This window comes from Calonectris borealis, chromosome 22 (assembly GCF_964195595.1).
Source record: "Calonectris borealis chromosome 22, bCalBor7.hap1.2, whole genome shotgun sequence".
In the NCBI taxonomy this organism is placed as follows: Eukaryota; Metazoa; Chordata; class Aves; order Procellariiformes; family Procellariidae; genus Calonectris; species Calonectris borealis.
Window position 1 is genome coordinate 5,040,416 of NC_134333.1, and position 108,049 is coordinate 5,148,464.

A 108,049-nucleotide genomic window follows, 5' to 3' on the forward strand; every position below is an offset into this window, starting at 1 on the left:
ATTGCAGCTAAATTAGGCCAGCTAATGCTGCACAGTTCACTGGACAATATCAGTATGCTCATTCATATGCACAAATGCAGATTTTCATGTTTTCATAAGTGGGACCCTTCTCAAGGTCTGACTTCCAAAGTTTATAGATTTTTCTTTTTTTAATGCAATTGTTCTTGTCACTGAAGAGCAACTCACATGCACAAAGGCACTGTTAGTTTCTGACCGACTCTTATTACACTAAACAAGGTCAAATATATAAAAATTCCAAGTTGTGGCTCTAAGACAAATCATTAAAATATCCCTCTCCCTCACTCACATATTTGGAGCATATTCTATTGCTGGAAAAAAGAAGCCATCTCACTCAGACTGGAGTAATCCACTGGATTTAATAGATTTTTGTTTTTTTTCCCCAAACCGCATCCAAAACCAGAAAATGACAAGACAAACCCAAGTTACGTTCAGAATTTTTTGTGCAAAAGTCTCTTCTGAATGTTTATTTCGGAATGGCCTACATTAAGCCAAAGCAAAAGAGCATTTTAAAGTAATGCACGTATCATTTCTTCAAACGGAAAAATCAAGCCCGATACTTTGAAACTGAATACAGTCACAGACATGAACATTTAGAGCTTTAACAGATATCCTCTACTAATAACAAACACTCAGTTTCAAAGAAAATGTGCACTTTATACACAATTAAAATGGAAACAAAGAAACAGTAATAGAAACAGCTCCATTACTTTTTCAGAATTAATTCAGTGCTGGGATTGGAATATTCTATACACTAACAGGAGTATTTACTGGCGTGGACAAAAGCTCACTGGACTGACCTGAGACAGTAGCTTTAAGCAGGTAACGGTTTAGATCGCTAATTGGGAAAGGGCTAATACAAACAACAGGTGAAGCAGCTCCATCAACCAATTTGATTTTAAGCCATTAATAAGAAATCGCTGCAGTTTGTGTAGAGAGCAGCAAGGGGAAAGGATTTTCACTTCTTGCCACCTGGCTGGTGAAAGGCTGTTCCGAAACCTCCGCAAAGGGTTAAGAGCAACGTAACCCCTTTGGGACGCTGAAAAGAACAACCCAGCCAGCGTCGGGGATAATGAGTGGATTGTAGCCACGCATCCCTGTTTATCTCCAGGCTCCAAATGTCTTTCCCTAGTACTTTCAGACAACATATTTTCCACCCAGCTTCTCCATCGCACTTCCAGCTTTCTGCTGGCAAAGCCTCTCTGCCCATCTTCAGGCAGCGTGCTTCTCTTCAGACTCCTGATTAATTAGAGGAGCACGATTAATAAACTCCCTCTCGCTGCACACAGCTAGTCCCATCTCACTGACTAGCTGTCCCTGCCCGCAAGTCCACTTAAGCTTTTAAAAACTGCTATATACTTACTGTGTTACTTACTTAACCTTACTTAAAGACATCACCCTGAAACTTTTCTGCATAAAATTCAGAGGTTGCTCCTTTCCCGGAGCAGCAGCCAGGAGTTACTGCTAAACAAAAAGCCAGAAAGCAAGTTTGCTTCCAAACGTCTCTGCTGGAGGTGAACTGGAGCAGCTCTCGCTGACCTCGTGCAGAGGGTTGCGCTGGCTCCGGGCACGCTTACGCCTCTCTAAGGCAGAGCTGAGAGATAGCTGGGATCTATGCCTGGACTGCCTGGCGTCCCAGAGTGAAAACAGACTGAAAACAATTCAGCAAAATACCTATTTTCAGCAAGTGCTTGGATAGAGGATAACTGCAAGCATGCACTCGTATCCCTTTAGTTTAAATTTAACGTAAAGCCTACGCTTAGGTGTTCTGCGGGACCAGAATGGAGTACGGGTTTACCTGTGTCCTCCACGGAGCCTTACTTCTCAGTTCTGTTCCTGACCAGGCTGTAACGAGGGCACTAAGGACTGAGGTAGCCTCGAAACAGAACAGTCCCGCTTCAAACAGGCCCTCAAAATATATTAAAATGCCCCAAAACCTAACAAAAAACAGAGAGCGGAGCAAGGTCCTGAATACATTATAAATAGTAGCAAAAAGCATACACATTTATCAGCATCTCTCAAACATTAATGCGCATCCTTGCCAAAAAGACACTGCCAAAGGCAGTAAACACCGCATTCTCCTTTTTCTAATTATAAATTCAAGTTTAATGCCAAAACCACAGAACGCCAAATCTGACTGGTCTCTCAGGCAGAAATCTACATTATACATATTGCTCTGTCTGAACTAAATTCCTCAGACATAATGGAAGGACGAGGGGTCTGGAATAAGGCAATACCACCAGTATTCGGAAAGGGCTTTGTAAAAACTCCTACAGACAGCTCGTGTGTCCTGGCTGGGGGGAGGAAGGTTCTTCCTCGAGCGTAATGCACGGAGAAACAAAATTACCATGACTCCATCTAACCAGATTACTTTGGAAAAGACAGAAATCTTATCCAAAAGGTATCGTAACAACTTCAGGCCCTTGGGGAGCACGGCGTTATGCAACAACAGACCTCAAAAACATCCATTTTCATAGATATCACATAAATATGTGGAATTACTGAATCCAGTAATTTCTATTTACTTTTTTTTGGATGTTTTACAGGAGTTTGAAGTCTCTTTCCTCCTGTTGCATAAAGCTTGCAGGGAGGTCTGAGCCTTCTCTGCATTACGGCTGGCACTCTTACTCTGAACCCAAGTACTCTCACACACGTACGTTTTTCCTGTAATTTTCCATAGGGCGAAAAAAACTGTAGCACATAACAGCTATAGTATGACACTTCCATTTTATAAGTAGCACATCATTTTTTTCTAAAAGACAGAGACAAGAGCACCATTAACAGATGTTTTCCAAATCTTTCACTGCTCTGCTGCTCAGTGACTGGCACCCGTGGGCTGCCTGGATAACCGGAGGCTCCTCCGTGCTGTGTGCATGTTCAAGGCACTTGTGAAACGCAGCATAGAAAGTTTTACGTTTAAAACAAGGAAGAACAACGATGAAACTGCGGGCCACAGTAATAAAACTAGCAAAATGCTAACAGCTACCCATTGCTTTCTCCTCATTAATATAAAAAAGAGTAATGTCAGAGATCCAGTGTACAAATACAAAAAATTGTGCATAATAAATGTACTATAATACTGTACATACAGCATAAACCGTTCAATGAGAATGATTTAAATATCCCTATTTGTCTCCTGACTTGGAAGACAGAAGAATAAAGTTCTATAATCCTAGAATATGCGTATAAACCCTTTCTGAGAGGTTGAATCACTAGCCAACGGTATCCCTGAAAATAAGCAGAGTCAAATATTTACTTAATGGAAGCCATTATTCAAGGGGTTGCTGGTTATGATAAACTAGGAGAAAAAACACAATATATAAACTCGACCAACATTAAATCCAGACAGAGTTCTTCCCATCTCCTGACTTGCTACTGGCACTGCTTTTGTTTGAGCCTGCTTTGGATTTCTTCTCTCTGGAACTGCCGGGATTGTTTTGGTTGTTGTAAGCCAGGATCGCGAGGTCCAGGCGCTCCTGAGCCACTTTAATTTCCCTCTGCAGATTTTCCAGGTCGGCAGGAATGTTTTCTTCGTTGCTTCCATACTGCTGTTCCTGAGCTATATTGGCTTTGTTCTGTTTGTAGGCCATTTTGGCGTTGGACAGTTCAGTATATTGCATTTGCTCTGGCTTGACCGCGATGTTATAGCCAGGAGGAGCAGATGGCGTATTCCAAGTAAAAGGGTAGTTATAGGTACCAGAGTCTTCCAGCTCTTTTCTCTTGTTGTTCAACGTGTCCCGGATTGTGCCAAGTCCCAAATGGAGCATCTCCCAGACGTTCAAAAGTAAACACATGCAGCTCACCCCGTACATTATTAGCAGGAAAATGGTCTTTTCGGTTGGCCTTGAAATGAAACAATCTATCTTGTGCGGGCACGGCTTCCTGCTGCACACAAATATGGAGCTGACCTCAAAGCCGTACAAAAAATACTGACCCACGAGAAAGCAGATTTCAAACATAGTCCTCGCCAGAAGCTGCAGGACGTAAATTTTCATGAGTCCATCTTCTCGGATTCGCCGCCTGCCATCATGCTTAGCTTTGGCAGGGGCCTGCTGCTCTTTATTCTCCCGTTCGCTTTCCAGCTCTATTTCTGGGTACATCATCGGGTCTTCCTCGTGGTCCTCCTCAGTTTCCTCTAAGCCACGGTGTTGTTTCCAGCGCATGGAAAAGCTTTTGCTTCTGATTCTTCTGTCGGCTTCGCTGTGTTCCACCATCCGGGCAATTTTATGAATTGCATAGCCTAAATACATCACAGATGGAGTGGCAACAAGAATGATCTGAAAGACCCAAAACCTCACATGCGAAAGTGGAGCGAAAGCATCGTAACAAACATTCTCGCAGCCAGGTTGCTCTGTGTTGCACACAAACTTGCTTTGTTCGTCGTAATAAATGGATTCTCCTCCCACAGCAGTCAGGACAATCCGAAATACAATCAACACTGTCAGCCAGATTTTGCCAACAAAGGTTGAGTGATTGTGGATCTCCTCTAACAGACGGGTCAGAAAACTCCAACTCATGGTGGTCAAATAATTTTATCTAAAAAACAAACAAAACCCCCAAATATTTATGAGTTTTTTAGCTTGAGCCTAAACAGTGCACACATTCAACCAAGAGAGTCAGAAAACTCTAGAATTTTACAACAAAGACACCACGCTGGTAGCATCACCTGTTATTGGGAAACTCCAGCTGCCAGAATTTGCTTGAAGATCTTACGTCTCCTCCACAGGCTTTTGAGAAGTCTGCTACAAAAAAAAGTAGCAGTTAACTGCCATTTCAACAAAATGTGCTCCCAAAGCTACTCCCGAACAGAAGAGGAAGACACGGCTGCTCTGTATTTCAAATGTTAATAAAAACATTTACACTTGAGGCTGAAGCCTCCCAAACACAGCGTATCGAAAGCTAAGCTCCCGTGAAATTTTATGGGCACTGTTGGCTACATCCCACCGCTAACAGTAAGATTTATTTTAACTGCAGGGAGGTGGCCAAGCCTTGTTAAAACCTGAGCTAGAGATCTCGGCCTCGACCACGGCCCACGGAGAGAAATGGTTCTCTCCACTGCGCAATGCCAGTTGTCTTCAGACAGAACTGAATCACCCAGACCAAACCGGAGAAACAGGCAACTGCTGTTATCTTTGATTTAAAGACAGGACCAACCTGCGTGACCTGAGCAGTGCCACCCTGCAGGTCTAGGCTAGAGACAGGGTTTGACCCAAGGAACATCCGACTTCTAACCTGATGCTCAAACTATTCTATGGATTTGGGTTCAGTCCCTTAGGGAGGCTAAATATCTCCCTTCCGGGGCCAGAGAAGACTTTAGTACGTATTTTGTAGTGGTTTTTTGGGAGAATAGAAGGAAAATCTAGTTTAAAAAGTTATCTGTCAAAAATTTTAGAAGATATATTAGATAGAAATCAATATAAATTTCCAATCATAACAGTAAAAAAAAAACATCAGTGGAAACTCACAGCTGGCAATACTGTGAAGTATTACAATGAACAAAACCTAGCGACGTTACAAGCCCACCTGGAGCTCTAAGTAGCAAAACTGGCAAAATACTGAGCACAGGAAGAACTGTTTGACATTGTTATAGCACAGGGGATAAGACAGCTTTCAGTCCACCAATGATGCCAAACATTAGTTTGTCAAACATTAACTAATAGAAATTTTTACATCAGAACAACATTTGGTAAAAGGTCCTAAAACCAGAATTGGACAAATCTCTGGCACGCTGATCTTAAAAGTGATTTATTCTTAACCTGGAGAAATTCCAGGAGACTGGAAGAAAACTAGTATTTGCAACTATTCAACTTCTTCCACATAACTACAGAGCTGTTCAGAGGCAAATAATGAAATTTGAGGGGATGCAATCAATACAGAATTAAAGGATATAAATGTAATCCCCCTCCTGGTGAAATTCAATGTTTCATTGAAAAGGCAACAGCATAGACATAATGCGGATGGGCTGTGTAGGACATTTGATTTATTACTTCATGACAGTGTGAGAAAAAAATAGCGCAAGAGAGTATTAAAAAAGCCCGTATTAAGTGGATTAAAAGTAACAAAGATCTTGACAAATGATTCCCACATTAGAACCAAGATCAATTGCATGTAATTACAGCAAGTTCTGCAAAGACCAGAAACAGGCCAGGCAGCTAGGCTGTATCTTCCCCAGACTCAACCAGAAAATGGCTGCTGACAAAATCGGCAAATGGCACAGAAGTTTGCAGGCTGACAAATAAAGATGAGAGTTATCAGTGATGCAGAAAAACACAGATTGCTCCAGAGGCTGAGTCCACTGAAACAAAACCACCGCTTTAACCAAGCTTAATGCAAAGACATGCAGCTAAGAAAAAGAAAAGCAGTCTTTTTTTTAAAGGAGAGAGCGGTTACTCTGGAGATCACTTAATAGGGAAGGGAGTGAGGGTCCTAATGGATGAGCATCACAACGAGAGCTGGTGATGAGCAATGATGATCAATGGTGAGAGCAGAGATGATCAATGCAATCCTTGGCCGTGTCACGTGCAAACAGGAGCAAGGAGGGTGATCTTACCTCCTTGTTAGCAAGACAGCACTCAATGCCTGTGTCTGCATCCTTCAAAAGTTGCTTACACATCAGAAAGTGAATATATTAGTCTCGAAACCAGCTGAAGAACAGGGAAGATGCCTAAAAGTGAGAGATTTAGAGAGTTCAATTTGTTTAGCTGGAAAACATGGGAAGAAAACGAAGGATTAACAGTCAATCACTTAATCTAGCGGCTGTCAATTGAGCATGCAATCAATTCAAGGCTTACAATCAATGCCTTTCTTTCTATGCAACCATGCTACCATTATGCAGCAGAAATAATTGGCTGAAAAAACACAGTTCTAACCGGAAAAAAGACCAGAGGGTTCCAGTTCCCGTGCAGCACCTTACTGCAGCAGGTGGCTTCACGCTCTGAACCCCCATTTCAGAAAGGCACCCGAGTACAGCTCTGCAACCCCGAGTTCTGCATTACAGTGAGCAGACAGGCAGCGCTTCAGACACCCGCACGTTCGGCACTTCCCAGCAGCTCAATCCAATTAGGAGTCAAAATGGGTGGTAGAGTGAGTCTGGGGGTACTCTGTGCACCTGAAGAGTCTCCAATATGCTGAACAGAAAAGGTGAGTGAACCCCACATCTGGAACTGGGGATTACAGCGGTAAGAGCCACAACACCCACATTCACACCAAGTTGCATTGTCAATATAGTCACCAAACACAGACGGGGCACACCTGTCGTGATTTGCCAATTAAAAATGAGACAAAAGCCAAATGAGTTTAAGAAGGAATTAATTTTCACTCACTGAAAAGATTAGGGCTAAACTCTTTTCTAAAAGTAAACTACAGAGTAAATTTGAAATTAATTAAATACTGTTGCCAGTGTAAATTTGGAATAAAAACAGGAACTAGCCTTTAAATTTTCAGATATTGTCAATGTTTATTCATCAGCAGTTAACAACAGAGAAGTCTGAAATTGGTGATGGTTTCAATAAGACAGGGGACACTGAATCTTTACTTTTAAATGAGCTGCTACCTCGACATCTAATAAATTCTTTGGAGGTATTTATCAGCTTTTCATGGTGTGTTTTCTATCTGCAGTCCACGCACCTGTGGTTGGCTCGTGTCGTACCTCGCCAGCTATAAAGAGGAAGATGCGAGGAGGCGGGTGGATCACACCTCAGCTCCTCGGCCGTGGTGCGGAGCCCAGCCGCTGCTCAGAGCGGGAGACCACTGGAGGGCACAGCACGTCCGGCCCCTTTAGAACTTGCTTCAGGAGAAAGACGGGGATTCACGTCCTGGATTCCACCAGTTATATAAACAAAGAATGTGACAAACCTATGTATGGACACTGACCGCACAGACTCGTACGTTTAGGTTAACCACAGCCTTCAGATGCGGAAGATGGCATTATCAGCCGCGTGTTTAATAACCAAGACTTCTGTCGATTAGAGAGTTATGGCTGCGGAGATTTGAAGTTGCTGAAGAGCTCTGATTCTCTTCAACACGAAAGCGTCACTTATTCTAGATATAGTTTTAGTCCAGAGCAGAGCCACTGACACCAATATGGGAGAATCCACCAGCAGGCAAAGAACTTCTTTGTCTTTAAGGAAACATTTTGTTTCCAGTGAAATGACCTGTCATTAAACCTTTCTTTCACTGGAAATGTTCAGCCCATCCAAATTAAACATTTTACGAAAGCAAAAAGTTCCAGGCAGAATTACGGCATTTGGAATGGTGGTATCCTTCAGTTTCATGAGATCGGCCACGGTTGGAGACGGCACATCTCTGCCTTTACAACACAAGTACCGCAGGACCCAGATATATTGCAGTAACCTTCACCTAACATACACTTAGCATCTCCCGGATTTGTTGTTCTGGCAACATTTAACTCAGTAATTTTCCATTGTTTGAAATAAAAGTCTATGGACACTGACACACATCTGAAAAAGGCAAAATGTCAGCAATTTCAGCTAATTTAAGTCATGCCAGAAAGTGCATTTGAGAGAGACTTTCATTCCTTGTATTTGTCATAAGTTCATTCCAGCACTTCCAGCGGAGGAGGCTCCTGGGAGCAGGCAGGATATACGATGCAAATAACGCGACGCTTATCTCTGACAAGCTGGCTCCTGCAAATTAAAGTTTTGCAGACACTGACATCCAGAAAGAATAAAGAAAAATTTGGAGCAGGTACATGGGAAAAAAAAATCAGCTTTAGGTTAAGAGATTCACTGCAGGAAATCTCTGGAATTATTTTAAGTACAGACACAGACAGTGAATGGCCCCTCATGTGTGAAGCTTCCCCTCTCCAGCCCTTGTGTGGGTTTGAACATGAATTTAAACATGGGATTAATTTCATCTCGTTTCAGCTTTCTCATCTAACTGTGATGGCCTCCCGCCAGTCGGGGGGGAAGAACTGCACCGCGGAGGAGCAGTTTACTGTAGCAACCTTAAAAAAAGTCCTGCCTTCGGGCGAGATAGTTGAAGTGTGGCAGGGATGGACAGTGGGACAGGAAGAGCGGAGGCAGCTGGAACCACAGTTACTCTGGTAAAACGCTCCCTGCAACGCCTCCATATCCCTGAGATGTACGGCACCTATAAGATAGTGCAGCATGCAACAGCCAAGTTTTAAGCACAGCCTTACTGCAGGCTATCGAATCCCAAACGCCTTCGTAACGTATGACATCAGGACTCACTTCACATCATTCCATCAATGACATAGACAGTGGGATCGAGTGCACCCTCAGCAGGTTGGCAGATGACACCAAGCTGAGTGGTGCGGTCAACACGCCTGAGGGACGCGGTGCCATCCAGAGGGACCTGGACGGGCTCGAGAAGTGGGTCCGTGTGAACCTCATGAGGTTCAACCAGGCCAAGTGCAAGGTCCTGCACCTGGGTGGGGGCAACCCCCGGTATCAGTACAGGCTGGGGGTGAAGGGATGGAGAGCAGCCCTGCCGAGACAGACTTGGGGGTACCAGTGGATGAAAAGCTGGATGTGAGCCGGCAATGTGCACTCACAGCCCAGAAGGCAACCGTGTCCTGGGCTGCATCACCAGCAGTGTGGCCAGCAGGGCGAGGGAGGGGATTCTGCCCCTCTGCTCCACTCTGGTGAAACCCCACCTGCAGTGCTGCGTCCAGCTCTGGGGTCCTCAGCACAAGAAGGACATGGAGTGGGTCCAGAGGAGGCCACAAAAATTATCAGAGGGATGGAACGCCTCTCCTATGAAGAAAGGCTGAGAGAGTTGGGGTTGTTCAGCCTGGAGAAGAGAAGGGTCCAGGGAGACCTTATTGCAGCCTTGCAGTACTTAAAGGGGGCTTATAAGAACGATGAGGACAAACGTTTTAGCAGGGCCTGTTGTGACAGGACAAGGGGGAATGGTTTTAAACTAAAAGAGGGTAGATTTAGACTAGATAGAAGGAAGAAATTTTTTATGATGAGTGGTGAGACACTGGCACAGGTTGCCCAGGGAGGTCGTAGATGCCCCATCCCTGGCAACATTCCAGGTCAGGTTGGACGGGGCTCTGAGCAACTGATCTAGTTGAAGATGTCCCTGCCCACGGCAGGGCGTTGGACAGATGACCTTTAAAGGTCCCTTCCAACCCAAACCATTCCATTATTCTTCCCCTGTACTCTGCTCTGGTGAGACCCCCCCGGAGCACTGCATCCAGCTCTGGGGTCCCCAGCACAAGACAGACATGGACCTGTTGGAGCAGGTCCAGAGGAGGCCACGGAAACGGTCCAAGGGCTGGAACAGCTCTGCTATGGAGAGAGGCTGAGAGAGTTGGGGTTGTTCAGCCTGGAGAGGAAAGGGCTCTGGGGAGACCTTACTGTGGCCTTTCAATATATAAAGGGGGGTTATAAGAAAGATAGAGAGAGTTTTTATCAAGGCCTGTAGTGACAGGACAAGGGGCAACAGTTTTAAACTGACAGAGGGCAGGTTTAGATTGGACATAAGGAAGAAATTTTTACCGTGACAGTGGTGAGACACTGGAACAGGTTGTCCAGAGAAGTTGTGGATGCCCCATCTCTGGAAGTGTTCAAGGCCAGGTTGGACGGGGCTCTGAGCAACCTGATCTAGTGAGAGATGTCCCTGCCCATGGCACAGGGGTTAGACTGGATGATCTTTCAAGATCCCTTCTAACCCGAACCATCCCGTGATTCTCTGACTCTGGCTGGAAGGACTCTACAACTGACCTCTCCACCACGGCTGACCGACACGGCTGACCGACAGCGCTGCGAAGGCAGACAGGCCGAACCCCCGTTCCTAGCCCAGCTCACCATCCCACCACAGCTTGAGACACCCTCCCCTGGCCAAGTCCACACCCGGGCACGGGCTTCACAACCGAGTTTTCCGGGGAACAGAGGCGAAGCGCAGCGCAGGAACACACCTTCCAGCCACGAGACCCAACTCCCAGAGCGGAACTGGGAGCTGAAGCTCTCGCGTCTCTCTGAATTTCAATAGTTCACCAGCACCTCCTCGGACAAGGTTTGTCTTAAACAGCATACGAAAGGTTTTGTAGCCAAAAGGCAGCCATTAAGGGGAGTATATTTACAGGAAGACTTTTTTTTCCCTTAAAATATGTCATGCTAATGAAATTTGATTAATTTATTAATGATATATTTGTTTTGCTTTGTTTTTAAGCAGTTGAAAAAGACGTGTGCTGAGCAGGAAAAAAGTTCAAGAATAAATGCATGGCAATTCTGTTGATAATCAAAAGAGGTTTCATGCTGCATGAAAGTGAAATTGGGCCCACAGGCTAATTAAAATAGGATTTGAAATAGGATGAATGAATAATTAGCATTATTCATTCAAATCTCATTTACATTGAAATGTAAGAAATTGCATGATTTACAATTATTTTTGAGGAAGCACGGAGCTTCCTTTTTTTTTTTTTTTAAAAAAAAACCTGAAAAATGGGTAAGACTTTACTGTTCAAGAAAGGAGAAAGCCGACGCCAGACCTAGCACCAGTACACTGCTGCGTACTGCACTGATGCCACCTGCCTTCCTGACCTGAGCAGCAATTCCAGCGTCCCTCCTCCTAACCGACGCGAGGACAAGGACACGGGGATCTTCCTGGGATAAGAGAATTAATTGCTACCACCCTTCCATCATTCATGAAGGAAATCACCACCAACTTTAATCCTATGTTTTTAAGAAGTTTTTACAGCACTGTGCAGCTGAAAAAGAATAAGAAAACAACTGTACTGAATTTTATTTTTAATCTATATTACAGAATATTTGGGAGTGAAAAGGCTGGGACTTTTTGGACAACACACGGCGCTTTTTCAAGTAAATACTGTGTCATCTGGCAAGTCTCACGTGGCAAAAAAAAAGCTGAGAATGGTTTTGAAAAAGCCACAGCGTCAATGTCAATTTGGAGATAATTTCTGAACGGTGCCTCCAAATCCCAGGCACATTAACAAGGTTCTGCTGATCCCCAGACCGATCCCCTCCAGTCTAAAAAATCCCTCGTTGAATTATGAGACCGCAGATCCTATGCAGGACATAAATAGAACACTAAAATATGGGAAAGAGGTACAGATCTAATAAGATTCTTGTGCTGTCAAAAAAATAAAGATGTCAAATACGTATCTTTTTGAAAATCAACGTACACATACCCACCCGAGCATTTAGCTTAAAGACAAACTGGAATTTGCAGTTAGGACATGAACGTCCAGTAGCCTCAGCGTGCCCTCTAGGTAACGCTAACATGGAAAGCCAAGTGACAATTTTAGCAACACTCCCCCGCAGTGACACAATTCAAATGAAATCGTGACGCGTTTCGTGATGGCCCAAACTACTTCACCTACAGCAACCGCGCTCCTCCAGGAAGCAGCGTTTCCAGGGCAGGCACCCCAGAGCACGCGAGATCCCAACTTCGGAAAAGCGGCGTCCGTCGGGGCAGCCTGTGCACCCTGTGCTGCAGCGCGAGGACATGACAAGCTGCAAGCCTGACCTGAGTTCATTTGAGAGCGGAAGCCTGCAGTGACAACAGGCTTCATCGAAAATGGAGGCTGGGCTGTAGAGTCTCTCTTACTTCACAAAATTTTTGGAGACCTGTTTTGGGGTCCGTGTCAGCCTGAGTCCCTTCATACACGCTCAGCATTCAGTGTCCCCTCCGAGGTGTACCAGCTCGGAGACTGGTATAGGGAGCTCCCGAATTTGGCATGTCTGTAGCGACTCAGGACAGAGTTGTCAGATGCTTAGCAAACCTGAGCAAGCTGCTCATCAGATCTGTCCTACAGACTTACGGTATCAAGAAGCAGAAGCAAGCCCCAGGTGATGCTTGCACTCTGGCGATGTGAAATGTAATAACGGAGAAAGCAAACGGGTCAGCAGATTACACGGCGAGACGCGATGCACTGTTTGACAGTCTGTGCAATTAAACGCTTGATCCTCAGGGTACAAGCTACAGTCAAACTGACACGGTGTCACGCCAAACCTTGGTCATACCAGCACAGTACTGGGACTGAAGCTTGCAGTGCCAGCAACCCCTCTCCCTTCACACAGTTTGTGGATTAGGAATAACCCAACCAGCAAAGGGCTGTTACACTGGAGCTCAAAAACCTGGGAGTTAACTCTGCCCTAGCTCTCCATAACATTCCCTCTCCCATCTCACCCACCTCTCTTTCCTAGTCTCACACACTTGAAAGCATTTCTCTACAATAAAGTTTTACACTACTAAGCCCAGATGGTTTTGAATAGCTCCTATATGAACTGGCCTCATACAGCGTTGGCAGGTCCAGCACGACTTACCGACCCGGGCCCTGCCCTGCTCTTGGCCTCAGCATTGCTACGCTTGTTCCTCACTACGTAGGAGCCGGTGACATACAGCAAAACTCTTTCCCTACGTAAATTAGGTGGGCGACGAAAACAAGGAATTACAGGATAGGTAAAAGACAATTTCATTCTGCAAAGAGTTCGAATCTGAAGCTCAAGCCATACTAGAGAAAATACCCAATACTGCTGTTTTGAGATCAAGGCCGAGTGTTTAACCAAAATCTGAGCTCTCGGATTGCCAGCCCAGGCTGTCTGCAGACAACGTGGCCAGGGACTGCTGTTCATACCCTTAAAATCCAAAGATCAGGAGGGTATTCTCAAGAAAGACTGTTCCTACCAACAGAAATGAACATCAGACTGGGTGAGCGTGGTCTCAGTATGGATTCAGGTCCACAAAACACCCCCGACTGTGAGCTGTCAGTTCCCTTTATTCCACACCAAATGGATCCTGCAGGCTTTTCCACAAGATGATCATATATATACAGCACTCATCTCCCAAATACCAAGTTCTCTCTAGGAGCTGCTCCCAAACTAGATATCCATTTGACAAGATACCACGTGCTCCTTAGCTCAGGGCTACTAAACCCTGGTTCAGACACACAAAGCATTACTGCTTGCCAAAATACTTCAGAGATCAAACGCACCACATGCCCAGCAAGTCCGATGCTGCAACACCTACTTTGTAAGCAAGAGAACCACCCATTTACTTCAGTCATTTATTTATATTTTGAAGATGCTTAACCTCGAGGTTCCCTTGTACCCACATGCATCACCCTAAGAAATGTGTAATATTCCGCCAACCGGTAGTTTAAACTACCAATTCTATCTCCCAAAGCAGGGTCAACTAGAGCAGGGTTGGCAGGTCCACGTCCAACCGGGTTTTAAATACCTCCGAGGATGGAGACTCCACAAGCCCTCTGGGCAACCCATTCCTATGTCTGACCACACTCACAGTAGAAAAAGCTTTTCTTACGTTTAAGTGGAATTTCCTGTGTTTCAATCTGTGCCCATCACCCTTCCCTAGCTACCCCTGAGAAGAGTCTGGGACAACAGCAGCAAAGCAATTTTTCCTGTAAGAATAAAGGTAATAGACAGGGGACAAGTTACAGGGACTTGAAATACACTGGCAAGTGATACTGCGACCTAAGATCCTTCCCGTTCACAGTGCGGGACGACTGCCCAAAAAAGCATGGGCTGCTGCTGTGTAATCACCCCCAACATGCCCTGTGCAGTTCCACTAGCGTTGGCATGATATAAACACAATACATCATGAAAATATTAAAAATATCGTACTGTTGACTATCACACTTGTGTTCTCAGCAGTTGTTTTAACAAATACAGGCAATGGAAGGGTAAAGGTGGAAAAAATACAGTGGGGATGACGACAAAAGGCAGGTACTAAGTGATGAACACCACTCCAAAGTGACAGAGCACGACAGTCGGCAGGGCTGAGTTACTGCACACACCTACCAACGAATCCCACAGATTCAGCTCATTTCAGGACACGCTCGCTGGTTTGTGAACAGCGGAGGGAAAGAAACAGCAGGACAGCGTCCCGCTTCAAACTCCGCACCAGCACCTGCGCGGGCAGGCCCGGCCCTGTCACGCAGGGCTGCACCCAGAGACACGCAGCGGAAGAGCAGAGCCCAGGCGAAGCAAAACAATCCTTGTGCACTCAGAGGAAACGGGAGCACGACGCCCTACCTGACACTTCAGACCTGCACTTCCACACCGAGGCCCAGAGCACTGCAGCAAGAAAAGAAGGAAAAATCGTGTTTTCCCAGACAGACCCAAAAGGTCTCTGGTCCAAATCGAAGGACACACAAGTACCGTTGTGTGTCACATCCACCGCAAAGCCACTGAGGGACACATGCTGCTGGAGAGCAGCAGCCTTTGAATGGGCTGGAGCGTTCGTGCACCTACCTGGGTCCCTCCATCTCTCTCGCAGCGAGGTCTGGGTAAGGCCATCTTCACTCACATACCGTTTCAGTCAGGCTTCAGAGAGATTTCTCTGTCTTGACGTGATTAGTGATTCGAATAACCACAACACCCCTTTAACTACTCCTGATTCCACTGCAGCCAACAGCACCACAGCATTTCCCCATCGGGCTCCTCCTATATGCTCAGAGGGATGAGTGTCAAAAGAAAATGACACTCGGGAGGCAGCTGACCCAAATATCACTCTCACGGCCATTTCGGGAAAGGAGAGAGAAGCCAAAAGAGAGCAATTCTGTCAGCTCCTGTGCGTCAAAAGGCTCTCACTCGGCTGAGCTGCATACAATCGAATGGGGATGAACACCTAATTCATGCACCACCATATTATGACAGTCAAAAGAAACTATGATAGTGTTTGTTTCATAGATAAGCCTCAAAAACTAGTATGAATGGCTTGTAAATAAAATACGTACCACATACCATGACACAGTCTGCAACAATGTCCCCAGTCACCCATTCTGCAACATTTAAGGACGGCAGTTGTTTCACTGTGACTCAAATTAAAATAAAAAAGATTTTTCTTTCCCAGCTCTGTCATCTGGTCTAGCACGAGACACGGCCTCACCCTGCAATTGTACCAAATTCATAGAATCATTGAATCATAGAATACTTTGGGTTGGAAGGGACCTTTAAAGGTCATCTAGTCCAACCCCCCTGCCGTGGGCAGGGACATCTTCAACTAGATCAGGTTGCTCAGAGCCCCGTCCAACCTGACCTGGAATGTTCCCAGGGATGGGGCATCTACTGTCTCTCTGAGCAACCTGTGCCAGTGTCTCACCACCCTCATCGTAAAAAAATTCTTCCTTATATCTAGTCTGAATCTCCCCTGTTTTAGTTTAAAACCATTCCCCCTTGTCCTGTCGCAACAGGCCCTGCTAAAACGTTTGCCGCCATCTTTCTTTTAAGCCCCCTTTAAGTACTGATAGGCTCCCTGAAGCCTTCTCTTCTCCAGGCTGAACAACCCCAACTCTCTCAGCCTTTCTTCATAGCAGAGATGTTCCATCCCCCTGATCATTTTCGTGGCCTCCTCTGGACCCACTCCAACAGGTCCATGTCTGTCCTGAGGCTGAGAGCTCCAGAGCTGGACGCAGCACTGGAGGTGGGATCTCCGCAGAGCAGAGCAGAGGGGCAGAATCACTTCCCTCGACCTCCTGGCCACGCTGCTGGTGATGCAGCCCAGGACACGGTTGCCTTCTGGGCTGTGAGTGCACATTGCCGGCTCACGTCCAGCTTTTCATCCACCAGTACCCCCAAGTCCGTCTCGGCAGGGCTGCTCTCCATCCCTTCACCCCCAGCCTGCATTGATACTGGGGGTTGCCCCCACCCAGGTGCAGGACCTTGCACTTGGCCTGGTTGAACCTCATGAGGTTCACACGGACCCACTTCTCGAGCCTGTCCAGATCCCTCTGGATGGCACCGCGTCCCTCAGGCGTGTTGACCGCAACACTCAGCTTGGTGTCATCTGCCAACCTGCTGAGGGTGCACTCGATCCCACTGTCTATGTCATTGATGAAGATATTAAACAGTACTGGTCCCAATACGGACCCTGCAAGACACCACTCATCACCGATCTCCATCTGGACGTTGAGCCATTGACCGCTACCCTCTGGATGCGACCGTCCAACCAATTCCTCACCCATGGGACAATCACCCATCAAATCCATACCTCTCCAGTTTAGAGAGAAGGATGTTGTGGGGGACCGTATCAAAGGCCTTACAGAGGTCCAGACAGACGACATCTGTAGCCCTTCCCATGTCCACTGATGTAGTCACTCCACCTCAGAAGGCCACTAGGTTGGTCAGGCAGGACTTGCCCTTGGTGAAGCCATGCTGGCTGTCTCGAATCACCTCCCTATCCTCCATATGCCTTAGCACGGCTTCCAGGAGGATCTGTTCCATGATCTTCTCAGGCACAGAATTGAGACTGACTGGCCTGTAATTCTCCAGGTCTTCCTTTTTTCCCTTTTTAAAAATGGGGGTTATGGGGGTCCTCTAATGTTTTCTTCAACAGCATCTTTGCGACTAAGCTTTATAGAGAAGGAAGGATGTTCAGAAGGCAGACGAGGACGTTGCAGTGAAGATTGCAAACCCTCACCACCAACTGCTTTACGAGACATCCTGCACTTGGAATAGCTCTGCTAAACCTGATCAGGACTTTCCAACTTGCTGAGATACAGAGGACCAGAACGCTTCGCAGACCTCTGTGACTTTACACAACTGTACATCTCCTTAGGTGGAGAGCACTAAGCTTAGGAGGATGGTAGCCAGCCGCACCAGATAGCCATCTTCTCATCTGTACACCACAACAATCTATGAGGATGGTATTGGGAACACCTACAGCCAAGGACGGAATGACAGTGCCTCGCCATCAAAACCACTCTCTACAGCGACACGGTGCCCAGCACACACACGGCCACACGCTGCACAGGCTGCGGGCGCAGGGGGCAGATGCTCCTTCCAGAGCGCTGTGCGGAGAGCAAGGGGCCCACTACAACAAGATAGCAGCAAACACACGAGCTTCCAGGCAAGCTCGCTCGCTCTCCTGCCAAATGCCAGCCTGCTGCTTCAACTTCTCTCAAGTGCTACTAAAGTGTAGAAATAATTGAAGAGTTTCGTTTCAGTAAATCAGTTCGAAGTACAATTTGTTTTGAGAAAAGGAGCGTAGTAAATCAGAGCAGACTGCTATACTAGCATTAAGATTTTACTCCGTCTTGAGTTCAACAGGAGTCTTAACAGCTTTATTTTGCCAAAGATAAAATTTAGAACATAAATACGCACATAAATTAAGTGAATTATTTCTTGGAAAAAAAAAATTATTTCCTACAGTGAAATAAGAAATCCAAAAGTGTCATTTTCTGAAAGACCTGAATACTCTTCTAGACCCCCTTGGGAAGAGACCTGAAGCACTCGCTGATTGAACTCCCTACGCTCCATCACACCAGCTGGGAGAACGCGCATACCAACTGGGTTTTTTCCTTCCGAGAATAGCCGCAAATAACTTCTATTTTATGAGAGGAAGCCAGAAGCCCTTTTCCCACTCTGCCTCATGCACAGAGAAAGGCACACTTCACCAAGCACAAAGTAGCAGGTGGGTCATTTTTTGCCACCTGACTGCTTTACATGGCCATGTATTTTATCAGAGTTATTATCAACACAGATTATGATAATTAGCAGCAAATTTAAGGCAGATTAGCCTCCCAAATGCATGGAAACTGCCTAAGCCAGGCATGTGACTTGACATGAGAGTGCCAATGGGACAAGGCTATGGTATTTACTGCTTTCTGGTCCTGCTGGAGATGGAAAAAAGCACACAGAGATACCACAGGCACAACTGTGGGCAACGTGACAGTACCAAGCTTCCCCCAGTTTCTTATTTCCAAGCTTTCAAGATTTTCAGGAGAGTGGTCACATCTTGATACAACCTTGGCAGTCACTGAATGAACTTCGTGCTTGTTCCGTGCATGTCCTCTTCAAGCTCCAACCAGGAGACAGCAGGTCACCACCGTTTAGCAAGGCCACAAAGAAATCACGACTCGCTGTCTCAACACAAAGAGGGCATCAGTGTAAACAGGATTATAAAGCACTGGCCAGGTCAGCGGTCTGGCCTTAAAAGATCTCAGAAAAATATCTAAAACACTAAAGATTGGAAAAAACCTTACTTTTCTTATAACTAGAAGAAAGTAAGACTAGCATGTAACAGAACCTCTACCAACAGGAGAATCTCCTGGTGGCCTCTGCAATCTTTGGACAACCTGGTTCACTCCCAAGTCTGGCTAAGGCCATGCTTCAAGTTTGGATACAAATAATTTCCCATCTGCATTACCAGAATAAAACTTTCACAGGAAAATACGAAGTAGAGACAAAAAACGTTAACACACTAGATTGCTTTAGTGATGAATGCAGACACAGCCTTACTATTCCACCTACCACATATTCAAAGATCTATCAGCAACTACACGAGCTGCTGCTTTACCAGTTCTCCAAAGGGTTAAATCACTGATATGCGCAAGGGGCCCAACCATTTTCTAATGCAGAGATGAGCAGGTCCACTTGCAAAAATATTCTTAATACAAAGGATATTTGAGCATCTGCTGTATCACATCTCCTCGTTCACTCAAAGAAAAAGGGGATTAGCTGCAAGCAAGGTAATTCCTAATAAGAAACCACTGATTATTTGGTGGATTCTTTCACTGAGGCAACTCATACCTACTCTGCCAAGTTCACAGAATCACAAAATGGTTTGGGTTGGAAGGGACCTTGAAAGATCATCCATCATGGGCAGGGACATCTCTCACTGGATCAGGTTGCTCAGAGCCCCGTCCAACCTGGCCTTGAACATTTCTAATGACGGGGCATCCACAACTTCCCTGGGCAACCTGTTCCAGTGTCTCACCACCCTCGCCGTAAAACATTTCCTTCTTATGTCCCACCTAAATGTACCCTCTGTCAGTTTAAAGCCATTGCCCCTTGTCTTGTCACTACAGGCACTGGTAAAAAAATCTCTCTCTTACTTGTAAGCCCCCTTTATATATTGAAAGGCCATAGTAAGGTCTCCTTGGAGCACTCTCCTCTCCAGGCTGAACAACCCCAACTCTCTCAGCCTCTCTCTGTAGCAGAGCTGTTCCAGCCCTTGGACCGTTTCCGTGGCCTCCTCTGGACCTGCTCCAACAGGTCCATGTCTGTCTTGTGCTGGGGACCCCAGAGCTGGACTCCGGGGGGTCTCACCGGAGCAGAGCAGAGGGGGAGCATCCCCTCCCTCGACCTGCTGCCCATGTTGCTGCCATCTATCCTATGATTAAAATGGTTTCTCCCCCATCACTTTGTTACCGCTTCAGATACCCATCCGCATCTTGAGGGAGCCTCCCTGCAGAAAGCCACCACCAGGAACAGGTTCATTTCTTAACGCTACTAAAAGATATGACACTGGCACACAGGAAAAGTTACATGACTTCTTTACACACCTACTCTCAGTACTAGAAACAGAGCCAGACTCTTCGCCAGCCCCATTCCTACAGGGACTCTGTGGGAAACTGGCTCACACTGAAGTGATGGGAGAGGAGGTTACAGAATAAAGAGCCAAAAGGAGGAGTAAGGGGTGGGGAGGACCGGGTGGCATTCACCAAAGAGGTTAACAGAGCTCAGAGCTGGAACAGCTGACCTGGTTACAGCCTTTTTTAAAATCACCTTGGTACGTGGAGGCGAGAGTGATGCCAACTCTGTAAGACGAGGGTTGCAAAGAAAATCCTGGTAAACTGCCAGCCTCCAAACCCGACACTCATACAGGACTAATTAGACAATATTATACAGACTAGAATTAGTGGACACTTGATATATCTGTATAAATACAATATACTATGGAAAAAGTCAGTGTGGCTTCTGTAAAGGGACTTCCAGCCTCACAAAAGGTTCCAGATACCTGGATTTTTAAGATCAGCAAGTCTCTCTCTTCAAAGGCTTCTTGTAGGGACACTGAAAGGCCACACCGGAAAAGGGACTGTCCCTGCATGGATAAACAACTGGGTGAAAGATAACAAAGAGTAGGAGTAAACGGTCATTTCCTGCAAGGGAGGGACTTCAGAGCAGAGTTTCACAGAGGCTGAGACCTGTGCTGGACCAGGACACCGTTTGAGTAAAACACAACAGGGAGGTGGGTGGGATGTGGCCAAGGATCCTGATGATAATATTCAAGGCAAGGAAGATAAGCAACCATGAGGAACGGCAGAAGGACCTTACGACTCTAAGTAACCTGGTAATAAAATGGCAGATGAAATTCCACATAGATAAAGTGATGCATACATTGAATAAAAAAAAAAAAAAAAAAAAAATCTCAATTTCACACTAAAAACGATGTGCTCTGAGATGGCCTCAGCAAGCAGGAGATCTTGGGGCTGACAGGCTGCTCCATGAAAGCTCTGGCATCGCTCAGCACGGTTGGAAAAGCCAACAGCCTTTTACCAGTGTTAAAGAAGGACAAGCGCACGAACAGCGGACGCTGCTGTGTCACTGTGAGCACCCACGGTTCACCCGCATCCCCGCCGGGGCGTACGGCTGTGGTCACCCTCGCCATCCTCCATCACGGAAATAGAGAAGAACAGAAACAACTCCGGAGAAGAGGTACGGGCTGGCTGGTGTAGGAAGAACACTGGAAAAACAAGAAAGCTGAGGGGGGAAAGAGAGAAAAGAGCTGTAAAATCTGGAGTAACCTGGAGAAGGAAAGCCCCTTAAAAACTGAAAAAAGAGACAGTGCTTCACACAACGGGTAAGTCGCTAGGTGGAAAGCAGTCAAAATGCTGAGAGGGGTTTCAAACATGCTTCTCCTGTAGCCTCCGCTTGAGCCAGTGTCAGAAACAGGACTCGGGACCAGGCAGACGTTCAGTCTGCTCCAGTGCGGCTGTTCTAAAGGAGCCAGGAGCGAGCGTCTTCCCGGAGGGCTGTAGGGACAGCGCATTAACAAATGAGCTAAGAGAGAGGTACTAGCGCAAGCCAGAAAGAAAAAAAATTGGTACCTCAAGTTATTAATCATTGATAAGTTACAGCCAATTGGTATTTAGTATTTACTTGTCCGACAAATCTCACGCAATCGGCACACTTGAAGGGCAGCAATGATTTATTTCTGTCGATAACTCTCCAGCACAATCCTCCAGGGAATTGGATTTTGCAGACACCCAGATCGATAAGGTTTTGCCACAGATTGCAAAGAGAGCAAGAGCAGGCTGAGGAATACAAATCAAGCTGGGTATTACCACAGAGGTGGACATTTCAAGTAAACAGCCCTGAAGAGTGAAGACTTTACATGAACCAAGGAATAAAGAAGATCATTTCCGTATGGCTACATGGAAGATCACTGTGTACTTCCTCCCAAACACTTCCATTCTATTTTATTTTTTTAATATACCAGGAATCACAGTAACCACTATGAAAATTCTTCTCCTTTTAAAAATAGTTTAACTACATATTTGTATGTCAGCTAAGTAACTCCTGTGAATGAAGGTCTGCTGTAATTAAAATTTAGTCATTTCTCAACTACTTAAAAACATTTACCGTAAAAATCAGGAGATTTTTAGATTTTTAAGAGGAGATGTTGCATGCGAGACAGCACACCTGCAAGACACACATTAAGAACCTTAATTATTTTATTTCTACGCCATTTAAAAACGTATTAACATCAGGGCCAGCCCCATGTGCACAATCCACCACCCAGTCCCTTGCCTGCCTACAGATGTTTCTCTAACCTCACGCCCCCAGGTTACGCAGCATTATTCGTCGGCTGCGTCCCTGAATCTGTAACAGAGCAAGACTTCCAGGAGCTAACAAGGAGTCAGAAACTCACCCTCAAGGTAGCATGGAAACCATCTACACACAAGAAATACATCACCCTTCCAGCCTCTCTATTTTAAGCATGAGAGAGATACAGAACTTTACAGGTGATGACTTGTTGTATGCGAGCCTGGCACGGCGGCACCACTCACATGTGTCCGACACTGGGAAGTCACCGTGAGCAGGAGCCACCACACCCTGAGCCACAAGCTCCATCGGTCATCCCACCAGCCGCGTGTTCCCAAGGCGCACCACAGCTCTCCTTAGGTTTAGACCCAGATGTCATTTTTCCACATTCCTCCATCACTTTAGTTCGATCAGAAAAGCAAAGTGGAAACAACCGGCTCCAACGTGCTGCGTGTTTTGGGAGGGCTTTGGGGATTTTTAGAAGAGAGGAAGCGCTGCGCGCAGCTACCTACCAGGCAAATAAAACAACCTGGGAAAGCGGATTAATGGCTGAGCAGAACACCGCAACGGGTGCTCAAAGGAAAATAATAAAATGCAATTGTTGGCCACCTCTCCAGCACCACCGAATACACTATTTGTACTAAAAAGAACAGTAGGCACAATCTGCTGGTCATCCATATGTATGTCTTCTCTTAGTACTTCAACACTACTTAAACGAGGTCAGGCACACACACTCAGACTTGTTTTCTGACAAATTTGTAACTAAAAAGGTGGAACTAATATCTGAAGAGCTGAAAGCTGGTATCGTGTCCTTATTTAGGCAAAAAAGCTGGCTGACTCCAATGATTTTCATCTAAGCGAGGTAATAAGGAGAAATCCTTCACTCCTGTGTAAAAACGTAAATCCCAGGTCAGCGAGTCATTTAAGCATGTGCCTAATGTAAAACTTGAAAGAAATCCTGCTAATAACCAGGCTGCTTGCATATTTACAGTTAGGCATGGGCTTAAGTACCTGGATGATCTAGAAATACCCAATAGCCCCTGGAAAAAGAGACTAAAACAGGCTGGTTCGTGAATTAATCACAGTGGTATGAACAGAACTGCTAATATTAAACTGCAGGGGGGGGACGTACGTGTGTGTGTGTGTGTGTTGTTGAAGCATCTGTTCAAGTTCAGGCATATAAAACATTTTTCAGCCCAATGACTCCATAGGGAAATGCCTCATACATCAGCTCATCTGACTCAATTTTTCCATCACATTTCCCTTAATACAGTTTTGTCCATAAATACACTATTTGTTTTTTCCAAATATAGCTTTTTATTTATAGAGTCAGAAAACCTTGTAATTTGTGTTATTACTTAAAGCCCTGGGTTCTTCTGTGAAACGTAATCATTAAGGAATTATTAGCCAATATTGAGGTACGAAACTAAGTTATCTACATTTGCAGAAGGAAAAGGGATTTCTTTTTGCTACAATATTTACCGTTCTCAGTATCTCCTTCACCAGAAAATACCTAGTAACATCGTAACTGCCCAGCCATACATTGCTGTACATCAATTTAGCCCACAGCGCATCCGGGAACTTTTACCTTAAATCTTCGATTTACACAAAAGAAAGCCAAGTTTTTAAAAATCCCAACCAGATCTTCCAGACAGTCCACAATTTGGGGAGAACTGCGCGTCACTACCCAAGCAGTGATAACAATTCATATTTATGGTACAAAGAGGTCAGAAAAGGAAATCTAACATTGCCTTCTTCCCCTCCAAGAAGTATTTTGAAGATAAATTCTTTTTTGTGGCTTTTAACAGAAAGCGAACAGCCTACCAAAGTCATGACGAAGAAGGGCCAGTGAATAGATAATTTAGACATTTAAAAAGTATGGGGTTTTTTCAGAGGCAGAATTTAGACATCAAGCAATACTGAACACAGCAAGTGAAATGTGATTTAATAGAATTTGACCATTATTAACCACAACTTGAGTCAAAAAAAAGCACATAGCACATTATTACATGGCACAAGTACAGGACAGTGGAATTCCACTCCCACTGCTTGCAGGAAATGCAAAGACCAGCTGGAAAGACTGATAATGAGGTGGGGTTCTGCAATAAAATATACATTCACAAAGCACGGCAAAGGGGATCGCTTCCCCAGCAGTGCAGCCACCCTCGAGGGGTTGACCGGGCTGTGGTCCAGGCACCAGTTTTCAGAGGTGCATCGGTGTGTTCCTATGCGCTGGGCAGGGATGCTAGCAAGGATCGTGGTTCTCCATACAGGTCAGCAGTGTTAAAGTAGAGCAAGCATAAAAAGTAGGGAATATTAATGGAACTTTTTTCACGGGAATAATTTACTTCCTATTAACCAGATTGAAAATAAATAAAACTGGAGCACAAACTTCATAAAGCACTTTGTTGAGTGGCAGCACAAAAAAACAAAAGCTGGAAGCAGGGTGGGAAGAAAAGATTACCTTCCCTCCTAATGAGACAGCAGCGCCCATCCTCTCGGACCGCAGAGCGGCCAGTCAACAAAGGGGTCCATTATCTGCCGAGGTTTTTACTCCAACTGTTTAACAATCGTCACCATTGTCCGAGTTTGTGCCACTATCCAGGGAATCCTGTCTGAGCAATGAGGCGAAGGCGTACACGAGGTACCTGCTGCAATTCACTTTGCATTGCCGATGTTTAAAAAAAGAGACGGTGAAAATCTGAAGCAGCTTTAGGAAAGAGCCACAAAATTGCCTCCCTCTGCCCAGCTCGATGCTAATAGTGAGGCTACAGACTGATTTCATGACTTTTCTCAGCCATGCGGCCCCTCGCGGGTTCTAATGATTGTGAGGGGAACGCTGGCAAATCACCAAAATTCAACCTGATGAGCACAGTCTGCCTGGCTTCCCCCGTTCCCGGCTCACACGTATCCCGTTGTGCTTTAGCAGCTCAGCTGAAAGCTCACCACGATATAACAAGTCATTCCTCACCAACATCACGGCTTGGCCAAAAAAGAAGTGTCAGCGGCACCGCGAGCGCCTGCTGGCTCCAGCTCCCCCAGCAGAAGCACTCGAGGCACGGGAGTCTCAGCAACCCCGTCCATAACGTACCCAATGTAGGCGCTTTCAGGATTAAACGACTCCTGACAGCGTGCTTCTAGGTTGGTTTGTTGGTCCGAAGTGGCTGAATTACACCTACATACAATTGCAGGCACTACAAGAAGGGCACTGGACCTCACCCCTTGCTTGGCAAAAAGTGATGTTTTAGGAGAGTTTGGAGGGTTTTTTTGGACTCACAGAAGTTGCTTGCAGTCCATAAATTACTAAGTCAACAAATCTGTGTGTTAATATTAATTGCAAACTCTCCATCAGCAATTAGATTTCACAGCTTATAAGAATTTTGCTCTTGAATCTTGCCCTTGTCAGCTATAAAACCACCCAAAGCCAGAAAAGACCCTTTAAGATAAAGTTTCACCTAAGCAACACAACTCCCAAACCAATTACCTTTTGAACCACAGAAAATTCTTTAGAAAAACTGTGTCTACAATTAAAACACTTCAGTATGTACTAAAATCTTTGCTAAATTCTTAAAATTGGTCTAAACTTACCTAGCATCTGATCACTGCTACACCTTTGTCCTCACAAACGCACTCATAAACTGTTAATGAGCTTTCTTTTAACCTTCCCTCTGTTAAGGGACAGACGGGACCACTGGAATCCTCACTGTCAGCACGTTTTCCGACCCGTTCGGGGCTCTTCTCTAACTCGTTCAAAGCGAGCCACCATGCTCTCAGTCTGTGACCCCAGTTTTTCAGTTATTTACTGATATTTGCATCACTTGCAAGTTACCTGTGATGACTTGGATGTTTGCTTTGAAGTAACAGGCAAAAATAATCATTAATGAAGGGCTAAGAACAGGCACCAATGGAATCCATCTAGAATACAGATATTTCATGACAATTCCTCTCTTACAATCATGCATTCAGACCTGTGAGTTGCTTTAAAAAACCCAAAAAACTTAATGTTGTTGCATCAATTACGAAAACAGTTTTTCAAATGAAAATGTTGTCTATTAGCAATAATTCAATAGCCCACTGCATCAGTAATAATACAAACTCACAATTCTAGCATTAAAAGTAGTAAGTAAAAGTACAAGTTGATAAGGTACAGCCAGTCATTAAGATTTCTTGAATAACTTTTCACAATTTCAACTGATCTGAAACTTCACAAAGCCAGTTTTAAAAGCCACTGCAAAGATGAGAGAAGCTGGGTGATGAACCCAAGTAGCCACACAAACAGCAGCTGAACGCGTTTTCAATACAGTTAAAAAAAAGATGGTCTTCTAAAACAAGTTTCAGGTGATCTGAAACCCAAACCTTCAAACATATGTGTCAAAGCGCACTAACATATGTTCCTTGTTCCGTTTTGCCCCATCCTTTGCCATTTCAATTCAGAAATGTCAGTCAAATTACCGTTTTTCGAGAAATACACTGCAAAGGGATCGTTTCCTTACAAAGAGCCACAGAAATACTCCCAGGGCAGGCACCCAGCTCAGTACAACCGACCCGGAGCATGCAGCCACCCGCTCGCAGCGCACCATCAACCCCAGCTCACCTGAGCTTTTGCTCCGAGCCCCCTCACCCCCTTACCTGGCCTCCTCCTCGGCCGCAGACATGGTCAGAAGCCCCTGGCCATAAGGATCCCTGGCTGCCCTGTCGCACGGGAAATCCCTGCGGTCAAACTACTCTACCTCGGCTTTAATCACCAGGGCCGTCTACTCATTAGGAGCTTTTGCCGCTGACCAGAGAGAGGACGGACGCCGAGCAGCCTGCGCATTCGTCAGAGGCAGAAAATATGTTAACGGCTCACCCCACCCACCGCCAAGCCCTCCAGATCCGCTTCAGCCACCAGCACGACGCGAGGGGGAAAACAAACATCGTCCCCTCCTGCCTTTTTAGAACTGCAGAAACGCTGGAGTTAATTTTAGGATTGCTGGAAATGCGTGGCTTTCAGCTGTTTGCAGTCATATGGGAGAATAAGGAACAGCACAATAAGGCTCAAATTACCTGTGTGTTTGTATATTCATTTTCTTTTAAAAATTCTTACATACCTCGCTTCATAGAACGGAGCTTACTTGTTCCCCCAGGAAAGCACAAGCATAACCTTAGAATGTACTTGGAAAGAATCAAAAATACAGAGAAGGGCACCTTTCATTTTCCTAATCGCAAGTCTTGACAGAAAACAGTAGCTTTCCCCTTTTAAATGACCTGAAGAAAGGTGGGATTTGGTAACTGGACTGACGGCTGGTTTGCTGAACATCACCGTGAAACAGATTTCTAACAGAATGGGACAGATTTTTTTTCTACCAATTATCCTTGACTTAGAGTGGGCAGAAGACATGGAAATAATAACAACAATAATCAATTGTCGGTCAAATGCAAAGTTTTTGTTCTTCCTCTTATTTCTAAATACTAAGTAAATAGCCAGTGAAAAAGCTGAACCCGGCATTACCAACTGTTGCTCGAGAATCCATACTGTACATCCATGCCCTAATTAAAACCTCTGTGCACTATCTCCTATTTGTAATCATTTTGACGGTGGAACAAAATCAGCACTTCCCCAGAAAGCAAGGTCGCAACGACCAGAAAGAGTCAGAACTAATTCCTACCAGTAGAAAAGAGAATTGGCTAAAAAAAGCCAGCAAAAATAACTGTACAAATGTCATTCTTGTGAAATTTTACAACAACGGGTGAAAGTTAGGCCCAACAGAGGCCAAAACTTTCATTATCCCATAGAGGGGACGGATTTTTCTCCTCGTGCTCTGCATTCAGATCGAGCGCAGAGAAACATCAAACCGCGCGGCTGTAGCCCCAGTTAGCTTGAGACAGGGTTAACTCAGGCTATCAACAGCATTATAAACGTTTATCTGGCCAAGGAGAGCAAGGAGCTGCTGATTTCTCAGCTTGTGTTGGTGCTACAACAGCATCTGCTGCCGTGGACTGAATGCTCGGGGATTTGCCAGGCTGAGGAGCTGGGATGGCAGAGCCAGCTTTGCAAGGAGAGTGCACTAGCGAGGTGACAGACGGTGTCTCTTAAAGTAAAATACCTGTTACTTGCAACTAAGATCAGCATCACAGGAAAAAGCAAAATTTACCACTGAAGGTGGTAAAAACACCTGGAAGGCTGTGTACTATCAGCACGCAGCACCCTCCTTCTCACGCCAGAAAGCCGTGACGAGGGTTTGCATTTCTTCACCTGGGAAAAACACATTAGAAATGCCCGTCCCGGAAAGCCACCTCCCCGCAGCAGGACCCAAGGCGCGCCCCTGTCCCCCGGAGCCCGCCGGAGAAAGCTCAGCGGGACAAAGGCGACGGCGTCAGCCGCGGGCGAGCAGCGGAGACGCCGGGCTCCGGAGGCGCGACCGGCACCTCGCAACGTTGGCCGGCGGCGGGGGGCGCGGCGGCTCCTCTCGGCCGCTCGTTCCCCATAGAGCGCCCGGCTCGGTCCCCTCAGGCTCTCGCCTCCTCTCAGCCCCCTCAGAGCCCGCGGCTCCACTCAGGGTCCCGCCTCCCCTCACAGCGCCCCGCTCCCCTCAGAGCCCGCGGCTCGGTCCCCTCAGGCTCCCGCCTCCCCTCAACCCCCTACGGCTCGGTCCCCTCAGAGCCCGCGGCTCCACTCAGGCTCCCGCCTCCCCTCACAGCGCCCCGCTCCCCTCAGAGCCCGCGGCTCGGTCCCCTCAGGCTTCCACCTCCCCTCACAGCGCCCGCCTTCCCTCGGCCCCCCGCGGCTCGGTCCCCTCAGAGCCCGCGGCTCCCCCGACAGCGCCCGCCTCCCCTCGGCCCCGCGGGCGCTCAGTCTCTCCCGCCTCCCCTCAGCCCCGCGGGCGCTCGCAGGCCCCCGCCTCCCCTCAGCCCGCAGCCCCCCCAGAGCCGCCCCCCGCTTCCCCTCAGCCGCCCCCCGCCTCCCCTCAGCCCGCAGCCCCCCCAGAGCCGCCCCCCGCCTCCCCTCACCCGCCCCCCGCCTCCCCTCAGCCCGCAGCACCCCCACAGCCGCCCCCCGCCTCCCCGCAGCCCGCCCAGAGCCGCCCCCCACCCCACTCACGCCGCCGGCGCCCGGCGCGGCTCCAGCCCATGGTCGCGGCGGGGCCCCTCGGCCGCCCACACGCGCCGCCGCGGCGGGCCCGCCGAGCCCGGGCGGGGGGCGCGGGGCGCATGCGCAAAGCCCCCCTCCCCCCCCCCGCGAGCCCACCCACCCACCCGGCCCCGCCGCCACGTGCCGCCCGGCGCGCGCCCCCGCCGCCACGGCGTGGGGGGGGGGGGGTGGTGCGCGGGAGGCCCCACGCGTGGGAGGCCTGGAAATGGGGGAGGGGGAGGGAAGCAGCTCTGCGTGGGGCTGGGAAGTGGCCCAGGAAGCTCCTGTGCGGGGGGGGCTGGTGCGGGACTGGGGCTGCGGGCGGCAGGTACCTGGGGTGGGGACAGAGGGACACGGCTGTGACACCAAGCGATGGCCTCGGAGCTGGGTCCCCTCCGGGACTGGATGGGGACAGAGACACAGAGCAGGAGGGGACAGGGACATTGGGAGCAGGACAGGGACAGGGTGGGGACAGGGACACCAAGAGCAGGGTGGGGATGGGGACACTGGGAGCAGGACAGGGACAAGGACACTGCAAGCAGGATGGGGACAGGGACACGGGGAGCAGGACAGGGACACCAGGAGCAGGATGGGAGCGGAGTGGGGATGGGGACACGGGGAGCAGGACAAGCATGGGAGCACTGAGAGCAGAATGGGGACAGGGACATTGAGAGCAGGATGGGGACATTGGGAGCAGGACAGGGATGCGGACACCAGGAGCAGGGCTGCAGCCAGGGTCACCTGGAGCAGGATGGGGACAAGGACACTGGGAGCAGGGCTGGGGCTCACCCCACTGGGAGCTCGTTGCTCAAGGCGGTGCGTCCCCTCGAGGACCTGTGAAGTCAGTGGGGATGGGGGACAAACGGGGACAACGGAGGGACTGGCACAGCGTCACTCAGTGCTGATGGCCCCGCTGTGGATGGGGGTGTTTGTCCCCTTGGCGGGTCCTGGTGCTGAGCCCCGATGAACTCGTGCCAAGGATGGAGCCCCCCAGCACCCGCTGCCCTAGCGAGCAGTTCCCTGTGTCAGCGTGCCTCAGTTTACCTTCACCACCACCCCGGGTGGGCACATCCCCTGGAGCACCCTGCACCCGGCAAAGCTCTTTTGCTGGCGAGGGGGAAATTCCAGCCGCTCGGAAGGGGCCGGGGGTCAGGGTCCGGCCGCACACAGCCCCCGTTCCCAGGGAAGAGCCATTTCCGTGGAAAATTCCCAGCCCGCACACGCGGGGCCGGGTTTTCGGCTGCGAGAGCTCGTGCGGCCGCTCGGGCCCCGCCACGGGTCAGCGTTTTCCAGCTGCTGGGATCAGCCTGCGTGAGAACCGGCTCCTTCCCACGCCTGCCGGGCCGTATCCTGCCACCCCTCCTGGGGTAAAAGCCGGGGTGGTGCTCAGATCCGTAGGGACCCGTCGGGCATCGCAGCCCCCTGGTTCCGCTCTCCGGAGGGCAGGGGTGACCGGCGCCGATGCCCGTGGGTGTACGGGTGCCCCCACGGGCCCTGGAGAGCCCAGGGTTGGGATCAGAGCCACCCTGGGACAATGACGGACGTCCCCTTCCGGGGACAAAACCCCCCACCGCGATGGGACGGCGCGGCCGAGCGCTTGGCTCCGGAGCCGGGGTCGCATCCCGCGAGCCCGGGGACGTGCTGTGCAGCACCCCACGGGCGCTGATCCTGCTGCAGCCCCGGCGTGAGCAATTCCAGGCTCGCGCAGCTCCAGCAGACGCCTGGCCTGGTCCCCAGTTTGCTGCTGGGCTGTACTGGGAGGTGAAAAGCACCCTTGGCCGGGGTGTAAGGCTGGTCTTGCCTGCACCAGGCAGTGCTTGAACCCCGCTTCGCCCCAGGGCAGAGCGGGAACGCGCCACGCCGCGGTGCCGGGGCGGATGCGGGAGGCGATGGGGAAGCTCCCGGCACTGCCCGGCAGGAAAGGCTGAGCCCAGAGATGTGGCTGGAGCCCCCGGCACCCTGCGCCCTCCCGCCGGGCGGATGGGACGGGGCAGCACGCGCGGGCGATGCCGTTGTCCGCTGTCAGGGGCAGGAAATCCTTCCCCCACCCCGGTTTCCAAGCCCCGCTGGCCAGTGGTGGCCCTGAATTATCCCCCGCGATATCCAGTTTCCGCAGAGAGCCGGCACGCCATGGGATGGCTGGACACTCTTTCCGGGGCTGTTTCCTATCCCTCCGTGCCGACGTCAGCCCAGTGCCTCCCGGTTTCCACCAGCAACTAGAAGGTTTGGGGGGAGGGTGTCCTTGGCTTTACTTTCTGCTCCTGGGGTGCTGTGTGCCCCCCCAAGGCATCTCGAGCCCCTCCAAAGGCGGGGATGCTCTGGGGCAGGTCCAGGCTGCGGTGGCCGAAATCAGCACGGCTGCATCGGGGCGATCCCAGGCAAGGCTCAGTCTGGGGGGGCAGCCGCGCCCGCAGAGCAGGGCCAGGGGAAAAAGAGGGTGCAAATGGCTGCACGAGGTGTAAACCAGCCCTACTCTCACAGCACGCGCTCGGGAGAGGACCCGGGGCTGAGGGCGGATGCAGAGCGAGGAGCTGGGGCAGGGGAGAGGAGAGTTAGCTACTGCAGGCAGGACCAGGATGGCGGGGGGACACGGAGCCCTTGGGGGTGGGACAGCGCTGAGGACAGGGGGGATTGGGGCTGCGCGTGCTCTAAGCACCGGCGAAGGCCGAGCCTCTCACAGCGCCGCCTTCTCTCGGCGCAATCAGACTGAGCCCTGCGTGGAAGTTTGTATTAAACGTTTACAAGGGTTCAAAAAAGGTGTACAAAAAAGGTAAAGCCACACTTGCCTCTTCTCCTGGGGAGGCTGGTAAAAGCAAACCCCCCATCAGCATCCCCACCTTCCTCAGCTGCTCAATGAGGTGCTTTGCCCAAGGCAAAACACCCCCCCGGCAGCCAGGGGAGGGTTAGCAGAAAGCTCAAATGCTTGATGCTCGTTTACGCTCAGTCCTTAGTAATCTTGACATTATATTTACGCTGCTCTGCTGCAGCCAGGGATGACCCATGTGCCTGGAGAGAGCCTACCCAAAGGGAAAAATCTCCTCGCTGGAGGCCGTAACGGCTGAGGTCTAATAATACAAAAAGCATCAGCGCTCGGGGCTGCTCCCTATACGGGGCAGGCCCTGCACGCACAGTCCACGAATGCCCAGAGAGACTTCTACAGCCATGAAAGAGTGACCTGAGGAGCGGTTCCCTGCGTGCCCCGAGCGTGCAGGAGCCAGGGCTGGGCAAGGGGGGATGGGGAAGGACAGACAGACGCCGGCCAGGACTCAGGTCAGCCCTCACGCCGCAGCAGCATGTTCACATGGGGTAGTTGAGAACGACGTCTTGCTTGGCCAGCTCCAGCAACATGGGGTCATCGAAGAACTTGCTGATGCTCACGTCCTCGCTCAAGCCCTGCAGGGTAACCACAAAACCAGAGGTTATTCCTCTGGCAGCCAGCACTCGTACAGCCATCGCAGCAGAGATCCCACAAAAACGCCCTGGTGTCCCACAGCAAGATAAATTTTCAGGCTCCAGAGGAGGCAGAAGAATTTGCAAGGGATCAGGCATTGCTCAGCAGCTTGAAGACATCTAACAGTCTCTCAGGAAGCTGCAAATATGTGGTTGCTGCTGCTGAGCGTATCTACCAGCTCACTGCTCTCCCAAAGGGCAGCCTGATTCCCTCCGTTCCCTGTGCGGTCCCAGGTGCCCCTCCAACCCCTCAGTCCAGCTCACTAAGCCAGCACAGAAACCAGTTGTTGCTTTTTCTGCAGGACAAACGGACTAAATCAGGCCACCAAGAGGTCAGATGGGCGCTGGGGAGGGAGCGGGGCTCAGGGGATGCTGCAGGACCCCGCTTTTGGCTGGAGTCGCTGCCAGGTCACTCGTTCACAAGACTATCACAGGCCCTGGGACCATCCCAGGCACCAGCAGGCAGCATGAGGGATCAAGAGTGAGGGAAGTCCCCAGGCACAAAGAACATCGGTCCACTCTGGGACCACAGAAGGGACGTGGCATGCCCAAGGGACAACACCGCAACAGCTCAGCTGCTGGTGCAGATGGACACAGGGACGCTACAGGGACTACTCCCAGACCTACCTTCCTACGCCTGGTCTTGATCATGAACTCTCTGGCCAGATGCGGGGCTGGCTGGGGCTCCAGGGGTCGGATGACAATGCTTTTGTCCAAGGGGTCACCAGGCACAATCTGAAAGACAGGGCGAGGACGCGAGAGCGATGCTGAGGGCTGGTTCAACCTCCTGGAGACCCTGAACTGCAACGGGAAACACCCCGGGCCCCGCGGACACCCCCAGCCTTGCTGTGACAGCCCGAACACCCCATCTGTTCTCCTGGCACAGAAAAACTGTCACGTCACTACTGGTGATCATTCCTGCAAGAAGTCACTAACAGAGTGTTGCTAACCCAAGCCAAGAACACGTCCCACCTTCCCACTTGCCGGTGTACTCTAAGACTTCTAAAAACCTGCTAACCAGAGCAACCCACGTGCGTCCCAATCAGCACAACCCTCTCTAGAAATCAGTCACACTTATTCTTTTCAGAGCCAAGCCTCGGGCTTTTACATCTTGACCTTTAAGCCAGCTCCTGGGGCTCAGTCGCTGCTCCCACCTGGCTGTACCACAAGTAGCTGTGCACCTCACAGGCTCACAGTGGTAGCTCCCACAAGACTTGATTTGCCCCAGACAGGGAAGTGGCCAGAGGACAGTATTTTGTCCCAAACTCCATTTTCCATAGGTTTAAAAAGCCGTCTCCAAGAGGCAAAGCCGAAGCGTGGCAACCCAGCAGACCGAGTCAGAGCCCTGCTCCAAGCCCTCTGCTCCAAGCTGCAGAGCACCGAGTGCACCCAAACAGCTTCCCTTCTCCCGGACGAGGACGTCCTCTCTCCAAGCACTAAAGGACCCTTACGCTCAGCAAGCAGCAGCATTCAGCGCTCCCTCGCTAGGGCAAAGGGTGATGTGACTTGGAACAAAGCCGTTGGCTTCTGGCAGACGCTTAACAGCTAGCGTACAAAGCCTCCCCAACTCGAGATCCTTTGAGGATGTTCTCCAGAGAAGCTGGCCTGCCCTGTGTGAGCCGTGGCACTGAGCTCTACTGAAAGCATCTACCTGGTGCCTGATCCTTCCATGTCCCTCTTCCCCATCTCACCAGGGCATGGACTCACCTGCCAGTGGTGGAAGACAGAGAGCGAGAAGGCTTGTCCCTGCGTGTGGGTCCTCAAGTCTGTCTCAAACCCAAATGAATCAATGGCTGGGATGAAGGCTTTGATGGTGTAGAGAGGGGAGCCCGGGATCGGAGCATCTTGCGTCACGTGGCCTCTGCCAACACATCAAAAGATTAGTCATAGGATCACAGAACGGTTTGGGTCGGAAGAGACCTTAAAGATCACCAAGTTCCAACCCCCTGCCATGGGCAGGGACACCTTCCACCAGACCAGGTTGCTCAAAGCCCCGTCTAACCTGGCCTTGAACACTTCCAGGGAGGGGACGTCCACAACTTCTCTGAGCAACCCATTCCAGTGTCTCACCACCCCCATCGTAAAATATTTCTTCCTCATGTCCAATCTAAACCTGCCCTCTGTCAGTTTAAAACCATTACCCCTCGTCCTATCACTACACTTCCTGATAAAGATTCCCTCCCCATCTTTCCTGTAGGCCCCCTTTAAGTACTGGAGGGCCGCTATAAGGTCTCCCCAGAGCCTTCTCTTCTCTAGGCTAAAAACCCCAACTCTCTCAGCCTGTCCTTATAGAGGAGGTGCTCCAGCCCCCTGATCATCTTCATGGCCTCCTCTGGACCCGCTCAAGCAGGTCCACGTCTTTCTCATGCTGGTGGCCCCAGAGCTGAACACATTACACCAGGTGGGGTCTCATGTCCCTTCATATATTGTCCTCTCCGACACTCAGGAAGAACCAGGCACAAACCAAAGGCTGCGTGTGATCCTGGACATCCCCTCCCCACACAGCACAGGGGCTGGGATGAGTCAAAGACGCTTTCAGCTGTCACTTCACACAGATGTCACCCTCTCCCCTTGCTTTACAAGCAGTGAATGTCCCCAGCGAGATGCCAAGCGAGCAGTTGCTGCTTTCCAATACTAAGGTGATGGCAGCTGGTCAGAGCAGCTCACCTCCGCCTGGCCAGGACCGTGTACACCGCAGACACGCAGTCGGCAGGAGCCTGCACCTCCACGAAGTAGTAGGGCTCCATCAGGCGAGGGGTGGCCTGTGGGGAGAAAGGGACACAAGCCACTGAGCCAACAAAATTTGGTTCAAGAGTCAGGGACTGGCATACTCTGGTCAAACGCAGCGCCTGACCGGGGATGAAAGGGTTCCTGCTGCCCCATGGCTGCCCAACCCAACGTCAAACAAACACTGAAAGGAGCTTTTCTCCTTCTCGCCATGAGTCATATGCTCCCCTCTCCCCCACGCCCACCCTTCCCAGCAAGCGAAACAGTAGCAAAAAGAGGAGACAGAGCAAATGCACAAAAGTCTCCAGCCAGACTGGAACGTGATTGCTTGTAAAACCCGTCTGCCAGCCCACAAGGGCACTGGAAACATTAATGGATGAATGCGTCAGTTTAAACCAACATCCTTGGGGCAGATACTGCAGCACACGCGCAACCCACGCTCCTTGGAGCCCACAGGAGCCGGCACAGCGCGAGGTTCAGTCTTTGTCATGCACAGTGTAGTCCTCACCATCAGGAAAGCGGAATACACCACCCTCCGAGCCGTCGGGATGATCTGTCCTCCACCCCGGTGCAAGGGCTCCTGAGCAATCACTGCATCCAGGATCTTAAACTTCACGTTGCGAATCACTGAGGAAGGGCAGAAATGACAGCAAGTGACTCGAGGGGGATGTTCTCTGCCATACCAGCCCCAGCCGTGCATCCCCAGAGACCCTGAGCACACAGCAAACACCCAGACAAAGACCTAGAGCCACCAGAAGTTGTTCTCCTAGATTTAATTCCAGCAGGGAAGGTATGACCATGTCCTAACCCTGCATATCCAAGACGGACAGTTCAGCTGCTTATCTTGCAGGGTGCTCAGTGGTCTGCACCTGAACTATATGAGGAGCAGAGCCAAGCTCTGGGGGAGCCAGCTGCCAGCTAACGAGCCCTAGTTTGTAGGCAGGCGGCAACTGCCGGTGTCTGGGCGCATCTGCAGCCAGGACAAGGGGGAGGTTCTGTTATCTCCCTTGTCACCCATCCCCAGAGCTGTCCCCAGCTGTGGCGTGCAAAAGGAACTGGCCACTGAGGGACTGCACCAGCAAAACCACTTGAGTGCTTAAAGATGGAAGAATTTAATTGACCTTATTAGCTCCACTTCTCTGCAGGTCCTACTTACATTCATCACAGAGAGGCCCTTCCCTGGTCCCCCACTGAAATCCCTGCACAATGCTGTCCTTCACAGAGCCCAGCAGCGACTTGTCCACCTACAGACAGACAGACAGACTGCTTCAGAGACCAAATCTGCATCATGAGGCAGTAACAGACAGAACCCAGTGTTTAAAAGCCAGTTCCTAGAAGAGCAGCAATGTCCCCCAATATCCTCAATGTCCATCCCTCCCTCTCACAGCTCAGGATCATCATCTTCAGAGTTTGGCATCTAGCGCCATAAATTAAGAGAGTCCATATTTTGATAATCCTGAAAGGCAGGTCAATTAGTTGCCAATTTTGAGGATGTTGGCCCAAATAGCAACGCCTGAAAAATAACGGGTGATTTGCTAGCCAGTGTAGGAGTGTTGTGGAGAAAGTACAGCAGATCTGAGATCTGTCAAATCAACAAGCACTCCAACAGCATTAGGACCTTGCTGCAGGTTCTGGAAGGAGCGGTTACCTCTTGGCACCACAGGACAAACGTCTCACTGAAACATAACCCCCCTGTGCTTCTCACCTCTGAGGGCAGCGTATCGTCTACTAGGATGTTTGGGCCAGTGGCATCTGGCCCAAAGGCCCAGATGGAACGGGCAGCCAGCAAATCCCAGTCATATTTGGTCTGGAAGAATTCACCCAGCTTCTTTCTGATAGAAGAAGGGAAGAAATTTTAGGAAATAAGTATCCAACCTGCACTCACAACATATTTATGACCGTTCCCTTCAGGCATAAAAGGGTCTCAGCTTTTTACCTGGAGCAACTCAGTTGCTGGGGCAGGGATGCTCACGGACTAGTTGGTAGCAATATAGACCAGGACCCCTGCCTAGAGGCTGTTGGTTGATACTGTGCACCTTGCAGATCCCAGCATTCCTTTTTTTCCCCCAATTATTTGATTCTAGATGGATTCTACTCTCCCCAGATAGGTCGTACCTGTTCCACGTTATCTGGACCACTTCATTTTCAATGTCCTCTGCAAGTCCCTTCTCCAGAGGCTCAGCAATCATCGTGATCTTGTTCCTGAGAAGAAAGTCAGTTGCAATTAGTCCGCAGAGTGATGGAAATGGGAGTAATTGGCAGGACCTTAGGGACTGCGCACTGACTCGAACATAGGTAGGGAGATGAAGCCATCCATGTCCTTTGCTGTTACTGTCTTGCTTGTAAAGACAGCCCAGGCGCTTAACAACTGCTCTCCGAAGTCTGCTCATCTCCAGAAGCAGATTGCTAAGGGACAGCATGGCTCCATCCCTCCTGCCAGATGTCCAGCGCTCGTCCGGGCTGCAGAAGGAAGCCCATGGGCCAGGCGATATGCCTCTATCAGAGCCGGCACTCGCTGTGTCCGACACACGGGATGTTGCCTTGGAGAACCCCACCAGTGCAAGTAACCAGCCCTCAGAGCAGGTCACTCCACACGCCCAACGGTTCAAAGACCAACCTAAGACTGGAACCTTTCTGTTCCCAAAAATAAGGTTGCCAACCATGGAGAGAGTATATCAGAATAAAAGAGAGTAAGAAGAACCAGAAACCACAGGTGAATACAGGACAGTCATTTTCAACATATGACAGATCATGACTTCCCTGAAAATTCAGGCATTAAAACGTCCTGTGCTCCTAGATTTCACCCTGGTTATTCAGCCTATGTTCCCTCCCAGGCCTCTGTCTTTCAAACGTGTATCTCACAATGCATTGCTGGAGGAGGAAGACAAGACCAGGCTGTAAGACTCCAGTGCATCAGCAGGAAGGAAAAAATTCGTTTCAAGATTAATAACAAATAAGAGAAGACAAAGCTTTTGCTCATGAAATATTTGGGGAGTTATTGGGCTCTTTGGCACCTGCTCCAGGATCCCAACACATCTCCTTGTCTTGGAAACACCACAAAACTGCTGAGAAGGTGTGAAATTTAGCTAAAAGAAAAAAGGAGGATGTGGATCTGTCTTTATTCCCTCCATTCTGAGAGTTCCTACAAAGCCCAGAAACATCCCTGGGACTCAAGTGTCTTACTGAGGAGTTCAGCGGAGCTGCTGCCACGGCACGTGGCACGCACCACTTGTCTGGACAACAGCCACTGAGAACAGACCCCTAGGAGGGGAAGAAGTCTAGTCTGCAGGGAACCCCTCCATCCGCCTGTCTCCAATGCCCAGCTCGCCCAGGGGCTCTTACTTCTTGTTGGGTGTCTCAGCAAAGCACTTTAGGGAGGACGTTTCCACCACCGTCTCGCAGAATGTCACAACTGGATCGGCGACCTGGAATAACGACAACAGGTTTGTAAGGTTTTCAAGTCCTTTTTTGCTTTTAAAGAGACTGTTTGAAACCTTCAAAAAGAAAAAAACTGGTTCATCCGCCAGTGTTTTAACCAGCCTTGTGGACGAACCACTGAGGCTTGCACAGGCAGCTTTACTAATTCCTTCATTCAAACAAGACAGGAATATTTAAACCTAATTCCAGGTATGAATTTATTTGTTTGACGCTAGCGAGGCAATGGCTGAAGTACAGGAAAAGGCTGGAACATGGTCACACCCCCCTCTCCAAGCCAATTTTCAGGCTCTCAATCACAATGGTGTGACCCAGTCAGGCTGTAAGAGTTACTTTTGCATCCTAACAGCTCTTTTTTTCCTTTTAAAAGGACATAACAAAATCCATGCTGTACGTTTGACTAGGTTTATTTTCCCATTCTTCCGAGATAGGGGGACAAACCCACCTCCCCAGCTGGGAAAATCCCTCTCATTTCCTCACCTTGATATCAATCTCGGAATACATCTTCCGTAGATCGTGCATCACACAATCCAGGTAGAGCTCCCCCGTCCCCAGGATCACATGCTCCCCAGACTCTTCCACCTGAAAAATAAGAGAGGGGTTCAACTGACAGCGTTACTGCTCACAGGCCCTTGTCTTCCAGGCTCCTACACAAGCCTGAGGAAGTACTAGCTTTAAATAAATTGGTTAGGATCAGAGCACCCCAAGGAAAACTCCCACAGCCTTTTCTAGCAGAAAGCGCTGATGTGCTCTGCAGAAAGCTGCTTCCCTGGCACAGCAAGGTGTGTGTTTTTCTGTGGATTTACAGTTTTCTGCTATTTCCACATGATTTATGAGATCAACTGCAACAGCATGAAAAAAACCCACAACAAACAAAACAACCTACAGGAAAAAATTATTTATTTTAAAGACCAGCCTACAAGGTAGCCCACATCATGAGCTGAAAACAGCCATACACCAGAAATACCTTAGTAGTAAGCGAGGGGTAACTCTTGTTGACTTTGCGGAGGCCATCTAACATTTTGGGGAGCTCCGAGGGGTTGACCGGTTCTACAGCTATTTTGATGACAGATGTGGTGTTGAACTTCAAAGGACGGAAGATCTGAGCCTGAAACCAGATAAGGACAAAGAGCTGAATCTCTGCATCATTAGATGGCCACTGGAGTTAGAAGGTGTTTGAAGCTGTTTCCCTTAGCGGCTCTTGTGCCCTGGCCAAGGTTTCTTTAACCTCACCATCGGAGCTTTTGGGATGCGCTCCATCACCTTGACTCTCTGTAAAGCTGAGCGATACCAGCTATGCACAGTACCTCCTCATTGCCCCGAGGCTCCGTGACGGTTGCAGTCTTCACTATGGGCTGGTCCACCCCTTCTATCAGCACCCAGTTGCCAGCAGGAACCCGGTTTACTTCAATGTGATACCTAAAAGGCAGGGGAGCATCACTGCAGCGCTCGCTGCTGCCAGTCTCAGGCCCCTTGCAACGCTGTCCTCCTCCCCGTCCCTGGCAGCGATGACTCCAGCTGACTCCTCTCCCAAATGAACGCATTGCCAGAACTTTCTGTACCTCGCAACAGAGATCCAGAGGCGTCCAACAGTGCAGATCTGGGAATCCTCCTCATCTTCCAGGGTGTAGTTTTCTCCAAGGACCTTCACAGGCTGCCCAGCATGGATGGTACCACTAAGCACTCTGCCAAAGGCGTGGAACTGAACGCCGTCGTCTGTGCTGTACATTTTCGTTGTGTGACACATCAGCGGACCCTTTCCAGGAGAGGGAGGGGGAGAGACAGAGAGAGAGAGAGAGAGAGAGAAATAAGCCTCTTTCAAAATACAGTCAAGAAACAGACACAGACTTGGTAGAACTCATGGATACAAAGGGATTAATGGGCTGGAACTTAGAAACACTTCTTTTGACTTGCCAAGTCCTTCATTTCATAGAATCATAGAATCATTAAGGTTGGAAAAGACCTCTAAGATGATCGAGTCCAACCGTCAACCCAACACTCCCATGCCCACTACACCATGTCCCTAAGCGCCTCATCTACACGGCTTTTAAATACCTCCAGGGATGGGGACTCCACCACTTCCCTGGGCAGCCTGGTCCAAGGCCTGACCACTCTTTCAGTAAAGAAATTTCTCCTAATGTCCAATTTCTCCTAATTTCCTTCCACTTGAAGCCTTACATCTCCTTGCCCTGTATGGAGACACCCGGAATGACTTTGGTGGACTTTTCTGGAGCAATCCTCTCTCCTCTTGTGGAGCAGTAAATAGGGGTTGGGACAAGGCCATGAGAAGAAATGTCATCTGCTGGACTGCAAACCAGCTCGGGGCTCCACAGATCACAGCTCTCAGTCCCATAAGGTCACTCCACAACTGGTGACCTGGTGACAGTCACCACTGTATAATTTTATGCGGGTAATCACAACTCATTAAAACAAGCGATTCATTTTCTCTCCAGACATTAGAGCAAAAGTCACGGGCAAATTCCTCACTAGCTGCTGGCTGGCATTGGTGGCTCTAGACAACTCTGAATGACAGCTCAGTACAAGCTGTTTGAGGAGGAAGGTTTTTGCAAGGCTTTGATAGGAAAGGTGCTGACTAACTAATGTAGGGCTATTTTTATCAGTATAGTTCAGATCAGTTTTCTCAGAGTTTGGAGAGAGAATCAAACTTCAAGGAAAAGGGACAAAAAGGCAGCGAAAGGACACAAAATCACCCTGCAGTTCCCACATGCTCTGAAGTCCTGACCTAGTCCTGTTCTTCTCTGAACACTGTCAAACAATTCTCTCTCTCAAGGGCTGCCCTGGCAGGCAACTAAAGTTTCTCAGAGTGAAGAAATTTGTTTCGGTATCGGATGAGAGGTTTCAAAATGCTGGAAGTCAAATCTGTGCAGATGGCTGTCTCGGAGGCAGCTGCCCTGTCAAGGCAGTGAAAGGAGGGCATATTTGCCACGCTTTTGGACACTCAGAGCAAAGCAGAAGAGTTTCCTTACGTCAGGGTCGCATTCACTCATGGCCTCCCCTAAATCAGAGTCGACGCCACCAGTGTAGGTATGCTCGATTTTCGTCTTGGCTCCCACCTTCGGGGAGGGGATATGCTGCACACACATGTCCACAAAGCCTGGAAAAGTAATACTTCATGAGAACATGGTTAAGCAGTGTAGAGGAAAGAAACGGACTCCAATAAACACAAGGCAAAGCCATTCTGACTGCAGCGCACCCTCAGCAATGGGGAAGATGCGAGCAGTGTCTCAAGCTGTCCTTTGGGCTTAATATTTTATATTTGGAAAGCTGAGAAGGGATCTGTGCAAGTGAGCACTCCATGGCTGTAATACAGCCCTTAACTCTGTTGATGTGAGACTAGGGCATGGGGAAGATTGTGGAGGGGAAGACAAACAGCGTTTACCTGTGAATTCCCCAAAGAACTTCTTGCAGACAAGCCGCAGGAGGGGCCGAATGTTCAATTTCAATTCCTCTTTGGTCAGGTGGATGCCAAGTTCATCCAGAGTCCTGGGCAGGGTTGTGTCCACATCCCCCACCACCTGCAGGACAAAAAGCATCACTCTCAGCTTTGCTGCGGGGGTCCAAGCTAATAAATCCTAGATGCAGCTTTACACACCAGCCGTCACCCTCAGGGCTCTTGACCTGCTCTGGTTTAGAGCTCACACGAGAACTGGCTGGCTGGTTCAAATTATCACTCGGCTGATATTAAGGCGTACTAGAAAGAGCAAAGGCAGTTCTATTAACTGTGCAAATAGAGGGCTGTATTTGCAAGGAGTAACTGTTAAGGAGTTGCTCACCGTTGCTTTGCACCCCCAAACCCAGAAATATGTGAAGATCCCGCTGCACTACAGACAGGCGAGCCCCCCAGGCACCGGACACACCACCACCCAGAGTTCAGCCCTTGCCTGCTCCTATCTGGCACTGTGGGAAGAAGAATGAACCACCACACACCTGAGCCAAGATCTTGTACAGCGGCTCCAGAATGAACTCCACAAAACTGCGCTGGGAACTGCTCGTTGGGGCCTTTTTAGTGAACTTGCGGCTGTTGGGGGACAAAAGGAGAGACATGAGGAGCAAGCGCTCTGCAGCCTGAAAAGCACCCTTACTGCAAACACAGCCTCTGCCCTTCCCAGGTTATCTTCTCCCTCCCAACCTCCCTGGGAAGCAGTCATGGACACAGGAGTCACGCTTACTCCAAGCGAAGGCCAGAAAAGGCTCTCTGCTCCTGCTTACGGGATTCAGGAGGACCACATGGATTCACACCAAGCAGGGGGCCCGACTCAACCTTTCCCAGATACTACTCCATCACAGGATCATAGGACAACTCAGGTTGGAAGGGACCTTGGGTGGTCACTAGCCCACATTTACAGGGAAAGGAGAGAAAAACCCATCAATAAGCTAATGGACATTTAAACAGGCTTCTTACGTCTTCGGGTTGAAGTAGATGTCACCCCAAAGCCGCTTTGCAAACTCCTGATAATTGATATCTCCTAAAGGGAAAAACCAAATGACAAAAGTCTCTCAGATGTCACTGTATTTCTCTCATCTTGGAAATCTTTGGTTTTTGGCTTTTAAAACAACCCTGAGGATTCAATTTAATGGACTGATGCTGGTGAGTGAACGCTTGGTCCCAATTCTGAATAAATGATTAAGCCCTCTCCCGGGGAGACCAGGCAGAGCGTTGGGCAGAAAAGAGTCCACTGAGGACGACAGCAGCAGCCCAGGTACACCGTGGGTTGGCACACTTGCTTCTCAGGAACATTTCAACTCTCTCAATTACGCACAAGGTCAGAGCTGAGAAGACCTGGTCTGCCGGTCGCCGCGCTGCAGGAACCCAGTTACATCTGCTTCATTTTCCAAACGTTAATGCTGCAACCTGACGCTGTAGTGCCAAGGTGCTGGGATGGCTTACACCCCATCTGCCCTGCAGGCTTATCACAAGCATTTTCTGCCTTGCTGAACATCTCCAGGTTCTTTTCTCTTTTTCAGCTGATGCACTAAGCACATAGCCAAATACCTAAGTGCTGAAGGAATAGTGTAGTGCTTGGCTGTCATGGTGAATTTACAAATAATAAGTCAGCGGTGATAATTTACAGCAGTTTCCAAACAAGCTTTTGCTGTGGGCAGATGTGCAAGCACAAGAAATGTCATGGTGGCTGCGGTTTTGACAGTTAAACTACTACAACTCATGTTATTTGAAGTGTGGTGGCTGCACATAAAATCCCTGGTGGCCACAGTCGAATATTACCGACTTCAAGTACCCGCTCAGCTCACGTCTGCCCCACATGGATGGCATCTCCTACCGACTGTGCCTGCATCTTTACCAGTCCCCCAAAGAAGGGGTCTCATCCTAGCAGGCATTGAGTTAATGCCGTGACGCCCAGGGAGCTCATTTATTTCTCCAAACTCACGAGGACACACAATAGTCCTGACACATCAGTCCCTGACCTCTACAACTTCATCCTTCCTCGGGCTAACTTCTTTGCAAGAGCTAGGCCAGCTGCTTTACAACATCCTTCCTCCCCTGCTCACGGCTCCTACACATCACCCCGAATTCCCCAGTGTGAGACTTCAAAAACCTTGGCTGTACAGCTGGCTAATGCAAGCAAAAGGCCCACTTTTACAAGTGGCAGATTGCCTTGAGTGGGCACCTGGGGAACAGAAAATTAAATCAAAGCCAGAAAAAGACAGTTTCTTAAAAAAGAAAGAGGGCAAGAGTGCAAAACCTTGTGGGCCAAGCTTGCGCCCAGCTGCAGCTGAGTCTCAGATTCTGGAGGCTTTTGTGAAAAGGCAAGGCAGAACTTAACTGCTTCGCTTCTGAGCTGTTCTGATAAGGAGGCAAAGCACAACACTTACACTTGCCTTCAACTGCAGGACTTGCTGTTTCTGCTTAAGGGTATGAATAAAATATTGGCTTCTGACTCAAGAGACATTTATCAGGAGAAACTATCTAGCTAAAGCCAAGTTAGAACTGTATTTTTGCTTTTTACCACCCAGGGCTCAGATCTGCAGTAACTCTCAACTCCTAGAAACTCAAGAGCGCATATACTGACCATATATGTGCAGTGAAAGCCAAAGCTGAATGACTCAGAAAGCCTCAACAAAACAGGTTAGGAAATGAGATGTTAAAGTGTACAAGGTTTCTGGATAATCCTCACCATATGTGTCTGCATAAATCTTTGCAAAAGATCCCAGCGTGAAGCAGATGCTGTACTGTGAACTGGAGAAACACACGTTCCCCAGAAGGGGAGACAGAACGAGGTTCTCATCGGTGGAATACATGCTGAGAGGAGACAGTTTTTAGAGACAAAAAAAAAATAAAATCAATGTTGTGAACCAAGGAAGACACTTAAATCCACTTCCCACACCAAACAGCAGTATGTGATAGGCAAGGACTCTACACTGCCAAATAGCATCTTAAAATGGGCTGCAGCATGCTTGCCATCAGAATTTCAGGGTCAGTATTTTATGACTATAAATTTTAAAGCATTAGTGTACAAATAAATATTTAAAGACCTGGAACTAAAAAGTTACCAGCACAACTGCTTTGTATTTTTTTGTCAGGTAGAGTTTTTCTTCCCCTAAAAAAAGGCAGCAAAGTTGGTCAACCAAGCAAGGGAAAAGATAATACAGGGCAAATAACGTAGGGATAGAATTGAATCGAAACAGTTTTAATGAGTTCACAAGCATGCTAGACAGGATAAATCATCCTGCTCTGAGCTGCCTGATGCCAGTAGCCATTGAACAGAGACACATGCAAGTGAGCTCCTGTGCAAATTCGGTTTGGGGTTATATAGGCTGCAGAGCAGACAGACACAAATTGAAGGGAAGAATGCTGTTAAGAACACCACCTGGATGCAGAAGAACCCACAGAAACGATGCATTGCTACTGTGAATCTAGAGATGTCCCTCCTTTCTCTGGGCAGGGTCTTGCAAGGAGATTTGACCACAGCAATATCACAGTCTTTGTTCAGAGGTTGGGACAGCGAGTTCCTATTAGTTTTGTAACAAACGTTTAGGAGCTTTGAGACATCTTGGCCTACAATTTGGGATACAGCCTGGACAATTTCAGCATATTTGAGACATCTGGGAGCACTGAAGTTCCCTGCTCCAGTCATATGTCCACTTTCCCTACTTTTTAATGGGGGAAAAAGAGCTGATCCCATGAAGCTGGTCAGAATTCAGGCAGGATTGGCCCTTCCTGTATAATTCAATATATTGGCTGAGATGAATTTCCAGTGGTTCCTCCTGTCCCATATTCTATGATTCAACACATCAAGAGACAAACTCATGAGTTTTTAGGCACACATAGTGCTCCCAGAGAAAAGCACCTGCAATGGAACAGGGACAGCAAGCACTAACAACGCCTCATCCCAAACACCCATACCTGATCAGACCATTAACTTCGTCTACGATATGTCGGAGTTTGTAATAAGCATCTGTAGGGGGCAATTTCAGCTCCAGGATCAGTCGGTCTATCTTGTTGATGCACACGGTCACTGCGAGCCTTTCCTGCACCGCGTGCTTGATCAGCCTCTCTGTGTTCAGCATCACCTGCGGGGAATAATGAGCACAAACACCCCTAGAGAAAGCCCTCCACAAAATGCCATCTAGGGCGTGACAGACAAAGCAGCGACCCTTACGCACAGGGCTGCAACTCTGTAGAAAAGCCTAAGCTCAGCCACCCGCGATCAGCTAATCTTCCTGAAATTTAGAAGTAGGTGCTAACCCAACCGAATTCCTTGAATTCCTACCCCTTGGACATCTCTGATATTAATAACCTGCTCCATTTTAGTTATCATGGGGATGGAGATGCAAACCAGTCAGATAATCAGCCTACAGGTCACACGCACCACATTAGCCCTGGACACAGAAGCCAGAGGCTTGACTCCCTGTTTTGGCTGGAAAACACTCTCGCTTCCCAAACTGTCCTCCGAAAACCCTTCACCCCGGAAAGCTGAACCCATCCCAGGCCTTCATGCTAAGGCAGGAGGAAGAGACTTTGAAGTTAACCCCTAGGAGAACCTGGCACTCACCCCCTCAGCCGCATCAATGAAAAGTACAACGCCGTCCGAAATACGAAGGCCAGCTGTCACCTCGTCAGAAAAATTGACGTGACCTTCAAAAACACAAAACGGTAGTGAGAACCAGAGTAAGTCCTGACACCAGCAGCGCAGAGGGTGGAAAGCCACCCGTCTGCTCCACAGCTTGCTCTGGTCACTGGTATCCAGTGAGGCAGAACACAGATGGCTTCGTCCTCAGCCAGGGACCTGGGAGAGGCTGCCAGAGCTCCGTATAGGGATTCGCTTCAGCTTTAATGCTATTTTTTGAGAATAAACACAGCAACTCATTTAACAGGCACTTTTCCTCACATTTGTTACTGTTTTTCTCACAGCTCTGTGCAAGTACTTCAGGAAAAGGAGGAAGATTACTTCTCACCAAAGAACAACAGATGCCTCTCCCTCCAGTCTCCTCCTGCGCTCTAACCTCCCTCATCTTGAGCTGTAACTCAACAGATGTGTCCCAAGACCCTCTTTCCTAAAGTTTGGTTTCTCACAACAAGTTGATCCGTGATTATGTTCCCCTCACAGGAGCTTGTCAGAGGCTCGAGGGAACTTGCTGAGTCTCACTGTGGGGCAATAGCATTTGAGAAAAGCATGGTCCCCATTGCGCATGAGACCTGAAAAATCCAATTCTACATGTGCTTCTTGTATACTTGAATGAAACACGTTTTCAGGCCTGCTAATCAGAAACACGAGCTTGACTAAAAGCCAGCTGCACAGTTGTTACCGCTGGAAGTGATTTCAGAAGAATGAACTTAGCTAAAGGCTCAGGACTAGGCTGGAATCATCTACACAAAAAACAAAACAAAACATGGGTTTCCGTCTGTGAAAGAAAACTTCCCAGGGTTTCACTGCACCTAAGTGACATTTCCAGATGAATCAGTGAGGTTTCAGGGTATAGATTCTTTGTTTTTCCGAGAGCCAATGCTACACAATCCCACCGCAATCCAACACAGAAGCTCTTTGAAGGCCCTCATTAACCACCACTGCACATGTTTTCACTGCTCTGCTCCTGTCAATAGCACTATCCAGAGGACCAAAGGAGTTTATTAATGAGAGAAACCTTGGTTCACATGGTCCAAGGTTTCTGCTCCACACATCAAGCTGCCTTCAGCTAAGCGCATCCCAAAACAGGATGTTCAGGATTACACAATCACCTGGCGTGTCGATGATGTTGAAGAGAAAAGACTTTCCTTTGGTGTCCGGCAGAACAATAGTCACTGGTGTGCTCTTGATCCCTACTCCCCTCTGAAAGACAGGAAACCAGGATTATCAGTTAAAAGAAAAAAGATACATCACCATGTAAAGATGTAAAAGATGACCAAAGAAAAAACAGAAAGATGGAAAGAAGTAAACATCCATCCAGAACATCCTGTTACTGCCAGGGAGGGAGTAACAACCTCAGATTCCTGGGCAGTACCCAGCCCAGCTCCTCCATCCATACTGGTTCAGACTGGTGAGTTACCATTGCACAATCCATGCCGCACTTCAGCTGAGGAAGTATAATACGCAACGCCAGAGACAGAAGATGTACGTTTTTCTGTGCTTTTTGCCCTTCTGCTGCTATCAAGTTATACCTCAAAGCATAAGATTTGATTGCCCAGAGTATAAAGTAGAGAATTAAGATGAAGAGAAAGAAACGCTTCATAGGATTGTTCCGGTCATGACAATATTTAGCGAGTAGGACAAAATAAGATTCCCATTCACGCCCAACCACATGGAGTCAGAGCACCCAGTTAAGAGTTCCCGTCAAAGGAAACAGAGGAGAAATAAGTTTATTTTGAAATTATAGTTTTTCTCCCCATCTATCATTGCTGCGAACCCCTTCCACCTCTTTCCCTCAAAGAAAATAGGAGTTACCCATATGTTGGGATAACTCTGGTATAGATTTTCATCATTACACAGGTTATCATCTCAGACAAATAAAATCACACATGGAGATGAGGCTTGCAGGAAATGGAAGAAACTTGGACCAGGGATCTTACTGAGGCAAACAAGAAGAGCAGATCATTTTATTGATAAAGAAAACAACCAAAATGTGGAAGGCACAAAAAGCTGTTAAAATGGAAGAGGAAACTACCTACAGTAAGTAACTGTGAGTAAAGCATGAGACAACCAGATAAACATCCCTGCCTATTCTACAAGACTCACTCACCTCTTGCTCTGTGAACAATATATCAGTGTAGCAAAGCTGCAAAGACAAAACAAAAGTCAGAACATCACATTTTGGTATCAAATATTAAGTTTGACGCAGGACACAATAATTCTTTACACATGGTTAAAGTGGCAAGTAAGTGACAGAGACAGAATTAGGACTGAGCTCTGGCTTTCCAATCCTACTTTCTAATCACTAAAACACATTTTCCCCATGTACAGTCACGCTCCCTCCGAGTGCAATAGCCAACCCGTGTTCCCCAGGGCAGGAATACACCAAAAGCTCACTTACGTCCTGGTCATAGCGCTTCCGGATTTCTGGGTGTGTCTGTTCTATCAGGCAGTCAACAAAACACGTCTGAAAAATATCGGACCACAAGAGAAAGGAGGTGATTGTATTCAGACAGATAAATACAACTACAATCCCATCCAGTAGCAGTACCGAGAAAGTTGGGCACATTATTGTTTCCACGTGGCTGAAAGAAAACCTACAAATAACTGCATTAGCAAGAGGAGCAGAAAGAGACTGCTGCTGCGGAGATCAAGGGATCAAGAGCAACGGTAAAAGTAAGCAACAAACAGATCCTTACTACTACCCGATATACGTTGGATAGTCACACTACCTTGCCGTGGTGAAGGTGCCCACACAGAGTCACATTTCTAATTAGCTCCGAGTTGTCCATCAGATCTGCCAGGAAACTGGAGGAACAAAATACAAAAGACTGTTGGAGGCTTCTGCTGTGTCTAAGAAAAGTAGGCGCCATTTCAGCTACACTTTCTATCCAAGGTGCCCCCTGAATCCTCTCCAAACTTTCATTCTGCCAATGCCCTGCGGAGGAAGAATCCCACTTTCCAGATGGGGAGGAGAAGAGAGTTGGAGTCCTAGACAGATGGCAGTGGGTGGGAGGATACGGAGCTGGTAAAACTGCCAGCGATGGAATATTATTGAATATTTTTCTTCTCTTCTAGTCAGTATTAGAGCAAAAGTCACATCCATGTACTCAGATGATGAAATACTTCCACTCAAATAGTGGCAGGCAGTCAAGTAAATCACAGAGCTGGATAACAAGCACCCCACACAGTTTTTGAAGATAGCCACGGGGCTCCACAGACCATTAATTATGATTTTCAGGTCTTAAAACAGCGATGTTCCCAGGGACTCAAGGAAACAGTAATGGAATTTAAAACTTTTTAGAATCAGCAACTGAGCTGGGTATGGGCCGGTCACTTCTGCATGGATCCTGGCCAAAATATAATTGAGATCCCAAATTACCAACTCCTCTAAAAAATAATGGGAGGCTATAAAACAAGTATCCATTGTTATGGGTCTGCAGAAAATAAGTGCTGTCAACTAATCTCCTTTTTAGGAAGATTTAATTTTCACCAATGCAGTAGACTTCTTAACGTACAACATTTTGATTAAGAGCTAAAAAATACAAAAATCAATAATAATACTGATTAAAAGCTTGCTTATTGGTCTTAAAATAAGGCTAAATGGGAAATCAATACCAAGCTTGCAGGTTTCTGGTTAAGTCCCACGGGGAATTCCTCCTGGCCCCATCCTAACCATTTATATCAACGAACAGGATGAAGAGGAATTCATTACAGATGGAACGAGCGGAGGACACAGGGATCAGCAAAGCGGTAGATAATGAAGAGCACAGGTCATTGACTAAGAGCAAAATGGACTGCTTAGAAAAGTAAGACCCAGCTGGCTCTTTGGTTTACATCTGGCTACATCAAAAACCTCTCTGATCAACGAACACGGCCAAACTGACAGCATCAGGGGACAGCCCCGAGAAGCAGCCATTCCGAAAAGGTCCTGGGCATCCAAGGAACCAACTGACTGAATACGAACTCCAGTGAAATTTTGTTGCCGGAAAATAACGGGATCCTGGATGATAGGCAGAGGGACTGCTCACGCTGGGGTCTGTTTGGCACACAGGGAACTGCTACTCAGCCTGCATCTGGTTCTGGGATCTACACTTGAAGACGACTACTAAAAATTGGAAAAAATGGAGCTTTTTCCATGAAGTGGCGTATGGAAAGATGAGCCTAACAAGACACTCATGCAGCTCAATCTGTTCATCCTCAAATAGCAGGCAACATACAGAAACACTGTACACGCGAGGACACGGAGCCCCTCCACCCATCGACAAAATGTAGACGTTGATGCTAAGATTATATATTTTTAACAGAGAAAGTAAACAACTGTTTTTATTCCTTTCCAAAGTTGCATGAGATATTATATCTCGGCTTTTAAATTTGTTTGGAATTTTTTCCAGGGTTTTCTCTCAGCCCTGGTGTCCCAGGGGCTGCTTTGCGGGGCACAACCAGCAGACACCATCAAGTGCAGCAGAAGTGCAGCTTAGCTGCAGCGTTATGCTGAGCTACGACACAACTTAGCATACAACCGATGGCATAAAAATTCCCCCTGGAAACTCCTCCAGATGGGAATTAATTTGAGGCAGCAGTAGGCCAATGGTCACCGGGATCAATCCAAAATGTCCCAGTATGAGATGTGCCACACACTGACCGTATAAATATTTCTTGAGCCAGTCAAGAAAACTCGCCTTCAGCAAATCTGCACCCCAAGGGTTTCCGATCATCAAGCTTTGTACCAGCTGCCACGGTAAGATTTACATTTTAGTGTCAGAAAACTATGCACTACGCTGCATTACGTGGAAGGAAAAAAATCCGTAAAATCGTTAGTCTTGTACTTTCTTCCTCTTCTTTTGGTTCAAAATCTGGGAAACGGCTGAACTCAGTTCTGTTGCTGGTGTCAGTAAGAAACAAAGCCAATGCCCTCCGAAATCTGCCTCCTCCACATAGTACACACCACTCTGCCTCCCTACCTTTGCCTGCAAACAACCAAAATTGAGGAAATCACAGCACAGATGGCTTGAGCCAACGTACACGCTTAAAACCCCTACATATTACTTACTCCATCTCATAGACGGTGACCGGTAACGTCTGTTCCATCAGAGAGAATTTTTTTGTTTTCACAGGTTTAATAATAGGCTCTGAAAACAAGAGAAAGAACAATAAAACACTGTTACCAGAGACCCTGAACCCAGCAGGCTCAGAAACCATCGTAGGGAATGGGGACTTTTGCAGACAAACCCACAATTTTCAAGCTGGCAGATTCTCTTAGCTTTTTATAAAAGCAGTTGTACTAGATGATCGTTATAGGTCCCTTCCAACTGAACTATACTATTCTACTACAGAAGGATCAAATGAAATGACTTAAATGCATTTTCATTTCTCCTTAAATATCTTTCTAGTATCTGCTGATATCTGTTCTGCAAAAGATAGTTTGTTTAGCATTTCTAATAATCCCCAGTGCCAAAATCTGCGCACCGCTAGACAAACAAGAGTCTACGCGTTCCTGGGGCTGAGAGGGAATTTGAAAGGGTCATTAAAACCGATGGAGAGAACGGAAGGGAACATTATTTTCCCTTTTCCAAGGATCCACCAAGAGTCTTCTCCCCGCTCTGTACCCAACTCCTTGCTTCCTCACCACTTACCAGTGAGAGGCTGCGTGTCTTCCTCTTGTACTATCGTCTCTACTTCAGGCCCATAGACCTCCTCGGCGGTGGGATAGTACTTCTTATCCTCATGCAGCACCACCTCCATCCCAGGGTGGTCCTCATCATGGTCCCCCATATCGTCGTCATCATCATCATCCTCGAGCTGCAACCAACGCTCACATTTAGCTGCTGCTGGCACCAAAGTCCTTTACGAACACCAATCACCCCAGAAGGTACAGGCTCAGAATCGAAAGAGAGCTACAAACCCAGCCAGGGAACCACCAACACAGCTCCGGCACTTCACATCAGGTGGCAGAGCAGCTTGCAGAGGTGCCCTCTGTAAGCAACACACACCTTCCTGCTGCGGGACAGCTTGAAAATGAACAGCAAGAGGACTCGCAGCGACTCCCACCCCTCGCTCGCGCACACAACGCAACCCCGACCGCACACAGACACCACTTGCAGATGAACTGCAGGAACGGGGGACTAGAAGGGGCTCCCTCGGTCCTCCGATGCTTTCCCCGTCGTGGCACAGCGGCCTCTGCTGTGCTCCCTGCCCCCGGCGCTCTCCTCTAGCGTCTGTGGAGTCTGGCTCTGCCTTTGCCACCCGGGAGCTGAGCTCCTTGCAATGCTGCTGCAGCATCAGTGCATGTTACTAAAGGCCTGAAGACCTGACAAATGGACACGGATTCTCCATTTGATTGAATACAAATAAAAATGCCAAACATGGCTTGAGCTACAGAAGCTCCAGTTCTTATCGCGATTCAGGCAGAAACTTTCTCTTTCCCTTTATGACAGGAACAGGAGGGCAGCTTTTGCTGAATCCTTTAAAAACCAAATCCACTCTGACCCTCAGGGGTCAAATGCCACCACTGAACAACGCCTGACTGCAGAACCAGAGCCCGGCATGGAAAAGGAATCACCGGCAGCTTGTGAAGACCGTGGTGCTCAGCCCCTGCTCCCCTGGGGGGGACGGGGCAGGATGAGGCCCGCACCAGGCTCCCGTGGGACGCTGCCCCTCCACCCATCCCACCGCTCACCTCGTCCAGATCCTTGGACTCTCTGCCCAACTCGTCGTCGTCATCGTCCGAGTCCAGCTCCGGCCCGATGTAGTTCCCAAACTCGTCGTACAGGTCGGTGTCCATGCTGGGGGCGGGGAGGGGGTCGGAGGAGGGTGCGGACTCTGCCCCGCGCCACCCACAGCACCCAGCACCGCGCCGCACCGGGGGTCCCTGCCCTGCCCCTGCCCCTGCCCGGCCCCGGCCTGCACCGTGCGCAACCCCCCAGGCCCGCCCGCCCCTCACCGGAGCCCTGCACCGCCCCGAGGGCCCCGGCCTGCCCTCCGAGCGCCCTCCGCCTTCACCGCCCCCTCCCCGGGTCCCTCCCCTCACCCTCACCGCCCGCTGCCCGGATCCCCCGGCGCCCCCGGGCCTACCTCGGCCTCGGCCCCGGCCCCGGTCCCGCTCTCACCCGCCGCGCTGCCCTCGCCGCCGGGGCCGCCGACACCGCCGCAGAAGGCCCCCGGGCTGCCCGCTCTGCCTGTCGCGACAGAGCCCCCCCCAGCGCCCTCCGTCAGCGCCGCGCCCGCAGGGAAAGGGGCGAGCGGGGCGGGCGAGGCCGAGGACGGTCCCGGCGGGGTCCCGGAGGCCGCGGGTCGGGCCGGACCGCTCGGCGCGGCGGGGCCGGTTCTGTCAGGCGCGGCCCGGGCAGCCCCGCCGGGGCCTCCCGCTGCGCTGCCCTGTCGCTATGGCGACGGGAGGGGCGCCCGCGCGCGCGCGCGGCAGCGGGAGCTCGGCTGGGGGCGGTGGGGCTGTCGCGATAGAGTGAGGGTCCCCGGGGGCCGGCGGTGGGCGTGTCCCGGCGGGGCTGTGGCGATAGAGTGAAAGCTCCCGGGGCCGGCGGTGTGCGTGGCCTGGCAGCGCTGTCGCGATAGAGTGAAGGTCCCCGCGACCGGAGGTGTGTCGGGGCCCGGCGGGGCTGTCGCGGTAGTAGCGGGATTCCCAGTTGCCGTCCATGTTCACAGCCTGGCAGGGCTGTCGCGACAGGAGTGAGGGTCCCTGGGGCTGCTGGTGTGTGCGGCCTGGTAGGACTATCACAATAGGAGTGGGGTTCCCGAGGCCAGCCCTGGTAGGACTGTCACGATAAGAGCGGGGTTGTCACGATAGGAGTGGGGTCCCCAGGGCCAGCCCTGGTAGGACTATCGCAATAGGGGTGGGGTGCCCAAGGCCAGCCCTGGCAGAACTGTCACGATAAGAGCAGGGTTGTCACGATAGGAGTGGGGTCCCCAGGGCCAGCCCTGGTAGGACTATCGCAATAGGGGTGGGGTGCCCAAGGCCAGCCCTGGCAGGACTGTCACGATAAGAGCAGGGTTGTCACGATAGGAGTGGGGTCCCCAGGGCCAGCCCTGGTAGGACTATCGCAATAGGGGTGGGGTGCCCAAGGCCAGCCCTGGCAGGACTGTCACGATAAGAGCAGGGTTGTCACGATAGGAGTGGGGTCCCCAGGGCCAGCCCTGGTAGGACTATCGCAATAGGAGTGGGGTTCCCGAGGCCAGCCCTGGTAGGACTGTCACGATAAGAGCAGGGTTGTCACGATAGGAGTGGGGTCCCCAGGGCCAGCCCTGGTAGGACTATCGCAATAGGGGTGGGGTGCCCAAGGCCAGCCCTGGCAGGACTGTCACGATAAGAGCAGGGTTGTCACAAGGGCCAGCCCTGGTAGGACTATCGCAATAGGAGTGGGGTACCTGAAGCCAGCCCTGGTAGGACTGTTGTGACAGGAGTGGGGTGCCCAAGGCCAGCCCTGGCAGGACTGTCACGACAGGAGTGGGGTCCCCGTGCACCCAGGGGTGGCCCTGTCCCGCACGTCCCCCCCCATCCCCACAGGCCTCCCCGCCGGCCCCCTGCCGGGGGTCCCCGAGCCCCCCCGGGATGGAGGCGGACGGAGCCCTCGACCCCGCGGCGCTGGAGCAGGAGCTGCGGGCGGCGGTGGCGGCCGACGAGAGGCGGGAGAGGGAGAACGAGGCCAAGCTGCGGGCCGTGCGCCAGCGCGTCCCCTCCTACGAGGAGTTCAGGTCCGAGGGGGGACGCCCGGGGCAGGGGGGCGGTTTTGGGTCCTTCCCTACCCCAAAGGGCTTTGTCAACGCCGTCACCGTCAGCTTTGCTCGGTGCCGGCTGCTCCTGCCACGGGGCCGACCCAACCTCCCGGGTGGTTTTTGAGCTCTTTCGGAGCTCTTTTGGAACTTTGGTTTTGGGAGCTCTTAGGAGACAAGGTCGCCCCGTGGGTTTTGAGCTCAAACCTCGCTCTGAGGGGGGGTTGCACCCATCATCTGTGCTTTCTGCTCCAGGTGACCATGACAGGGCAGCGCACCCGGCTTCGGGGTTCCCAAAAGGGCCACGACCACGTGGCACAGAGCCCCGGTGGGTCAGAAACTTGGCCTTGCTTAAGATTTGCCCCCCAAAAAAGGTTGACGTGTGTGGGATAAGACGTCAGATGTTCCAGCCGAGAACGGCCAGCTCCAGGGCAGGTCCCCATGGTGACCGAGCTGTAGACCAGCTCGCTGTCCCCTCCTTCCATCACGCTGTCCTCTCGCCCTGTTCCCGGGCGCAGCACCCACCCTCCAAGCCCTGCCAGCCTGCCCTGCCCTCCCTTCCCTCCCCGCACACCCCGTGCCATGGTGGCAGTGCAGAAGAGGGTGACGCGTGTCCCCATGCACCCCACCCAGCACGTTCGTGCTCCCAAACGTGTCACTGCTTTGTCCAAGGTGGCTTGGGAGCAGGTTTATGGCCCGGGGATGGCAGGGATGTTCCGCAGAGGCAGCGCAGGGCACTCCCAATGCCCAGTAAAGTCCTGGATCCACCTACAGATCCACTGGGGGAAGTCCCTGTCCCCTGACATCCTCAGACGGATCTGTAGGTGGATCCAGGACTTTGACCACACCTTGGTAGACCTATATGGGACTAGATCAAATTCCATTCACGGCTTCATCTCCACCTGCGTTCAGTCGTGCCATCTGATCCCTGAAAGGCAGGAAAACACTTTAAAACGGCATTTTCTCCATCAACCTTCTTGCCAGTCCCTATAAAAGGATTCCTGAGTGATTTTAAGCTGTTTTATCAGTGTATTGATAACGGTACAAGTAATCTGAGGGAGGAAACGGAGCAGCTTCTCTCTGTGGGTGCAGTGTCTTCACTCGTGTAGCCCACACTAGCATAGGAGCAGAGACTGGACCCCTTCAAAGATCTCCTGCCCGTTATTGGGAGGACTAACTGCAGGGATTCATCCCACGGGATGAGAGGAACCACGTGAGCCACTGAGTCCGGGCTGCTTAGTTAGTCACAGATGTCAATGTTGTAAGATATTAAATTCAAATGAATCCACAAAAACATACCTGCCCAGTGTGCTGCAAGCTACAAAACAGTCCCTAGGCCCTGTAAGAATTTAGGGTCTTTCCTCTGGAAGTCCCAAAGCCATAGAAACTTCAGCGTATCGTAAAGAAAAAGGCAGGAGGAAACGGTTGTGCCAGTTCCTCGCGCCCTGGCCCTGGAGGAACTGTTGGGTGGAAATGCCCAGCTCCTGGGGAGCAAGCCATTCCCCGTGCTGTGGAGGAACCACGGTGCTCGGTAGCGGTCCAGCCTACGGGGAAATTCCTGCCTTGTTGGTCCTGACAATTGGATTAACGCTGAGTGTGTGAGGAGGATGTGCCTGCCAAGTGCCCCGTGCAATATCTTCTCTTTTCCTCTGACCCCCCTCTGATGCTTCATGATCTCATTTGAATCCTGATCTTGTTTGATAGAATCACAGAATGGTTTGGGTTGGAAGGGACCTTGAAAGATCATCCAGTCCAACCCCCTGTGCCATCGGCAGGGACATCTCTCACTAGATCAAGTTGCTCAAAGCCCCGTCCAACCTGGCCTTGAACACTTCCAGAGATGGGGCATCCACAACTTCTCTGGCCAACCTGTTCCAGTATCTCACCACCCTCACCATAAAACATTTCCTCCTTACGTCCCATCTAAACCTGCCCTTTGTCAGTTTAAAACCGTTGCCCCTTGTCCTGTCACTACAGGCCCTGGTAAAAAGTCCCTCTCCACCTTTCTTATAAGCCCCCTTTAAGTACTGAACGGCCGCAATAAGGTCTCCCCGGAGCCCTCTCCTCTCCAGGCTGCACAACCCCAACTCTCTCAGCCTCTCTCCATAGCAGAGCTGTTCCAGCCCTCAGACCATTTCCGTGGCCTCCTCTGGACCCGCTCCCAGAGGTCCATGTCTGTCTTGTGCTGGGGACCCCAGAGCTGGGCGCAGTGCTCCGGGGGGGGTCTCACGAGAGTGGAGAAGGGGAGCATCCCCTCCCTTGACCTGCTGGCCACGCTTATTTTGATGCAGCCCAGGAGTGGGCTGCGAGCGCCCATTGCCGGCTCACGTCCAGCTTTTCATCCACCAGTACCCCCAAGCCCTCCTCCGCGGGGCTGCTCTCAATCCCTTCATCCCTGAGTCTGTATTGATATTGGGGATTGCCCCAACCCATGTGCAGGACCTTGCACTTGGCCTTGTTGAAGTTCATGAGGTTCACATGGGCCCGCTCCTCCAGCCTGTCCAGGTCCCTCTGGATGATACATACAGCCCAAACTCAGAAATTGCCTCGGAGAAGCTCGAAGCCTCAAAGTATTTGATTTTCCTAAGTATCCCATCCCCTTCTTGTTGCCTGCAGGAACATCGTGCTGGCATCACACCTGAAGCCCCTAGAGAAAAAGGACAAGATGGGTAAGAGGAGGAATGTGCTGTGGAATCCCTGTGCAGCCCACGCCAAGGCCCCACAAGCCAGCGACGTGGAAATACCGCAGGTGAGGAAGACGCTTTCCGGGACTTTGTCCACATCTAAAAATTACTCCAGGATAATTTGGGTGTTATTTTAAAATACAAGAGTTATTAAGAAAGATCTCTACATGTGAGCAAGCCCTCAAAGTCCCCAGGAACATTGGTGTTTAGATAACCAGAGTGTTCAGTCTTGGCCCCTACTTTGTGCTAAGAGCTTGCGCCAGCTGCTTCAAGAAGAGTCTGCTTCAACCCTGTGGAAATCTAAGACCAGCTGCACAGCGTCGGACCAGAGCTCCCAATACCCTCCCTCTGATGGTGGCCAGTAACAGATTCTTGGGGAAGAGTGCCCTCCCTTGACCGCACTCTTCCAGCTGGCTGCAGTTTGGAGACCGAGAGCCAGGGTTGTGCATCTGGATCATCGCGTTTAACAGCCACAGGCCGCAGATCTTCTGTGAACATAGCCAGTTCTTTTTCACCCCATGGTTTAATTATGCATGATACGGAAAAGTGCTATTTTGTTTTAAACCTGCTGCCTGATGAATTCACTGGATGCTCCTGGGTTCTTCAGTTGTGGGAAATAGTGACCAAACACTTTCTATCCAGGTCATCTCTGACTTGAATGACATCTGTCCTGTCCCCTCCAGTGGACTCTGCCCATGCTGGAGAGTCCTGGTCACTGGACGTGTAGCCAGGGATGTCTCCCACGGATGTTTCTCATGCATTTTTTGACACTGAATTTCATTTGCCTGTTTATTATGAGATCCTTTTGCAACTCTTCTAGGCAGTTTTGTATTTGCTCGGACTGAGCAATGATCTCCCTCGAGCAAATTCTGTTCCTAATCCTGTTAGCACTTGGGCTCTGATCTCCAGGGCTTCTCCATTTTGTGTTTAGACACAGCCTGATGTTGCTGTGCCTTGTTCTTGCTATCTGTATAAAAGTCTAAACATTTTAATCCTCCTTCAGTCTGTGCGTCAGTTAAGTCAGCAGTGATGAGTTCAGCAGTTCAATTACATATGGTATAAAACAGGATTTCCTTTTATCTGGAGATGCCACACCGAGCTTGGCTCTCTCTTTCAGTGCAAGCTCTCTGCCACAGGCCGTACGAACACAGTATGTTACCAGACGGTGCGTTAGGGCCATCTGCATATTTTCTGGGTTTTACATCTCATATCTTTTATGTCCTCACCCCTTTGATTTGCCTCACGGTGCTCGAGATGGAGCAGAGTTTTTCACTAAGCTACCCCCATCTCCAGGAGATCCGTTCCCGAGCAGTGATGGTGGATCCAGACTGGGCAGCGTGTCTGGTTCTGGTTAGGGTTGGGGTTGCTCCACTGCTGGTCTGTGTTCATCCATGCTGGGATTCACGTCTCATCCGTTCTTCCATTAGTTTCCCCTGAAGTTCTCTGGTTTCTATGGGGCTTGAGAAACCTGATATTTCGTTGTCTTTCTCTATGTTTTGCCACCTCACAAGCTTTATGCAGCCCTTTGTGCTGTCGAAGCCTGTATTAAAAACATCTCAGCCATTCGCAGGTTGATCGGGAGCGGGGGGGATAAAAATCTTCAAGTGGGAACAAAACAAAAGGAACTGGTAACTATTTTTTCCTTCAGGAACTGGATCAACTGCCCGGAACCTCTGCCGAATTTTACAGAGATTGGCGCAGATGCTTAAAAAGCGGAAAAGAAAAATACCAGCTTTTGCTTGAACTTGGAGGGAAGGCCTTGGGCAGAATCTTTCAGGCTGACTTGGGCTTTGGCCTCCTGGGTGAATTCCTTACGGTGCTGGCAGAGAACATCTGTCATGAAGACGGAGATGCCATCCTTCAGATCTTACAGAGCCTTTCAGGCACCAAGCGCTTCGGGTTAAACGTGGATCTTCTGAGTGAGTTGGAGAAGGAGAGTAGCAGGGATTTGTTTAGGAAGCTGCGGAGCACGAGCAGGGATTATTGGACCGCTGGCCATCCCAGCGGCCCAGCCGGCTGCGAAGCAGAGAGGGAAGCCCACGTCCTGGACACCAGCCTGCAAAGGGAAGCCGAGGAGGAAAGAATAGTGATGGAGCTGATGAAATGTTACCAGGTCAACTGAAGGAGCAGAAGCACCTGCAGGGTGGGTCGTGCAGGGTCGTGCAGAAACAGAGCGCAAAAGAGGCTGAAAGCTTGACTTTGGCATCACTGTGCGAGACGGCTAAATCGGATACTTCTGGAGCATCGCTGTACATTCCTCTGTAGCTGGGAGCCACCCAGAGCAATAGTCTGCACAAATAAAGGTTAGTTACCGAGAGGACTGTGTTGTGATCTCTGGGGCAGGGTGTCCTCACAAAATGGCTCTGTGAGAATCTCTTAGATGAGAGGAACAAAGTAAAACTAGGCTGGTATTTTTGAAGGAGAAACCAAAACCCAAATAGTCCCTTCCCTTTTTCATCTCTGTCCGTTGTCACTTAGGGGATTTAAGAAATGTAATCAATGACACTTTGTGTTTAACCGTGCAGCCACTGGAGTTAGAATGGGCTGGTGGAGGTGGAAATGCTGTGCAAGGTGGTATATCTGGGACTATCCAACCAGCTATTTTATTGTTATTCTACCCCATCCAGCAGGGCATGGGGTAAACCTCAGAGATCCTGTCACCTCATGGTCCTGTGATCTCAGACACTATCTGATTTGCTGAAATTCCACATAAATTCAAATTTAGAAGGAACTGACAGGCATCAGTCCACTGAAGAGACTCTCCAGGACTGCCTAATATTGTGTCTAAATTGAATTGCGCTTCTGTTTTGGCTGCCAACCAGAGAGGCCTTCATATGCCACAGCTCAGCACCTACCCACCAAGCTCTCTTGCAGTTCTGGTCTGGGAGGATCCTCAAGCTTCTCCCAAGTGTGCTGAGGAGCCCAATGTATGTTACAATGCTCAGACTCCCTTGAATTCAGTTCAAAACCAACTCTCAGGTCTGTTTTATTGCAAAACCCCTCTAGAGGAGCAAAAGGTAGAGTCACCCTGGCAGACTATAACCATCCCTCTCCCACCTTCCCTGTAGAAACCACCAGGCACCTAATTGATTATCCTCTGAGGTCTGGTACTTGAGTGTTGGGCTTTGTGGCATCTCTCTTGGGGACATCTGTGTCCCTGTAATCTGTTGTGGGTGCCATTTCTCTTGCCTTTGTGTAACATTTGCAAACCTGGAGACTAGCAGAAAGCCGAGAGCTGAAGTCTTAAAGAAAACAACGAAGATCCTGGAGTTTCCCAAGGTCAGGGTGGAAGATGTTGATGCAGCAACAGCCCTGGCACGACAGTTGCAGCTCTGGTGGGATCAGGCACAGTGCTTCCAGCAGTCCGGAGGCTCAGGGCTGGCACTCACATCCTATGTCAAGGATGGGAGCAGCCTGCTGTGTCCCCATCACTCGGGGAAAGGCAAAATCCCCGCGGTTTGGTGAGAAGACTCAGGAGAAATGAAGTACAGGAGAGATTGTGTGAACGTTTACAGGAGGACGGGCTGTTAGACCAGCTGGGATCAGTTTCCCAATCCGTCAGTTCACGGTCTGATCTGAGCATCTGCTCAAGAAGTGCCAAAAGCTGAGCTGAAGGTCCGGCCAGAGTCAGTGGGGGGCAAATAGCTCACCTTCACCGTAGCAGAGATGCATTTAAGGCCTCCAGGGCTGGTTCCAGCATCAGCCCAGGCAAGGGTGATGTGAATGAAAAGCCTTGCTCAATCACTCAGAGAGGAGGAGTCTCAAATGTTACCTGTGCAGAAGGGCTTCAGCACACAAATCCTTGGAACGCCAACAGGGAGGATGTAGAAGTCTAAATACCATGTTTGAAACCTCTTGTTCTGGACTACAGAGGTCAGCTGCCGTCGGAGGAGGGTCTTCTCCGGGTTTGTTGCTCTGAGAGGGCTCAGAGCAATCCTTAACATTTACTGCACGTGAGTCTTCCAAGAAGACGTCAGCAGTTCCCTTGTTCCCACCACGCTTCCGATTGCTGCATCTTCCCTCGGCGGCTGTGCTGCACGAACCACCTGCCACGTTGCCCAGGGCACGGACAACACTCTAGAGCGGCTGGGAGAGAGGAGAGGTTCTAGAGTCCGTGTCCCAGGGGACAGCCTGCCCCGGGGCAGGATGGAGTGCTTCCCAGCAGGTATTCGGCTGAGGTGGGATGTTTCAGCCACTGTTTGATCCCTGCCGCCAGCCACGTGCACTGCAGGCAGGGGGTCGTTTGCAAACCCCATCTTTGGTGAGCGAGCTGGTGTGGACACCATCCCTGCCCCATGCTGGCACTGCTAACCCCATGCGCGGGTTCCTGCCGTCCCCGCTGAGGACGTGGTGGCTGGGTCGGTTCTGCTGACTGCAGAGACCGCCTGGCACGATGGTGACGAGGCTGCTGGGAGCCGCCATTCTCCTCTGCCTGGTAGATGTTCTCCACGCTTTTGCGATTGAAGAGAAAGGAGATGTGTTCAAGAGGATGGCTTGTCCTGCTTTCCTGATGTTCGACAATGCCGCTTATTTGGCTGACATGACCTTCGAGCTCCCCTGCAACTGCAAGCCCGAAGAGGTCTCTTCTGTCGTCTGGTACTTCCAGAAGAACATGGGCAGCCACAAAACCACAGTCCTGACGGACTTTGCCGGCACTGTGATTGTCGACTCAGGCCATATCCACGCGGGCAGCGACGTGCTGAAGCGTTTCAGTATCCGGATGTTCAGTCTCATCGTCTTCCGAGCCCAGGTGATGGACTCAGGACACTACTTGTGCGGCACTAAGAAAGGGGACTTCTTTTACGGCTATGACGTGGACGTGCAGCCCACCAAGCACATCACAGTGGCTTTTGTGGACAGAGGCCAGCACGTCCAGGATGACTACACGAAGAAGCTCTTCAGCCTCTTCACCACCTTCTGGGACTGGACCAGATGCGACCGCTGTGGGGTGAGAGGCGAGCAGCGGCGGATCGGGCTCTGCTACATGCAGAGTGCCCAGCTGCACCCTCGCTATCGTACCGCCGTGCCCAACGTCACGTCCTGCGGCTCAAGGGCTGTCCCCGCACGTTTCCAGCACCGTGGCCACCTCCGGAGACCCGAGGTGGCCATCCGAAGCTGCCTGACCCCTTGCCTGAAGGAGGAGGTCCCTGAGGAAGGCATGCAGGCCATCTCCAATGTCATTTCGAAGCTGGGCGAGAAGCCCTGGCTGCCCCGCGTCCCCACGCAGTTTCACAAGCAGCTCGTTGGAACTGGCCTGATCATTGCGTGCCCAGGAGCCCGGCCCGAGCATGCTGTGGCCTGGGACAAGGACTCTGTCCGTCTCTACCGCTCCCGCTACCTCGTAGGTGTCAACAAGAGCATGCGGGTCTTCATCGACCACGGAAACCACCTGCACATCCAGCGGGTCCGGGTCAGCGATGGAGGCACCTACTTCTGCTGGCGGGAGGGCAAGATGGTGGCCGGCTTCCGTCTCAGCGTGATGTACCAGCACCGGCGCAGACGGACGCTCAACGATCCCGAGACGATCTACGCCGTCAAGGTCATCGGCATGAGCTACGTCGTCATCAGCATCGTCTTCATCGTCATCCACATGTGCCGCTGCTGCCAGCGGGTGTTCAAGCGCCCCGCCAGGACATAGCATCTCCACCACGGCCCCGACGGGTCACTCTTACACCTCGGACCATCCTCCCGTTAGAAATTTCCAATGTTCTGACCATTAGAAACCAAAACGCTGCCAGTACCTGCTCATCCTCCCTTTTGGGTCAAGAGCGTGACAGCGAGGACCGATGTGGAAAACCCCGTGCTGGAGATTGGTACGGCTTAGTAGGGACAGGCGGGCATTTCACACTGCGGGATTTGTTCCTGGCTCTGCTGCTGGCTTGTGGTATGCGAGGTTTTAAGCTCAATATAGTCCTTTTCAAAAGAATAGTTGGAGTTGTTGCAAGATCTTCTGGCCAAGCTCTACTGAGTTCTCGAACCGCATCAGTGATTTATTAGAGCTGTTTTTCTAAGAGGCTGCTGAAAAGATCCACCGAACTATTTTAATCCAATTAATTCTTGCTTTTCTTATCCTTTTTTTTTCACTTCTTTTCAGTGCTGAGAACTTTGAGTGCCAATGTTTCAAAACGTTCCTTTGAGCTCCTTAGCTGGAGCAAATCCATTTTTAAAAATACTGGTTTAAACATTTCTCGTTTTTGAAGAAAAAAAAAAAGAAATTTTCAGATGAATCTGGTGTTTTTCTTCAGAAATTTCGCTGGTTTTTGGTTGTTTTTTTTAACTTGCCCTACTCAGCACAGACTTGTGAGTCAATATTTATGCCTGACAAAATTATTATGCATGTCCTCCAAAGCGGATGGCATCTCTACAGGTTTTAGGTCGCCACTTGCTTGCTTCTCAGCGTGGAGCATGGGGCTTATCTCCGCTCATTTTTTTCAAGGACGTGGCTTGGGGATTTCAGCTTTCCCGAGAGAAATCCCACTGTCCAGGAGGGCAGCATTGAGGGTCCCAGCGACGCTCAGGCACTCGAACCACATAGGTGATGTGCAGGATCTCAAATCCACCATCGGTCCTGACAGCTGCAGCTGATCCCAGGAGCTTCCTGGGAGCCGCAGCCTGGGTTCGTGCAGGGAAGGAGCTGGGTTTGGGGCTGAAGACCCCCGAGCAGACCCCTGCTTCCTCTCCTTCCCTCCCGGGAAGGGGATCTCTCCCACCCCGCTGCCTGGTTGCCGGCTCCAGGGGGGTTACTCCTGCACCCACCTCCCCTATGTTGCAATCCCTTGTGGGTGTTGACCCATGAAGCGTTGGCCATGCCTTGGGGTACAGCGCTGAGCTTGCGTCCCCTGGCAAGTTTGAGCCTGGTTTGGGCTCCCAAAGGGCCTCGCCGCCCCGGCTAATCCCAAATAACGCACAGCGCTGGCTGTGGAGAGGCGGATTGCAGGCACGACTGTGGAAGCACAGCGCTTGCGTTAGCTTTATTTCTCATCTCAGGCTGCCGCGGGCGTTAGTGCATTAATTCAGTAGCGACGTGGGCTGCAAAGCTCCAGCTGGAGGCTGCTCGCAGGGGACCAAGCCCCCCCGGGCCACCACCATCCCACCCCAGATGCCAAACCTGGGCAGCACCCGGGTCTCCTTTTATAACACCTCCTGCCCCAGGAATGGCCTTTCTGGAGCCAGTAGCTGCAAAGCGTGGTCAGGACCTGAGCCAGGGGACGAGGGGGACAGGGGGGACGAGGAGGATGGCATCCGAGTGGCACGCCGTGTGCTCATCCCAAAGGGCTTACGGGGTACGAGAAGCGCTGCTGGGTTGTTGCTCCGAAATTAGGTGGCATCAGGGCAGGTTTCGCTCATGGTCAGTAGCTAAACCAAAGGTGGGGAACGGGGGCTGCGGGCAAGCACCGGGCTGGGCGATGGCCCTGGGAGAGCCGGTGGCATGTGCTGATCCGGGGGGAGCACGGGAGGATGGATGGGGGCACAGGGCCACGTGGAGCCCAGGGACAAGGGATTTCTTCCAACCGCACCTTGAATGCCCATGTGGGGGGTGGGCTTGGGCTCCATGCGTGGTAGGGATTGTGACGGGGCAGCCCCCGGTCCCTGGGCCCCCTGGCTCCTAGCGTGAGCCCGGGTGGGACAGGCAGGACTGGGATGGCTCCATCTGTCCTCCCCCATCACTCCTGGGTCACGGGAGGCACCTCCTGCTGTAAGAGCACCCACGGGTGCCCCAACACCCTCCTCCTCCTCCTCTGCACTCCCCTCCTCTCCATTTTCACCTGCGTGGGACCCCCCCAGGTGAGGGGCCAGGCGCACGGCCGTGGGTCACCCCTCACCACGAGCCCCTTGGGACTGTTTTTCCCCACCACGACGATGGGGACGCCTTGGTGGCAGACACCCAGTGGGGGTCAGGACAGCCCCATGGCAGTGTGCCAGGAGAAGCCCATGAGGCCACCCAGCCTGCTGTGCCCACCACTGCTGCGGCCCCACAAACCACTCCGGACACCCCAGTGTCCCCAGGAACCCCTCGTTATCCCCATTTCATCACCCTTTTACACCATCCCGACAGCACCCTGCCTCTCCATCCTCCCCTTCCTCCTGCCCGTACCTCTTGGCTAAGCCCACCCGATGCTCCGTGACAGGGAAATGTCCCTCACCAGCTGGTACCTTGTCCCCTGCAGCCCCCCCAAAGATGCTCAGGGCCTGGGTGCACTGGGGAGATTCAGGGTGGCCTCCCGGACCAGAGAAAGGGTGGGATGCAGGGAGAGATGCTCTTGGCACCATCGTCTTGTCCGACTGGTGCATAGAGACTGAAACAGGACGGACTCTCTCCCTGGGTCCCTCAGACCCAGGCTGAGCGCGGGCACGGCCCCAAAACCGCCGGTCCCTCCGTGCCCTGGGAACGTGGCAGCATCCTGGTGGGGGAACTCGGCTCTGCCCGGCACCGCTCGCCTCCCCCGGGGTATTGCCCATCGCACGGGTGCTTTGCCAGCAGCCAGCCCCGAACAGGGTGTCAGTGGTCCCTGAAGCACGGGGTGACATGGGAGAGGCGAGGGGTGGGCGGGAGGGAGATGGCCCCCGCCGAAGCACCACCGGCTCCTCCCGCGACCCGTGCCTGGCCACGGGGCTCCCTCGCAGCATCAGACGGGACCTACGGAGCTACGGCTACAAGTGTGCGGCTGCTGCAGCTCGCCCGCTCTATGCCACCTCCTTGTGCTCCTGCTTGGACTCCTTGATCACCTGGAAGCAGAGGGAGAGGGGCCATCACCCCAGGCTCGGGGTCTCCTCCCTGGCTGAGCCTCCCTGGGTTCTGAATGAGCTTGGGGACGGGCACAGGGATGGGGAGAGAGATGGGGACGGGAACAGGGACAGGGACGGTTTTCTCTATGAGCTGCCAGGCTCAGCTCCACCATGGTCCAGAGCCAGCTCATGCCATGCTCTCGGGGCACTGGAGTCGCTGGCTCCCTTGCCCAGGCTGCTCCTGGGGCTGAGGGATGGTGGCCGGATGTGCATGACGAGTGACCCCCTTGGGGACATCCCATGGGGAGGTGGGGGTGGAGGGAGGCAGCATGGGTGACACAGATGAGGGCTTCCCACCTCTCCATCTCTGGTCTCCACAGTTTTGACCACGATGCTCCTCTTCAGATGGGCTTCTGACACGGATTTAGTGTCCAGGCTGGTCTCTAGGGAACATGGGCAGGACATGGTGGTGACCCAGTGCCCGGGGTATGGCTTCTCCAGCCACGCTTGAGTTCAGGGGGTCCCTGAACCATGGGAGACAGTGGCCCTGGGGACATGACCAGCCTCAGGGACGTGGTTGGCCTTGGGGAAGCAGTTGGGGACATGGTTGGCCTTGGGATGTGGTTGGGGACGTGGTTGGCCTTGGGGATGCACTTGGCTTTGGGGATGTGGTTGGGGACGTGGTTGGCCTTGGGGATGTGGTTGGCCTTGGGGATGTGGTTGGGGACGTGGTTAGCCTTGGGGATGTGGTTGGGGACGTGGTTGGCCTTGGGGATGTGGCTGGCTTTGGGAAGTGATTAGCCTTGGTGACACAGTTGGCACTGTGGACATGATTGGCCTTGGGCATGTGGCTGGTCATGGGGACATGGGTGGCTTTGGGGTGTGATTTGGCTTGGGGACAGGGTTGTCCTTGGGGACACAGTTGGCACTGGGGACACAATTGGCCTTGGGGATGTGGTTGGCTCTAGGGACTTGGTGATGTGGTCAGTCTTAAGGACATCATTGGCCTTGGGGACATGCTCGGCTTTGGGCATGTGGCCATAGCACACTCCTCCCCCCATCTTGGGAGAACCCAGGAGTCCTGGTTCCTTGAGATTTGGAGGAAAACCTCCCAGTCCCTCTGGATGGGGCAGGGACAGCCGAGATGGCGCCTCCTCCCACTGAGCCCCCAGAAGCCACCCCTGCTTGTGCCACCATCCCAGCCCCCTCACCCCACGCGTGGCCACGGCCTCACCTCGGATCTGCAGGTTGGAGAAGCTCTGCATGGGGATGGTGATCCTGCAGGAGTGATAGCGGGTGTTGGGAAGACCATCGGGGTCCTGCCGCCCACCTGCACGCTAGCTCAGCCCTGCCCAGGGCTGGGGCAGGAGGGCTGGAGGATGGTCCCCCAGCAGGTCGGACACCCCAGAGGGACCACGAGGACTTGGGGATGGTTTGGGACATGGCTGGGGAGGGGGAGACGGGCAGGATGGAGCCCCCGCTCTGCCATCACCTGCTCTCCTCGCCCTCCAGCAGCTTGCGGTACGTGGCGATCTCAATGTCGAGGGCCAGCTTGACGTTGAGCAGATCCTGGTACTCCTGCAGGTGCCGGGCCATCTCCTCCTTGAGGCTGCGGATGTCCTCCTCCAGCCGCACCACCGTGTCCTGGTAGCCGGCTGTCTCCAGGGCGTAGCGTTCCTCCAGCTCCCGCAGCTGCCTCTCCAGGGACTCGTTCTGGGGGGCCACGAGGGGAGGTGACACCCTCCATGGCCACCTTCTCCCAGGAGCTAGGGGCTCTCCACAGCGCCCATCCAGCTTCCATCCTTGGGGACCAGCCATTCCCCCAGCATTGGGTGGTGGTCCCCACCGCCATGCCAGAGAACCCCGTGGTGGTGGCAGCTCCCCGAGGTCACGTCCCCGCCCCTTGCACCCCACGGCCGTCACCTACCGAACCCCGCAGAGCCTCCAGGTCGCAGGTGAGGGCCTGGAGCTGGCGCCGGTACTCGTTGGCCTCCTGCTTGGCCGCGCGCAGGGCCTCCGCGTGCCGGGCGGCCGCGTCCGTCAGGTCTGCAAACTGGCGGGGGGACACGTGCCATGGGATGGGACCACGCGGCAGGGATGTGTGCCGGTGGCACATGGCGTGGGGACACGACCCAGCTCTGCTCCACGGGAGGGACGTGGCCACAGTGGCATGGAGAAACGTCCCTGCTGCTGCAGGGTGGTGGGACAGTGCACGTGGGACGCGTCCCCGGTGCCATGTGTCCCTGGGGACACGTCCCTGCTCCCGTGGCAGGAGGGGGACGATGCACATGGGATGTCGACTTGATGTGGCACTGGGGACACGTCCCTGTTCCCACAGCGGGAAGGGACACATGGGACACCCCCATGGCACACTGCTCCCGTGGGAGGGCTGTGGCCCCAGCAGCACGTGTCGTGGGGACACATCCAGCTCCCACAGGAGGAAAGGACAGCGCACACGGGATGTGCCCCCAACGGCACGTGGTGCTGGGGACGTGTCCCAGCTCTCATGGGTGGAAGGGACAGTGCACCTGGGGCACGTGGCCAATGGGACGTGTGGTGGAGGCGTGTCCCTGCTCTCTTGGGGTGGTGGGACAGTGGACATGGGACATATCCCTGATGGCAGGTGTTGCTGGGGACACGTCCTTGCTTTGCGGGTGGGAGGGATGGTGCTGTGGGATGTCACAGGGGACACGTCCCTGCTCCTGTGGGGACGGGGGCCATGTCACTGTGAACACTCCTTAGGGACAGTGCCTATGTGACTCACCCCTGGGGACACATCCCTGCTCCCCACGGGGACCAAACCAGGACACGGGACATGAGCGGGGACAGCAGGGACGCCAAACCCCGTGCACCACCACCAAGCAGAGCTACCCAACCCCAGGGGGGGGTCAACCCCAGCCCCGAGAAGGTGACATCCTGGGAGGGGACAGCCACCGCACCTTGGACTTGTACCACTCCTCGGTCTCCTGGACGTTGCTGGTGGCCATGGCCTCGTACTGGCTGCGGATGTCGCGCAGGGCGGCCGTCAGGTCCGGCTTGCTCGCGTCCACCTCGACATGCACCCGCTGCCGGGCCAGCTGCTCCTGCAGCTCCCGCAGCTCCTGGGGGGACAGCGGGGGTCAGCCCGGCCCCCCCGAGCCCCAGGACCCCCCCAAGCGCGGTTACCTCCTCGTGGACCTTGCGGAGGAAGGCGATCTCGTCCTGCAGGGTCCCCACCCGCCGCTCCAGGTCCAGGCGAGCCAAGGCGGCGGCGTCCACGTCCTGCCACCGTGGGGGACAGGGGGGACCGTCCCCAGTGCTGGACCATCCCCAGTGCTGGCCACCCAGGTCTGCTCCCTCCTGCGCTGCCTGGCCCTGCCCGCCCCTGCCCACCCCTGCCCCTTTCTGCCCCGTCCTGCCCATCATAACACATCCCAGCCCCTCGCTGCCTGCTCCTGCCCATCCCTGCCCTGTCCTTGACCATCCCTGCCCAGCCCTCCCCATCCCTCCCCATCCCTCCCCATCCCTGCCCATCCCTCCCCATCCCTCCCCATTCCTGCTCCATCCTTGCCCATCCCTGCTCATCCCTGCTCCATCCCTTCTCCATCCTTGCCCATCCCTGCTCCATCCCTCCCCATCCCTGCTCATCCCTCCCCATCCCTCCCCATCCTTGCCCATCCCTGCTCCATCCCTCCCCATCCCTGCTCATCCCTCCCCATCCCTCCCCATCCTTGCCCATCCCTGCTCCATCCCTGCCCCATCCCTCCCCATTCCTGCTCCATCCCTGCCCATCCCTGCTCCATCCCTCCCCATCCCTGCTCATCCCTCCCCATCCCTGCCCATCCCTGCTCCCTCCCTGCCCCATCCCTCCCCATTCCTGCTCCATCCCTGCCCATCCCTGCTCCATCCCTCCCCATCCCTGCTCCATCCCTCCCCATCCCTGCTCATCCCTCCCCATCCCTGCTCCATCCTTGCCCATCCCTGCTCATCCCTGCTCCATCCCTTCTCCATCCTTGCCCATCCCTGCTCCATCCCTGCCCCATCCCTCCCCACCCCTGCTCCATCCCTCCCCATCCCTGCTCCATCCCTCCCCATCCCTGCTCATCCCTCCCCATCCCTACCCATCCCTGCTCCCTCCCTGCCCCATCCCTCCCCATTCCTGCTCCATCCCTGCCCATCCCTGCTCCATCCCTCCCCATCCCTGCTCCATCCCTCCCCATCCCTGCTCATCCCTCCCCATCCCTGCTCCCTCCCTGCCCCATCCCTGCCCATCCCTGCTCATCCTTCCCCATCCCTCCCCATTCCTGCTCCATCCCTGCCCATCCCTGCTCCATCCCTCCCCATCCCTGCCCCATCCCTCCCCATCCCTCCGGGAGGCTGAGCTGGGGGCTGAGCCCCTGGGGTGCAGGGTGGGGGGCGCAGGATCCGGCCCCTGCCCTCACCTGCCTGTAGGCAGCCAGGCTGCTCTCGGCCTCCAGCCGCAGGGTCACCTCCTCCTGCAGCCTGCGCCCCCGCAGAGCCGCACCGTTATTGTTCGGCATCGTTACCCGATCGGCATCGTCACTCATTAGGCACCGTTACTCGTTACTCCCACGGATGGCCCCCCCGGGTTGACGCAGCCCCACGCCACCAGCACCCCGTGTCGGTGCGTGTGCCCATCCCACACCCCCCCGCCACCGTCCCGCACCGTTCCCAGGGGTCACCCTGGTCCCTGGTGCCACCCATGTCCCTGTCACCACCCTGGTGCCCATCGGTGCCTGGTCCCCAGGGCCATCCTGGTCCTGAGGGCCACCCTGGTCTCTGTCTCAATGGCCGCCCTGATCCCTGGGGACACCCCAGTCCCCATCCTGGTCCCAGGGGTCACCCTGGTCCTTGCCACCACCACGGTCCCCATCAGCACCCTGGTCCCCAGGAAAACCCTGATCACCATCCTGGTGACCACCCTGGTTCCTGCTGTCACTCTGGTCCCTGTGGCCACCCTGGTCCTGGTAGTCACCCTGACACCCATCCCAGTGGCCATTCTCAATCCTGTTCTGGTGGCCACCTTGGTCCCTGGGGCCATCCTGCTCCTGGTGGCCACCCTGGTCCCCATCACCACCCTGGTCCTCATCATCATCCTGCTGCTGGTGGCCACCCTGGTCGCTGGGACTACCCCAAGCAGGGCAGCGCCTTACTTCTGCTGGAGGCTGCCGAGGTCCTCGGCGAGGTTGTCCCTCTCAATCTCCAGACGGGCCTTGGCGGTGGCCAACTGCTCCACATGGCGCCGCAGGTCACGCAGCTCTTCTTGGTAGACGTCAGCCAGACGTGAGGGCTCCTGGTCCCGCGCCTGGTTCAGCTCCACCACCAGCACCTTGTTCTGCTGCTCCAGGAGCCGGACCTTCTCGATGTAGCTGGCGAAGCGGTCGTTGAGCTCCATCATCTCCACCTTCTCGTTGGTGCGCGTCTCCCTGAACTCCGAGTTGAGGGCCGCAGCCAGCGAGAAGTCCATCTTGCCCAACCCCAGGCGGGCACCCACACGGGGACCCGGCAGGGTGCTGCGGGGTGCCCGGAGCCGGGCTGGGGGGCTGGCGGGGAGCACCCGGTACACCGGGGTGGCAGGCCCGAAGCGGCGGCCGTAGGAGGACAGCCGCTGGCTCTCCATGCTGAAGGGGTGGGCGCGATGTGCCCGGCCCGGGGGGTTTTATGGAGCCCGGAGGCCCCCAGCCCCGCCAGCCGCCCCGGTGCTGGCCGCCGGCCAGGGAACCAGAGGGCCGGCACAAAAGCCGGCCTTTGTGGCGCCCGGCGGGGGCGGATGCGCCCTGGCACCCAGCCCGGGCACCGCCGCATGGCCCCCTGCCCGCCGCCTGCCCCCCCGGCGGGCACTGCCAGGGCCCGGGGGGGCCTGGGGCAAGCGCCAGGGTGGGAGGCAGAGCGGTGGCCAAGGGCACCCGTGGGGCAGCCCGTGGATGGGTGCTGGGTGCCACGCCATGGGGCACCACAGGTGCTGGATGCAATGTTGCAGGGCACCGTGGGTGCTGGGTGCAATGCCATGGGGTCACCACGGGTGCTGGATGCAACGTTGCAGGGCACTGTGGGTGCTGGGTGCAATGCCGTGGGGTCACCACGGGTGCTGGATGCAACGTTGCAGGGCACCGTGGGTGCTGGGTGCAATGCCATGGGGTCACCACGGGTGCTGGGTGCGAGGCCGGTGCAGTGTCATAGGGTGCCCGCTGCAAGGGCCTGGGCTGTACCTGCACCCGGGGACAGACCCCCGCAAGGTCTCGAGGTGCTCCGGGCAGAGAGACACAGGGGCAGGTCGGGTGTGCGTGTGCGCGGCCTCCCCCCTGTGCACGCACACCTGCGTACGTGTGCACACCCCCTGTGCACACCCGCTGCCGTGCACATCCCCCTGTGCACACCCCCTGTGCACACCCGCTGCTGTGCACACCCCCCTGTGCACACCCCCTGTGCACACCCCCTGTGCACACCCGCTGCCGTGCACCCCCTGTGCACACCCCCTGTGCACACCCCCTGTGCACACCCCCTGTGCACACCCGCTGCTGTGCACACCCCCCTGTGCACACCCCCCTGTGCACACCCACTGCCGTGCAACCCCTGTGCACACCCCCTGTGCACACCCCCTGTGCACACCCCCTGTGCACACCCACTGCCGTGCACCCCCCTGTGCACGCTGCTGGTGTGGATCCGTGCACACACCCCCCTCCCTGCCCCCCATCCTGTGCACACATCCGTAAGGAGGCATCCACACGCATGCATGCGCACATCTACACGCATGCATGTACACACCCACACACGCATGCGTGCACACCTGCACCACAGGGATGCATGCGCGTGTCCACCCATGTCCACACGCACGCGCATCACGTCCATCCCTCCATGCCCATCCGCGCACACACGCCACACGCAACACGCGCGCGCCTACCCTTGTACGCACACGCGTGCCGATACGCACACGCATGCTGCTTTCCCGAACACGCGTGTGCACACACCGAGCTGCACACGCCCGTCTACCCTTCCACATCTACACAACGTACACGTGCACACCCACACGTGCACACCCCCACGTGCGCACACCCACACGTGCACACCCACACGTGCACACCCCCACGTGCGCACACCCACACGTGCACACCCCCACGTGCGCACACCCACACGTGCACACCCACACGTGCACACCCACGCGTGCACACCCCCGCGTGCGCACACCCCCACGCTCCCCGTGTCGCAGCCCCCCGGGACGAGCCCCGGCACAAGCGGCTCAGCACCAGCCACCACAGCCCCGTCTCCCCAGCGGGCCGAGGCACTTTGCAGGCAGCCTGGCAGCGCGGGCAGGCTGCTAATTAAGGCAGGCTGCTAATTAAGTGGCTGAAGCCTCCAAAGTCCTTTCCACCCCAGTGGGTCTGCAAAAGCGCTGGCCAATCGCCGCTGGAGCCTGGCCGGGGCTCAGGACGCCGGGTCCCCTTCCCAGCTCCGGGGGGGGGCCTGATCCTGCCATGGCCACAGCTGCTGTGCGTGGCCATGTCACCGGTCACACGTGCACTGAGTTTGGGGGGTCTTTTGCCCCCCGTTGGCCCATGGGGTGGGGGGTGAGGGCCGGGACCCCTCCCCGGGTGGGGGCTGGGTGCCAGGGGCTTTCCCCGGGTGGCTGAAAGGGGCTTTGTGCGGGGCCGGAGCTGGCGCTGCCCGGCACAGCCGTGGGGTGCCTTTGTGCCAGGGCACTGTGCTGCCGGGCAAGGCGGGGGGACGCATCCAGGCACGGCGGCGGTGATGGGCACAGGGCCACCGCCAGCACTGTCCCCTCCGAGCCACGGGGTCATGGCCACAAACTGGGGCAGGGCCAGGGCTTAGGGACAGCCCGGGCAGGGGCAGGGGCGCTTTGGGGACACGGGGTGGCATGGGGGTGGGTGCCCCCGAGAGGCAGCTGGGACGAAGCCGGGGGACAGGGGGTCCCTGGGGTGCCGGTGGGGATGCTGTGGGGACAGGGATGGGGACAGGGATGGGGACAGGGATGGGGACAGGGATGGGGACAGGTCTCGCCAGCTGGCAGCTAGATGGCAGCCGATGGCCGGGAAAGGCTCCCTGCCCGCTGGGGGACGGGGACACGCGGCCAGGCCCCGCTGGACCATGGCCACCATCAGCAGCCGGTCGGGAAGGGTTGTGGCAACAGCCCTGTCCCTGTGGGGACCCAGAGCCACTGGTGGGGACGTACAGGTGGGACTGGTGGCACTGGGACAGCCTCTTGCTGCCACATCCCCCTTTAGTCCCCAGAAGCTCCTTGTCCCCAGCCAGCCCTCTGTCCCTATGCTGGGTATTCCCGTGTCCCCCCAGCTGTCCCCAACCAGTGTCACCAGCAGCGGGCAGGGTTTTTCCGACAGAAACGCCTGGTTTGGGGCACCTACGTACCCCATACGTGACACTTGGTGGCCCCAGCCTGCCAGAACAGTGACATCCGTGGGGACACACGCTGTGTGACACTCCACGGTGACAGGGGACCTCCATCCCTATAGACTTTCTAAAGTCCCCTGGGGCGGGCGGGGGGGACAGAAGGGGGGGCACGGGGGCTTCAGGGTCCTGCGCGAGCCCCCGTGCTGCTCCCCAGAGATTTATTTTCTCCCAGCTCCTACGCAGCCGGGATCAAAGCACGGAAAGCTGTCACTCCCGGCGGCTGCGGGGAGGCAGAGCTGGGCTCTCCCCCCCTCCTCCTCCCTGGCCCCCTCTTAATGAGATAAACGAACTGGGAGAAGGCTGGAAGTTTTAATTAGAAGCTTCCAGCCTTTGAGAAGACAAAGGCGAGATCTGCCGCTGCCAGGCAGGAAAGTAGAGCAGGAGGAGCCGGTGACCCTGGTCCCTGTGGGACAGCAGCACGCCCGGAGCTGGGTCCACCCTCCCCGTCCTGCTCCTGCCGCACTCGGTCACCTCTGAGGGTGGCTACGAGGAGCTGGTGCAGGCAGCCAGATGTGCCACGGCGCCCAGATGTGCCCTGGGATGGCAGGAAGGGGGTCACGGGGGTGCTAGGGGACAGTCACAGTCCCCAGGTAGGGGTGCTCAGAGCTCTCTGGCGCAGGACTGGGGGTTCACAGGCAGCTGGAGGGGGATGACAAGGAGACAGGGGTGACAGTGACAGGGTCTTAGCAGGGGGAAGCAGCGCAGAAATGCCCTCCCCCATCTCTAAGCGAAGCAGCAGCAGCCTCCACCACCCCTTGCCTGCACCCTCGGACACGGAGCAGGCGGCCCAGACCCCCCCCAGGCACACCAAAGGGGTCAGAAGGCACCCAAGGGACCCCCACGATGATGGGAGACGTGGGGTGAAGAGGGGAAGCCACGATGGAGCCCACCCCCAGGAGCAAGGGCCTTTTCCAGGCCCGCTCAGACGGGAGCCGCTACCCAACCCCGGCTCCCCGCGCGAGGGGGAGGCGAGAAGAAACAGCCGCACGTCTCCCCTCGTCCCTCTGGTTTGAAACGAAAGGATTTATTAAAAGCGCGTGTTATTTCTTAGCATCACCCATCTGTTAGCATTCGACACCCCGGCGCGGATTAGAGAGGGGCTGAGAGGGAACAGCAATAATCCATCTGCTGCAAAAATACACAGAGCTGCGCCAAGGGGGGGGGGGTTACACGCAATGGGGGGGGCGCAATGGGGGCTGGGGGTGACTTTTGGGGTAGAAGAAGGGCTTGAGGGGATCCTGCAGGAAGGATGGGATAGGGCTTCCAGAGAAATGAAGAAGTTTAGCACCTGGGTTTGGATGTTGGGAGGGATCCTGGAGCCATCAGCATAAGAGCTTCATTGGCTGGGGGGTGGGAGCAGGGGGGGCACTGCCGAGCGCCGCGAGCTCTTTGGTTCTCCTCTTGCTGCCCTTCCAGGCGCGAGCGCCCGAAGGATGTTCTGGAAAGAGAAGAGAAGCAGATGAGGCAGCTCCTGGGTAAAAATCAGCAAACCCAGGTCCGCTCCTGACGGAGATCCAGGCGCTGCCAGCTCCCTCCTCCTTTCTACCCCTCTCCAAGCGCCCACCGCTCTTCCCCGAGGCTGTGGCCGCAGCCAGGAAGCAGCAAACCCCAAACAGCATCTTCCACCAGCACCAAACGTCCTGATCCCAGGTATTTTACCCCCCTTGAACTGGAATGGGTACAGCAGCAGTTTGCTGCCTGCCCCGAGGCAGGGATCACTCCCCGCAGCTCACCGTGCTGCGGGGAGAGGGGTTCCCCGGGCGCCTGGGCGGGTGCGGAGGGGTGCAGGGCTCACCTGGGATGCGGGAGGGCTGCGCAGGTCTCTTCCTGCTGCTCGGGAGCTGGGCGATGCGGCTCTGGAGCTCACCCAGGGAGGGGAAAGCGGTGCTGTGAAAGAGAGAGGGGTCATTTTAAACCCCCAAGGCTCAGGGCGGAGGATCCCCATCATCCCCAGGTGTCACAGGCGAGGTGGAGCCGACGCAGGCGGGGATGGGGGCTCGCGCCCCAGAGGGGAGCGCAGGCAGGAGCTGCCAGCCCTTGCTGCCTGCACGGAGCGCTCTGGGGCACGGGGCGCCGGCAGCTCTCACCTCTCCACTCGCCTCCGCTTCGGCGCAGATGCTTTGGAGACGGAGGAAGGCTTGGGGATGGAGGAACCCCTCACGGCAAACACGGGGACGCGGGCCCTGCAGCCAAGGAAAAGAGGGTTAGTGCCAGGGTCAGATCCTGACCGCCCGCTCTCACGAGGCTGGGAGGCAACCGGGCCAACGCCATCCGCCTGCAGGGAACAGAAGTCACAGGAAACCTGCCCCGTTTTGTAGGGGAAAATGATTCAAACGGGGATGGATCCTCAGGAGAGCCGCGCAGGAGGTGGCAGCCATCCGGGTAGTGCTGCTCCCATTCCCCTGTACCTCAGTTTCCCCAGTTACCCTCTATAGGAACTATTTCCTAGAGGTATAGGACGAGATAGGGAGACCTAAGGGTGTCCTGCATTACCAGGGCCATGGCGATCTCTGGTTTTGGACGGTCACACAAATTCACGCAGCTCTGTAAAAGCCAGAGCCTCTTTGAAGCACCAGCAATAATAAAAAAAGAAAACAAAAACAAAATGAAAAAGCCCACACTGCGCCGTCCTGACCCTCGCTCCAACCCCTCTGGGAGGAGAGGCGATGCCCCCGCTGCTTCCCAACCAGCTCTTGAGGCTCCAGAAGCCGTCTGGGGGATGCTCCTCCATGTCCAAAGGGAAAAGGAGAAGGAGAAATAGATTTTCTTGGAACGCTTTTTATATCTTTGCAAGCGATTAGCACACGAGCTCGGCCCGCTGGCTGCCCGTCCGCAGGCCGAGCGTCTTCTGCCCAGCCTCCCCTCTTAGCAGAGCTGCAGTGATCCAGAAAGGATTCACCCAGACAGCAAGACCATGGAGGAGGGATCCCCAAAAACATGGGTAACCCAGCCAGGGCAGCACTTACTTGGGCACGAAGGGGCTGTCCTGCTCGTTGAGGCGGCTCTGGACGTTCTCCCAGACAGGGAATTCAGGCAGGCTGAAGGCAGCTGGATTGGCCGCGCCGGGTGAACCGCTGTCCTCGCAGATCTCGAACGTCACATTCAGGTCGTGGACGGGCAGGGCAGGCAGGGGGTAGCGGTTTTGGGCAGCCGACATCGCCAGGGGCATGCGGCTTTTGGTGACCGTCAGCGGGCAGATCTTGGGGGTGCAACACGACGGCACCGGGGAGACAGGGGGTGCCTGGGCTGCTGCTTTGAGACAGGGGTTGCCTACGCTCTCAATCGCCCTGGGAGTCTCTGCTTCTTTCCCACCTCTCCGCTGGCGTTTCATCCGCATTTTGAGGCTGCGGGGAGTTCCCAATTGGGAAGCGCTGTTCATCTCAGACCTCCTCCTCTTCTTAATCGGGCTGGGAGCCACCGGCGTGGGACTAGAGAGCGCAGCGAGCTGCTGCGGGCATTGCGGGGCAGCGCTCGTCACAGGGGCACTGGGCTCAGCGACAGACGCCTCTGCTAAAGGAGCAGAGAAGAAACAGAGTCACCTCCCTGTCTGCAGTTCCCAGGCACCCCCAAACCCTGGGGTACCCCCTTCTGCCCCCCTACAGCAGCCGTTTGCCAGCGGGTGTTTCCATCAAACTGTGTTAAACCCAGAAGAAAAGAGCCAGCACAAATAATCCTGCGCCTTGCCAGCCTAAAGGCACCAGATTGGTCTTAAAGCAAGCGCCCTGTGGCAACGCCCGGTCTGTCCCCGCAAAACGGGGTCTGCAGAGCCCACAGCTTCGCTCTTGGGTTTGTGTGTTGGTACTGAGGATGAGGAGGAAGAGCTCAGCCTTGCTCAGACGCTGGGAGGCTACAGCCAGGCTGATTTGAGCAAACGTACCGTGGAGGAGTAAACAAGACAAGAAAAAATTAGGATCAGAACTGCTGCTTTGGTCTCCTGGAGCAGAAATATCACTCACGTTTAAGCTGACTTGCACACACATGCTGAGCTCCCCGGAGGCAGGGGCTGCTCACGGCTCCTGCCGTGCCCCAGGCTGCCAGAGATGCTGGCTAGCCTGAATCGCTCCACAAAGCGAGGCTGGAGCCGCTCTCGGCGTGCCCCGCTGGCCACCGCGTCAGGAGAAACTCAGCTCTCTGCCCTGTGCCCACGGCTGGGAGCTGCCCCCGCCTCCCATCGGCTCCTCCAGTGCACGCCGAGACAGAGGAGAGGGGACAGCACCGACTACCCCAAATCGAAATCCAAACCCTCACCGTCACAGCCCTGCTGCATCCGCTGGGCTGGGGTGGCCCCGCTGACCTCTGCGGGTCTGTTCGGAGACGTGGATTGCTCCAGGCTTACACCAGCCTCCTGACGGACCAGGCGCTCCAGTTCCTCAAATTCAGAGACCATGTCAGGAGTTAGGAGGTTGGCAGCCTTCAGGAGGGAATACTGCTTTCGGGCAACGCTCAGGATAGCGGCTACGAGCCTGGGACAGAGAGACAGACCCAAAAACCAGTTAGCAGGTGAGCTTGAGCCAGTGTCACCAGTACCAGAGGCTCAGCACCACCTCTGAGACACCTCCTCGGGTGGGACAGAGCCTGTTAGCAGAGTTTTGGGGGAAGAGAGGCAAACTTTGAAGCTGTGAGATACCCAAGCTGTAAATCTCTTACTGGAGAACCTGAGCTGTGAGTTGTGTGTTCACCTGTTGGTTACAAGGGACCAAACGGCATCCACAGATTTTTTGCCAGGCCTCAGACACTCGTTAGCTCGGCTAGAGACAGAGATCCAGGCACACGTCAAGGCCAGCCTCCCTCAGGAGACCTTTCTAAAGAGGTTCATTCTGCCAAAATGCTTGGGGCAGAGACATCAGCAGATGGTGCCATGGGAGCCCTGCCAGGGCAGGACCTGGGGGAGCCGAGGCAGGAGGAAAGACTCTGCGGAGGTAATTTCAGGACTAACACCACGCACTTAAGGCTCACACGGTTGCTGTGCCTGGAAACCTTCATTGCTGGCATTTCCAGGAGAGATTATACCATGGGATTAGATTCCCAGGAGCCAAATCCCTTATTTTACAGGACAGGCAGTCATCTACAAGCAAAGACCTGGTCCCACGTCCATCTAGACCATCCCTAGGATGGCTACAGGCAACACAGGAGGCTGGACAACCCGTCCTCCATAGGCAAACAAGAGGAACTGGCACATGGGGACAGCACGAGGACACTCACGTCTCTCTCTGGCTGCTGGACAAGCCCTGTAGAAGGTGGCTCGGTTTCTTCGGTTCCAGCTGGACATCTGTCTGGTGGGTTGCACTGGGGCTGCTGGGAGGCATTTCCTCTGGAGCCTGGAGCAATCACCCAAAAGCCCAGGATTAGCCCATATTTGAACTGAGTTTGGTCCCCAAAGTCCCTGTTAGCTGGGAAGTTAAGGGTTGCGCTACAATCCACAGCCCAGCACATGCTGAGCCAGGACCCCACAGACTGGCTGAGCTCCTGCCCTCCCCCAGCATGCCCAGTGTACCCCAAAAGAGCATTTGAGCCCCCCGAGCCTCTTGCTCGTCATGCCAAGCCCTCCCGCGCTGCCCTTCTCTCACCTTCTCCTCCGATTCCAGCTGTAGCTGAACAGGCCATCCAGCTTCCAGCTCCTGCTGCTCTCCATCACTCTCCCTCTGATCATCCAGGGCCAAGCCCGTCTTCAGGACAGCTTCCTCCAACCTACAGAAGCCAGAGAAGAAGCCACTGAGCCAGAGAAGATCCTCTGGTGAAGCCATCATTTTGCGTAAGAAGTTTTGGGATGGATTTGCAACCCAGCTTCCCTTGGTGCTTGCGTGCTGCGGTCCGTCAGGACTACACCCAACCACAGTCGAGATGATGGTACACACCAGCAGAGAAGCTCATCTGCTTTCTGACGGACACCTAGGCTCCGAACAGCACTAAAACCCTGCCGGCTCCTTGACATGGACACCAGGAGGTCCCACCAAGCTCTATCCCTCCTCCCCACCAGCCTCACCTGGGCAGCCCCACTGGGCTCGAGCTGAGGGGAGCCAGCGGTGCCGGCGCCTGGTTCTCCGCCTGCCGGGCACCGTCCTCATAGGCACGAAGCTTCGCCCGCAGATCTGCCACCTGCGAGGAAGGATCATCTGTTGCTCAGACGGTTTCACGACCCCCAGGAGCTCAGAGATCCGCGTCTCAAGCAAACCACAGCTAAAGACAGAACCCTCCTCGCCAGCATCTCACCTCCGCTTTCAGCTGCTCACAGATCACGGCGTATTTACTAACGTGGCAGTCGAAGGTGAGCACGTTGCTCTTCAGCTGCAGAGACAGAGATGAGGGAGACGTTAAAGAAGCACTGGGGCAGCACGTACCTCTCTCCCGACACTGGAGCAGCACAGCTCCTCAGCCTCCTCCTGGCCCCAGGGTGGCTGCAGCGGACATGATCTGTGCTCAGGGACCCGCTGTCCCAGTCGCGAGCCCTTCTGGGCCCTGGGCTGAGCAGCTTTAGCAAAATCATAGAATCATAGAATCATTAAGGTTGGAAAAGACCTCTAAGATCATCGAGTCCAACCGTCTACCCAACACCCCCATGCCCACTACACCATGTCCCTAAGCGCCTCATCTACACGGCTTTTAAATACCTCCAGGGATGGTGACTCCACCACTGCCCTGGGCAGCCTGGTCCAAGGCCTGACCACTCTTTCAGTAAAGAAATTTCTCCTGATGTCCAATCTAAACCTCCCCTGGCGCAACTTGAGGCCATTTCCTCTCGTCCTATCGCTGTTACTTGGGAGAAGAGACCGACCCCCACCTCGCTACAACCTCCTGTCAGGGAGTTGTAGAGCGATGAGGTCTCCCCTCAGCCTCCTCTTCTCCAGGCTGAACACCCCCAGTTCCCTCAGCCACTCCCCATCAGACTTGTGCTCCAGGCCCTTCACCAGCTTCGTTGCCCTCCTCTGGACACGCTCCAGCACCTCCATGTCCTTCTTGTCGTGAGGGGCCCAAAACTGAACACAGGATTCGAGGTGCGGCCTCACCAGTGCCCAGTACAGGGGCACGATCACCTCCCTACTCCTGCTGGCCACACGACTTGTGATACAGGCCAGGACGCCGTTGGCCTTCTTGGCCACCTGGGCACACTGCCGGCTCATGTTCAGCCGGCTGTCGACCAGCACCCCCAGGTCCTTTTCCTCTGAGCAGCTTTCCAGACCAGGCACGCAGCACCTGCGGCTTCATCAGCTGCTTTCTGCCCAGAGCGGCACTCCCAGAGCTGGAAAAGGGAGGCACCCACTAATCTACCCCACCACGCACCAGGCTCCTTCCCACCCATCCCCAGCAGCTCCCAAACACCCAGCAGATCACCACCGCAACGCGAGGTCCTCACCGACAGCTTGATCTCCTTGGCCCGGTTGGCGTACTTGAGCGTGTTGTAGGTGTCCTCGTAGGCCAGCGTGGAGGGACTCACAGCAGCGATCATGATGGTGCGGCAGTTGCCGCCAATGGAGTCCTTCAGCAAACGCGTGAGCTTGCTGTCCCGGTATGGGATGTGGCTTTTCTTGCTCTGTACCGAGAGATCAAGGATTTGCTCAGCTTTTGGCCCTTGGGCGCTCAGCTCCGAATCCTGTGTCGCAAGGGGACGGCCACGCTCATCCCACGGCGCCTCGCAGAGCCCAGCCTAGGCTGCCGTCCTCACTGCACCGGCCAGACCATCACTTGAGGACACCCCTCACGTTCACCCGCTCCGGAGAGCCAGAGCCCGGCGGCGCCACACGAACAGCGTTACCTTTGCATCAGCCAGCGCGTTGATGACGTTGATGAGGGCCAGCAGCGAGCGGTTGATGTTGGCACCCTCCCGGAGCCGCTCTCCTTTGGTGTTGGTGACTGAAGCTCGCTCCGAGCCTGCCAGGTCGATCAAGCTCATCTTGGCCACTTGCAGATCCCGAGTGAGGCCGCCAACGCGGTCCTGCTGCTTCACGTAGATCTGCAAGGACAGAGATCGGTGAGGCCGCAGCTCAGCAAGGCACACAGGGTTGCTGGTTGGAGCCAGCATCACCAGTTTCAATGTTTACGGAAGGATGGCGAAGAGGATCACACAGGCCGTGAGATCGAGCAGGGGGAAAAGAGGAGCCCGACACGCTGAGAAGACAAGCCAAAAACTCGGCGATGACAAGTAGCAAAGCCACCGAAGGGTTCTCGCAAGAAGCGACAGAGCTACGGAAAATAATCAGCATCTCCTGTGCTTGGTGAGCGAGCAGGGTACAGCTGGTCGGGTCCCCAAAGGGCAACACGCCAACCCAGAGCCCCGGGGCGACCCGGGAAGCGCTCATGCACGGCGGCAGCCCCAGCCCCGACTCCGACTGTGGATTTTGCCAGCAAACTCGGACGCCAACGGGGGCTGCAAAGCCCCCAGACACAATCTCACAGTGCCTCCAGGGAGGCATCCAGCCAGCGCTGTCGGTGCCGAGCCCCGTTCCCGGCTGGTGCGGGCAAGGAGGGACACAGCCACCAAGACTCACCTGGCAGCATCGCTCCGTAACTTCCCCTTCTGCATCCCTAAAGATCTCCCAGGAGAAGCAAACCCTTCCCCCACCGCCCTGTAACACTCTCAGCCCCCCAGGAGCAACTCCTGCACAGACTGGAGGTGCCACGGAGATGCTGGAGGCCGGCAACTGGTCCTGCATCCTCACCAGACCACGGTTTGCCTGCCGGGAGACAGAGCCAGCAGCGGGAAGGGCAGATTTCCAGCACAGCTAATGGATTTGCGGCAGGCAGGAATCCAGCACCCACCGACAAGCCCAGCTGGGAAGCCGGCTGGGAAAGCATCCAGACACCTGGACTTCTCCCCTGCAAGCAGTAATGGGCAAGGCACCAGGTTCAGACTGAAATTGCAGTCAGAGCCCTCCGTCTCCCCACGCAGCCGTGACGGCCCTGCTAATTCGGGGAAGGGCCTGGCTGGAATTGAAATCAACTGGCAGGTTTGCGTAGGAGAGCACTGAGAAACCAGGGGAGGCAAATTTACAGACCCCCGGGGGAGCGTAATTCCCGGCTCAGTGCCAAGGGGAACACGATGGAGGAGACAGCCTGCCCACGGCAGGGAGGCACCAGCAGAAGGCAGCGACGATCGGCCCCCTTTGCTCAGGGTCAGGTTTTAGGTATGGCTCCCACACGCTAAGTTGACAAGAGTCAAAAGCACAAAGTGAAATTTCAGCCCTTGGGAGACGTAACACCAAGCTGGGAGTACAGGGCTGTCCAGGAGACACGGCCACCAGCATGACCAGTACGCACTGCCCTGCTGCAGCACAGGCTAGTGGCCTTCCCAGCCCTGTACCTCTCTTTTCGGGGCCACGACCACTCTGATTTTCCCCGTGGCACACCAGGAGCAGCGGCAGGAACCCCGTGATGCTGGTCCTGGCACGGGCTTGCCCCTTAGCCCCCTTTTCAGCCCAGATCCCGAGCGATACCGCAACCACCAGCCCTCACCTGGAAGACGGCGTGCGAGCGGGAGGAGGTGGCGTTGGCATCAGTGGGATGCTGCGTACGGTTTTTGTTGCCGTTGGCCAACATCTCCAGAAGCTGCTCTGCCGACGCGGGCTGGAAGAGAACAGGCAGAGGGGAGGTATCAGCGCGCCCCATACGCGGGCACCGAGACAACCCAAAACCAAGCAGCCACGGCAGCTCAGGCTGAGAGATCCCGCAGCTTTGTGGGGCTCGTTTCAGCTCGGGGTCACGTTTGCTGCCAGCCAGGAGCCCCGCAGACAGCACTCCCGTGTCTTCACAGGCACCCGTGTCCCCAGGACAGGCATCCGCTTTCAGAACTGGTATAGGCGCAGCGCTGCCCAGACCTTGTGCCCATTTTTATACCCACCTGGTGAAAGGAGAGACCCTGAACCACGACTCCTTTCTCGGGATCCTCCCGGATGGCCAGAGGGCCCTTGGGCTCCAGCAAGTCATGAATCTGTTCGTTGTACACCTGAAGCAGGGAACTCGATGTAAGGCTGAGGTTTGGTTCGCCGGCGGCGAGCAGGGAGAGGAGCTTTGTACCCCAGGGTCACGCACAACCTGGTGGCCCCCCCACAGCACCTCCGGGACCTCGTTACACCGAGAGCAGCTGACGGTGCTCTAAATGCAGAGCACAGCTCGGGAGGGCTTTACTGGCAAATCACTGCGCCACCGCTTCTCTAAAGCCCTTTCAGCCAGGAAGCCCTCATTGCTATGTGGACCACGGCAAGGAAGGAAAAATTCCCCAACTCCAGATGGGAGAAACCAGCAGCACCAGTTCACCAAACTGGGTGGGTGAGCCTGCTTCCAGCTCTAGGGCTGCCCTGGGGAGAGCGGGCATAGCTGGCAGCGCAGCGGGTACCCCGAGCGTGGCACTACAGGGTCCGGATCCACCCCAAATCTGAGCGACGGTGACCCGGAGGCAGGAGGGGACACGGCTCGGCCGCAGCTTACCTCCTGGTAGGAGACTAGGACCTCGCAGCTCTTCTCCTCCTTTCTGGCCTCAATCCTCTTGTACAGCTCCACCATGGTGAGGTACATGATGCCGGGGCTTTTCTCCGAGCCCAGCATGGTGTAGGTTTTTCCTGCTCCCGTAGCGCCGTAGGCAAATACTGGGAGAAGAAAGGGTGGATGGTTGAAACGATCACGAATTAATGAGAGCGGTGTAACATCCGCTCCTCACCGGACAGGAGAGCTTCTCGCAGCAACCCCTGCCACGGGGAGTGCTCGCAGGCTTTGCGGAGACGAGGCAACGCTAATTACCCTCCGTGCTGGCTGTACTATCCTTTAGTGCAATTTTTTTTTCCTCGTTTCAGCCTCTCTAATTTAGCAGACAGACAGAACGAGTCCCCAAACCATCACCTGCTTAGATGCTCAAGTCACCCCTGAACCTTCCTTTTAACAAGCCGAGCAGCCCCATTCCCCTGTCTCTTACCAGAAGGTGTTTCGTCTTCCAGACCTTGTAATTCATCTCATTTCCCCCCCCCCATCCTTCAACACCCTCTTTGAAGCATCACCTTCAGAGCAGAACACGCTCATCTAGAGAGCCTCAGCCCTTCTCCCCATTAGCAGCACTCGGTGCTTCACAACTCTCTCATTTGAGGATCCTGGAGTTATTTTATGCAGATAGAGACACGAGACGTGCCTGCCAGGTGGGCACAGTGACAGAGGCAGCCTTCAGCGGCTCGCAGAGCATGCCGGAGAGCCAGGAATAGCATCCTCCGGTCCCAGTGCCCGGCCCGGCGCATGATTAGACAGGAGAGCGGTCGTCTCCTGCTCAGTGCCTGCCTCGCAGAAGTGATGTGCTCGTTAAGCCGCTCGTCTGCTGACAGCCTGCGAACGGCACGAGGGTCTGCGGCGTTGGGCGAGGAGCTTTCCAGACCCGGCTTTATGGTGCTGCCAGCCTGGGAGATGCTCGCGAGGGGCACAGCAGCCCCCAAAGCACCCCAAGACATGTTTGCTTCACCCCAGATCCCGCTCCGAAACTCAGCATCCTCCCGAAGCTCTGCCCGTCACAGCAATTCGGGCTACGAAGGGATGGTGAAACCAAGGTGCTCTTTGTGCCATGGCTCCACCTGATTTCTTCCCATCCTTCCTGCCCCAGGATAGTGGAGAACAAGTGATCCCCATCCCTCGAAATGCCTGGAAAGCGCCTGCCCAGCCTCATTTTCTACCCCAACTCCCACCTCCATCCCCTACATCACGTCTCCTAAAGCGCCGAGCACCGTTGCGGCCCCCGTTACGGCAGAACCACAGAACAGCCCAGGCTGGGAGAGACCTGGAGAGATCATCTGGTCCAAGCTTTTGCGGGAAAGGGAGCCCGGATGAGATTATCTCGCACCCTGTCCAGAGGTGTCCTGAACACCTCCAGCCGTGGGGACTCCGCCATGTCCCCAGGGAGGTTGTTCCAGGGAATGTTCTCATCGTAAAAAATGTCTTTCTTATTTTGAGATGAAACCTCTCCCAGTGCAACATGTATCTGTTGCCCCTTGTCTTCTCCGTGTGACAAGAGAGCCTCCATCCTCTCTGTACCTGCCCTTTAAGTATTCAAAAACTGATGAGGTTCCCCCCCGAGTCTTCTCCAGGGAGAAGAGACCCAACTCCTTCAGCCTCTCCTCCTAGGGCAGGTTCTCCAGCCCTCGGATCACCTCTGTGGCCCTCCTGCGGAAACTCTGCCCACATCCTTCTTGACTTGTGGGGACCAGAGCTGGATGCAGCACTGGGTGGGAGGACCACGTCTCTATCCGAGTTAGAAAAGCCCCTGTGGATGCAGCCCCAGATCCAACCTGCCTTCGCTGCCGCCGCGGCACACTGCTGACTCCCATTCAGGTCGTTGTCCACCAGGACCCCCAGGTCCCTCCCAGCGAGGCTGCTCCCACACAGATCCCAGCCTGTACTGGGCTCCTGGGTTGTTCCATCCCAGGTACAGGACTTTGTAATCATCTTGTTAAACTTCACACTGTTCTTGCTCCTCTGATCTTCCAGCCCGGACAGGTCTTTCCCCGCCTGCTCCACAAACCCTCTCCCACAAGAGAGAGGATGAGACCCCACCTGGTCCAGCTCTGGGGACCCCAGTACAAGACAGATATGGACCTGTCAGAGCAGGTCCAGAAAAAGATCCAAGGGCTGGAACAGCTCTGCTATGGAGAAAGGCTGAGGGAGTTGGGGTTCTTCAGCCTGGAGAAGAGAAGGCTGCAAGGAGACCTCATTGCGGCTGTTCAATATTAAAGGGGGCTTACAAGAAAGATGGAAACTTTTGACCAAGGCCGGTAAAAAGGTTTTTAACGGTTTTTAACTGACAAAGGGCAGGTTTAGATTGGACATAAGGAAGAAATATTTTACAGTGAGGGTGGTGAGACACTGGAACAAGTTGCCGAGAGAGGTGGCAGATGCCCCATTCCTGGAGAGATTTAAGGTCAGGTTGGACGGGGCTCTGAGCAACCTGATCTGGTTGATCTGTCCCTGCCAATGGCAGGGGGTTGGACTGGATGATCTTTCAAGGTCCCTTCCAACCCAAACCATTCTGTGATTCTGTAAGAGCACTTCATGTTTCACTTCCCCTCGTTTACCTGCCTAGATCAGAGGACAGTTCCATGGAATGTCCCCGTCCTGACCACACTCGTGATCACCCCAGCCACCAACAAGTTTAAGGCTATTTGTTCTTGTGTTGCTGTTGAGTCCCCACTCTCCCCAACTGCTTGGGGGCTTCCAAAATAAATCCACGACTCCGTTGAGCCCACCCAACCCAGGAACGGATGGGGCAAGAGCTCCTGCATGGTTCAAAGGCGCTCGCCAGGTCTTACCGGAGCAGTTGTAGCCATTGAGGACGCTGTCCAACACCTCATGGGTGGTGTGCTGGAACACCTCCTCCTGCGTGGCTCCCTCCCCAAAAACCCGGTCGAAGACGAACTTCAGGTCCTTGCCCTGGTGCTTGGGCCCGCGGGCGGGCAGCACGCTGCCGGGGGGACCGCCGGGCTCCTCGGGGTCGAAGACGAGGATGTGCTGGTCGACGACGTGCAGGACAGGGTGCGCGGCCCGCTCTCGCTCGCAGGGGGCGGGGGGCCGCACGCGCACCATGACGGCCACGGTGCCCTCCTCAGGCGGGGGGCCCAGCGCCATGGGGACGGTGGGGAGCTGGGGTGGGGGCATGGTGCTGGCTGGAGGACACGGCTCTGGGCTTGAACGTCCCGGGGACCTCACGCACTCTGAGGGGGGGGGAATGGGTCAGCCGGGGGGTGAAGCGGTGGAGGGGGAGCTGGAGGCTGGGCAAGGCCTTGCACCCCCACTTCAGCCCTGCTTCCATCCCCTTCCCTGTCCTAACCCCTGCTGGTGCCCCTATAGACTCCCTTATAACCCCCCCCAAGCCTCCCCAACGACCCTACACCCCCCTTTGGGCCCCTATAGCCCCTCTTACGGCCCTACACCACCTTCAGGCCCCCATAGCCCCCTCCCACAGACCTGGCCCCCCTCCCCACTTCAGGCCCCCACAGCCCTCTTTACAGTCTGACACACACCCCCAGGCCCCTATAGCCCCCCTCAGGCCCCCACCTCCCCCCTTCAGCCCCCTATAGCCTCCCCCCAGCCATACCCACCCTGCAGGCCCCTATAGCCCCCCCCAGCCATACCCACCCTGCAAGCCCCTATAGGGCCCCCCTCTCCCCACCATACCTCCCCCTTCAGGCCCCTATAGCCCCCCCCCAGCCATATCCCCCCTTCAGGCCCCTATAGCCATACCCCCCAGCCATACCCCCCCTTCAGGCCCCTATAGCCATACCCCCCAGCCATACCCCCCCCTTCAGGCCTCTATAGCCCCCTCCGGGCCCCTGTTCCGCCCCGCCCAGACCCCTTCCTACAGCCCCCGGACCCCCACACCGCCTCCTCCCGAACACTAGACCACTCCCCCAGCCCCTATAGATACTCCCCAACCCTATCTACCCCTCCGGGCCCCTGTACCCCCACCCCGGGCCCATATATCGGCCCCTATATCCTCCTTTCCTTGCCCCCAACGCCCCCAACGCCACTCACCCGCCACTTCCGCCGCTCCGCTTTCAAACGTTCCGGCAGGCCCCGCCCTCCTTCCTGATTGGTCGCTTGCCCCGCCTTCCTCTCCCATTGGCTCCCCCGCGCCACGCGCCCCACCCGCCACGCGCGCTGCCCCACGGCAGTTGTAGTCCCGCCGTGCCCCGGGCTGGCCGCCATCTTTCCCCCCTGCCCCATCCCCATCCCTGCCGTGGCCAGCGGGCCGGGGCGGCCCCCTGAGGGCGGAAGAACCGGCGGCCCAAGCGCTGTCTAACGGAGAGAGCCCAGCCAAGGGCCCGGGGGGGGCTGAAGGGCCCGGGGGGGGCTGAGGGGCCCGGGGTTCCCCCCCGGTGCCAGCTGGGGCGGGTGGCTGCAGCTGCGCCAGGCCTTAATGGCGGCCTTCTCCTCACAGCTTGGAGCTGACAGCCCCGGCCCTAACGAGCCCGCGCTGCCCGGCTACTGCCTCGTCCCCTTTAATTAGTGATGAGAAATGAGAACCAGGGACCTGCCGGGGCCTGGGGGGACACATACACACCCCCCCGTGCCCTGTCCCCAGGGCCACCCTTGCGTCCCCAACAGCTCCTGACCCCGCCACAGCCGCTCAGGAGGCGGCCGGTGGCCCCAGGCACCCGCTGTCACCTCTAATTGGGCCACGTCCTGCCAGCGCCGAGGCAGCGGTGACGGGTGAGCGTGCTGGAGGGTCCCCATGGCTCTGCGTGGCCTGACCGTGTCCCCTCCCCTTGCAGTGGGGACGCCGTGTCCCTGAGGGGACACCCCCCAGTGGGGACACCTGGGCTCTGGGGACAGGGCCATGGCAGTGGTGGCACCCCATTGGAGGTAGCAGAGGGGACACCAGTGCCTGGGGACAGGGGAGCCCCTCCCGGTCCCCCCCGGCTGGGCCGATTCGGGAAGCCAAGCAGGATCAGGTTTGGGGGGGGGGAGGGGGGTGACAGGAGGACCCCGTCCCCGGGGTGGGGGTCACCGGCTCTGCCCCACGCGGGGACACAGACAGCAGACGGGGAGAGGTCACAGCTCTGCTTTACCATGGAGTCGCCCCGGGGTCGGGCAGCAAGGGCGGCTCCCCGCCCCCCCCGCGCAGCCCCCCAGCACGGGGCCGGCCGGGGACGGGGGTGGGGGCACCCGTATCGACATCTGCGCATCCTGTACATATATACACGCCGGTGGGGACCCCCCGGCCCCCGGCATCGCCCCGGGTGTGGAGAGGCAGCGGGGAGCGGGGCGCCGTGGGGCCAAGCGGGGCGCGCAGCCAGGGGATGGGGGTGCAGTGGGGCAGTGCAGGGGGGGGCTCCCAGCCCCCTGCAGCCCCCCCCCCAGCCCCGAATTAGCAGCCGTGGGGTGAGCTAATGGGAAAGAGGGGGTTTGGGGCACCGTGGGGGGATGCCGTGGGGCTAGGCCACGGCAGAGGGATGCCGTGGGGCTGGGCAGTCGCAAGGGGAAGCTGCAGGGCTGGAAGTCTGCAGGGCGATGCCGTGGGGCTGGACGGCAGCAGGGGGATGCCGTGGGGCTGGGCCACGGCAGAGGGATGCTGTGGGGCTGGACAGTCGCAAGGGGAGGCTATAGGGCTGGACAGCAGTGGGGGGAATGCCGTGGGGCTGGACGGCAGCAGGGGGATGCCGTGGGGCTGGACCACGGCAGAGGGATGCCGTGGGGCTGGGCAGTCGCAGGGGGAAGTTGCAGGGCTGGAAGTCTGCAGGGCGATGCCGTGGGGCTGGACGGCAGCAGGGGGATGCCGTGGGGCTGGAGGGCCGTGGGGCGATGCCGTGGGTCCAGGCTCAGTCCGAGTAGATGATGAAGCCGGAGAAGGTGCTGTACTTGTTGTTGTTGCCGCCGTGGGCTTTGCCTCCGTCCAGCTTGATGAAGACCTCGTCCCCCGCGTCCAGGTGCAGGATGACGCTGTTGCTGGCGTAGTCGTAGTTCTGGTCGGCGTCCTGCGCGATGGCGCTGGCCCGCACCTGCGCAGGGGACACCCGCGTTACCCAGCTCAGGGGACAGCTCAGCCCGTGGGACACCCGGGGTCCCAGCTCACCCGCAGCCAGGGAGACCAGCCCCCAGCTCCGGGGTAGTGTGGGGTGCCCCGGATCCCCATCTGTGGGTGAACGGGTCCTGGGTGGAGGTGGCTTCTCCGAGCATCGCCCAGAGCCTCTCCCTGACCCAGCAAGCTCGGGCGTGGGTCTGCGGCTCGGATGTGGGACCACAGCTCTGGGTTTGGATGTGGGACCACGGCTCTGGGTTCGGATGTGGGACCATGGCTCAGACACGGGACCACGGCTCTGGGTTTGGATGCAGGACCATGGCACAGACGTGGGACCATGGCTCAAACCCAGGACCACGGCTCTGGGTGCGGATGTGGGACCATGGCTCAGACACGGGACCACGGCTCTGGGTTTGGATGCGGGACCATGGCACAGACGTGGGACCACGGCTCCAAATTCAGACACAGGACCCCATCTCCAGATTCGGATGTGGGACCCCAGCTCCGACATGGGACCCCAACTCTGGGTTTGGATGTAGGACCATGGCTCAGATATGGGACCTCACCTCTGGATTTGGATGTGGGACCCTGACTTGGTTCGGATGCAGGACCACGGCTCAGACATGGGATCCCGAGTCTGGATTCGGACGCAGGACCACGGCTCAGACATGGGACCATAGCTGAGAGACGGGGCCCTGTCTCCTGATTTGGATGCAGAACCACGGCTCAGACACAGGACCCTGGCTCTGGATTCGGATGCAGGACCCCGGCTCAGACACAGGACCCTGGCTCTGGATTCAGATGCAGGACCACGGCTCAGACACAGGACCCTGGCTCTGGATTCAGATGCAGGACCACGGCTCAGACACAGGACCCTGGCTCTGGATTCAGATGCAGGACCACGGCTCAGACACAGGACCCTGTCTCTGGATTTGGATGCAGGACCACGGCTCAGACACAGGACCCTGGCTCTGGATTCAGATGCGGGACCACGGCTCAGACACAGGACCCTGGCTCTGGATTTGGATGCAGGACCACGGCTCAGACACAGGACCCTGGCTCTGGATTTGGATGTGGGACCCCGGCTCAGACACAGGACCCTGGCTCTGGATTCAGATGCAGGACCACGGCTCAGACACAGGACCCTGGCTCTGGATTTGGATGTGGGACCCCGGCTCAGACACAGGACCCTGGCTCTGGATTTGGATGCAGGACCACGGCTCAGACACAGGACCCTGGCTCTGGATTTGGATGCAGGACCCCGGCTCAGACACAGGACCCTGGCTCTGGATTTGGATGCAGGACCCCGGCTCAGACACAGGACCCTGGCTCTGGATTCAGATGCGGGACCACGGCTCAGACACAGGACCCTGGCTCTGGATTTGGATGTGGGACCCCGGCTCAGACACAGGACCCTGGCTCTGGATTTGGATGCAGGACCCCGGCTCAGACACAGGACCCTGGCTCTGGATTCAGATGCAGGACCACGGCTCAGACACAGGACCCTGGCTCTGGATTTGGATGCAGGACCACGGCTCAGACACAGGACCCTGGCTCTGGATTTGGATGCAGGACCCCGGCTCAGACACAGGACCCTGGCTCTGGATTTGGATGCAGGACCCCGGCTCAGACACAGGACCCTGGCTCTGGATTTGGATGCAGGACCACGGCTCAGACACAGGACCCTGGCTCTGGATTTGGATGCAGGACCACGGCTCAGACACAGGACCCCATCTCCCAGCCCAGCCCCGAACCAACTTGATGAACCTGCAGCATCCCCACACATCATCCCACGAGCTTCACGGGGACCACGAGCGTGTGGCGAGGGCTGTGCTGGCTGAGCTCAAATCCCTCAAAAACAAGCCTCGCTGCTCACCCGGATCCCAACCCACTGCGGGGCGGGATGCTCCCCCCAGTAAATATTTCCTTGGTGCTGGAGGACAAGGCCAGGAGGTGCCGGCAGAGCCGGAGGTGCCGTAACCGCCTGGCGAAGAAGCTCCGTGCCTGGAGCCCGCTGCTGCTGCAGAATTATTTGGGTAATCAAATCTACACCGGCGCCTCACAGGGAGATTGCGCAGCACTGGGTGACAGTGACAAGCCGGAGGTAAAATCCCAAGTGAAATACAAAGGCGATGCACCGGGGAGAAGATGCTCCTAATTATAACCCACGAGAATGGGCTCTTAATTGGCTGGTGCTGGGCAGGGAGGCACCCCCGAGCGGCTGTGGGGTCCCAGAGCCGGCAGGGGAAGGAGGGGTGTCCCCATGGATTCCTGTCCTCTGCCCCCAGGACAGGGGTCCTGGGCATCCTCTCCTCCTTGGGAAACACAGCAGTGTCTCCTCACATCCATAAACAGCCTGCGATGGCGTGGTCAGAAGCTGTTAACTCTGGAAACTACTGATGGCCCAGCAGGTGATCCCATAGGGCTTGCTCTCACCCATGCAGCCATATCCTTCGTGCCGTCACCAACACTGTCACCCCGTTAAAAGTCACCCTCTGTCTACCCCGCCACCACGAGGGTCCCCATCCCCGGGGGGGGACATGGTGAATCATGTGAGTCAGTCACAGCACCCCAATTTCCAGGGGATGCCGCCTCGACTGGGGTCGTGCCAAGGAAGAGGAGGGGGTGAAGAAGCACAGGGGAAGGAGAACCAGGAGGAGCCATTTGGCGCCAGGCTCTGCCGCCATCATCCCCCCCGCCCCCGCTGCAGCCAGAGCCACCCGGTGCCATCCGTCTTCCCTCGTTAAGGAGCCGCCTCGTCACCGTGCGCCCGCCAGCCCTTCGCGCTAACCAGGGAAGATAAATGGCAGCACCAGGGCCGGGCTGAGCCGCTCCCGGCACCGTGGTAGCAGAGGAGGTGGGAGCTGCCACCACGTCCCCCCCCCAACGGCCTCGTCCCCCTCATCCCCCTCGTCCTGCTCCGTGCCTCAGTTTCCCCATGCCACGGCCAGATGCAGCCCCCGGAGGTGGGAACCATGGCAGGGACACGGCCCCCAGCCCTGGCGGCTGGCTCTGCTGCGGCTGCTGTCACCAACCCCAGTGACACTGCTGGGGTGGTGTCACCAGCCCTGGGGACACTGTGGGATGGGGATGGTTCCCGACGTGGCCGGCTGCACCCAAGGGCTCAGGGCTGTCGGGGGGACGGGGGGCAGCGGGGTGCTCCCAAGTCTAGGCTGAGCCACTCGCGGTGACACTCGGTGCCTCGGGGACACCATGTGCCCCACGTGCCATGGCCACCACGGCCACCACAGCCCAGGACCTCCAAGGCACGGCAGCGGGTGCCCCCCCCAGGACCTCCCAGGCACGGTGGTGGGTGCTCCCCCAGGACCCCCAGGTGTAGTGGCGGGCACCCCCAAGGCCTTCCGGGCATGGCAGCGGGTGCCCCCCCCAGGACGCCTCGTCATGGTGGCGGGTGCCCCCCCCAGGACCCCCAGACATGGTGGCGGGTGCCCTCCCAGCACCCCCAGGCGCAGCAGCAGGTGCCCCCCCTTGGACTCCCTGCGCACAGCAGTGGGTGCCCCCCAGGACTCCTGGGCTTGACAGTGGGTGCCCCCCCAGGATCCCCGGGTGCGGTGGCAGCTGCCACACTGGACCCCCAGACACGGCAGCGGGTGCCCCCCGAGGCCCCCCCGGTCCATCCCTATGTCCCCGCAGACAGGGTCCTTTGGGGACCGACCCCCCATCCGTGGGGACCCCCCCAGGGCTGTGCCCCCCCCCAAGACACGGCACGGCCGCACGCCCCTTCGGCTACACGAGGCAGCTGGGATGGCCCTCACCCCGCTATGGGGACCCCAAAACCGCCCGGCTCCCAATCCCCCCATCCGTCTGTCCGTCCATCCAGCATCTCCCCCCATCCCGCCGCCCCGCTACGGGCTAATACAAATAAGAATAATTAATGCTAATTAACCACCAGGAGCAGCGCTGAGGCTCCCCTGGCTCTCATTAGCTCCAGCCCTGACACAGGGGTGATGGGCTGCGCCCGAAACCAGCAGCGCCTGGAGGAAAGTGGGGGTCAGAGGGGACCCCCCAAATCATGATTCCCTCGAAGGATGCTGGGATCAACCCTCATCCGCCGGGAAACCCCCCTGGCACCCCCGGAACCCCCAGCATTGCTGGGAATGGGGGATTTTTGGCAACAAACCCCTAATTAACTCCATTTTTTAATTATTTGGGGCATTTTTAGGGTCCCTTTTTTAAACTCTCCCGCCGGTGCCAGCCCGCCAAAGCGCTCCCCCGCCTCCCGAGCCACTTCTTTATAAATATTGGAGCAGCGATGCCTCGTTAGTAATTAACAACCGGTTAATTAAGCTGCATCGCGCGCCCGACCGAGCGCGGTTCCTCTCGACGAGGGGCTCCGTAGCTTCTGGAAATTCATCTGGTAGCGCCCGGGCGCATCGATCCCCCACCGAGCAGGGGGGGTCGGAGCTCGGCGGGGGGCAGGAGGAGGCGGGAAGGTTTGAGGGGGTCCCCAAAAATACTTTGGGGGAGGAAAAAGGGGGTGAGGTGGTTTTTTGGGGATGCTCAGTCTAGAGTTACACGGATACTGCTTGGGAGAAAGAGCCGGCGGTGCCAAGCGTTGCCGGGACCCCCCTAAAATTTGAGGCTGGAGACAGGGGGAGACAAAAAAAAAAAAAAACAATAAAAGAAAATTTAAACTGTTTGGATGGAGAAAAAATGCGGAGCGGCTCCTGCCCCCGCTGCGCTCCCGGCTCGGAGGTTTTCGGAGCCGAGGGGTGAAGCGCGGTGGCCGTGCCAGGGCTCCCGCTTCTCCCCCTCCCCCGCCTTTTTTTTTGGGTGCATAACTCAGTTTTGGGTTAATTCGGTGTCGTACGTCCTCGGGACGGGGCTGCCCCACGGAGCTTGCTGCCGGGAGAAAAGGATGGGAAGTGGGAGCGGGGTGGGATGAATCCCGGTGAGGATGCCGGCTGCGGTGACACCCAAGGGAATTGAGCTCGGGTGACATTTCGGGTGTCACGGCCACGTCTTGTGCCTCAAGTCGTGGCTTGGGGGGGGGGGACACAGCGTGGGAAAGGGGCAGCGTTTTGGGCATCACCCGAAAGAAAACCGTGAGGATGGAGAGGCTGCATCTTGGGATAGGGAGGATTTTCAGATGGATGGGAGCAGGGGGGGATGCTGGAGCAGGGTGGGGGGGCAAGGATGGACCCAGCCTCGGGTGTCCCCCCGCCATGGTGTCCCCACGCAGCCCAGCCGGGGATGGGGACATCTCTCCCAACACAGCGGCAGCAGAGCCGGCTCCAGGCTGGGGGTGCAGCCCCCCAAAAGTGGGGCAGGCGCTGCCCCCCTCCAGGCCACCGCAGATGCTGTCCCCTGCGGAGGAGCCCTGTCCCCCCCAGGGAGTCCCAGCGGGGACGATGGCATGGCTAGGGAGGGCAGGGCACCCCAGGGACACAGCGGGGACACCCCAAGGCACCCCGAAAGCACGGCGGGGCATGTCTCCGGAGCCAAGGAAAGGACCGAGGGGACCGTTGGGGACACATCAGGGCAGCACGGGTACGGTGGCAGAGCCTGTCCCCAGCACTGGGAGAGGGACAGGGCACCCGGGGAGCATCTCCAGGGATGGGGCTCCCTGGGGACGCACCCGGAGCCCATCATGGCTACTGGGAGAAGGATGGGGCACTCTGCGGGTGCATCTTCAGGGCTGGGAGCAGGACAGGACACCCCGGGGGTGCACCCAGAGCCCATGATCACTACTGGGAGAAGGGTGGAACATCCTGGGGGCACGTCTCCAGGGCTGGGAGAAAGACGGAGCATCCTGAGGATGCATCTCTGGAGCTGGGAGCAGGACAGGGTACCCCAAGGGTGCACCCAGAGCCCATCATGTCACTGGGAGAAGGACAGAGCACCCCGGGGGTGCATCTCCACGGCTGGGAGAAGGATGGAGCATCCTGGGGATGCACCCAGAGCCCATCATTGCCACCGGGAGAGGGACAGAGCACCCCAGGGGTGCATCTCTGCGGCTGGGAGAAGGACGAGCCGTCCTGGGGGTGCATCCCTGAGGCTGGGAAAAGGATGGGGCACCGCAGGGATGCACCCAGAGCCCATCATGTCACTGGGAGAAGGACAGGGCACCCCAGGGGTGCACCTCTGTGGCTGGGAGAAGGATGGAGCATCCTGGGTGTTCACCCAGAGCCCATCATCGCCACTGGGAGAAGGACAGGGCACCCCGGGGGTGCACCTCTGCAGCCGGGAGAAGGATGTGGCACCCCAGGGACGCACCCAGAGCCCATCATCATCCCCGGGAAAAGGATGGAGCACCCTGGGGGTGCATCTCTGAGACAGGGAAAAGGACAGGGCACCCCAGGGAAGCACCCAGAGCCCACCATCACCCCCAGGAAAAGGGTGGGACACCCTGAGGAAGGACCCAGAGCCATTTTCCGGTGCATGGGGGGCAGCGACAGCTCCCGTCCCCGCGGTGGGGCTGGGAGCCGGGATGGCCAGCCCTTACCTGACCGTTCTTGCAGAGGTCGGCCCACATGCTGGTGCCGTCGCCGCCGCGCATGAGGACGTGGTAGGTGAAGAAGTAGGTGCCGGGGATGGCGCAGGTGAACTTGCCGGAGGCGGCGTCGTAGCTGTTGCCCAGGTTGGTGACCACGTCGTCGAACTTGAGGACCTCGTAGCCCTCGTGGGGGTTCTTGAGGCCGGCGTAGAAGGCGACGCGTGGCACCGTGCTATAGGTAGCCGCGCTCACCGCACCCGTAGCCCCCGGTCCCGGTAATCCCGGGGGTCCTGGTCGTCCCGCTTCACCTCGTGCCCCTGCCGGTCCCGGTGGTCCCGGTTCTCCCGGTGGTCCCGGTGGTCCCGGTTTCCCCGGTCGCCCCGGTTTGCCTTGGGGACCTTGCACCAGGGTGGAGGGCGGCGGGAGGGGGCCGCGTTCGGCCGGTTGCGGCGGTGGGGCGGCAGCGGGGCCGTAGGGTTCACAGACCATACGGCAGGTTCCTAGCATCTCGTACCGGCCGTCGGTACCGGCGGAGCTCACCAGCACCGGGATGAGCACCACCAGCACCAGCACCATCACCACCCCCGCCGCGGCCGCCAGTAAAGTTTTCCGGCCCAGGCTGAGCCGCCGCCCGGCCGGGGCGCGTTGTCGCCCGGGGGTGGGAATGGTGCCGGTGGGGGGGAGCAGGGCGGCGGCGGCGGGGGGGGGGTTCGGGGGCGGCGGCGGCGGTGGCCGCTCCGCTCCGCTGCGCTCCGCTGGCTCCGGTGCGCCCCGTGCCCGCCCAGGCCACGCCCACACAGCCAGGCCACGCCCACTGACACGCCCACTCCCGCCCCGGCTACGCCCACCACCACGCCTAGTCCCGCCCCCGGGCACGCCCACTCCCGAGCGAGGCACGCCCACGCAGCGCACTGGGCGGGGGGACACGCCTCCCTCCGCCACGCCCCCCGCTGTTGCCACGCCCCCGCCGCGCCCATGCCTGCAGCCCTCCCCGCTGCCGCCCGCGCCCGCCCCACCCGTGACCCCCGGTTTCTGCGTGGGACCCCGGTCTCGCTGGCCTCGGCTGCCCCCCTAGGCCCCCCCACCCCCTTGGGGACCCTTCTGCGGCCCCGTCCCCGCCCGCGTGGACCGTCCCCGCGTGGTTACCCCGAGCCACGCCGTGTCCCCACGGGGCCCAGGCGACGCCACCTCCATCCCCGAGCACCCGGCGGCCACGTCCCCACGGGGTCTGGAGCTCCATGCCCGGGAGCTGGTGGCCACATCCCCAGAGCTGGGGACAGCCCTGGGACCCATCACCTGTGCCCCCACGGGGCACACCCACGGGTGACAGCCCCCAGAGCATCCCCAGGGCCCTTTCCTCCTCCCTGCCTCAGTTTCCCCTCCCACGGGGGCCAGGGTCTCAGGGGACCCACACTTTGGGACAGCCCTGGGTGACACCCACATGGCCAAGCACCCACCACCCAGGAGTACCCATCACGGTCAACCATGGGGTCACAGTGACAAAGGCCACGGTGACAACAGGGCACCCACGGGTGCCACCACGGGGGTGGCTGGGCTGCGCTAAGGGGTGACAGCCACGTAAAAGAGCCGTCCCCGGGGGGGGCTGAGCACTGGCGGGATCGTGACATGGGGCTGCGCCCGCTCCGTCGCCTGCCATCTCCATCAGCCTCGGCGGGGACAGCGGGACGCGATGGCAAGTGACAGCCGCCGCCAGCGCCTGGGGTGAGCGAAGGATGCGGGGCCGGGGGGGGGGAACACGCAACGGGGACGGGGTGGGGGACACAGACAGGCGTAGAGCGGCCCAGGGGCCGCTCCCGGTGCCGCCCACCACAGCAGTTTGGTGGCCCCGGGGTGACAACGCCAAGGTGGCATCAACCCCGGTGGCAGCCATGGGTGGGTTTCCCAGTGGGGTGCATCCTCATCATCACACCCCCCCCCCCAAAAAAAAAACCCCACCCTGGGGGGTGTGTCCCCTTCCAGTGCCACGCCTGTGCAGTGTCCCCAAGCCCCAGGGGACACACGGGGGACAGACCCCAGCCCCCCAACCCAAAAGAAGAGGGGACCAAGGGGACTCTTGACAGCCCATCGATCGCCCCCACGTTCCCCCCCCAGCTCCCGCAGAGGCTTTAATTTAATCAGCGTGCAAAAATCAATTAGTCAGCTTTAAGGAGGCAATGGTTCCTGGGGCCTTAACGAGACTTGGGGGGGGCAGAGTATTTTGGGGTGGGGGTGCTGCCAGCTCTGTGTCCCCCCCCAAGCTGTCACCATCATGTCACCGGCTCCTTCCCCAGTTCTTTTCTCCATCGTTGTGTCCCCCCCCCACTCCTCGTTATCTTTTTTTTTTAACGAGCGCCTAAAAATACGCCTCGCCGAGGTCACGGGCTGCGTGAGTCACCCGCCGGCGCGGTGCCGCGGTGGCCCGGGTGGGCAGGGGGCTCTGCGTGGGGATGGGGTGGCTGTGGCGGGGACATGGGGGACACAGGCAGGCCCGGGTTGCATCAGGGCACTTGTCTCACCTGGGGACATCCCTGGTCCTGGCCACTGCGTCCTCGTGGTGGGGCCACAGCCCCAGATCACCTCATTGCCGCAGGGCATTGTGTCCCCACGGCATGGCCACCACCTTGGGACACTGTGTCCCAGCCCTAGGTCACCTCATTGCCACAGGCCATTGTGTCTCCATGCCATGTCCACCTCCCCAAGCCACCTCACCACCACAGGCCACCATGTCCCCATGGAACGGCTGCCACCCCAGGCCACCATGTCCCCATTCCAGGCCACCTCACTACCACAGGTCATTGTGTCCCCATGTCATAGCGATCACCCTGGGCCACCTCACCACCCTGGGACACCATGTCCCCATCCCAGGCTACCTCACTACCACAGGCCACCGCATCCCCATGGCATGGCCACCACCCCAGCCCACCACGCCTCCAGGCCATACCCCTACAGCCCAACTGCAGAGCCGGGATGGCTTCAGCGGGGCAGCAGCACCCTACGGATGGGGACAACACCCCAGGTGACCCTGGCTGGAGACCCCGGGGTGCTCCCTGTCCCTATCCCTGTCCCTGTCCCTAACCCCTGCATGGGAAGGGGGTGCAGCGCAGCCACCTGAGTTGGCTCCATCCACCCGGGGACGGGCAACTGAGCGGCAAGCCCCAAAGGGCCACGTTTGGGAGTGCAGGAGGGGAAAAGGGACAAAGCTGGGAGGTGACGGCAGCGGCAGCAGTGGAGGCAGTGGAGGCAGTGGCAGCAGCGGCAGCAGTGGCAGCAGTGGAGGCAGTGGCAGCAGTGGCAGCAGTGGCGGCAGTGGAGGCAGTGGCGGCAGTGGAGGCAGCGGCGGCAGTGGCAGCAGTGGCAGCAGTGGAGCCAGTGGCGGCAGTGGCAGCAGTGGCAGCAGTGGAGCCAGCGGCAGCAGTGGCAGCAGTGGCAGCAGTGGCAGCAGTGGAGGCAGTGGCAGCAGTGGCAGCAGTGGCGGCAGTGGAGGCAGTGGAGGCAGCGGCAGCAGTGGCGGCAGTGGAAGCAGCGGCAGCAGTGGAGGCAGTGGCAGCAGTGGCAGCAGTGGCAGCAGTGGAGGCAGTGGAGGCAGTGGAGGCAGCGGCAGCAGTGGCAGCAGTGGAGGCAGTGGCAGCAGTGGCGGCAGTGGCGGCAGTGGAGGCAGTGGAGGCAGTGGCGGCAGTGGCAGTAGTGGTAGCAGTGGTAGCAGTGGCAGCAGTGGAGGCAGTGGCAGTAGTGGTAGCAGTGGCAGCAGTGGCTGCAGTGGCGGCAGTGGCAGCAGTGGAGGCAGTGGCAGTAGTGGTAGCAGTGATAGCAGTGGCTGCAGTGGCTGCAGTGCCAGCAGTGGCTGCAGTGGCTGCGGTGGCAGCGGTGGCTGCAGTGGTTGCGGCGGCGGCTGCGGCTCCGCTCGACGCCAGCCGCCGCCGTTCCTCTGCAAAGGTTAAGCAAACAGCAGCTCCCGCAGAATCGATGTGCGGCCGAGCCCACGGCTGTTTGCTTTGGCAGCATGACGCGGGGAGGTGGGTGGGCGACGCCGAGGGGACGCTGGTGGCCGGGGCGGGGGGGGGCCCGATCGATGCTCCGGGGGCGCAGATTCAGCCGGGGGGGTGGCCGAATCCCCCCCCACCCCGCGCACCGCTGGTTGGGGAGCTCATTAAGGAGGATTTGGGGAAGGGCGAGGGCGGCCGGGTCGGGACGGGGGCGTTTGTGGGGGTCAGCGCTGCACCGTGCCTCAGTTTCCCCTCCTGGTGCTGCAGCTGGGTGGGAGCCGCTGCCGCAGCTGCGCTGCAGATGCTGTGGGGACTGTGCGTGGCTGGGGGGGGACACGGACACTGCGCCTGCGTGATGCTGCCTGCCCCACAGCTGTGGGTTAGTTCGGGTGGGAGGCGCTGACGGCTCAGCAGTAATTAGGACTCAGCCAGAAATAACTAACGACCCCGATGCCGGCCCACGCTGACGAGCTTGGGGAGGGAGCTGGCGTTTGCAAGCTGTCCCTGATGATTTTGGGTGCTGTCCCCCAAAATCACACTGTGTCCCCGGGATGGGGGCTGGGATGTGGCCTGGGAGGGGGACACTCGGCTGCGGGCAGTGAGGACAGGGCTGGGCAGGACAGGGTGGGCAGGACAGGGTGGGCAGGACGGGGTGGGCAGGACACCCTGGGGCGATGGAAGCCTGGGCTGCACAGGTTGGAGAAGAGCTGGGAACGTGGCCAGGTCTCCTGAGCTCCCACCTGGGGCTTCCTCTGCTGGTTCCCACCACCTTGGTGGCATCCATCCGTCCATGCTTCCATCCACACATCCATGCAGTCATCTGCACATCGCTCCTTTGAGCCATGCATGCTTCCATCCATCTGTACATGCATCCACCCATGCATGCTTCCATCCATCTGTCCATGCATCCACCCGTGCATGCTTCCATCCATTTTCACATCCATTTATCTACACATCCATCCACCTGTGCATCCACACATCCACCCATCCATCCGTCCGTCCATCCATCCTCATGTCCTTGCATCCATGCATCGATCCATGCATCTGTTCGTCCGTCCATCCATCCATCCATCCATCCATCCATCCATCCATCCATCTATCCATCCCCTCGTGTCCATGCATCCCTCCATGCATCCGTTCATCCAGCCAGCCACCCCAAGGAGGAGGGCAGGAGGACCAGGCTGGGACCTCCCCATCCAGACTGTTTCCTGGTCCCAAGGGGGGACACCACCCACCCACCCCAGCCACGCAACCTCCAGACTTGCATCACTTCCATCCCTGAGAAAGGACACCACAACCACCTCGTCAGGAGGCAGAGATGATTAAAAGGAGGAATTAACGAGGAGTTTTCCAGGCTGTGGATGCCTGGGGAGATGTGGCACCAGCACGGATCAGCGCAGGAGCAGGAGAAGTCACCGCAGACCGATCCCGAGGTGAAGATGATGCCGGCAGGAGCCAACACTCACCTCAGTGCTGGGCTGGGCAGAAAACAGGCTCAGAAACCCCAGGGCTGGAGGTGCCTCTGGCCGGGGCTGGCCTGGGAGGTGTCCAGTGCCCGCTTGCTGTGATGAGTGCGTTGGTGCTCAGGTGGGGCAGCAGGGAGGTGTCCCCACTCAAGACACAGCCCAGGAGATGAGGGACACGCAGGGACAGGGCTGCAGGACAGAGGTGAGGGCAAGGCAGGTCCCAGCGCCTGGCTGGATGTGGGCAGACACTGCTCCTGACCGCTGGCTGGTTGGCTGGTGGCCAGATGGCTAGCTGGCTAGTTGGACGCATGGATGGCTTGTTGGCTGGGTGCATACTTGGCTAGAGAGTTGGCCAGCTGGCTATCTGGCTAGCTGCATGGCTGGATGACTGGTTGGCTGGCTGGCAGGTAGATAACTGGCCAACTGCTTGGCTGGCTGGTTGGCCAACTGTCTGGTTGGCTTGGAGGCCAAGTAGATGGCTGGTTAGCTGGCTGGTTGGCTAGCTAGCTCGTCAGTTGGCTGGCTGGGTGGTTGGTAGCTGCTTGGCTAGCTGGCAGGTGGCTAGCTGGTTGGCTGGTTGGTAGATGGCTAGCCAGTTGTCTGTCTGGCTAGATGGCTAGGTGGTGGGTTGACTGGCTGGCTGGTTGGTTAGCTAGCTGGCCAGCTGATTGCCTGGCTGGCTGATTGGCTAGATGGCTGGTTGGTCAGTTGATTGCCTGGCTGGCTGTTTGGCTAGCTGGCTGGTTGGCTGGCCAGTTGACCACCAGGCTATTTGGCTAGCTGGCTGGTTGGCTGACCAGTGGAACAAGCCAGTTGGCTAGCTGGCTGGTTGGCTAGCTGGCTGGTCAGTTGACCACCAGACTGTTTGGCTAGCTGGCTGGTTGTGTGGCCAGTTGACCAGTTGGCTGGTGGCCAGCCAGTTGACCCAGACCCTTGCTGGCCGGCCGGCAGCGGGCTGATTGGCTAGCCGGCCGGCTGGGTTAGCCCTGGCCCCAGGGACAGGGACGTGCCAGCGCGTCCCAGCCCAACGCCGGGCACCGTCCCTTGCCCAAGAGGGGGGGGAGCCCAGCTGCAGGTGAGGGGGCAAGGTGGGGGTGGCCTGTCCCCACCCGTCCCTGTCCCCGTCACAGTGCCTCTCGTTACGGACGCAGCGGGACCCGCCACCCTCCCGCCGCGCGGCAATTAAGGGCTGCCAACGCCGCTACTTAATTAGAGCCCAGCTGATGGGGCCGGCTGGCAAGTGATGGGAAATGGCTGCTTGCCTGGAGGCCGTGGGGCCGGGTGGGCGGAGGGGACGGGCTCGGGGACACGTCACCCCAAGGGTGCTGTCCCCAGGGTGCCTCACGGCCGGTGGGGACGGGGTGTGACAGTGGGTGACAGCCCATGGGATGTGCAGGGGGTGGCACTGGGGGGTACCCTGCGCAGTGGTGGCGTGTGACACCCCAGGCCATGCAGTGACGGTGACACAGGGTGACACCCCGTGGGCCATGCAGTGACATAGCACTACGTGACATCCCATGCACCAGGCACTGACGGTGACTCTCTGTGACAACCCACGGGAGCTGCAGTGACACTGCGTGGCAGCCGGCGGCCCCGCGGTGACAGTGACACCCTGTGCACTGCGTGGTGACAGTGACACCATGTGACACCCCAAGGAGCAACAGTGATGCTGTGCAGTACCGCAAGGGCTGGACAGCAGCACTGTGTGACACGAGTGGGACTGTGCAACCATGGTGACACTGTGACACCCCCGCGGGCCGTGCAGTGACAGTGACACCAGGGACAGAGACACCTGTGAGACCGGGGGCCATGCAGTGACACTGGTGACACCGGTGCCATGTGGTGACACCACGCTCAGACCCCCTCCCGCCTGTCCCCCAGGGGGGTCCGTCCCTCCTGGGTATTGGGGTCCCCGCCCTGCCCACCCTTGGGGACAGTCCCCACTGGGGGACGTCACCCCGTCCCTACGGTCCCGTGGGGGGGACCTGCCAGCTCCAGGACGTCTGCACCACCACCCACCTGCCCGGAGGGTGCCCCGTGATGGGTGCTGGGGAGGGGGTGCACCAGGGAAGGGGTGCTCCGGGGGGGGGAGGTGCACCGGGAAAAGGGTGCTCTGGGGGGGGGTGGTGCACTGGGAAAGGGGTGCTCTGGGGGGGTGCTCTGGGGAGGGGGTGTGCACTGGGAAAGGGGTGCTCTGGGGAGGGGGTGCACTGGGGAGGGGGTGCACTGAGGAGAGGGTGCTCCAGGTACAGGGTGGGGTGCTCCGGGGAGGGGGTGCACTGGGGAGGGGGTGTGCACTGGGAAAGGGGTGCTCTGGGGAGGGGGTGCACTGGGGAGGGGGTGTGCACTGGGAAAGGGGTGCTCTGGGGAGGGGGTGCACTGGGGAGGGGGGGTGCACTGGGAAAGGGGTGCTCCGGGGAGGGGGTGCACTGGGGAGGGGGTGTGCACTGGGAAAGGGGTGCTCTGGGGAGGGGGTGCACTGGGGAGGGGGTGTGCACTGAGGAGAGGGTGCTCCAGGTACAAGGTGGGGTGCTCCGGGGAGGGGGTGCACTGGGGAGGGGGTGCTCTGGGGAAGGGGTGCACCGGGACAGGGTGCTCCAGGGATGGGGTGCTCCAGGAATGGGGTGCTCTGTGGAAGCAGTGTTCCAGGGAGGGGCTGCACTGGGGAAGGGGTGCTCCAGGGAAGGGGTGGTCCAAGGAAGGGGTGCTTCAGGTACGGGGTGCACCGGGGAAGGGGTACACTGGGGAGTGGCTGCTCTGGGGAAGGGGTGCTCTGGGGAAGGGGTGCACGGTGAAGGGGGTACACTGGGGATGGGGTGCTCCAGGAAGGGGGTACACCAGGAAAGGGGGTGCTCCGGGAAAGGGGTGTTCTGCGGGAGGGATGCACAGGGGAAGGGGGTGCTCCAAGGGAGGGGGACTCTGGGGAAGGGGTGCACTGGGATGGGGTGTTCCAAGGAAGGGGTGCACCAGGGAGGGAATGCTCTGAGGAAGGGGTGCTCTGGGGAGGGGGTGCAGCGGGAGGGGGTGCAGCGGGAGGGGCGGCCGCCTGTCACGAGCCCCCGCCAGCCGCAGCGTAATTGATCCAGCCGCCAATTTGCAGCAGTTAAATATTTGGCTTGCGCGCGGCGCGGGGCCGGGCCCCCTGCTCAAACAGCCCCCGGTGAGAGGAGACGGATGGGCCGCGGCGAGCGGCTGCTCCAGACGCTGCCCGATCGATGGCGGGAGGCACAGCGAGCTGGGGAGGCCTCAGCACCCCATCCCTGGAGCACCCCTTCCCCAGAGCACCCCATTCCTGGAGCACCCTGTCCCGGTGCACCCCTTCTCCAGAGCACCCCCTCCCCAGTGCACCCCCCTCGCCAGAGCACCCCACACTGGTGTACCCTGTACCTGGAGCACCCTCTCCTCCATCGATGGGGGACATGGCACAGCTTGGGCTTCCACCGGCACCCACGGGAGCCCACGTGGAGGCAGCTCAGGGGAGCAGCATCTGTGTCACGAGCGCAGGGGTCTCAGCCAGGGCATCGCACCCCCGGCTGGACACACGCTGCCCTTCGGGTCCCCTCCGTGGCCATCGACTGAGCTATCGATGCCACCCAGCAGCCCGCGGAGCGGAGCCATCCATCACCGACCAGGGACGGCTGCGGGCTGAGCCACGCGGCCACCGCCGTGGACACAGGGTGTCCTGCCAGCTTGTCCCCAAGGGGGTTTGGCTGGGGGGTGGCCGGGAGCGGGACCCAG

The 108,049-nt window shown here is 55.5% G+C and overlaps 7 protein-coding genes across 13 annotated transcripts; 2 read left to right on the forward strand and 5 right to left on the reverse strand.

Annotated features, from left to right (window-relative positions):
- Positions 1-297: 297 nt before the first annotated feature.
- GJC1 (gap junction protein gamma 1) lies at positions 298-29,673 on the reverse strand. 4 transcript variants are annotated; one of them, XM_075171172.1, is made up of 4 exons: positions 29,620-29,673; positions 6,569-6,682; positions 4,685-4,760; positions 298-4,554 (listed from the first exon to the last, which is right to left on the reverse strand). In XM_075171172.1, exon 4 carries the CDS (start codon positions 4,533-4,535, stop codon positions 3,354-3,356), a length of 1,182 nt encoding a protein of 393 aa, XP_075027273.1. In that variant the 5' UTR covers positions 4,536-4,554; positions 4,685-4,760; positions 6,569-6,682; positions 29,620-29,673; the 3' UTR covers positions 298-3,353. The 4 variants fall into 4 exon arrangements, with proteins under 4 accessions (XP_075027273.1, XP_075027275.1, XP_075027272.1 ...); XM_075171174.1 differs by lacking the exon at positions 29,620-29,673 and adding an exon at positions 27,168-27,343 and having other exon boundaries at positions 4,685-4,757; XM_075171171.1 differs by lacking the exon at positions 29,620-29,673 and adding an exon at positions 27,168-27,325.
- Positions 29,674-32,369: 2,696 nt separating this feature from the next.
- On the reverse strand, positions 32,370-54,556 carry EFTUD2 (elongation factor Tu GTP binding domain containing 2). 3 transcript variants are annotated; one of them, XM_075171176.1, is made up of 28 exons: positions 54,476-54,556; positions 54,046-54,151; positions 53,003-53,168; positions 52,420-52,498; positions 50,099-50,174; positions 49,768-49,833; positions 49,477-49,512; positions 48,479-48,569; positions 47,295-47,377; positions 46,646-46,812; positions 45,417-45,541; positions 43,685-43,748; positions 43,210-43,300; positions 42,662-42,797; positions 42,249-42,376; positions 40,824-41,017; positions 40,569-40,680; positions 40,229-40,369; positions 39,742-39,843; positions 39,169-39,251; positions 37,942-38,028; positions 37,532-37,658; positions 36,983-37,070; positions 36,335-36,453; positions 35,767-35,861; positions 34,807-34,960; positions 33,727-33,834; positions 32,370-33,042 (listed from the first exon to the last, which is right to left on the reverse strand). In XM_075171176.1, exons 2-28 carry the CDS (start codon positions 54,148-54,150, stop codon positions 32,947-32,949), a joined length of 2,919 nt encoding a protein of 972 aa, XP_075027277.1. In that variant the 5' UTR covers position 54,151; positions 54,476-54,556; the 3' UTR covers positions 32,370-32,946. The 3 variants fall into 3 exon arrangements, with proteins under 3 accessions (XP_075027277.1, XP_075027276.1, XP_075027278.1); XM_075171175.1 differs by having other exon boundaries at positions 54,447-54,509; XM_075171177.1 differs by having other exon boundaries at positions 54,441-54,507.
- A 235-nt stretch (positions 54,557-54,791) lies between these two features.
- DNAAF19 (dynein axonemal assembly factor 19) lies at positions 54,792-61,250 on the forward strand. The gene is made up of 4 exons (XM_075171841.1): positions 54,792-54,828; positions 55,888-56,075; positions 58,710-58,842; positions 60,426-61,250. Exons 2-4 carry the CDS (start codon positions 55,933-55,935, stop codon positions 60,897-60,899), a joined length of 750 nt encoding a protein of 249 aa, XP_075027942.1. The 5' UTR covers positions 54,792-54,828; positions 55,888-55,932; the 3' UTR covers positions 60,900-61,250.
- Positions 61,251-63,129: 1,879 nt separating this feature from the next.
- Positions 63,130-64,421, forward strand: FAM187A (family with sequence similarity 187 member A). Its single transcript, XM_075171843.1, has one exon. It carries the CDS (start codon positions 63,171-63,173, stop codon positions 64,413-64,415), a length of 1,245 nt encoding a protein of 414 aa, XP_075027944.1. The 5' UTR covers positions 63,130-63,170; the 3' UTR covers positions 64,416-64,421.
- A 1,275-nt stretch (positions 64,422-65,696) lies between these two features.
- Positions 65,697-73,212, reverse strand: GFAP (glial fibrillary acidic protein). 2 transcript variants are annotated; one of them, XM_075171845.1, is made up of 9 exons: positions 72,658-73,212; positions 71,926-71,986; positions 70,670-70,765; positions 70,444-70,605; positions 69,432-69,557; positions 68,997-69,217; positions 68,739-68,782; positions 67,862-67,947; positions 65,697-67,504 (listed from the first exon to the last, which is right to left on the reverse strand). In XM_075171845.1, exons 1-9 carry the CDS (start codon positions 73,122-73,124, stop codon positions 67,463-67,465), a joined length of 1,305 nt encoding a protein of 434 aa, XP_075027946.1. In that variant the 5' UTR covers positions 73,125-73,212; the 3' UTR covers positions 65,697-67,462. The 2 variants fall into 2 exon arrangements, with proteins under 2 accessions (XP_075027946.1, XP_075027945.1); XM_075171844.1 differs by having other exon boundaries at positions 71,926-72,046; positions 72,658-73,133.
- Positions 73,213-76,928: 3,716 nt separating this feature from the next.
- Positions 76,929-90,462, reverse strand: KIF18B (kinesin family member 18B). The gene is made up of 16 exons (XM_075171179.1): positions 90,419-90,462; positions 89,197-89,598; positions 86,348-86,505; positions 85,761-85,865; positions 85,376-85,486; positions 83,679-83,876; positions 83,280-83,456; positions 82,139-82,213; positions 81,912-82,024; positions 81,496-81,616; positions 81,131-81,246; positions 80,177-80,391; positions 78,895-79,438; positions 78,016-78,111; positions 77,724-77,815; positions 76,929-77,366 (listed from the first exon to the last, which is right to left on the reverse strand). The coding sequence occupies exons 2-16, from the start codon at positions 89,540-89,542 to the stop codon at positions 77,251-77,253; spliced, it is 2,583 nt and encodes an 860-aa protein (XP_075027280.1). The 5' UTR covers positions 89,543-89,598; positions 90,419-90,462; the 3' UTR covers positions 76,929-77,250.
- A 972-nt stretch (positions 90,463-91,434) lies between these two features.
- Positions 91,435-99,619, reverse strand: C1QL1 (complement C1q like 1). The gene is made up of 2 exons (XM_075171846.1): positions 98,872-99,619; positions 91,435-92,385 (listed from the first exon to the last, which is right to left on the reverse strand). The coding sequence occupies exons 1-2, from the start codon at positions 99,436-99,438 to the stop codon at positions 92,206-92,208; spliced, it is 747 nt and encodes a 248-aa protein (XP_075027947.1). The 5' UTR covers positions 99,439-99,619; the 3' UTR covers positions 91,435-92,205.
- Positions 99,620-108,049: the final 8,430 nt, after the last annotated feature.

What these genes read in the sequence shown, in the direction of transcription:
- FAM187A (XM_075171843.1), top strand. Translation starts at nt 63,171, where the DNA reads ATGGTGACGAGGCTGCTGGGAGCCGCCATTCTCCTCTGCCTGGTAGAT.
- DNAAF19 (XM_075171841.1), top strand. Translation starts at nt 55,933, where the DNA reads ATGGAGGCGGACGGAGCCCTCGACCCCGCGGCGCTGGAGCAGGAGCTG. An exon ending in CCCTCCTACGAGGAGTTCAG is followed by an intron (nt 56,076 to 58,709) that starts GTCCGAGGGGGG and finishes TGTTGCCTGCAG; the next exon opens with GAACATCGTGCTGGCATCAC. An exon ending in GCGACGTGGAAATACCGCAG is followed by an intron (nt 58,843 to 60,425) that starts GTGAGGAAGACG and finishes TTTTTCCTTCAG; the next exon opens with GAACTGGATCAACTGCCCGG.
- GFAP (XM_075171844.1), bottom strand. Translation starts at nt 73,124, where the DNA reads ATGGAGAGCCAGCGGCTGTCCTCCTACGGCCGCCGCTTCGGGCCTGCC. An exon ending in AGGAGTGGTACAAGTCCAAG is followed by an intron (nt 69,558 to 70,443) that starts GTGCGGTGGCTG and finishes TCCCCCCGCCAG; the next exon opens with TTTGCAGACCTGACGGACGC. An exon ending in TGGAGACCAGAGATGGAGAG is followed by an intron (nt 67,505 to 67,861) that starts GTGGGAAGCCCT and finishes CTCTGCTTCCAG; the next exon opens with GTGATCAAGGAGTCCAAGCA.
- KIF18B (XM_075171179.1), bottom strand. Translation starts at nt 89,542, where the DNA reads ATGCCCCCACCCCAGCTCCCCACCGTCCCCATGGCGCTGGGCCCCCCG. An exon ending in CCAAGGAGATCAAGCTGTCG is followed by an intron (nt 82,214 to 83,279) that starts GTGAGGACCTCG and finishes CTGTCTCTGCAG; the next exon opens with CTGAAGAGCAACGTGCTCAC. An exon ending in AGCTGGAATCGGAGGAGAAG is followed by an intron (nt 81,247 to 81,495) that starts GTGAGAGAAGGG and finishes TGATTGCTCCAG; the next exon opens with GCTCCAGAGGAAATGCCTCC.
- EFTUD2 (XM_075171176.1), bottom strand. Translation starts at nt 54,150, where the DNA reads ATGGACACCGACCTGTACGACGAGTTTGGGAACTACATCGGGCCGGAG. An exon ending in TCATTGATGCGGCTGAGGGG is followed by an intron (nt 46,813 to 47,294) that starts GTGAGTGCCAGG and finishes TATTCCCCGCAG; the next exon opens with GTGATGCTGAACACAGAGAG. An exon ending in TCAAGACCAGGCGTAGGAAG is followed by an intron (nt 33,043 to 33,726) that starts GTAGGTCTGGGA and finishes GTTACCCTGCAG; the next exon opens with GGCTTGAGCGAGGACGTGAG.
- C1QL1 (XM_075171846.1), bottom strand. Translation starts at nt 99,438, where the DNA reads ATGGTGCTGGTGCTGGTGGTGCTCATCCCGGTGCTGGTGAGCTCCGCC. An exon ending in ACCTCTGCAAGAACGGTCAG is followed by an intron (nt 92,386 to 98,871) that starts GTAAGGGCTGGC and finishes TCCCCTGCGCAG; the next exon opens with GTGCGGGCCAGCGCCATCGC.
- GJC1 (XM_075171172.1), bottom strand. Translation starts at nt 4,535, where the DNA reads ATGAGTTGGAGTTTTCTGACCCGTCTGTTAGAGGAGATCCACAATCAC.